At 36.0% G+C, this 144179-nt stretch overlaps 5 protein-coding genes, 2 long non-coding RNA genes, 1 other non-coding gene and 1 pseudogene across 15 annotated transcripts; 5 read left to right on the forward strand and 4 right to left on the reverse strand.

Moving 5' to 3' along the window:
• Positions 1-5408: 5408 nt before the first annotated feature.
• Positions 5409-8855, reverse strand: LOC127832352 (uncharacterized). The gene is made up of 4 exons (XR_008026807.1): positions 8191-8855; positions 7965-8049; positions 7385-7485; positions 5409-6874 (listed from the first exon to the last, which is right to left on the reverse strand). It is a non-coding gene; the product is annotated as an uncharacterized LOC127832352 (long non-coding RNA).
• Positions 8856-13327: 4472 nt separating this feature from the next.
• LOC127832342 (uncharacterized) lies at positions 13328-17934 on the forward strand. The gene is made up of 2 exons (XM_052357754.1): positions 13328-13580; positions 15954-17934. Exon 2 carries the CDS (start codon positions 16134-16136, stop codon positions 17685-17687), a length of 1554 nt encoding a protein of 517 aa, XP_052213714.1. The 5' UTR covers positions 13328-13580; positions 15954-16133; the 3' UTR covers positions 17688-17934.
• A 2392-nt stretch (positions 17935-20326) lies between these two features.
• Positions 20327-29651, reverse strand: LOC127831189 (NAD-dependent protein lipoamidase sirtuin-4, mitochondrial-like; annotated as a pseudogene).
• Positions 29652-33099: 3448 nt separating this feature from the next.
• Positions 33100-36076, forward strand: LOC127832340 (uncharacterized). The gene is made up of 2 exons (XM_052357751.1): positions 33100-33238; positions 34122-36076. Exon 2 carries the CDS (start codon positions 34126-34128, stop codon positions 35914-35916), a length of 1791 nt encoding a protein of 596 aa, XP_052213711.1. The 5' UTR covers positions 33100-33238; positions 34122-34125; the 3' UTR covers positions 35917-36076.
• A 5621-nt stretch (positions 36077-41697) lies between these two features.
• LOC127832347 (dynactin subunit 6-like) lies at positions 41698-56927 on the forward strand. The gene is made up of 7 exons (XM_052357771.1): positions 41698-41762; positions 43212-43276; positions 53951-54056; positions 54320-54399; positions 54566-54613; positions 54952-55094; positions 55299-56927. The coding sequence occupies exons 1-7, from the start codon at positions 41698-41700 to the stop codon at positions 55392-55394; spliced, it is 603 nt and encodes a 200-aa protein (XP_052213731.1). The 3' UTR covers positions 55395-56927.
• LOC127832353 (uncharacterized) lies at positions 45158-47542 on the forward strand. Its single transcript, XR_008026808.1, has 2 exons — positions 45158-45891; positions 46430-47542. It is a non-coding gene; the product is annotated as an uncharacterized LOC127832353 (long non-coding RNA).
• A 40-nt stretch (positions 56928-56967) lies between the features above and the next one.
• On the reverse strand, positions 56968-75539 carry LOC127832336 (protein jagged-2-like). 5 transcript variants are annotated; one of them, XM_052357739.1, is made up of 17 exons: positions 75038-75538; positions 71454-71663; positions 70794-70882; positions 69975-70085; positions 69157-69255; positions 68555-68662; positions 67982-68184; positions 67012-67132; positions 66510-66589; positions 66039-66159; positions 65511-65590; positions 65053-65173; positions 64073-64221; positions 63062-63188; positions 59343-59570; positions 58914-58985; positions 56968-57881 (listed from the first exon to the last, which is right to left on the reverse strand). In XM_052357739.1, the coding sequence occupies exons 1-17, from the start codon at positions 75097-75099 to the stop codon at positions 57526-57528; spliced, it is 2337 nt and encodes a 778-aa protein (XP_052213699.1). In that variant the 5' UTR covers positions 75100-75538; the 3' UTR covers positions 56968-57525. The 5 variants fall into 5 exon arrangements, with proteins under 5 accessions (XP_052213699.1, XP_052213703.1, XP_052213700.1 ...); XM_052357743.1 differs by lacking the exon at positions 66510-66589 and having other exon boundaries at positions 66039-66089; positions 67063-67132; XM_052357740.1 differs by lacking the exons at positions 65053-65173; positions 65511-65590 and having other exon boundaries at positions 75038-75539.
• Positions 75540-78925: 3386 nt separating this feature from the next.
• LOC127832338 (conserved oligomeric Golgi complex subunit 6-like) lies at positions 78926-101284 on the reverse strand. 4 transcript variants are annotated; one of them, XM_052357749.1, is made up of 20 exons: positions 101128-101284; positions 96587-96730; positions 96020-96091; positions 95517-95575; positions 94996-95107; positions 94411-94493; positions 93259-93329; positions 92575-92668; positions 91709-91758; positions 91259-91285; positions 90406-90543; positions 87694-87758; positions 87165-87256; positions 84484-84598; positions 83042-83173; positions 82293-82460; positions 81513-81620; positions 79676-79729; positions 79374-79453; positions 78926-79115 (listed from the first exon to the last, which is right to left on the reverse strand). In XM_052357749.1, exons 1-20 carry the CDS (start codon positions 101233-101235, stop codon positions 78968-78970), a joined length of 1920 nt encoding a protein of 639 aa, XP_052213709.1. In that variant the 5' UTR covers positions 101236-101284; the 3' UTR covers positions 78926-78967. The 4 variants fall into 4 exon arrangements, with proteins under 4 accessions (XP_052213709.1, XP_052213708.1, XP_052213707.1 ...); XM_052357748.1 differs by lacking the exon at positions 91259-91285 and adding an exon at positions 91494-91520; XM_052357747.1 differs by lacking the exon at positions 91259-91285 and adding an exon at positions 91635-91661.
• A 179-nt stretch (positions 101285-101463) lies between these two features.
• On the forward strand, positions 101464-101554 carry Trnam-cau (transfer RNA methionine (anticodon CAU)). Its single transcript is given in 2 exon segments — positions 101464-101500; positions 101519-101554. It is a non-coding gene; the product is annotated as a tRNA-Met (tRNA).
• Positions 101555-144179: the final 42625 nt, after the last annotated feature.

A 144179-nucleotide genomic window follows, 5' to 3' on the forward strand; every position in this document is an offset into this window, starting at 1 on the left:
TGTCGACCTGAAATGGCTTGAAGTCACCCAGGGGTGACTAGAAGCCGATTTTTGTCACCCTAGGGTGACTTCAAGCAGAATCATGTCACCCTGGGGTGACTTCAAGCCGACTAGGTGACTTGAATAGGCTTGAAGTCACCACCGGGTGACTTCAAGCCATTTCAGGTCGACAATGAGCCCTAGGTAATTGTTAAACAATTAAGGGTTGGTTTAGTAAATTATGTTGATATGTCATGATTTGTCCAAAAAATGTAAAGTTAAGTCAATTATAACATGCTGGTGACCACCTATTGAATAGTCTTTCCATGTCAAAATATTCCAGCAAATTACTTTAACTTAAGAGATCCCCTAAAAGACTAATTTATTAAAATTATTAGACAGGTTAGATATCTGAAACATTCATCTGTCGGAATGTAAATCAAATTCACATTTTAAATTGCATAATGTTTTTCTATGTGAAACATTGAGACAAGTGTAAAAGAATCAATTTAAGCCATATTCCAATATAAAATAACCTAACATAGACGCTACATGTACATGCATAATAACTTCCTCTTTGAAAAGTTGTTCACAGCTAAACCTGACCATTGTTAAAATGTTGAAGTCAATCGGCTATACTCAGCATAACACACAAATGACAAAATACTATGACAGATTTATCAAATTTTGCAACAGTCCCAAATAAAAAGACTGGGTTGGTTTGTCCATACTCACAGAGACTGAGAGAGGTTCCCCACCCACAATGATTTATCGTAGCCTAATTTACCTGTGACCATCTAAATTAGATCATGTTTCCATTTTTTCAGAAATAATGGCAACTTACCAAATGCTAACTGCTTATAAAAAGTCCTTTTAAAACGTTTCCAAAATACTTTTCCAGAACATTGTTTTTCGACAACACATATCAAATTGAAATAGTTGATGAATTGTTAAACTTCTTCCGTGCCTCGTTTTGCATCAGGTAATACATTGCGCGTCGAACTATTTTTAGCAGCATTATTTTCTATTAATAGTCCAAGGATATCCCATTACACAGGCATTATCACGTGCGTGACTGTCACTTGGCGTTTCGACACAGTGTTTTTAAATGCGATTATGACGTAGATGGGTAAATATTGCGGGGAAAAAGTCACGATCTTCTATTTATCCACTACTACAACAAAGAAAGATGCGTTTGACACTAAAAGTTAGTTAAAGCGATTCGTCACACACGGTTGGTCACCGAATCACCGTCGGGATCACAGGTGGTTAGCGTGTGGCTATGATATTAATTAGTGAAAACATCATTTTGAATGATAAATACTAGTAATCATATTATAACGAAAAATTAAATTTTATGAAAAAAAATTCACTATCAAATATATTATTTGATAGTGAATTTATTTTTATTTTCAGAAAAGATAAACACGCTAACCACCTGTGGTCGGGATCAACGTTTAAAACAAAAACTCGCGATTTTAAAGGGGCCTTTTCACAGTTTTTGGCATGTCCTGAAGTTTCTCATTAATTGTTTTATATTATAAATGTAAACATTGGATCTCAAAAGCTCCAGTAAAAAAAAACAAGAATACAATTAAAGGAACAAAAAAGTAACCCTCAACTGGGCTCGAACCACCTGACCCCTGGAGTAAGTTTATCGCTAGCTAGACCACTCGGCTATCCGTGCTCATACATTGAGTGATTTATTTATATAATTTATATAAGCAATCCGCGTAGTATCACAAAATATAACGACACGTACAGAACTCTCCAAATTATTCAATCGTTTCGCGTTCCAACGCTTTATAATTTTCAGGTTTTTAAATCGCCAAAAGATGCATATAATGGATATTTTAGAGCATGGTAAATGTTAAGTACTAGTATTACGGTTTCCTCGCAAAAATGATAACTACAACGAAAACTTGCGAATCTGAAACATTTTTTTTATTTTGTCAATTTACCAAAACGTGAAAAGGCCCCTTCACCGATATATCAATAAACAATATCAATTTGTCAAAATGTGAGTTAAAAGATCTATGTATAAAACGAACTCGTACAATAGATAGTGAGCTTTATATATGTTTGCATAGAGGTGTTTATTGGAAATATTCGACATACTTAATATTGCTCGATTGGTCATTGTCGACTCGGGTACTATACTTACACAGGGCCGGTTTAAGCTGGTTTGGGGCCCAAGGCTGCACATGTTACGGGGGCCCCCTTCCCTCTGGTCCCCTTTTGGATATTGAAAATCATACTTGATACTACAAGTACAAAGAAAAACTTGCATTTGAAAACAGTTGGCAACAAAAAAGTTTCACAATTTATTACTATTTTATTAACTGAACTGAACATACATGTTATAATGTAACATATTCCAGCATAAAAGTCTCTTCTACGACACTTCAGCTGGCCAACGTCATCGATTAGCTGTTTGAAGTATAGTTCTCGGAGAACTTAACATTCTATATACAGTAGCCCCAATGCTGTCAACCGTTTCTGCATACAGCGATGGCAACGTTTGGAAAAGTTGTCTGTAGTTGACCTCCATCTAACTTCAGCAGTTCACTCATGTGGGTGATGGTTCTGTCTTGGTCCGCTTCTAAGATGGTTTTAAAATGAACGAAGTCGTCAACAGAAGAATAATCAATTTCATCTGGATAAGACTCCTCTACATCATTTCCGTAGATCATCCAAGGTGAGAGACTCTAACTCTGGCACGAAACTAAATAGTTTGTGTCGACCAGAATATGCGCTCAACCACTTGCAAAGTTCAACAGTGAGACAATCAACTATGCTGTAGAATGTGTGAATTCGAAAATGGTCGCGTGCTCTTAGCTCCGTATTCGCAGCTGGTGTCGTACTTTCATCACGAAATAGTTTCCGCCGTTTGGCCCGTTTCTTAGCCTTATTCGCATCCTTATATTCGGTGATTGCATCAAACGCTTTTGCCTTCTCTTCAATGTCGTCAAACATGTCCAGATGTTATCATGACCAGATGTTATCATTACCATACAGTCAAGTCGTATAATAAACAGAGAAACTAATGGTTCTGAATGGATATACAACACAGAAAGAAAATTGAATTTTTAGTAAATCAAAGCAAACTTAACGGTTACAATTCGATATACATCGGGAGACTCGTAAATCACACAGAACAATTATACTGCAATTAATCCCGAGAGTCGTTAAATGACCTAATAAAGAAATATCATGTACATTGGGAAACTAGCCTGCCGTTGGGGAAACCTAAACAATCGGGAACCCAAGGCTGCAGCCTTGTTAGCCTAGTGCTTAATCCGGCCCTGTACTTACATGTACCCCGGGTACTCTTAAGTATACTTACATGTACCCCGGGTACGGTAAATATACTTAAACGTACACGGGAATCTTCATTATATACATAGATGGTGACGTCACTACGTCAGTAAGACCGGTGTGACACAATGGGGAATCTTAACACTAAATCGGACGTTGTCGGCTATTAAAAAAATTAATTATGTTAACATTTATGTCAATTTTCTGTTAAATAGCCTCTATATTATCGAAACTTATACTCAAAAAGCATGTTGATGCAGTTTTTTTTAAAATAAAGGTTTGTTTAAGATAAACAATATCGTTTCACGGTAATCGGTAGCGCGTTTTACGACATCGGATTTTGGGCGGGAATACAACTCGGGTACAGTCGTATATCGACCGGGTACGTTTAAGTATATTTACCTTACCCGGGGTTCATGTAAGTATACTGAAGAGTACCCGGGGTAAATGTAAGTAGTACCCGAGCCGACAATGACCAATCGACCCTTAAAATTCGGTATCAGAGCCGTACGCAGGAATATTTTACTGGAGGGGGGGGGGGGGGGCAAGCGTGGAGGGTCTCCCCTCCCTTATTATCCCCCGCCATAGGCAGAGGGATATTGTTTTGGCATTGTCCGTCCGTCCGTCTTTCCGTCCGTCCGTCCGAAGCCATATCTTGGAAGTGCTTTGGCGGGTTGCATTGAAACTTGGTATGAGTATGTATATGAATAAGAGGATGACGCACGCCAAATGGCATTGAACACCATCAGGTTATAACAGAGTTATGGCCCTTTGTAACTTGAAAAAAAATGTTTTTTTTTTGTGTGTCCGGAGCCATATCTTGGAAGTGCCTGGCGGATTTCATTGAAACTTGGTATGAGTATATATATGGATAAGAGGATAATGCACGCCAAATGGCATCGTACACTATCTGTTAATAACGGAGTTATGGCCTTTTGTATCTTGAAAAATGCTTTTTTGAGTGTCAAATATAATACTTTTGTGTCCAGAAGCATATTGGCGGGTGATATCAATTCAAAGAATTTGCTTGTGTTTTTTTTTTAATTGGCACATTTGAAGGTGAATTTAAATGCTTAAATAACTGATTTTGTAATACACATTTATGGAATATAACAAGAAAATTGACACCTTTCTGAAGTATAAAGCTTTAAACATTGGTGTGAAATTCACACACATGTTTAAAGCAGAAGGTTTCAGAAATGTTTGATATTTTACCAAGAAATTTATCATAAAGTATAACTGACCATAATAGTATTTTCTGTTTGAATTCAAACCTCCTCTAAAGTTTCCGAGTAACTTCCTAATAAAATGTTTTTAATCTACTACACATTTTTACTTTCACCTTCATCAACACAGATAAACCATCAAAATCATCTACAACTGCGACATTATATGGGGCATTGAATATTTTTCAATTATAACCGTTTTCCGGAGTTTTTTACGGAACCCTTTCAGATATTGAGCTGATTTTTTGGAATGTGAGTCTACCTATATGACCAACATATAAAGTGTGAAATTCGTATCTTTCCATCGATATTTGGCGAAGTAATGGTCCTTGGACTTATTTATTTTTTTGCTTTTAGTAAGCGTCTCCCGGAGGATTTTTATCCAACTCTTTCAGATTAAGATGCTTATTGTGCCCCCGGGATGGTGGCATGTGTCAGTCGGACTGTCCGTCCCTCCGGCTTTTCAATTTTCGAACTTGTTTTTTTTTTCAAAACGCTTTGATATATTAAGCTGATATTTGGTTTGTGAGTCTACCTTAATGATATACAATAAGTATGTCTTTCGTTCCGGTCCATTATTTTTTGGCGAAGTTATGGGCCTTGAACTTAGACAAAGAAACTTGATGGTTTAAATTAATTACAATAATTCATAATACCTCTCTAATTGCTTCCATTATTGTTTGTTTTTTTTCACAAATTACTAATGTCAGCAGTTTTCAGATCTATGACCTCCTGTATCATTTGCTTTAATTCGCTGCTTCTCTTTACTTGGCAAAACAAAAGACGTGTTACTTCTATCATCGATAGATGGAGCATTCAGGGTAACAAGGGGTAATTGACTGATCAGGGATGTATGTACAATGCGATAAGAAAACATTGCCTAAAGGTTATATTACACTAATTCCGATTCCCATAGGGTCCCATTATAAAACTGACAACTTTCACAGCATTTTTCTTGCCTTTCCGACGTATCAATTTTTCCGAACCTGGTATCATTTTAAAGATGGATCTGTCATCTTCCAATAATTGCAATCAAAAACATACCGTCTCGCAACTTCTAAGAAAGTAAATCGCTGTCGAATGAACCCACCGTAGAAAAACGTGTTTCGGAATCCTAATTTCGACAAAAGCCCCACACAATAGAAAACACACCCTCAAAAGTTCATCTTTTAAGTTAGCTTCCAATCCAAGGCATCAAAGTACTCCAGACACATACAGGATATTACAAATAACCACAAAAGACATGTCTCACATTGTTAAATGGCTTATATTCAAGAAGAGAAAAGGAACTATTTAGAAATAGGCACTACTTTCGAATGGACCACGGAGGGATACACAATGATTTAGTGTAATGTAACCTTTAAGGGAACTCAACTTTGTCCTATCTTTTTCAAACTTTCTCCACATGAGATTTCAACTATTTCCACAATGAATATGCAATTTCAGTGCATTCGGATGGGGGTAAAGGCCTTAAAATGGCCATTTTAAGCGGTGACTAAATTGGCCGCAGTCAAGTCGGAATGCATGATTTTTAGTCTAAGTGACGACAGCTGATTTCGTGGTTCCAATTATTGTTACGCGTAACTTTTATGGCAAAAACTGGTATCATTGCATGCGAAATTCCCCAATATAACAGGAAAAGGCCCAAATAAATGTATTGATTGTGAATCAGTGTACTTTTCTTGATGAAACAGGAGACTTTTTTTTAATTTTAAGCACTTTTTTCAATAAAAAACTCACTGACAGCATATAAAATCATGTTTTTTAAGAAAATTATTATTAAAAGCTTCACTTACAATCTAAGCATACACATTGCAATTACAAAAATTAATGCCATTATGATGAGAGGCAAAATTTGCAGCTTTCAAGCCGATACAAGCCGGCTACCCAAAATTAACACTTAAAAAGGCGCAAATCGCTCCTTCAACAGCTTACGACACAAAGTGACACTTAATGCGCATCCAGATAGTCTCTCTCATATAACTAAGTCCTGTTAGCGACATTTTATTAAGTATTCTCTTTAAAATCCAGTGTTGAAAGCTTAAGTGTTGCAAAAATGCCCACAGTAACCATGCAAAAGAGAATGTTTGCTAAGGAATTCCTACGCGAGTGGCCACACTAATGTCGTGGCAGGAAAGTCATTTGGGTGTGATTCCACTGTAGTTCAGTGTACATTCATTCCACTACCTGGGGATGACTATCAGGATCAATTTTCCCAGCTTGGTGAAGTGTTGACCTTTCAGGATGTTGATGGATCGTCCACAAGCGCTGCACCACTGCGGCCTCTGTTCAGGACACAGAGTCGGATTGAGGTGTACACAAACCCGCAGTCAGGCAAGGATCATCCAGACCTTTAATAAAATAAAATGTTTAGGCCCCTGAAACTGGCAATCATGTTCAACACTGAGATAAGGAAACACATAGAGGAGACATCATGCCATGGCTTTCTCATTATTGACACGGCAAACTCGAGCAGCTGGGGACTTGGCTCTAAACAAAAACGGGTATGCTCCATCAATGTGAGCAAGATGGCATGTCAGAGTTAAAAAGGGCAAACAAACATACAAAAGAGATATAAAGGAAATTAGAAATTAAATGCCAGAAGTAATTTTAAGTATTGTTTTTCTGTCTGCAAGGGTTGCTGTGGAAAATAGTGCTTAACGCATTGTTTGGCCTGTACGGGTTCTGCTAGCAAGAACAAATCGAAGTCATATCTGCCCGCGAACTGTAAGCTTGAGATAACCATATCTGATGATGAAGTACTGCTTTAAGAATGCATTCTAATTGTACTTAAACCAGATCGCATTGACAGCACAAGGCTTAAGACCCCCCAAAAGTGTGAGGCTTTCAAAAGTGCTCACCTGATACCAGACCGCATTGCCCAAGACAGTGACTTTCTCCCGGAACTGCACAGGCTGCATCCGCAGCACAATCCTTAAGCTCAATCATGGTCTGGCTGACTCTGAAATAGTGAAATCTGAAATTACAGATGCTCATTTGTCTAAAGGTAATGAGTTTATTGCCTATCGTATTAAAAGCAAACACAATGACATGCTTAAGAAGACATGTGCATTTCTGAAAAGACATACAGCTGCCCGATACTTGACTAGGAAAAGGCGCTATGGTCTTCACTCTGAAATTCATTACTCTAAGGGCTTAACAGAACAAAAGCCAGATCTTACAGCTAAATGGCCCCACCTACAGCTAAATATGCTTTATAGGTTGAAAATAAAGTTATATGTCTGAAGAACTAGTGCTATTAACTCATTAGCTATGTTGCTCCACTGGCCGCAATTCTGTAAACATAGTGTATATATGGAAATACCTAGTCTACCACATGCACCGCACCACCACGTCCACTGTAAATACACAGCTAAGTTAGTACTTTAACGAACAAACTGAAATTCATGTGTTAATTAAACAATCAGTATGATGACTCACATTGAAATCATGTCCAGTGCACCAGTCAGAGCAAGACAGCTAGCGGATTGTTGACCATCTACGGCTCAAGGACAAACGGTCAGGCCTACAAACAAAGAGAAAAATGGCATAAATGGGTTGCACGCATGTAATTTGGCATATTTTTCATCTTGCTCTCCACATGAAACTTCAATCTATGAACATAATAATATTTACATTTAAGATTTGTTGGAAATGTTACCCTTACTTGTCCATACCAGTTCCCCAACCATCCGGAACAGTCCAAAACCACCTAAAACATCCATTTGGACCAAAATATTGACATCTCTCATCTATTTTAGAGCCCAAATCATCAAAACATTCATTACAATTCATTTTCTACTTGTTACGCTTGCAGACGAATCCATGTGACCTTGACATTGCAGTAAATGTGCTTTTTAAAGGTTATATTACACTAATTCCGATTCCCATAGGGTCCCATTATAAAACTGACAACTTTCACAGCATTTTTCTTGCCTTTCCGACGTATCAATTTTTCCGAACCTGGTATCATTTTAAAGATGGATCTGTCATCTTCCAATAATTGCAATCAAAAACATACCGTCTCGCAACTTCTAAGAAAGTAAATCGCTGTCGAATGAACCCACCGTAGAAAAACGTGTTTCGGAATCCTAATTTCGACAAAAGCCCCACACAATAGAAAACACACCCTCAAAAGTTCATCTTTTAAGTTAGCTTCCAATCCAAGGCATCAAAGTACTCCAGACACATACAGGATATTACAAATAACCACAAAAGACATGTCTCACATTGTTAAATGGCTTATATTCAAGAAGAGAAAAGGAACTATTTAGAAATAGGCACTACTTTCGAATGGACCACGGAGGGATACACAATGATTTAGTGTAATGTAACCTAAAGGCTTGCCTCCACCGTCGAGTAAAATTGTTACAATCAGGGACAATAAAACACATCTATTTCTTTGTATTGAGGGAAAGTGTACTGTGGGCCCTTTCATTTAAAGGGGCCTTTTCACAGATTTTGGCTTGTATTGAAGCTTTTCATTAAATGCTTTATATTGATAAATATAAACATTTAATCTAAAAATCTGCAGTAAAAAATCAAGAATAAAATTAAAGAAAGAAAAAAAAAGTAAACCTCAACAGGACTCGAACCACTGAACCCTGGAGTCATGATATAAAAAGTTTACCACTTAGACCACTTGGCAATCCCCGCTCATACAATGAAGGTTGTATTTTATACTTAATATAAGCAATCCTCGTAGTTTCATACAAATAACGACAACAGCAGAACTTTCCAAATTATTCAATCGTTTCGTTTTGCAACACTTTATAATTTTCAAGTTTTTAAATCGTAAAAAGATGCATATAATGGATATTTTAGAGCATGGTAAATGTTCAGTATTACTGTTTCGTACAAATATCATAACTAAAACGAAAATTTGCGAATCTGAAATATTTTTTTTATTTTGTCAATTTACCCAAACGTGAAAATGCCCCTTTAAGAAAAATTGCAGTATGTCCATCCATCCATCCATCCATCCATCCATCCATCCATCCATCCATCCATCCATCCATCCATCCATCCATCCATCCATCCATCCATCCATCCATCCATCCATCCATCCATCCATCCATCCATCCATCCATCCACCCACCCACCCACCCACCCACCCACCACCCATCCATCCATCCATCCATCCATCCATCCATCCATCATCCATCCATCCATCCATTCCATCCATCCATCCATCCATCCATCCATCCATCCATCCATCCATCCATCCATCCATCCATCCATCCATCCATCCATCCATCCATCCATCTATCTATCTATCTCTGTATACTACCAACCGCTATTTCGAGTATTATAGGCAGGAAAAAGGCGCGCGTCAGGAACATTAGTGAAAGTGAAAAGCAAAAGGGACCCAACAAGGAATATTGTTTGGTAGTGAGACTATAAAGCTTGAAATTTCCAGAAGAATGGAGAGAAATCAAGTGGTTAAAAGAGTTGAGTGAAAGTGACAGTTAAAAGTGAGGGTTAAAAAACATCATTTAGGAGACTTGTACCGCACATTTACCTCTGCCCTCTTAAACTTCGCTAGATCCGGTAGGGTAGCGATATCAGCCGAGAGCTTGTCCCATAGTGTGATGCTGTGTGGGAAAAAGCAGTAATAGTGGTAGAGTGATCCTGTCTGTACCTTTTGTAGATATAGTGGGTGCATGTGTCTAGTGAAGCGGATTGGTGCTTGTATATATTGTTGGAGAGGTATGGCAACAAGGTTGTGATAGATTTTGTAGAACATGATGAGTCTGCTGTCATTTCTACGATCTGCAAGCGATCTCCAGCCGAGATCTTGTACCATGGCCGAGACACTAGAAAAGGGAGAATAATCTCGCTGCACCCAGCGTGCAGCCCGGTTCTGCACGCTTTCCACTTGATTGATGGCAGTTTTGGTACATGGGCTCCAGACAGTGGAATCGTACTCAACTTGTGGTCGGACCAGAGACTTGGATGCGAGTTCTCGTACCTTTTTATTTTGTGTTGTAATGTTCCTTTTAATGAAGCCTAGTGATTGGTTTGCATTTTTGGTGATTCTGTCAATGTGTGTTTTATAGCTGAGGTCAGAAGAGAGATCGAGTCCAAGATATTTAGCATCATAAACAGATTCAAGAGCCTGGCCATGGAGAAAGTAACTGTGTTTAATGCCGTTGTGTTTCCTTGTGATGTGCAGGACCTGGCATTTGGAGGGGTTAAATTCCATGCCCTACTCTTGTTCCCATTCCTGTAGCTTGTCAAGGTCTTGCTGCAGGGATGCGCAATCTGAGAGAGAGTTGACAGTAATGTAAATGGCCGTATAATCTGCAAAGAGGCGGACATCGGATTTGGTGACAGACGAAGGGAGTTGATTTATATAGATCAGAAAGAGAAGTGGTCCAAGGACAGAGCCTTGGGGGACACCAGAGGTTACTGGAACTTCTGTGGAGCACTCGCCATCCAATACGACTGTCTGACTTCTTCCAAAGAGGAAGGAACGGGTCCAGTCAAGAACCTGAGAGGAGACGCCATATTCTTGGAGGAGATAGAGGAGTTTCAGATGGTTCACATTGTCAAAGGCCTTACTGAAGACAAGAAGGATGAGATCAGTTTTGCGGCCTGCTGCTAGGTTGTTGACAAGCTGGTCCGTTAACTCAATCAGTTGGGTCTCACAGGAGCGTCGGTCTCGAAAGCCCTGCTGGAGTTCATACAAAATGTAATGGGTGTTGAAGTGATTGGATAGGTGAGAAGCAATTACATGTTCTAGGGTTTTACAGAGGATACAGGTCAAAGAGATAGGGCGATAGTTTGCCGGGTCACTGGTGTCTCCTTTATTATAGACAGGGCATACATTTGCCTTGGCCCATTCACGTGGGATCTCACCAGTTGACAGGGATTTCTGAAAAAGAATTTGGATGAAGTCAGATAGCTCATGTCGCAGCTCCTTGAGTACCACTGGTCTAATCTGGTTTGGGCCTGACGCTTTGTCTACCTTTAGGTTGCCTAGGAGTTTGAGGATGCCCACTTTACTGACTGAGATGTCTTCCATCCGGGGATAACCGAGGAACCGCTGGGGTATCCATCTGGGTAGCTTCTGCAAGCAGGCCTGCTTCAGAGATAGGGGGTGGTACCTGAAAATACAGACTGAAACTGTCTATTCAAAATATTCGCCTTTTCTTTATTATCTGATTTAGGGGTTCCAGTCAGTTGGTCTTTTAGGGGAGAGATAGTTTGTGAGTCTTGTTTTGAGTTTTTTTAGGAGAGTGTACAGCTTCTTTGGAGAAAATTTGCCTTCTTCAATGTTGTTCGCTGCAATGTCTAGGATATCTTCCAAGTAGGAGTTGTGGGCTTTTTGATTTTATTTCTAATTATTGTTTTAAGTTTTTTTTTACTTTTTGCCAGATTTGACTGTACTTTTTATTTTTTTATTTTGTATATTTGGCATAGAGCATGTCTCTCTTGTGAGTTAGCTTTTTGATTTCTTTTGTGACCCATGGGAGAGACTTTTTGGACCCAATTTCTTGGTCGGGACAAACCTGGAGATTCCATCCTCTATCATGGATTTGAAGCGACTCCATAGTTCCTCGACTGTGAGTGTGTCCGCTTGCAGAAGGGTATTTTGGGTAGCATCCTGTATGTATTCCCTAAATGCAGGCCAATTTGCCTTTTTATAGAGACGGCAGGTTCTGGGGATTTGTTTAAGGATTGTAGGCCTCGCTTTGACAGTTACCGAGACAATTTCATGATCTGAGATTCCTGGTACTATCTCAACTCTCTCAACAAGGGTGTGGTTTGTAGTAAGGAACAGATCGAGGATGTTTCCTTGCCGAGTACTTTCGCTCACCATCTGGGTGAGGCTTAAGTCTTCAATGACCTCTAGAAATGTGTCATATACAGTGGAGGTGCTGCATCTTGGTTTAGGGGATGGAGTGTGCTCTGTATCCCAAAAGAGTTTGGGGAAATTGAAGTCTTCTAGGATGACTTTTGGTCCTTTGACCTTACTGGCCAATGCAAGGGATTTCTCAAGCTCAATAAGGCTTTCCATGTCAGACTCATGTGGTCTGTAGTAGACTGCAACATTGTGAGGCTGACTTCTTTTAATAGGTATTTTGATCCATAGGATCTCACAATCAGTGTAAAGTTTAGCTAGTGCAGATGTGAGATGTGTTTTTAACCAGTATGAAGACTCCAACGCCCTTACCTTTTGCCCTGTCCCTGCGGAAGACTTTGTAGCCTAGTGACTCGGGGAAGATTTCACTGTTGTAGTGTTCCTCAGTCAGCCAGGATTCTGTTGCGGTGATGATGTCTGGGTGGCGTGTGTGGATCAAGTTTTGGAGCTCCAGTTTTTTGTTCACTATAAATTGGCAGTTGATACAGAGAATGTTCAATTTGGATATGTAATTATGAATTTGTGGGTTTCTTGGTGGTAAATCTGTGACATTGGAGTGATCTTCTGCTACAAGAGAAAAGAAGCTATTGTGGGTTGAGGCAGAAAATATACGGGAAACATTTGACAGATTCACATTTTCACAGATGGAGCATTTCCAGGCAAAGGAATGCTCTTGGGCTATCATTTGATTGTTCCATGCTGGATCCAAGCATTGACACTGAAGATGGAACCACATCCCGCAGCTGTCACAATCAACAGCAGGGTCCTCATCAAATACCTCAGAACCACATGTTCCGCATGGGGAGTCAGGACCTGGATTGCTCTCTACATCGCACGAAATGGACATCAAGAGTCTCATCAAGTATGCGAGTGACTTGTTTTGTCTATGCATTGTGGGTTGTAAATAGCGTTTGTGTCGCATCTGGAGACCAGCAGCAATTACACTGCATGTCAGTGTATTTGAAGGCCTTATATTGTTTGCTACGACACACGCTCTTGGGTGTGTAAATATCTGTGGTTTCCTGTGATGGAAACTATGCTAGTGAGTATCAGGAGTGAGGAGATGATACCTGCGATTTCCTATTTCTACGTCATCAATATAAATTGCTGCAACGATTTTGATAGTGCAGGAATTTCAAATATGTTGGATTATTCTCACAACAAACAACATATAATGGACTAAACACAAGGTAAATACAAATATATAAATATATTAGATCTTGGAGAACATTATCTCGCTAAATGCAGTGCACTGTATAGACAAAATGCGAACAACAGAAAGAATGTGCACCGATATTGGGATGCGGAATGAATTCGGATGATATTTACATGTAATACGTGAAATGTACATTACACATTCAAGTGGGTTGCACAGCTATGCGGTTTTGTCAAACAGGCATTTTGTTGCATTTAAACACTGTTATCTTGAATCAAAGTGGCTTTCTGAGAGGTTTAAACACTATTTGTCCCAGGAAAAGAAGCATTCTGTGTGGTCAAAACGCAAGTATCTTAAAGATAGTGACATTCGATAGAGTTAAAAAGCTATTTGTTCGAGTCATATGGGTCATATGGGGTCAAAAACTAGGTAACCAGGTCAAATAATAGGAATACCTTGTAAACATTATTGTGGCTACAATTTTGCTTCAATCTTCACGATCTTTGGTCAAAATGTTTATCTGAATGATATCAAGGTAAAGTTTAAATATAGGTCATGTGGGGTAAAAAAAAGGTCATTAGGTCAAACAATAGAAAACATCTTTTAAACACTAAAGAGGCCACTTCAATCATCATGATCTGATGTTAAAATGTTTATTTTGTTTAAATAATGGTCAAGTTTGAATTTTGGTCATATTGGGTCAAAAACTAGGTCACTAGGTCCAATGGTAGAACAAGCTTGTATACGTTCACATTTATATGCCAAAACACTCATTGCAGTGGCAATGCATTTTACAAATGCAATATTGTTTTCAAATTAAAATATGGGCTCACTGATCTCATTTATGAGTTCTCTGTCCCCTGAAAAAATGAGGTTTTTTGCACTTAAATCTAGAGCAGATAACTTAATTTTTGTTTTGTTTGAAGTTAGTAATGTCATTGTTTGATGATTGACGCGAGGAGTATTACATTAAAATTGCAGGGCATGTTTTGCTACCACTTACATTTTTTTGTGACAATACATTTCAAAATGACTATACAATCTTGATAGGATCAATATTGGTAAAATGTCACAAGACCATTAATCTTTCAATACCAGAAACAAATCTTAAAAAATAGACCAGAAAGTTCTTTGTGCTGATAGAAGGGGAATTCTTTTTGATAGTTAAATCAATATAGATTAGTAAATACATATTTAACTAATGTGAAATACAAGAACAACATATTACCACGCATTTAAACAGAAAGGTATGTATATTTATTTGGAATTTTTATATTCTTTTCATAATAACTTCAAGTTGTGCATCAGAACTTCTGATTTACCATTCAGTTCTTACTGAACAGCCAGTTTATTTAGTTCTTAATTGCTGATTAAACTTCACACTAAACTACTAGTTAAATTGTTCTAGAACTACCAATTAATTTCTTCTGATTCATTTACTCACCTTTAAATGAACTGCTGACATACCTTTCAGGGCCCTCGTTTGGCACTTTTTACCGCCGAATATCGGCGGCTTCCCCCATGAAAAAAGTATACATTTTCCACCTTTTTCAGCTAAAAATACCCCCTCAATTTTTTTTTTTAACTTTTATACCTATGTTGCCAGCCTGTATCGTGTTACTAACCTTTGATTAAATGTATATTTATGTAAATCACATTAAAATATAGCAATTTTAGGTGTTGAATGGTTGGTGAAAAGATCTTTTAAAATTCCCCTCTTCGCCCAAAACGACGCGAAATTCCCCCCTCATGAGGGATGTGGGTGGCTTCCCCTGGCGGCAAGAGTGGGCCCTGCCTTTAACTAAACTGCGGTTTCACCTTTACTGAATTTCTGTTTCACGTTTACTGCACTGCTGATTATCTTTTAATGAACTGCTGTTTCACTTTTACTGCACTGCTGATTATCTTTTAATGGACTGCTGTTTCACTTTTACTGAATTTCTGTTTCACATTTACTGCACTGCTGATTATCTTTTAATGAACTTCTGATTATCTTTTTTTAATTACTTATGTTATTTAAGCGCTTTTGAACGCACAACTATGTGTGAAAAGAGCGCTATACAAATCTGGTAAAATAATAATATAACAGCTGATTCACTTTACATTTATTGCTGCTGTTTAATTCACTTTTTCTTAACTGCTTTTTTACTTTTACTTAACTGCTGATTAAGCTGGTGATAAACTTACGACTAAATGGCCGATTTCTTAGCCGGTGCTAAGGGAAGTGAGAGATCTTTCACTTTCTCTCATGAACCGACGCAATAAAACCAAGTCGGCAATTTTTGACATTGAATTCTTGAGGGATCAAAAACTTCCATTAATTTAATTACCGGACTGCCGATTAATTTCTATAAACTGCAGATTTTTACTTCTCACTGACCTTACATAGTTTCTTAAAATATTTCAGAAACATGGGAACACTGATGGAAGAATTTCTTGGGAAACTGGTAAAAGATATTGCAGTAGATCTTGACAGTGAAGAAATACAAGACAATCCGCAGTTGATGATCTCTTGAGAAAGTCATTAGCTGATGTGGAAGATAAATACCCACACTTCAAATCCACAAAGATAGTGCAATGTGGAAGTATGGCTGAAAAAACTCGGATCTGGAGATTTACGGGAGATGACACAACAGCTGTCTTGGAGTTTGACTTTCTGGCCATACTACACAAGTTTCAACCAGGATCTTTCAGATATGTGAATTCTTGTGAAGGTTTTGTGGAAGTTGAAGACATATTGGGACAGTTTCCAGAGGAATATACTAATGATAGTGATTCGGCTGGTTCAATGGGTATGATCAGCATTAAACTCTTTTCCTTCAATTATAGGCTATACATGATGAAATCGGTATCAAATCTATGCGGGTGTTATGAATTCAAAACTGAAGAAAACATAATTGAAGGCTGCGAATTAGTAAGTTTTGGAGATGTCAAAAAAACGTGTCGATATGATGAGAATTGTGAGAAGTGCAAGGTGAAAAAGAGTACAGGCACTTTGGTGTTTGCTACTGGAGGTAAATACCATCCAGTAGAATTGAACTGCACAGTAGCGTTTCTATGGGAAAGGAACACCGACAAATATTTAACGTCACCATGCGAGTTGTCACAGCAACAGAAAAATATAAGTCAGAAATTTATCATCCTCATCGACTTTCTACCAGCAATTGAAGTCACAAAGATAAAACCTGACTTATCCACAGAGTTACACGGCACTGGATCCGACAGTCACAACGGCAGTAAAAGCGGAACAACTACACATGAACATGTTTGTTACCTGGTTCCGAAAGGATGTAAAGGGGACCATAACACGTGCTGGAAAGTATCCCACTGTGAGTTTGAAAGACAACTATTACAATCTACTTCACAGGTACACAGAGATTGTTACATGGCACTTAAAATTATCCTGGACTACATTCTGTCCGTTATGAGTAACATGCCTGGAATACCAACAACATACATCCTGAAAACAGCTGTGTTACATCACATCCAATCCTGCTCTATGCCGGACCTGCTGCCATGTGTAATGGACATTATAACGTTTCTGTCTAACGCACATGAGAATGCATTCCTTCCCCATCTCCTGTTAAATGACTTCAACCTTCTCAACAGTAGGATTGTGGAAAAGAATTTTAGTCTACATCATGAAAATCAATCATGGGCTGGAAATAGAAATTTTGTTCTCGGAAAATGTTGGAAATTCATCCAACAACTTCTAGAAAATCTTAAAACAGTTATTCCATCAGGGTTTGACTTTGACATAATACAAACTGCCCTGAAGTGTACGACAGTTATATATGGATGGGCGTACTTGAAAACCACCTTTAAGGTTCAGTATCTTCCAAATGAAGAAGAACTTATGAACAATTTATGCAAGATATTTAGGGAAGAATTTATTCCTCCCGAAGAGATGAAAAAAATGGTAAAAGTTAAAGGTGACGACAAAAATCAGTGGGAAAAAGATCTTCCAAAAAGTCAATACAGAGATGCAGCAATGCTTTACTCGAGCATGGGCGAAAGGGTTCCAACAATGTTGGATGAAGAATTAGATAGGAGAATAAAATCTGTAGATCCCACTCAATCTGGAGATCAAAAACAATCTGGGGATGAAGAAACTTCAAGTATTATTTATTCCAGGATATGAAATCGAAGAGAAAACTTGTCAAGAAAATATAAACAGCATCCTGTAGCGTTCTATAACAGTTACATAAGTGGGGAGGGGGGATAAAGGTTACTTAGGAATTAAGAGAAGGTAAAAACTATTTTATTTTCAACAAACAAGTGATGTAGATGATACAAAATTACGGTGTGAAATGAGTTACATATGATAACAGTATTTGTTATTCAACATATCATAAATTAACACATAAAATAAATGCGTATTAATACAGGTCATGCTTTTTGCTTCAACATTTAAGCAATACACACAGTAAATTGTTGTTCATTGTCCCTGGACCAATGAAATCCCACCGTAGTTGCTTACAATGCCCAGAGCTGTGTTTTAACCGCCTTAATAGCCCAGCGGAAGACTGGCCTCTTTGTATGTGGGAGGTCGCGGGTAAGATCCCCTGCCGCGACATACCGAAATCAAGAAAAATGGCACTAGTGGTTCCCATGCTTGACGCTCAGCATTAATGGGATGCACTAGGAAGATAAATTGAAGTAGCCAGGTAGGTATTCGTAAGTGGATACTGTGTTTGTCGCACAATAGCTGTAACAGCTAATGTTACTTGTTGAGTATATGCAATGTTAAATATAGCTTCTTTATCTTTATAATTATAATTTTTAATTTGATACAGAAAGTGGAGGGAATGGCCAAGTTTGCAGAGTTCTGAATTCACAAAATAATTTTAATAGGACTTTCAGGTGTTAAACATAACCTTTAAATTACAAGAACCATTTGGAAGTTTTAAAATTTTAAGAAATGACCATCAACTTTTGATGCTTTGGAATATTTACATACTCTTACTCTTAACCCAAGTTTAATATAACTATTTACCAATAAATGAAGGTTTTGCATAAGCGATGCAGTCTCTCAACACAAAAGCAATCATACGTCAATGTGAAAAGTGTTCGTCTTGGGTATAACTATAGGACAGCAAAATAGCAATCTTATTTTATCACAAAAGTCATCCCAACACAACATATTTCAGCATAAGGCCAACATTTTTTAATAAATTGATTTATGGGGGCGCCGACCGTATTTTATGTCAAAATGAAATAAAAATAAAAGTATCTATCGGCAATTTTATTTTCATAAATTCCGCTTACAGTGTTTAAGTCCCGCGTGAAAAAATAAAACTGTCGAAGACAAAAATCAAAATTTATATTCGCAAGCGTTTTATCGGATCCGTATTTTAACTATCGGCAAATTTCATTGGCTGTTTAAAATAGAATAGACCAATCGTATTTATGTTAAAGTAAAAGCTTTGTTTGGGCATGCAAAATGGCGTGCTCGAAAGTTTGGGTTGACAACAATAATAATGAACAGCGTCCGCGGCATTATTTCACAATAGAAATTGTCGCAAATTACATGGTCAAGTCAAAAATTAAGAATATTGAATTAAATGCGAATCGCGTATTAGATGGACATATTATACAGTTTTACGTAGAGATGCGCACCTGTCGATTACATCATTTTAACACGATGGCGGACAATATAGAACAAATAAATTTTGACTCTCGGCAAAAATGGCAGATAACGATCAAATAAACGATGGTGATCATACATTTAGAAGGGATTACTGAAATGCAAATTGAAACATGTGATAACGAACGATGCTAAAAACGTTTTCGATGCCGACAACATATTTATTAGTTATCTACTCGGTGGATATATGTAACGGAAACGAGTGTTTGCATTCAGTTTACTCGCAAAGTTAAAACATCTGGCAGGATTATCGTTAAAAAATTGGATAAGGCAAACATGGTTTCATTTATATGTTAGTGGATCTATTTATAATCAGACTCATATGCATATATTGCTTTATTGTGTTTGTCATGCTCTACAGTTTTCTGAAACAGCATGGAACTTTAATGGAAGACAAAGCAAGATAAATATATTAATATTAAATAAAGTTAGTTAAATACATCAATTACCATTAAATGTGCTTGTTCATATTTTTATGTTTTTCCCATAACTGCCTCTAATGTGATTAAATGTTTCTCTCAAAATCAGGTATCCAGAGAACGTTTTTTTGCCCTGTTTTGCATAAACTGTGCGTTAAAATGCCTTTTTTGAAAGTAATACACCATGCCCCTTTGCCCTCCTGGGAAAAACACTAATATGGTGTTATACTGTTAAGCGTTCCTCAGATTATATCATTCTAGTCAGAAACATACATAATTATAGTGTTCTACTGTTGCGTTTATGTAAATGACATTTTAGGTTCTTTTCAATTTGACAGTTTAAAGTTGTCTTGTGTTGGACTCTTTTTTTCATGAATGCTACTAAAATTGTATTTTCATTTTTTTTGTCGACTCTGTGATTTTTTTCTTTTATTTTTATTTCGACCCCCCGACCCTATTTTTATAAAAAAAAATCCGTAAATCAATTTATTAAAAAAATGTTGGCATAAGATCTGTAGAATAAAATGTACATACAGATCTAGGTAAGGACCTCAAGTTATACTTTAGAGTCTGTGCGCTTTGAATATGAAAATAATCTAAGCTATGTTGATGTTATCTCCAGACTTGGACCTTGGGAAGGATATCCCCACATTTCGCATGTATCTGTTACAGTGCCAACTTGTCGGCTCGTGTAGGTCCTATATTTAGAATGGCTTAAGGTTTTCCTTGGTACTTGGCGGCGGCCGCAAACCTGAACCCTGAGTATACCTGAAATACAGAACACTAGTCTAAAACACTGTAGTTGAAAGACAGAACACCAATCTAAAACACTGACATTGAAATACAGACCACCAGTCTAAAACACTAACATTGAAATACAGAATACCAGTCTAAAACACTGACATTGAAATACAAAACACAAGTCTAGAACACTGACGTTGAAATACGAAACACCAGTCCAAAACACTAACATTGAAATAAAGAACACACGTCTAAAACATTGACATTGAAATATAAAACACCAGTCTTAAACACTGACGTTGAAATACAAAACCCCAGTCTAAAATCCTAACATTGAAATACAGAACACGAGTCTACAACACTGACGTTGAAATACAAAACACCAGTCTAAAACACTAACATTGAAATATAGAACACCAGTCTAAAACACTGACATTGAAATATAGAACACCAGTCTAAAACACTGACGTTGAAATACAGACCACCAGTCTAAAACACTGACATTGAAATAAAAAACACCAGTCTAAAACACTGACATTGAAATATAGAACACCAGTCTAAAACAATGACGTTGAAATACAGACCACCAGTCTTAAACACTGACATTGAAATACAGAACACCAGTCTAAAACACTGACGTTGAAATACAGAACATCAGTCTTAAACACTAATATTGAAATACAGAACACCAGTCTAAAACACTGACGTTGAAATACAGAACACCAATCTAAAACACTGACGTTGAAATACAGAACAACAGTCTAAAACACTGACATTGAAATACAGAACACCAGTCTAAAACACTGATGTTGAAATACAGAACACCAGTATAAAACACTGACGTTGAAATACAGAACACCAGTCTAAAACACTAACATTGACATACAGAATACCAGTCTAAAACACTGTCGTTGAAGAAAATTATATAACAAAAGCACCACTTCCACAACATTTCAATTGACTTGTAATTATGTAACAAAAAAACTTTAAAACTCACTGATAGGATTATTTTTCTTTTAAGTATTGAAATGAGGTAACATTTCGTTGAAAGAAAACATATTTAATGTTTCGCACAATGTGAAAACCATCAATGTGTATTTGGGACCAGATACATCTGTGCAGTCTCACCAAGATCCATACTGTTCACTTAAAGTGATATTATTGGCATTTTTCACTGTTGAATTGAGTTGAAAACAATTAACAGGTCAACAGAGTTATTTAAAATGTGGTTACTGACCAATTATCTGCAACTCATCTTGCTACCAGTTGTTTATAAAAATATATTTTATATTCGATATTCTTACGTGACTCACCCAGTCCTCTAAGCCGAAATGATCCGTAAAACAAAATTGTGTCTGTGTGTCGTATGAACGAATCTGCACTAAAACTAAATTTAGGCTCACATCGTACATGCATGATCAGTTGTCAAACGAAAGTACGGTTGATATTCAAATGCATTAATTTTCTCTTTCCGTGATATTGTTATAGTATGTTGATGCTGCATTAACAAATATAAGTGTATATGAAGTGAAAACACCAAAAATAAACAACTGTCGCGATAGACACCTATAAACTGTTAGATGCCCATAATATCACTTTAAATATTGTGTAATATTCTTAAGGTCTGAAAGCAAGCATCATGACTCCTAATGAGAATGTGCGAATGCTGGTCACACTTTGTTGGTTTTCATGTGACGCAGCTCAAATCTTTTCTCTACAGTGGATACACTACCTGCAATGATGTTCCAATAAACAGCAAACTGTCGCTCTTTCACTTTCTCATGTACACACTCTACGATAGGTTTCATCACATTGTCCCCGAAAAAGGTGATCTCTGGTTTCAACGGACCACCACAACTTGGACACGGAGGAACCAGAAAAATGTCGGAATATATATTACCTTCACATAAAACTTAATATTCAGAGGATAAATTACCTAAATGGCAAACATTTCTGAATGGCAAACAGCTTGAGAACTGACTGGATGTCTACTGACTCGGTGTCTGGGTTCAGTCTATGGCATAATGTCAAAAGGTATTAACTGCCCTCTTCCGATCTTTTTATGCCCCCGAACAGACGGTTCTGGGGGCATATTAAAATCGCACCGTCCGTCCATCCGTTAGTAAGTTAGTTAGTCCGTCCGTCCCGATTAGTTTCCGCTCAATAACTTGAAAAAATGTCATCGGATCTTCATCAAACTTCATGAAAATGTGTAAGGCCATAAAATCTTGGTCATGTTCCATTATCAGCCAAATTGACCCAGACACTCCTGAGTAATGGCCCTTGAATCATCGAAAAATTTCGTTTTTTTCTCGTTTCCGCTCTATATGTCGAGCAATTGTCATCGGATCTTCATCAAACTTTGTGAAAATATATAAGGCCATATGATCTAGGTCAAGTTCGATAATCAGCCAAATTGACCCAGACACTTCTGAGTTACAGCCCTTGAATCATCGAAAAATTGCGTTTTTTCTCGTTTCCGCTCAGTAAGTCGAGCAATTGTCATTGGATCTTCATCAAACTTCATGAAAATGTGAAAGGCCATAAGATTTAGGTCAAGTTCGATAATCGGCCAAATTAACCCAGACAATTCTGAGTTACAGCCATTGAATCATCGAAAAATTGCGTTTTTTTCTCGTTTCCGCTCAATAAGTCCAGCAATTGTCATCGGATCTTTATCAAACTTCATGAAAATGTGTAAGGCCATAAGATTTAGGTCAAGTTCGATAATCAGCCTAATTGACCCAGACACTTCTGAGTTACGGCCCTTGAATCATCGAAAAATTGCGTTTTTGTATCATTTCCGCTCAATAACTTTTGAGAAATTGTCATCGGATCTTCATCAAACTTCATGAAAATGTGTAAGGCCATAAGATCTAGGTCAAGTTCGATAATCAGCCAAATTGACCCAGACACTTCTGAGTAACGGCCCTTTAATTATCGAAAAATTGCGTTTTTTTCTCGTTTCGCCCAATAAGTCGAGCAATTGTCATCGGATCTTCATCAAACTTCGTGAAAATGTGTAAGGTAATAAGATCTATGTTAAGTTTGATTATCTCTCGTTTCTCGTTTCCGCTCAATAACTCCAGCTATTGTCATCGGATCATCACCAAACTTCATGAAAAAAAAACCTATCAAAGCATCTTCGGGGGCATGTGTCATCCTATGGAGACAGCTCTTGTTACATCATATACCAGTTTGATTTTAATATGCAATAACATGCAACTCTTAACCAACTAAATATCTTTCACAGTCTGGTACCATTTCACGGTTTTAAATAGTAAGTGAATGAGGTTTAATTGAAAATTACTGACTGAAATGCGAAATGTTGACCATGATAAGGCCCGTGTTGAGTATGTACTTTGGTTTGCTTATGCATTGTATATTGAAAGTTTCGTAGTGTACTTCAGATTGAGATTGCATACAATGCTCAAATAGCTATTTAAAATAATATTTTACTATCAAAAAAACTTTAATTTTCGAATACATTTTTACAAAGCGCATTGTAGTTTCGTTCTCAACTCAGCTGAGCCTTAAAAAACGTTTCGTTAACACTGAGCCAGATGGCACAGATGTGCTGGCTGCTCTTGGACTACAATTGTCATGTAGGCAGATACAACTGTCGCTATCAGGCTAATAGTAAAATAGTACAGTATGAGGAGAAAAGAATATTTTAAAGCCATTGATCTGTTCCTGAGAGAGTTGAACATCGGCATCAGGAGCTATTTCATCCGACTGGGCACTCCAGTTAGGGTTATAAGAGTCATTGAGTACCTGCATCTCTGGACGTGTCATTTTATGCTCACATTCTAGACACATCACTCTGAAATATGACATCTTAAAATCTCACTCAAGCTGATTGCAAATGCTAGCTATAATAATTGCCGCTAGCACTTATAAGATTAAACTTGTATACACACACCTTGTAATGAATGAAGCATTATTTTTAGTCCCAGGCATTCTACAAACCAATCAAGAATCTTGCCAGAGGAGGCTTATCTGATCAGAAAAGTGGATCCCTTGGAAGCGCAAATTGCAACCAAGAAACGTCAGTCCTGGTTTGAATGGGTCCGTTCATGGATGGTAATCGAAAGTGCAATACCACTCACGCACCCTAGGACTTACTAAACAGGTATTCAATCATAACAACATTGAATACAATCCATGATCCAAGTGTGGAGCAAATTGTTAAGGCTGCCATACAAGCACTTAACAAGAGCACCGCCTACGGGTGCTGGACGCTCGACTTTTTCTCAGTACTTGATAATAAATAAATATGTTAAAAAGGGGCACAACTCTAAAAAGAACATATGTAGAATTATCTGCCCTTGTGAATTCAATTGAGGTAATCATGATGAATAAGTATGTAGAGTTTCAAGTCTTATTTTCACGAAAATGACTTAAATCCAAAAAATAAAGTATGGAAAGGGGCACAACTGTGATAAAATCAAATTTAGGATTATCTACCCTTGTGAAATAAAATTAGTTCAGCATAATTAATAAGTGCTATGAGTTTCAGTTTGATATGTCCAATAGTTTTCAAGAGAATGTATTGGAGCTAAAATATAAAGTGTGGAAAGAGGCACAATTCTGATAAAATCAAATGTAGGATTATCTGCCCTTGTGAATTCAAATGATGTCATAACATAGAAGTATGTTGATTTTCATGTCGATATGTCTCATAGTTTTCAAGAAAGGGACTTAAAACTAAAATATTAATAAAATGTAGAAAGGGGCACAACTCTGATAAAATCAAATTAGAGTTATCTGCCCATGTGCTCAAAGGAGATCATCGGAATGAATAAGTGTTTTGAGTTTCAATTCGATATGTATTATAGCTATCAAGTAAAGTACTTAAAACTAAAATAATGTATTTAAGAAGGGGAATAACTCGGGCAAAAATTATTTTAGAATTATCTGCTCTTGTGTTTTCAAATGATGATGAACAAGTATGTTGAGTTTCAAGTTGATACCTCTTTTATTTTTTGAGAAATGGACCTTAACAATAAACCTAACCTTTACAATGAAGTTAAGAAGGCATTACTCTGGCAAATATTATTTTAGAATTATCTGCCCTTATGTTTTCAAATAAAGTCATTATGGTGAATAAGTTGATACCTCTTGTAGTTTTTTTTTAAAGTGACCTTAACAATAAACTTAACCAACGCGGACGGCAACGCCAACACCAACGCCGACGACCAGGCTATGGCAAAAGCTCTTATTTTCTTCGAAAAGTCGAGCTAAAAACTGCTATAGTGATTGTCAACATACATACCATCCGTATTAAACTTGTATATGTGAAGCTTGCTAACCTGTGTGCACTACCATGGAGCTCAGTGACTTTCTTACTGCCAGCCTTATAGTGTAGAGCATCAACATTCTGGGTGACCAACCAGTGGACCTTGCCCTTTCTCTCCCACTCAGCTAGGGCCACATGGGACTTGTTTGGTACAAAAAAAAAACTTGGGCCAGCCTACATAGTTTCGAGCTCAGTACCTACATATTAAATATACACAAGTTAAATGGATGATATGATTATTATCAGCATAATATTTTTAGGAATATTAGGGAAACACAACACACAATAGTGTAAATGTCACTGTTTAGACTAAGTCATATGGGATTATGTGTCAGGCGGACTGATGGCTCAGTGTGTAGAGCACTAGCCCTGTAAACAGAGGTTCTGGGTTCATGTCCCGGTTTCGCTGCATTTTTTTTCTCGCCCTGTGACATTTGGGGATCTTGAACTAGTTATCATTGAGAAAAACATTCTGGTCAACTTCCATCATGACTTGACAAAAATTACGATCCCTAGAATTGCATTCTACGTTGTAACCAACATTGAAACCTCGTTTGGCTGTACTTTTTTTCACTTTGTGACATTTGGGGTCCAACATGGGACTCACTGATGTATTTTATACTTTGCTTTATATAAGCAATCCGCGTAGTATCACAAAATATAATAACGCCAAGAACAGAAATCTCCAAATCATTCAATCGTTTCGCGTTGCAACGCTTTATAATGTTTAGGTTTTTAAATCGGCAAAAGATGCATATTATGGATATTTTAGAGCATGGTAAATGTTCAGTAATACTGTTTCCTCATAACTATCATAACTACATGTACAACCACAATTTGCGAATCTGGAAAAAAAAATGTCAATTTACCAAAACGTGAAAAGGCCCCTTTACAGATATATCAATAAACAATATAAATTTGTCAAAATGTGAGTTTATAGATCTCTGCCTAAAACGAACGTGTACAATGGATAGTGAGCTATGTCTGCATAGAGGTCTTTATTGGAAATATTCGATATACTTGATATTGCTCGATTGGTCATTGTCGGCTCGGGTACTACTTACTGTAACTTGCACGTATCCCGGGTACTCTTAAGTATACTTACATGCACCCCGGGTACGGTAAATATACTTAAACGTACACGGGAATTTAAACGCTAAATCAGGCGTTTTCGGCGTTTATTTAATGAATTATGTTAACATTTATGTCAATTTTCTGTTAAATAGTCTCTATATTATCGAATCTCATACTCAAAAAGCATGTTGATGCAGGGTTTTTTTTAAAAGAAAGTTTTGTTTAAGATAAACAATATCGTTTCACGGTAATCGGTAGCGCGTTTTACGACATCTGATTTTGGATGGGAATACAACTCGGGTACAATCTTATATCGACCGGGTACGTTTAAGTATATTTACCGTACCCGGGGTTCATGTAAGTATACTTAAGAGTACCCGGGGTAAATGTAATAGTACTCGAGCCGACAATGACCAATCGAGCCTTAAAATTCGGTATCAGGGCCGTGCGCAGGAATATTTTACGGGGGGGGGGGGGGCAAGCGGGGAGGGTCTCCCCTCCCTAATTATCCCCCGCCATAGGCAGAGGGATATTGTTTTGGCATTGTCCGTTCGTCCGTCTTTCCGTCCGTCTTTCCGTCCGTCCGTCCGGAGCCATATCTTGGAAGTGCTTTGGCGGATTTCATTGAAACTTGGTACGAGTATGTATATGAATAAGAGGATGATGCTCGCCAAATGTCATTGTACACCATCAGTTAATAACAGAGTTATGTCCCTTTGTAACTTGAAAAAAAAATGCTTTTTTGTGTCTCCGGAGCCATATCTTGGAAGTGCTTTGGCGGATTTAATTGAAACTTGGTATGAGCATATATATGGACAAGAGGATGATGCACGCCAAATGGCATTGTACACCATCTGTTAATAATGGAGTTATGGCCCTTTGTATCTTGAAAAATGCTTTTTTGAGTGTCAAATATAATAATTTTGAGTCCAAAAGCATATTGGCGGGGGATATCAATTCAACGAATTTGCTTGTGTTTTTTTATAATTTGGAACATTTCAAGGTGAATTTAAATGCTTAAACAACTGATTTTGTAATACAAATTTATGGAATATAACAAGAAAATTGACACCTTTCTGAAGTCTAAAGCTTTAAACATTGGTGTGAAATTCACACACATCTTTAAAGCAATAGATTTCAGAAATGTTTTATATTTTACCAAGAAATTTATCATAAAGTATGACTGACCATAATAGTATTTTCTCTTTGAATTCAAACCTCCTCTAAAGTTTTCGAGTAACTTCATAATAAAATGTTTTTAATCTACTACACATTTTTACTTTCACTTTTATCAACACAGATAGACCATCAAAATTATCTACAACTACGACATTATATGGGACATTGAATCTTTTTCATTTATAACCGTTTTCCGGAGGTTTTTTTTACGGAACCCTTTCATATATTGAGCTGATTTTTTGGTATGTGAGTCTACCTATATGACCAACAGATAAAGTGTGAAATTCGTTTCGTAAGACATATTGAAATATTTGTTAAAATGTTTAGGTCTTTGAGATGAAGTGAAGAAGACATAATTCGGTCATGCTGTTTTAATTCCAAGGTCATATATAGAGGTAAAAAGGTACATAACACTTGTGAATATTGAAACATGGTCATGAAACTTAATTACAATGTTTAAAGCATTAAAAAGAGATGTCTAAGGCATGCGTCAGTCATACCAGCTCAAGATCAATGTCGTAGATTAAGGTAAAATGTTTGAGGTTCAATTTTCATGTCTGCTCCATATCCCTTATATCCTTCGATTTGCCTTAAATTTAAAGGGCATTTAGAAGCTGCAATCAAGGCATTGGTCAGAAATGCCAGCTAAAGGTCATGGTCTCACTCTAAGGTCAAAGGTATGAGTCGCCTTTTTGTCCGCTCCTTATCTCCTATACCCAGTTAAACCATTTACATAAAACTTGACTAAAATGTTGAGGGCATTAATATGATGTGCATAAGTTATGAATCAGTTGCACTGGCTCAAGGTTTATGTCATGCGTCATGGTCAAATGCTTGAGCATCTACAGTCATATCTGGTCGATAATTTATTTACAATTGGCCTTAACGAACACATATGAATGTTATGACACAGTTGCATATATCGCGTAACGACTATTTAAATGCACAACTCAGATGTTTCCTAAATAAGAAACACTATAAAGATCAGTCGCGTCCATTTCAGGTGTGTTGTATCATATCATAATGCACAATTCAAACACAAAGCATTAGTAAACTATTGAACATAGCCAGCACAGTGAGAGTGATTATCTTTAAACATATTCAATGACATATAATCATAAGAAGCTGATGAATATTAAACTACACTAGAAATCAAGCAGTGTGAGTACGGATCAAATTATGCAGTAAAGTATGCAGTTATTACACTAAACAAACTGCAGTTCATGTCGTGCATGTAATGTTCGCTGTTTTTAATACTTAAGGAATACAATCGTTGTTTGCTTGCATCTTTGTTTTGTGTTTTGTTTACAGTTAGGCCACTTAAACAATCTGTAAGTATGCATGTTCGACATTTAACAATAGTTGTGTTACTATTGTGATGCTTACTTAGTTTTATATAGTGCTCCCCATCCGGGTACAACAACCGGGTTGAGTGAAATCCAGAGACACGCTAATATAACAAAGTCTGCCATGACTAGAACCTCTGCGAAACTGAAAATACAAATACGCCGTCAACTATAAACTATTTATTATTTCGAAAGTCTGCAAGACCTTTCAAAGCTTTTAAGTGTTTATATCGGTTAGAATATTACATAACATCAATCATGCAATCAAATATAAGTCATCTACGAACAGTTTTTAAAATCATGGTGTAGTGAGTTGTGCTTGAATTGACAACATAAATAGCGTTTATTATTTATATAAAGTAACTTATATATTAAAGTTACATACACTGATGCAGTCCATTTTGGAATTTGTAATACAGTGCATTAGTAATAAAACAAGTTGGTATATCACGTCGAACCCCTTATAGTCGAAAATCCATTTAAAGAATATACATGTAATACAAACGTCCAGCAGGGTAAATTTCAATCCGACAAATCGGTCATCCAATACAGACCATATTAGGAATGTTCAGAAAGTTTGAAAAGTTCGAAAAGCCTTTGTTTGTTGCATTTGTTCGAATAGTTTTTCATCTAAACAACTGTGTATGATTTTTTTAAATAGGTACTTTGGTCATAGAACAATGAGATATGTTTGAAGGCATTTAAAGGACTTTCAAAATCAGAAAAATCATTTCGGGCAGAAAATGCGTATCTGCTAAAAATCGAACATTTTTTGAAGTTCTGCTATTCTTATGTATATTTACTTTTTTCAAAGTGATAATTTATTTGAAATTTGTTTAAATCAAATTTCTGTAAATTTAAAAAAAGCGAAAATAATGCAAACTGTCGTATAGTTTAAATGCACATAATCACATAAACAGTAATTAATTCTAAGAAAATCATACAAAATTGACAATATTTGCACACATGTAACCAAATAGTGTATTCAACATCAAAAGAAACAAGAAATATCTTTTAAAAAGATATACGGCGTTGATTGTGGTTGCAGTTAATGAAAGGTAAAGACTTCAATGAATGAGCAGCAAACGCAGTACGGGATGATACGCGGAGTTTTCGCGGCTTATTTTACATTATTACATATTGCTGGTCATAAACGTATAGATACAAAACAGAAAACCAAAAGAAGAATGGAAGTGAAATTAAAACATATGAGTCAACCGGCCACACGCGAAGTATCCGTATATATTTTAAATATTTATACGCGCGTTCTTCGAACAAACCTGTTTTAGTGGTTTGTCTGGCGTTGCTATTTGATTCGATTTTTAACAGTATCGAGAATCATTGCGCTCATGCTTAATTCATTAGTCAATATGATGGCATAACTCTTGTTAAATTAATTAAAAATAATATTTATCATGGTATTGTTGTAAAACACATTAAGAGTCTATTATTGACATACCATATGATATCGCTGGATATCTTCATTTAACATCTGTCTGGTCTATTCCAGTTCACCTAGTTCACGCTATAGCGTCTTTAATGTCACGATTATTTTCCTGGCCGCGAACTCCGATCAGCACATAGGGTAGAGACGCAGCGATGACCTGTATGTAAACTCTGACATTCACACACAGTGGCCGCAAATTGACCCGATATACCTCGCGAGTTGAAATGCAATGCATTAAAGTGAGTCTTCGCTTCCACTGCTCTCTATACTTTAACATGTTAACATGTTGACAGGAATATGGAAGTTAGTACTAAATATGAGAAAATAGCCGTTAAGTGCAAACGTTCTCGCGCTGAAAATCTTCTGAAAATAAAAGGTGGACGCACAAACTGTATTGATGTCGAGATTGAGTGTAAAACTGTTCTATCTATTAAGCCTTTTTATTAGATATAAAATTGGCTGAACACGCAGTAAAACAGTGTTACAAATACGCGGACATGTTTCCAATGTTCTGGTCGTATTCTCAAATCAGCCAATGCAGTCAATGAAGTGTATTCATCTGTACTTGGCCGCGGGAAGTTTTATTTGAATTCTATTGGACGCTAACAAAGGTCAGGCTAAGGTGAAAAGCTGGCTTAATACAGCACGCCGAAAAAACTGTATGTAAATTCTTGATAATGAAATACTAGTTTTATTTATCGGCCTTGTTTAGATGGTATTTAAATTATGTTTGTTCTGGGAAAATTCCATATATTTTATCATTGTATAAAACATAATTAAACTTATATGGCCAGTATATTGTTCTAACACCAAGCAAAATGTTAAAACAATCGATCACGAATTACGACTTATGCTACCCAAACAAACACTTGCCCTGGAATTATTTCTTGAACAAATGTCACAAAATTTAACACATATAGTCCCGAATGTCTATTTCTTTGATTACAATTTGAGTTATAACGTTATTGAAAATGAATAATCATCACGGACACCAGTCTCAAAACTTATTGAACACTGTTGAGTTAAAAACAGTCATGTCGGCTCATAAAGCAATTTTGATTAGTCTTTTGAAGTGGCATTATGTTGGGTAATAACAATTTAGTTAAGTCAGTCAAAGGGGTATTCTGTTTTGAAAAGTTATTGGTTGAGTAAAAGTGGTATTCTGTGGGCTAAAAACAGTTACGTAGGGTCACAAAGCAAGTTTGTTGAGTCCAAGTTAAAAAATCTATGTTGTTTTCTCAAAAAGGCATTCTGTTGCATAAAAATCCTTTTTCTTGAATAAAAGTGGTTTTATGTGGAGTTGAATCACTATTTGCCTCAGGAAAAGAATCATTATGCGTGGTAAAAACGCTATTATGTGAAAGAAAAGTGACATTCTATGGAGTTAAAAAGTTGTTTGTTCTAGTCAGAGTGGCATTCCGTTGGGTTTAACAGCAATTTGGTCGAGTCAAAGTGACATTCTGGTAGGTCAAAAAGCAATTGTGTCCCTTCAAATTAGCATTCCAATGATTTGCACAGCTATGTAGTTTTGTCAAACAGGCATTTTATGGCATTAAAATACTGTTTTCTTGAATCAAAATGGCTTTCTGAGAGGTTTAAACACTATTTGTCCCAGGAAAAGAAGCATTCTGTGAGGTCAAAACGTCATTATCTTAAGGATAGTGACATTCTATGGAGTTAAAAAGCTATTTGTTCGAGTCATATGGGTCATAAGGGGTCAAAAACTAGGTCACCAGGTCAAATATTAGGAATACCTTGTAAACATTAGTGTTGCTACCATTTTGCTTCAATCTTCATGATCTTTGGTCAAAATGTTTATCTTAATGATATCAAAGTTTAAATATGGGTCATGTGGGGTAAAAATAGGTCATTAGGTCAAATAATAGAAAACACCTTGTAAACACTTAAGAGGCCACTTCAATCATCATGATGTGATATTAAAATGTTTATATTGATTAAATAATGGTCAAGTTTGAATTATTTGGGTCATATTGGGTCAAAAACTAGGTCACTAGGTCCAATGGTAGAACAAGCTTGTAAACGTTCACATTTCTATGCCAAACACTTATTGCAGTGGCGATGCATTTTACAAATGCAGTCTTGTTTTCGAATTAAAATATGGGCTCACTGATCTCATTTATGAGTTCTCTGTCCCCTGAAAACATGAGGGTTTTTTGGCTTTTACATCTAGAGCAGATAACTTAATTTTTGTTTTGTTTGAAGTTAGTAATGCCATTGTTTGATGATTGACGCGAGGAGTATTACATTAAAATTACAGGGCATGTTTTGCTACGACTTACATTTTTTGTGACAATACATTTCAGAATGACTATACAATCTTGATAGGATCAATATTGGTAAAACGTCACAAGTGCTTTAATCTTTCAATACCAGAACAAATCTTAACAATAGACCAGGAAGTTGTGTGTGCTCATAGAACGGAATTCTTTTTGATAGTTAAATCAATACAGACAAGTAAATAGATATTGAACCAATGTGAAATACAATAAAAGCATAGTATCACGCATTTAAACAGAAAGGTATGTATACTTATTTGTAATTTTAATATTCTTTTCATAATAACTTTAAGTTGTGCATCAGAATTTCTGATTTACCATTCAGTTCTTACTGAACAGCCAGTGTATTTAGTTCTTAATTGCTGATTTAACTTCACACTAAACTACTAATTAAATTGTTCTAGAACTACCAATTTATTTCTCCTGATAAATTCACTCACCTTTAAATGAACGGCTGACATACCTTTAACTAAACTGCTGTTTCACTTTTACTGAATTTCTGTTTCACTTTTACTGCACTGCTGATTATCTTTTAATGAACTGCTGTTTCACTTTTACTGCATTGCTGATTATCTTTTAATGAACTGCTGTTTCACTTTTACTGAATTCTGTTTCACATTTACTGCACTGCTGATTATCTTTCAATGAACTGCTGTTTCACTTTTACTGAACTTCTGAATATCTTTTTTTGAATTACTTATGTTATTTAAGCGCTTTTGAACCCACAATTATGTGTGAAAAGAGCGCTATACAAATCTGGTAAAATAATAATAATATAACAGCTGATTCAATGTACATTTGTTTCTGCTGTTTACTTTACTATTTCTTAACAACTGATTTACTTTTACTTAACTGCTGATTAAGCTGATGATAAACTAACGACTAAAGTCACTAAATGGCCGATTTCTTAGCTGGTGCTAAGGGAAGTGAGAGATCTTGCACTTTCTCTCAGGAACCGACTCAATGAAACCGAGTCGGCAATTTTTGACATTAAATTTTTGGTTTGATTGCTCTTGAGGGATCAAAAACTTCCATAAATTGTATTACCCGGGCTGCCGATTAATTTCTATAAACTTCAGATCTTTACTTCTCACTGACCATACATAGTTTTCTTAAAATATTTCAGAAACATGGGATCACTGATGGAAGAATTTCTTGGGAAACTGGTAAAAGATGTTGCAGTAGATCTCGACAGTGAAGAAATACAAGACATACAATCCGCAGTTGATGATCTCTTGAGGAAGGCATTAGCTGATGTGGAAGATAAATACCCACACTTCAAATCCACAAAGATAGTGCCATGTGGAAGTATGGCTGAAAAAACTCGGATCTGGAGATTTACGAGAGATGACACAACAGCTGTCTTGGAGTTTGACTTTCTGGCCATACTACAAAAGTTTCAACCAGGATCTTTCAGATATGTGAATTCTTGTGAAGGGTTTATGGAAGTTGAAGACATATTGAGACAGTTTCCAGGGGAATATACTAATGATAGTGATGAGGCTGGTACAATTAATAAAATCAGCATTAAACGCTTTTCCTTCAATTATAGGCTTTACATGATGAAATCTGTATCAAATCTCTGCGGGTGTTATGAATTCGAAACTAAAGAAAAAATAAGTGAAGGCTGCGAAGTGGTACGTTTTGGAGATGTAAAAAAAACGTGTCGATATGATGAGCATTGTGAGAAGTGCAAGGTAAAAAAGAGTACAGGCACTTTGGTGTTTGCTGCTGGAGGTAAATACCATCCAATAGTATTGAACTGCACTGTAGCGTTTCTATGGAAAAGGAACACCGACAAATGTTTAACGTCACCATGCGAGTTATCACGACAAGAGAAGAATATAAATCAGAAATTTATCATCCTCATCGACTTTCTACCAGCCATTGAAGTAACAAAGATCAAACCTGACTTATCCACAGAGTTACACGGCACTGGATCCGACAGTCACAATAGCAGTAAAATCGGAACAACTACACATGAACATGTTTGTTACCTGGTTCCGAAAGGATGCAAAGGGGACCATAACACGTGCTGGAAAGTATCCAACTGTAAGTTTGAAAGACAACTATTACAATCTACTTCACAGGTACACAGAGATTGTTACATGGCACTTAAATTCATCCTGGACTACATGTTGTCCGATATGGGTAACATGCCTGGAATACCAACAACATACATCCTGAAAACAGCTGTGTTACATCACATCCAATCCTGCTCAATGCCAGACCTGTTGCCATGTGTAATGGATATTATAACGTTTCTGTCTAACGCACATGATAATGCATTCCTTCCCCATCTCCTGTTAAATGACTTCAACCTTCTCAACAGTAGGATTGTGGAAAAGAATTTTAGTCTACATCATGAAAATCAATCATGGGCTGGAAATAGAAATTTTGTTCTCGGAAAATGTTGGAAATTCATCCAACAACTTCTTAAAAATCTTGAAACGGTTCTTCCATCAGGGTTTGACTTTGACATGATACAAACTGCCCTGAAGTGTACGACAGTTATATATGGAGGCGCGTACTTGAAAACCACCTTTAAGGTTCAGTATCTTCCAAATGAAGAAGAACTTATGAACAATATATGCAAGATATTTAGGGAAGAATTTTTTCCTCCCGAAGAGATGAAAAAAATGGTAAAAGTAAAAGGTGACGACAAAAATCAGTGGGAAAAAGATCTTCCAAAAAGTCAATACAGAGATGCAGCAATGCTTTACTCGAACATGGGCCACAAGGTTCCAACAATGTTTGAAGAAGAATTAGAGAGGAGAATAAAATCCGTAGATCCCACTCAATCTGGAGATCAAAAACAATCTGGGAGTGAAGAAACTTCAAGTATTATTTATTCCAGGATATATAATCGAAGAGAAAACTTGTCAAGAAAATATATAACAGTATGCTGTAGCGTTTTATAACAGTAACATAAGTGGGCAGGGGGATACAAGTCACTTTGGAATAACAAACAAGTGAGGTAGATGATACAAAATCACGGTGTGAAATGAGTTACATATGATAACAGTATTTGTTATTCAACATATCATAAAATAACACATAAAATAAATACTTATTAATACAGGTCATGCTTTTTGCTTCAACATTTTAGCAATACACGTATTAAATTGTTTTTCATTGTCCTTGAACCAATGAAATCCCACCATAGTTGTTTACAATGTCCAGAGCTGTGTTTTAACCGCCTTAATAGCCGAGTGGTAGACTGGCCTATTTGTATGTGGGATGTCGCGGGTTAATCCCCGGCCGTGACAAACCGAAATTTAACAAAAAGGTACTATTGGTTCCCATGCTTGACACTCAGCATTATTGGGATGCACTAGGAAGATAAATTGAAGTAGCCAGGTAGGTATTCGTAAGTGGATACTGTGTTTGTCGCACAATAGCTGTTACAGCTAATGGTACTTGTTGAATATATGCGACGTTAAATAAAGCTTCTTTATCTTTTATAATTGTATTTTTTAAGTGGATACAGAAAGTGGAGGGAATGGCCAAGTTTGCAGAGTTCTGTATTCACAAAATAATTTTAATACGACTTTCAAGTGTTTAACATAACCTTTAAATTACAAGAACCATTTGGAAGTATTAAAATTTTAAGAAATGACCATCAAATTTGGATGCTTTGGAATATTTACACACTCTTATTCTTAACCCAAGTTTAATATAACTATTTACCAATAAATTAAGGTATTTCATAAGCGATGCAGTCTCTCAACACAAAAGCAATCATAAGTTCATGTGTACATACAGATCTAGGTAAGGACATCAATATGTACTTTAGAGTCTGTGCGACTTGAATATGAAAATAATCTAAGCTATGTTGATGTTATCTTCAGACTTGGACCTTGTGAAGGATAACACCACATTTTGCATGTATCTGTAACCGTGCCAACTTAACTGCTCGTGTAAGTTCTATATTTAGAATGGCTATAGGTTTCCCTTGGTCCTTGGCGGCTGTCGCAAACCTGAACCATGAGTATACCTTAACTACTGAACACCAGTCTAAAATACTGACGTTGAAAGACAAAATACCAGTCTAAAACACTGACATTGAAATACAGAACACCAGTCTAAAACACTAACGTTGAAATAAAGAACACCAGTCTAAAACACTGATGTTGAAATACAGAACACAGTCTAAAACACTGACATTGAAATACAAAACACAAGTCTAGAACAATGACGTTGAAATACAAAACACCAGTCTAAAACACTTACATTGAAATACAGCACACGTCTAAAATATTTACATTGAAATATAAAACACCAGTCTGAAACACTGACATTGAAATACAGACCACCAGTCTAAAACACTGACATTGAAATATACAACACCAGTCTAAAACACTGAGATTGAAATATAGAGCACCAGTTTAAAACACTGACGTTGAAAAACAGACCACCAATCTAAAACACTGACATTGAAATACAGAACACAAGTCTAAAACACTGACGTTAAAATACAGAACACAAGTCTAAAACACTGACGTTGAATTACAGAACACAAGTCTAAAGCACTGACGTTGAAATACAGAACACCAGTCTAAAACAATGACGTTGAAATATAAAACACCAGTCTAAAACACTCACATTGAAATGCAGAACACAAGTCTAAAACATTGACATTGAAATATAAAATACCAGTCTAAAACACTGACATTGAAATACAGAACACCAGTCTAAAACACTGACATTGAAATACAGAACACCAGTCTAAAACACTGACTTTGAAATACATAACACCAGTCTAAAACACTGACATTGAAAAACAAAACACAAGTCTAGATATGACGCTGAAATACAAAACACCAGTCTAAAACACTAACATTGAAATACAGGACACAAGTCTAAAACAATGACATTGAAATATAAAGCACCAATCTAAAACACTGACATTGAAGTACAGAACACCAGTCTTAAACACTGACATTGGAATATAGAACATCAGTCTAAAACACTAAGGTTGAAATACAGACCACCAGTCTAAAACACTTACATCAAAATACAAAACACAAGTCTAAAACATTGGCATTGAATTATAGAACACCGGTCTAAACCACTAAAGTTGAAAAACCGGAACATCAGTCTAAAACACTGACGTTGAAATACAGATTACTGTTCAAAAACACTGACGTTGAAATACAGAACACATGTCTAAAACACTGACGTTGAAGAAAATTGTACAACAAAAGCACCACTTCCACAACATTTCAATTGACTTGTTATTATGTAACATAATAATGTTAAAATTCACTGATAGGAGTATTTGCTTGTGTGTATTGAAATGAGGTAACATTTCGTTGAAAGAAAAATTATTTAATGTTTCGCCCAATGTGAAAACCATCAATGTGTATTTGGGACCAGATACATCTGTGCAGTCTCACCAAGATCCATACGGTTCGCTAAAAGATTGTGTAATTCTCATAAGGTCTGAAAGCAAACAGCATGCATCCTAATGAGACGGTGCGAATGCTGGTCACACTTTGTTGGTTTTCATGTGCCGCAGCTCAAATCTTTTTTCTACAGTGGATACACTACCTGTAATGATGTTCCAATAAACAGCAAACTGTCGCTCTTTCCCTTTCTCATGTACAAACTCTACGATAGGTTTCATCACATTGTCCCCGAACAAGGTGATCTCTGGTTTCAACGGACCACCACAACTTGGACACGGAGGAACCTGAAAAATGTCGGAATATATCTTACCTTTACATAAAACTTAATATTCAGAGGATAAATTACCTAAATGGCAAACATTTCTGAATGGCAAACAGCTTGAACCCTGACTGGATGTCTACTGACTCGGTGTTTGGGTTCAGCAGGTTGACATAATGTCAAAAGGTATTAACTGCTCTCTTCCGATCGTTTTATGCCCCCGAACCGACATTTCTGTGGGCATATTAAATTCGCACCGTCCGTCCATCCGTATGTTACTTAGTTAGTCCGTCTGTCCCGATTAGTCTCCTCTCAAAAATTTTGAGCAATTGTCATCGTATCTTCATCAAACTTCATGAAAATGTGTAAGGCCATAAGATCTAGGTCATGTTCTATAATAATCAGCCAAATTGACCCAGACACTCCTGAGTTATTGCCCTTGAATCATCGAAAAATTGCGTTTTTGCTCGTGTCCGCTCAATAAGTCGAGCAATTGTCATCGGATCTCCATCAAACTTCATGAAAATGTGTAAGGCCATAAGATCTAGGTCAAGTTCGATAATCAGCCAAATTGACCCAGACACTTCTGAGTTACAGCCCTTGAATCGTCGAAAAATTGCGTTTTCATTCTTGTTTCCGCTCAATAACTTGAGAAATTGCCATCGGATCTTCATCAAACTTCATGAAAATGTGTAAGGCCATAAGATGTAGGTCAAATTTGATAGTCACCCAAATTGACCCAGACACTCCTGAGTAACGGCCCTTGAATCATCGAAAAATTGCGTTTTTGCTCGTTTCCGCTCAATAAGTCGAGCAATTGTCATCTGATCTTCATCAAACTTCATGAAAATGTGAAAGGTCATAAGATTAAGCTCAGGTTTGATAATCAGCCAAAATGACCTAGATTCTTCTCAGTAACGGCCCTGAATCATCGAAAATTTGCGTTTTTTTTTCTCGTTTCCGCTCAATAAGTCGAGCATTGTCATCGGATCTTCATCAAACTTCATGAACATGCGTAAGGCCATAAGATTTATGTCAAGTTCGATAATCAGCCGAATTGATCCAGACACTTCTGAGTTATGGCCCTTGCATCATCGAAAAATTGCGTTTTTTCTCATTTCCGCTCAATAACTTTTGAAAAATTGTAATCGGATCTTCATCAAACTTCATGAAAATGTGTAAGGCCATAAGATCTAGGTCAAATTCGATAATCAGCCAAATTGACCCAGACACTTCTGAGTAACGGCCATCGAAAAATTGCGTTTTTTCTCGTTTCCAATAAGTCGAGCAATTATCATCGGATCTTCATCAAAAATTAAAAAAAAAATCATGAAAATATGTAAGGTAATAAGCTCAATGTCAAGTTTGATAACCAGCGAAATTGAAACAGACACTTCTGAGTTACGGCCCTTGAATCATTGAAAAATTTCGTGTTTTTTTTTTTTTTGGTTTCCGCCCAATAATTCCAGCAATTGTCATCGGATCATCACCAAACTTCATGAATATGTTTAATAACTATCAAAGCATCTTCGGGGGCATGTGTCATCCTATGGAGACAGCTCTTGTTACATCATATACCAGTTTGATTTTAATATGCAATAGCATGCCACTCTTAACCATCTTTCACAGACTGGTACCATTTCACGGTTTTAAATAGCAAGTGAATGAGGTTTAATTGAAAATTACTGACTGATATGCGAAATGTTGACCATGATAAGGCCCCGTGTTGAGCATGAGTATTTGCTTATATATTGAAACTTTCGTAGTGTACATCAGATTGAGATTGCATACAATGCTCAAATAGCTATTTATAATAATATTTTTATATGAAAAAAAACTTAAATTTTCGATTACATTTTTACAAAGCGCGTTGTAAATTGTAATTTGCTAACCTGTGTGCACTATCATGGAGCTCAGTGAATTTCTTACTGTAAGCCTTTTAGTGTAGAGCATTAACATTCTGGGTGACCAACCAGTGGACCTTGCCCTTTCTCTCCCACTCAGCTAGGGCCACATGGGACTTGTTTGGTACAAAAAATAAAACTTGGGCCAGCCTACATATTATATATACGCAATTTAAAGGGATCATTTGATTATTATCAGCATAAATATTTTTAGGAATGCCAGGGAAACACAACGCACAATAGTGTAAATGTCACTGTTTGGACTTAGTCATATGGGATTATGTGTCAGGCGGACTGATGGCTCAGTGAGGCTCATTGGGTCATTGTCGACCTGAACTGGCTTGAAGTCACCCGGGGGTGACTAGAAGCCGATTCATGTCACCCTAGGGTGACTTCAAGCCGATTCATGTCACCCTGGGGTGACTTCAAGCCGACCGGGTGACTAGAATAGGCTTGAAGTCACCCTAGGGTGACAAAAATCGGCTTCTATAGTCATCCCCGGTGACTTCAAGATATTTCAGGTCGACAATGACCCAATGCGCTATGCTCAATGGGTCATTGTCGACCTGAAATGGCTTGGAGTCAGCCTGGGGTGACTAGAAGCCGATTCATGTCACCCTGGGGTGACTTCAAGCCGATTCAGGTCACCGTGGGTCGAATTCAAGCCGACCGGGTGACTAAAATCGGCTTGAAGTCACCCCAGGGTGACTTCAAGCAATTTCAAGTCGAAAATGACCCAATGAGCCTCAGTGAGTATAGCACTAGCCCTGTAAGCAGAGGTTCTGTGTTCATGACCCGGCCTGAGATTGGCAAACTACGTTGTAACCAACATTGAAACCTCGTATGGATGTACTTTTCTTTCAGCGTGTGACATTTGGGGTCCAACATGGGACTCTGGCATGCTTTCTTTGGCCAGTCGTATGATGCTTAAAATATGTCTTGCCACTTAAATTCGAAGACACATATACTATGAACAGCAATTATTAATAATAACGATCAATGAAACAATCACCAGCATGTTACACTAATTTAATAAATTGTGTCCAGTGAAGACCATTCCTATTGACATTCCACAGCATTTGTTAGACAAACAGCCTCTTCTGTGATATTATGTGTGTTGTAGCCTTTATGTCGATGAATGTGTTGTTATTCGTCAAAGTAAACGAAATGGCAGCCAAAAATATAAAGTCAAGGTATTTGCATGCATGATGAAGCTATCGTCATTTTTTCCAATTGTATAGATACTATAAACGACATTTTAAGTACAATTATCTTTAGAAACAAATTTATAATAATAAGAGCATCAACAGATTGTTAGCAATGACTCATGTCGTATTAGTTGCTCTTATTTCGGACAATAAAATTAGGATAGTTTTTATATTTTAATATGGTTTCAAGCAGGCTTGGCGAAATTGCCGGTCCGCCGGTCCTGACCGGCAGATTTCAATTTGGTCCGGCAGGTTTAACAAGAATGTCGGTCCTGGTGACCGGCAAAATGTGAAATGATTGCAAACAAATCTTTTTTTTTCAAGTTGAAAATTCGAAGAGCAAATCGCTTACTACATCATGAAAATGAAATCGCTCGTTGTTTTGATGTTTGCTGTAGGTTTTTTACGTACAATTAGCAAATCCAACTTGTTACACAACACCTTCTTCAAACTCGTTTGCAAAATCGCCAACTGCGTTCTAACAAAAAAGATCTTGATAGCTTTTACATATTTTTCGAGTAGGATAAGGACAATAAAATATGGTATCGTGATCAACACAACCATATGCATACGCCATTTTTCATAAGTGTAAAGAGTACAGTGCATTATGGGGCAGAGCTTTCATTGGACGAGCGAATTTAAATTTAGATTGAATGCAATACGATACATGTACAAAGAAATGTTTTTATTGCATCATATGCAGTGCCATGTAAAAAAACGTGCTTCCCAGGGACTTTCTGATACTGGTCAAAAATGAAAATGAATCTCTGTTAACAATTACACTGCGTTAGCATGTAAATAAATCGTCTTTTTTATTTAATTAATTACTAGTAAACGTTCTGAAAAATGAAATGCCTTAATCATTAAATGTCAGGTAACGTGTTTTGTACTGTGCGCAGTATATTTTAACAGCCGCTCCAAACTGCAATCATATTAAAGTAAGAATGTTTAAATCGTTTCGAATAACTTTAATTTGATAATTATTCGGCTTGCACATACGTTATTGGAATTATCGCACCGAACCGTTCTAATAGGGAATACATGTAATAAAAACTGACACGCGAATTTTTCACAACATGATTGACATTACACAACCGATTAACACCAATTAGCTGCCAGTGTAACCTCTAAGCGATTAAAATCAATTTAACGGCCGGTTGAATAAAGAGATCAAGATGTGATCGCTGCCATTTTTGAATTTTCTAGTTAAGTTGTTGTTGCTTTACGGTCCGGCTAAATTTTCTCCGGACCGGCACATTTTCTGAAATGCCTGTCCGGATGACCGGCAGATTTTTTCTAATTTCGCCATGCCTGTTCAAGTGGATTGATCTGGTTCATTTTTTGTTGACATGACTTGATACACTATATTGGAGCTTGCCTCACAATTGTAAGCTTTTAATTTAGTGTTAAAAAGTTGTGTTTTTTTTATTACAGTGTCAAAATTGCAACAGGAGCAGTGGTTTGTGACGAAAGCGAGTTAGTTGGAGATATTACTATAGGTGAGGTTTTATAAAATCACTTTATAAGTCACTTTCAGGCAGCAAAATTAATCAATCGCCTGAGTGCCAATGGGATGAAATCTCAGCTCTGGCGATGAAATTAAAATTGCCAATCAATTGCCTGATAGGCGATACAAAAATTGGAAAAGAAATTTGAAAAATTAACCAACAAATTATCAATTTACCCTTTTCCAAAGTAAATGTTTACATTGACATTGCTTGGTTAACTTCCGTTATAGTCTGACACCAACTTAATCCAGTTTGGTCCAGATTTTTAAGGCCATATTTGTCACCTTTGACAACGTTTTCTATCGATTTTGCTTTTAAAGGGATTTTTTCACGGTTTGGTAAATTGACAAAATTTAAAAAAGTTGTTTCAGATTTGCAAATTTTAAGTTTAGTTATGATATTTGTGAGGAAACAGTATTACTGAACATTTGCCATGGTCTAATATAGCCATTATATGCATCTTTTGAAGATTTAAAAACCTAAAAATTATAAAGCGTTGCAACGTTAAAGTTTGAATAATTTGGAGAGTTCTGTTGTTGTCATTTAAATTTGTGAAACTACGAAGATTGCTTATATAACGTACACATCTTATTTATGCTTGGCAGGATAGCTCAGTTGGCTTATGCGTTTTTACTTCAGGATTCCGGGGGTCACTGGTTCGAGCCCTGCTGCTGGCTACTTTTTTTTCCTTTTTAAATTTTATTTTTGATTTTTTACTGGAGCTTTTAAAATTTAATGTTTATAAAGTATTTAATGACAAACTTCAAAACATGCAAAAATCTGTGAAAAGGCCCCTTTAACTGTCATTAACCAGGTTTTCCGAAGGAAAAAACTGGTTATTAGATTGGCGAATGCAGGCGGGCTGGCTGGCTGGCGGGCGGGCGGAACAAGCTTGTCCGGGCCATAACTATGTCGTTCATTGTCATATTTTAAAATCATTTGGCACATTTGTTCACCATCATTGGACGGTGTGTCGCGCGAAATAATTACGTCGATATCTCCAAGGTCAAGGTCACACTTTGAGTTCAAAGGTCAAAATTGGCAATAAATGAGCTTGTCTGTGCCATAACTATGTCATTCATTGTGAGATTTTACAATTATTTGGCACATTTGTTCACCATCATGGGACGGTGTGTCGCACGAAAGAATCACGTCAATATCTCCAATGTCAAGGTCACCACAACTTAAAATAGATTTATTTTGAAACAAACTTACAAAGGGGGTTAATTTTGTTTGTTCATTTAAAAAGTTCAGTTTGAGATGTCTCCCTTAATCAGATTTTTTTTCACAATGAAAACCTGGTTTTGTGACAATTTTGTCCCTTGTTCTTATTGTATCAGCCAATCAACACTCAGGTAGCTTAATACACACAGTCCTCACGTTAAGGTGTGTATAATAACTGTACATAGAAAAGATCAATACTGACCTATCTCAACAACTGACTCAACAACTTAACTACTGAATGTTTAACTGCATTTTGAAATTTATTTTACTTGTATAAAGTGTAACAGAATTATATCCCTGTATAATAAATTAATAAACTTAATTATCCCAACGCTTTTCTGAGAAAAAGTGGGGATTGTGTGGTTATCTCCACCGTATGTCCGTCCTGGCCACTATCTCCTCCTACACTATTAGCACTAGAACCTTGAAACTTACACACATGGTGGCTATGTGCAACTGTGCACTATTTGGAATTTTGATCTGACCCCTGGGTCAAAAGTTATGGAGGTTGGGGTGGGGCTGGGTCAGAGATTTTCACTGTTTTTTTTAGGTTATTGTACATTAACTTCTTCATTTCTACACCGATTTACTTCAAATTTATACTGAACATCTCTTATGACAATACCGTCAATCTCAACTATGCATGGCTCCATTACCAACCCTGGGGCGCCCCGGGGTCAAACATGCAGCGTGGGGATACGCGTTGGCCTTTGCTGCGCCATTTCAAGTTTAGTTTATTATACAGGAATATAATTCTGTAACACTATAATATAAATTTTAAAATGCAGTTTAACAATCAGTTATAAACAATTGGAATACTGTTATTTATGATCATATTAATAATACTTCTTTTTCTCTTTATCATGGTTTATTCCGCTATTTTTCCCAATTTAAAAAGCACAGGCTGTAAGATACAATACAAGAAAATCACTGGAAACATTTTTGTAAGTTTTTTTTCATTTTCAGACACTGTTAATTACTTCCAGGGCCAAAAAACCCTTCTTCCCAAGGGGCCTCTTTTTCTTCCCCTTAACCAAAAAGGCCCTTTCCCCTACAGAAATTTCTTTAAAATCATGCATTTTTCTCTAAGTTTCAAATCATTCCCAAAAGCCAGAAAATTGTGTCTTTTTTTCCCCTGATAAAAAAGGCTGTGACCCTTTCCCCAAAGTTGGTGTTTTGGCCCTGACTTCAAAAGCTATATGCCTATTTATACATATTAGTTTCTTTTTTTTGGTAGAACAACAGGTTGATAAAGAATATGTCACAGCTGTTAATCACGCGCGCCACCTCTTTTTTGCGATTCATTAATAAATGAGCCAATGCTACTTCCGAGGTGGCGCTAATGACCGGATGTTTTGAAATTTCACGGATAATTGTACAAGGTGAGTAGGTTTTATATGTTTTTTTCAACATAATTCACATTATCTTAAAAATTGGGCAATGTAGTGCGCTTCAGCGAAGATGTATTCATCAAAAAATGTACAGAAACATTCAAACACAACCCATTTGGAAACGTGAGGACTTTTATAAGTTTTGACATGATTGGGGTTTTGAAATGAAATAGATGTCTTTTGCCTATGTTACGAGCCAATTTCCATCCAATTAACTAGCTAACAACATCAAACAACTGCGTCTAACATATACTAGTGGCTGCATGCACAAACACATTGGTGTTTAATAGATATAATGTATATTTTTGGCAATTTCCAAAAGAGGTGGAGCCAATGCAAAGGAGGTGGCGCTAAGGAGAGGAGGTGGCGCTAATGCACAATATGATTTAACAGTATAATGTTGTCATGAAAGTTGTACATATATTCACTTACACGTTTAATCACTTTGAACAATTGCTTTTCTTTTACACTGGCATTGTTTAGAGCTTGATTGATTCACCTAAAATAATGACGCTTTTTTTAATTTCAGCACGGACATGAATAAAGGAAACTAAAAAAATATATGAATGCAAATCGTGTAACAAGTCATTCACCACAAACAGCAGGCTGAAGTTCCACGTCAAAAACGGTAATGTGATTGGTATGCAACCGTCGGTTTAGTTCCGTGTACAACTTAAAAGTACACCCAGTGCACCAGAAAGATGTAGACGCGGGTTAATGTTTGACATGATTTTCAACAAAGACGGATTTGGGTAATCATTGTCGTCAGTATCACGGCAGGGAGAAATTGAAATGTGAACATGCAGAATTTGGCTATATCCGAAACCTTAAACGCCAAGCACAGATTTGCAGTGATGGTCAAAACAAAACGCATACATGTGATGATTGTCAAAAAATGTATAGATCCAAAGGAGCCCTATATATGCACACCAGAGTTTAACACTTAGGGGAACATTTGCATTTTGCCAGATTTGCGGGAAAAAGTTTGAGAAGGAATTTTCACTTTCTCGGCACTTGAAAAATGTGCACAAGAATACATGTAGGAGCAATTTGCCAGAGTTGTTGATTTGTTTATTTATGTAACGGGGGTTTTTCAGCACTGTCTGCGCCTCCGGAAAATGGAGGCATACCCAAAGCAAACGGACAGGATCCCAAACCGAAATTATAAAAAAAATTCCCAATTCAAAAAAAAAAAAAAAAATTCTGTTTTTAGAAAAAAGTGTCTTATGACTTATGATTATTAGTTTGTGAGAAGAAGTGTCTTATGACTTATGATTATCAGATTATTATTAACCTGCTGTGCTCCCTATTACCACACGGTTTGGTTTAAACATACTCATCTGATGCTTACACTTTGTACCTGCATTAAAGGTCTAGTGACAAATGACAAAACATTGGAGGAGCTGTGTGATGCTTTCACAAACAGAAAGTAGAGAAAAATTATGCAAATTGTGTCACTAACCAGTGTTTGTTTTCGTCAAAAATATCTGCTTTAAGTTTTTGACGGTACATTTCTTATCTCAGAGTGTAACTGAAACTGAAAGACAAAATTGCAGTACTTGAATAAACGTTGAACATGCCAGATATTGCATGTGTTTATATAAAAAAGACAAAATAACAAATAAAAAATTTATTTGTTTAACCACTGACTTATTTAAGCTTGATAAAATCGATTTTTTTCCCAAAATGAGCCATTTCATCGAAGCAAAAATTATCAAATGGAAAATTTTGTCGATAAAAAATTCCTAATTTGGTCAGACTCCTTTTCCCAAAATAGGCAGAAAAAACCCTGTGTTATGTTTGTTTTTGCCCTAAGTAGGGAATTATTTTCCACAGTTAAGGTGATTGCATAAAGCTGCAATTACAGCTGTATATTTTATAAAAGAGTCAGAGAAGCATCTTTATATTTTGATATTTTCTTGCATATCCTTGTATGGCTTTGATAAGTTGGTTTCCTTTCAGTTATTATCCCCACGCTTTTTGAAAAGCATGGGGATATTGTGGTTATCTCCGCTGTCCGTCCTGGCCACTATCTCCTCCTTCACTTTAAGCACTAGAACCTTGAAACTTACACACATGGTAGCTATGAGCATATGTGCGACCCTGCACTATTTGGAATTTTGATCTGACCCCTGGGTCAAAGGTTATGGGGGTCAAAAGTTATGGGGGTTGGCAGGGGTGGCGAAATCTCAAAAAACTATACTTGTCCACGGACAACCATTTAGGAAATTTAACTTGTCCGTTGCTGAACTACACTTGTCCGTTAATGTTTATATAAATTATATGATTACATGTATAATGTAAAACAATGTGGAATATACCAAAATGAGTATGATTTGCTTATAGTTGTATTTTAATAGTACATTCATTATAGCAGTATATAATAAACAATATTAAGACTTTCTAAAACTTTTAATCTTGCAAAGCTATTGTTATTAAAATATGTGTTGAACATAAGTACATCGTAATCTTAACCAATTAAACTAGTCCAATATGTCGACCTCATCAGACTGAGGCTCTGCGCCGCTACTGGTAGCAATTTGATTATCATCAACGGGTAACCATTGAAAATCTGTGAGCCACGTTTCTTGAAAAGTTCTGGTGCGTTTACTTAGATCATATTTTTTATCATAATCTTTCTTAGTTTTTTTGGGAGGTGGACTGCTCAAAGCTTAGGGTTTCTGCTCCGTTGTTGAAGACATTTTTACCATTAAAGTCGTCTAAAATAACAAGGTAGACCGTGTTTTGATTATCTTACTTTGATACTTTTTTTTTCCGTCTGATGATAAAAATTAAGAAACCAGTCTGTACACTGTCTAACAGTCGGGCCAAATGTTTAAAATGCGGCATGCTCCTGGTCTCTTATAGAATAAGGGAGATCACTGCACAGGAGAGTGCCCGTATTTAAGCTTGATTGCTCCGCAAATAGCACTGACAATGTTATCGCATGTCAACATCCGGTTTTGTAAAACTTAATTACGACTTTAATACAATGTATTTTTTTGTATACCTGGACCCGACTTTTAAAAAACTTGTTGTCCACGGACAACTTAATTGAAAAAAATCAGTTGCCCAGACAAGCAAATGTACGACTCGGGCAACTCGGACATTTGATTTCGCCACCCCTGGTTGGGGCGGGCCGAGTCAGAGATTTTCACTCATTTTTTTAGGTTATTTTACTTTAATTTCTTCATTTCTACTGAACCTCTTTTATGACAATACAATCAATATCAACTATGCATGGCCCCATTACCAACTCTGGTGAGCCCTGCCCACCCAAAATTTCAGTTTAACTATTATTTCTTCATTTCTACACCGATTCACTTCAAATTGATACTGAACCTTTCTTATGACAATGCGGTCAATCTCAGCTATGCATGGCCCCATTACCAACCCTTGGGCAACCCGCCCACATAGGCCACGCCCATCTAAAATTATCTTTGACTATAATTTCTTCATTTCTACACCGATTCACTTCAAATTGATACTGAACCTCTCTTATGACAATACAGTTATTCTCAACTATGGATGGCCCCATTACCAACCCTGGGGCGTCCCGTCTACATAGGCCACGCCCACCCAAAATTGCCTTTTACTATAATTTCTTCATTTCTTCGCCGATTCACTTCAAATTGATACTGTACCTCTTTATTGACAATACAGTCAATCTCAACTATGCATGGCCCCATTACCAACCCTGGGGCACCCCGCCCACATAGGTCACGCCCACCCAAAATTGCGTTTTACTATAATTTCTTCATTTCTACACCGATTTACTTCAAATTGATACTGAACTTCTCTTATGACAACACGGTCAATCTCAACTATGTATGGCCCCATTACCAACCCTGGGGCATCCCGCCCACATAGGCCACGCCCATCCAAAATTGCCTTTTACTATAATTTCTTCATTTCTACACCAATTCACTTCTAATTGATACTGAACTTCTCTTATGACAATACGGTCAATCTCAACTATGCATGCCCCATTACCAACCCTGGGGCGCCCCTGGATCAAACATGCGGCGTGGGGATACGTGTCGGCCTCTGCCGCGCCATTTCAAGTTGATTATGTAAAGATCCTTATATCTCGTTATATAAGATTTCTCATTCATATCGCAGAACTGAATCGAAAAAATAGTTAATTTAATTAAAAAGGTTTGGTTAATATTATATGTTAATTGAAACCAGTCTTCATCGTTACCACTTTTACTTCCGATATCAATATTATTGTTTTCGTTACTGAAATAAAGTATATTAAACATACATTGTTCTTTTCTGCATATTAACAATCCAAATCCGTTTTCACCAGCCCATTTTAGTGGAGACTAAAGAATTAACTGAGGCGGAAAATATGTAAGGTGTTGACCATGACGTATTTGATTACAATACGACGCGTTGTGTTTTCAAACTTTTTAGACAAAACAGTTTATAGCACATTATTTAATATTCAGTTTCAGTATATGAATGTTTCTGGTGAATACGGGCCTGTGTAGTAAAACCTGGCGAGATGTAATTGTTTTGTTAGAACGTGCGGCTTGCCCAGTAGTAGAGCATTGGGCTACAAATCTGAGTATCGGTGGTTCGCATACCGGCCCGGAAACTTAACTTGTGGTGGTTGGTCATGCAATTAATTCTTCATTTATTTTATCCCTGATATAAGGTGGGCAGTTGTTTGTCAGGACATAAGTAAGCGCTCTTATTACTGGTAAACCCAGGAAAAGAGAGCGTATGATAACTGACGCTCGATAATTCATTTCTGGCTCAGGTACTACATTAAAGTACCCTGGGTAACTTAAGTATACTACAAATGACTCGGAGTACGGAAAATATACCAATTATCCCAGTGTATGACCCGGTGCCTGTAAGCGTTTTTTTCCGTTCCCGGTGTACATATTAGTATACTTAAGAGTATCCGCGGTACTTTTAAATAGTCGCTGGGCCAACAACAACCAATTGAGACAACCGCAATTCGTGATTGGGCGCTCAGTTACTACTTAAAGAGTATCCCATTTACATCAAGTATACAACAGAGTATCCGGAGTACCGAAAATAAACTAAAAGCTACCCCGGAATATGACCGTATCCGGGATCCATTGTAGTATACTTAAGACTACCCGGGGTAATTTAAGTAGAACCTGAGCCGTCAACGACCAAAGAAAAACCAACCTGACTGTCGTGATAAATCTGTATTACTTTTTTAAACGTCAAAAACCTACAAAAAACAACAACAAAAAACAACAGACGAAACAGTTTTAGCAGGACCTTCTAACTTGTACAGCTGACAAAATTATTAAATATATTATATACAGCTTAACGTTGTTTTTTTTTAAGTTTTCTATTTGATGAATCATGCGTGACATACACTGCTCATAACACGTATTTCAGTAATAACTTTTCATTTGCTCAGCACTTAGGTATTGCTGTCAAAGTCACGATCAACAACACGATATACATGTATGCCAATACGTTTAGAAGGCAACATGTTTGCCTCGTTTACTTTGTATCCGTATTGTGCTCGTATGGGTTGCTCACCCCTCACAGTGACACAATAAATGAGATATAGAACATTCTAACTTAACGTTATATACTAATGCAGCTCGAACATAAGCAGCGAGCATTGGTAAGTAGTTTTTAATATTGACCAAATACACGTTTCTTTATTTAAACCATTCATGAAATTATATATAATGTAATAACAACTGTGAATGAAAAACATCAAATAAGAACACTAGCATATGTACTCATTAAAATTCGCCTGTTAGATGCTTTTATTTTACGAACATTTACTTTCAGTCCTAGAACAATAATACACAGAAACTGTTACATAAAATAGGTCACTTTAAAATGGCTGAAAATGTGCATTTGCACCACCTCCTGTCCTGAGCGCCACCTCCTTGGCATTGGCTCCATCTCTTTTTGAAAATTGCAAAATTATGTAATAGATCGGCAAGAAGCCTGTGTGTTTGTGCATGCAACAAATTGTACATGTTCACAGCAATTGTTTGATGCCATTAGAGATTTCTTTGAATAGACATTTGCTCGTTACACAGGCAAAATACATAGATTTTCTTTTAAAACGTCACCATGCAACAACTTATTAAGGTCCTCACGTTTCCAAATGGGTTGTGATTGTATGTTTCTGAACATTTGTGGATGAATAAATCTTCGCTGAATCACAGCGACATTGTCCGATTTTTAAATAATGAGAAATATATTGAACAAGAAATATCTTTTAAAAAGATATACGGCGTAAATAGTTTAATGAATGAGATCAAGTATAGCGAATGTCTTTTTCTGTGCAGTTCTTAGCTGCATCACACGCAGTACGGGATGTTACGGGGAGTTTTCGCGGCTTATTTTACATTATAACATATTGCTGGTCATAAACCTATAGATACAAAACAGAAAACCAAAAGAAGAATGGAAGTGAAATTTAAACATATGAGTCAACCGGCCACACGAGAAGTATCCGTATTTATAGGCGCGTTCTTCGAACAAACCTGTTTTAGTGGTTTGTCGGGCATTGCTATTTGATTTGATTATTAACAGTATCAATTATCATCGTGCTAATGCTTAAAGTGATATTATGGGCATTTTGCACTGTTGAATTGAGCTGAAAAGAATTAACAGGTCAAAATAGTTAGTTAAAATGTGGTTACTGATTAATTATCTGCAACTCACCTTGCTACCAGTTGTTTATAAAAATATATTTTATATTCGATATTCTTACGTGACCCACCCAGTCCTGTAAGCTGAAATGATCCGTAAAACAATTTCGTGTCTTTGTGTCGTATGAACAAATCTGCACTAAAACTAAATTTAGGTTCAACTCGTAAACGCATGATCAGTTGTCAAACGAAAGTACGGTTGATATTCAAATGCATTATTTTTCTCTTTCTGTTATATTGTTTTAGTATGATGATGCTGCATTAATTAATATAAGTGTATATGAAGTAGAAACATCAAAAATAATCAACGGTTGCGATAGACACCTATAAACTGTTACATGCTCATAATATCACTTTAGTACATTAGGCAATATGGACGAATAATTATTGTTAAATTTATCAACAATAATAATTATCATTGTATTGTTGAAAACACATTAAGAATCTATTATTTACATACCATAATTATATTGCTGAATATCTTCATTTAACATATTTCTGGTCTAAAGAAAATTCCAGGTCACCTAGTTCACGGATAGCGTCTTTATTATATAACGATTATTTTACTGGCCGCCAACTCCGGTGATGACCTGTATATAAACTCTGAATGTCCGCGAATTGACCCGATATACCTCGCGGGTTGAAATGCAATGCTTTAAAGTGAGGCCTCGCTTCCATTGCTCTTAATACTTTTACATGTTAACATGTTGACAGGAATAAGGAAGTAAGTACTAAATATGAGAACATAGCCTTTTAAGTATAAACGCTCTTGCGCTGGTAATACTCTGAAAATAAAAGGTGTACGCACAAACTGTATTGATGTCGAGAATTGAGTGTAAAACTGTTCTATCTATTAAGCCTTTTCATTCGAGATAAAATTGTTTCATACAGTAAAACAGTGTTACAAAGACGCGGATATGTTTCCAATGTTCTGGTGGTATACTCAAATCAGCCAATGGAATAAATGAAGTGTATTCATTCGTACCTAGCCGCGGGAAATTTTATTGGAATTTTTTGGACACTTACAAAGGTCAGGCTAAGGTGAAAAGCTGGCTTAATACAGCTTACGCCGAAAAAAAGATATAAAACCTACTCACCTTGTACAATTATCCGTTAAATTTCAAAACATCCGGTCATTAGCGCCACCTCGGAAGAAGCATTGGCTCATTTATTGATGCATCGCAAAAAGAGGTGGCGCGCGTGATTAACGGCCGTGAGATAATCAAAAGAAGGGATTTACTTCCTTATTGGCAGAGGGAAACACAACAAAAATGTTCTTGTTCTTAGATTTTTTGTTGAGCAATAATTACCATGGGTCAAAGCCTTATTATTAAACCGCAGCAATGATCAAGCTCTTAGTTTCTCGATATATTTTTCAGGGGCAAGAACAGTGATACACCCTAAAGCAAGGATTATTGCAGAAGATGGACCAATTATTATAGGAGAAAACAACATAATTGAAGAGTTGGCCTGTATAATAAACAAGTATGCCCTTCCTTTTAACAATAGTTTTATGTTGTCTTTACAGCTTAAACATTTATATTTATTTAAAAAGGCACAACATTGTAAACAAGCAATAGAAAAATTGGATAATTATACTTTATTCCGAATGATTTATGTCTTAAACTATGGCATGTAATAAATCATGGAATTTTGAAACCAAAAACCAAGAAATATTATTTACTAGTTGTAACGGTTTCAGTATTTTAGCACCATACATATTAATTTATTTACTGGTTATTTTTCAGATCCCCAGAAAATGCTTCACCTGGGAGTCCACAGGCTGTGATGATTATTGGAAACAACAATGTCTTTGAAGTGGGTTCACGTATCCTTTCATATGTGGTAGGATATGTTTGGTCCACGTATTCTTTCATATGTGGTATGATATGTTTGGTCCAACAACTGTTTTTTATGCCTCAAAGGTCAGAGTTTAAATGCGAAAAAAATATTTAAATGTGTTGTTGTGTTGTTTCTTTAACACAGTTTAACAGACATAGAAGCTGTTAAAATTGGGGACCATAATGTTGTTGAAGCAAAAGGTAAGCAAATTCTGATTTTTTAAAGTAAAAACAAATTCAATGAAATCTTCTATTTAAAAGGAGTGCTGTATCTGAAGCTTAAAGAAATAAATGATTTATATGTTTGAATATACTGTTGATTAAATAATGGAAACATTTGCTACCTGCTGGTTGAAATGAAACCGTAGTTAAGTAAAAACTTAAATTATTGAAGATGTCACATTAATTTTTATTTCAGATACTTTTTTGTACAAAAAGCAATTCATAATTATTTGTAATTGAGTTAGTCTTGCATCAACTTTCTTAATTTTTGTTTAGCATTTTATGAAATGGCAGCAAAATCAAGCACTTGTTTGTAGCTACAGTAGGCAGGCAGGTTATACTCACATCAGGCTGTATAATTGGAGCAGCGTGCACTGTGACAAGTAGTGAAGATATGGAAGAAAACTGTGTCATATATGGTCACAACTGTGAACGAAGGGTGCAGAAGGAGAGGCCACCGGTGGGTTTGAATTTGAGCTCATTCAGTGACTCATTTATTTAGAAGAATATTTATTATTTTGCATTTTATTTTGATAGCCAATCTGGTTTAATCAAACATTATTCAATTGTTATTATACACAACCATTTTTTAATGTTCTCAGGAACCTCACAGCCATACTTGTTTATGTTGTAATAAAGTAACATGTATTTTCTCTTTTTACAGACACAAACTCTTCAAATAGACTTCCTTACCAAGATACTACCAAACTATCATTACCTGAAGAAACCAACTAAGGCTTCGTCACCCCAGAAAAATTAGCAAATATTAAAACTATGTTGTTTTAGAACGATTCATTTTGACATAAAGTGTCAAAATCTTCCTTGGAGACAGTGTATGATGTATGGAGCCTTGTAAGTGGGTGTGTGGTTATTGTCATAACATTAATTTAATGTATTGGTTCATAAAAGCATACTTATTTTAACAGATTCAGAATGAATGTTACTTTGATTCAGTGTATAAAATGGTTGCTATTCAAAAGGACCAGATCACAAATTGACAATTTTCATATTTCCCAGAGATTTGCAAAATACAAGAATACTGTATACAAATCAGGGATATACAACTACCGGTAGTATGTGTGCTTTTCTCCATTTAAAATTCACAAAGTGTTATATTGCCACTTTGGAAGATGATGAATATTAAAGGGACTTGTTCATGGACTTTTGTAGTTTGAGCTCAACTGAGCTCACAATACTTATGTTTGGGTGACCACATTTATTGCCCAATCTTTTGAAACTTCGTAAGATCATTTGTCCAAATGATTTCTCGACTGAGTTTCAACCTGGGTTCAACAACTAGGTCATAAGAAAAAGCTTTGAACACTAGATGTCTCATTTATTGCCCAATCTTCATGAAACTTGGTTCGAACATTTGTCACAAATATATCTGGCTGTATTCGGAACTGGGTTGTGTGAGGTTAAAAGCTAGGCATTTGGTCAAATACTGGATAAGCTTGTGAAGTCACTTTTGTTTCCACAATACTTGTGAAACTGGCTTTGACCATCATGTGAGTGCGATATGGTTCCTATTCATTGAAAAACATGAATGCCATTAGACAGAACAGTTTTGTTGATGTGGCTGTAGTGAAACCATTTATCATGAAACTTGTTCAGAACATTGTCTGGTAATAATTTCTGGACCAAGTTTTTAAAATGATGTTGGCTTATTGAAAATCATGGCAGCTTTCCTTTTTACAAGTATACATGTATTGCTAAACTTTGTGAACACTATCTGCAGTGAAGTCTTCATAAGAGTCTCCGGTGAGTGCATTATGGCCTTCGATCCACTTGTTGGAAAAAATGTAATGAAATAAATTTACTGGTACTTCAAAACTGTAAAATACCAGTGTAAAAATTTGAGTTATAAGGAAAAAGGTGAAAGTACAAAGAAAAATGTGCCTGTTCTTGTGTTTGAACCTGGGCAAAGATAAAGTGCTAACACTACAACATTCAGGTTTTTTAATGTGGATGGAAATCAAAACAATGTGTTGGAAAAACTACATGATTTGGCTATATTATGTTATAAACGTTGGATTATTTTTCCCATTTCTAAATATGATAATAAATGAACAAACGCATATTTTTCACACTTGTGAGAAGTGTTATTTTGATTGTTTGAATGTCATGATACATTTTTGAATCCATTACCTTTTATTACCAGTAATTCTTATTTTTCAAAACTGTGAACAAGTCCCTTCGATTACATTTTAACTGCTTTTTCATAGATGTGTTGTGTTTATTTATTGTAAGTTATGCTTATATATTTTGATTGTGCAATAAATGGTCAATAGTTGATTTACTTAACATTGGAATAAATTTAATAAAACAAACACTCTGTTTAGGAAGGTATATATAATAATGTATAAAAAGTCTGACAAAAAAAGCAAACACTTTAAGTAACACATTAGCTGAATACATTGTTGACAAAGTTAATCGAGAAACACAGTCAAAAGAGATGGTGGATATGTATTTGGAAACATGACCACAGCAAAACAGTGGAGAAATAACTGGATATTGAATTAATGTAAATAAAGAGCTGAACATTAAAAAGAAATGCATTTGAGTCAAAATACTTAAAATAAACAAACCGAAATTTATTTGAAAATGATACAAGGAAATGAAAGCACACATTATTTTGAGTATTAAAAAGGCCTGCAATTTACTTTGTTATACCAAATTAGAAATTGAAAAACCCTACAATGTGTACACACATACAAAAAAATGTGTATAACATAGGACCATCATCTACAGCTACAGCTCCAAATCTTTTTACTAGGAAGTAATAAAAATATTCACCTCATTTTTATTAAGAATCACCTTATTTTAATTAGGAATAAATCTGCTTTTTTTTCTTTCTCAATAATCTCTTCAAGTGTAACTTCAGGCATCTTTTATACGATGCTCTTCTCCCCATGTATGCTATCATACACATGTTCCTCAGGCTGCTTCGTCTCTCCCACACTCATGTAGCCCGAGTTGGAGTAGCTTGGAGGTGGATCATTCGAGGGGAAGGTTGCGTTCAGGGACACAGTGCTCACATACTGAGGTGGAGGGGACATGCCTGCCTTGTAAGAGGGCAGTCGGACCATCCCGCGCCCAGGGATGGCATACATTCTGTTGTCAAAGCTGGGCTTACTTACTCCGCTGGTGTCTGCAGTTTGGGGTGTTGATCGTTTTCGTCTCAGAATGTAAAATATCAGTGCGACAACACCTACTACTAGTATCACTCCACCCACTGGGATACCAACTAAAACATGCATAATGATATTTTGTAAACAGAAATAGATAGAGAACAAACATAGAAATATACGGTTAACACTTAACAAATGTATTTGAGGCTCACTCTGGCTAAATGCATGTACGTAAAGTGTCGTCCAGATTAGCCTGTTCCTTCTGCACAGGCTAATCTGGGACTCCATTTTCCACCTGGACTAGATTTTCATTTAGAAGAGACTTCATTTAAACAAAAAAACTGGATCAAAGGGAAAAGTGTCCACCCTCATAAAACTGTGCGGAATGCAGAGCCTAATCTGAGATGACACTTAAAGCACTTGTTTTAACCCTTTGCATGCTGGGAAATTTGTCGTCTGCTAAAATGTCGTCTGCTGAATTTCTAAAATAAGCATTTTCTTCGATTTTTTTCAAAGAATATTATCAGAATAGCAAACAGTTTGGATCCTAATGAGACGCCACGTTCTGTGGCGTCTCATCTGGATCCAAACTGTTTGCAAAGGCCTTCAAAATTCGGTTCACGCACTGAAAGGGTTAAGCCAGGTGTTCCAAGAGACTGGCTCATTTGTTGTAGTTAGGCATGATTAGATCCAGTAAAATGGGTAAGAAATTAACAGGGACTTAGATAAAATCCAGATGGTTTAGTTAGCCATCAGTGCTGAATTCAACAGTCCATTTGTGTTAAACTTGTGATGGCGGATGGAACAGGACAAAAATAATGTTTGCTAGCATGAAAATACATACACCTTTCTCTCCATGGATATCAATATATGCAAAAAAGTCATCCAAAATAATCACATTCTTGTATGTGGTGGACTATTTATGCAATCAAACATCATGTACTCTAATGCTATTATAGTATGGTTACTAGTATATTTGAGTTGTGTACCATGCAATTGTTAACCACTAATTGGAGTCAATTTAAATCAGTTAAGGTACCATGGAAAGCACATATTACGTACTTGTGAATTAAGAATGTTATGATTTGTTATGTCTGTGGCTATTTGTGTCTGTTATAAAACTGTTACAACTTTAACAAAACATTTACCAGAAACCCCCATCCTGGTGTCATCCATAGAGCGATCCTTTAGACCCTGTGGAAGATCTGCAACTGGCGTGCCTAGATGGGAAATGAATAAAGCTGTATCATTTGCAACAATATGACGCTGTTTCAGTATTCGCAACTTGGTTACTTTGAATGAATTACTTGTAAGATAAAGGGCCGTATCAGGGTAATTACATCTACACATATGTGTGATATTTCATCAGAACTGTAACAGTGTACAAAGTAATCAATATAGCTAACCAGCAAAGGAAACTACTAGTATTAAGAATAAGTATGTGTATTATTTCTTTGCATTTGGTTGTCTTGAATGGTACCACAAGGTGTCTGAAAATCAAATAAAGTATTATACTGCTAAAACAAATGTTCACATATGTAAAAACTACTTTAGTCAATACAAATCCGTAAACCTACCATGTCCTGAAATAGATATCAAGAAGACGCAGAAACCGAAGTTGCCATCATAATCAGTAGCCACATAGCTCATCTTGTGTACCCCGACCTCCCTGGGTACCTTGTCGATTTCAGAGTATTTGGCAATACCCACGTTATCTGTGGGAACAGGTCTGGTCCAGCAGGGTTTCTCCTCCGCAAAAATGTAAATGTCGTCTGGGCAGGTGGCGAACACAGGCGGAGTCTTATCTATGGATAAGTTTGAGGTGAATTCTTGGGTTATTGGTTAAAAATCAAGAGCTTTGTCACAGAAAAAATAGCAGTACCATACTGGGTTAATGTTATCACTTTTCTTTTTTTCTGTAACCATAGCAATCCCAATTCGGTCTGACAACAAAATAGATGTAACAAGGCATACTCCCAACATAGTCCTCTACCCACAAATAAGTTTAAGTGCTTTTGTGAGTTATTGCATGATCCAGAATTTATTTTTTACTCACTTCTGTAACTATAGCAACCACAGTGATAATTTTATGAATTAAAAGTAAGAACAACTGAAATAATGTGCACATATGATGAATTTTTATCTTGAATAATAAAACTTCATTCTTTTGAAACCAACATCACAACAGATACCAGAATTTTAAGCAAAATTCTTTACTGGCATTACATGTTTTCTCTTTGAGCTCAAATTAGAGACATTGTTTCTATAGGCTGGAACATACCAGTCCCATGAAATTAAAACCCTGGAAGGCTCAACACAAAATGTTTCTTTCGCATTTACCCTAGGTGTGACCAAATATATTTTTGTTGAAATCGGTTGAAATAAAAATATATGTCAAAATAACAAATAGCCATTTTAAGTTTTTAACTGATGATAGCCTCTACTGTACTGCTACAAAAAATCAGATGTTTGTCTAATTTACAACCTTAAATTCAAAAAAATAAAATTATTGCACCTTAAGGTAAATTTACCCCAACCCTATAAGTAAGCAAAGTTATTGTTTTATTTTGTTAAGCCTACATTTTGTACAATATATCCTGTTTACCTTTTAGTTAAACATGTAAAAAGTGGCAGTATCTATTAAGCTGGCAAAAAAAGGTCAACAAATATGTACAGTAATACTTTTAAATATTCTGTGACTTGCAATCCCCTATGAAGTTATCAAAAGCACTTGTTCTCAGACTTGCAAATTAAAAACAAGAGGGCCTGAAAGGCCCAAAGTCGCTCACCTGAGATAACAAGATATTATTGGGACAAATCTTCTGACCAAGTTTCATGAAGATCGGAAAATAAATGTAGCCTCTAGACTGTTAGTAAGGTTTTACTATAGCCATATATAGCCATATAAGGAAAAATGCCCCGCCCCCTGGTGGCCATGTTTTTAAGGCAACCAAGACCATTTTCAAACTCATCCAAGATATCATTGGGACATGTCTTCCGACCAAGTTTCATGATGATCGGAAAATAAATGTAACCCTATAGTGTTAACAAGGTTTTACTTGAGCCATATAAGGAAAAATGCCCCGCCCCCTTGGTGGCCATGTTTTTAAACCATTCGGCATCATTTTTTAACTCGTCCAAGATATTATTGGGATGAATCTTCTGACTGAGTTTCATGAAGATCAGACTATAAATGTGGCCTCTAGAGTGTTAACAAGATTTTACCATAGCCAAATATAGCCAGATAAGGAAAAATGCCCCGCCCATTGGCAGCCATGTTTTCAAGCAAATGTAACCATTTTCGAACTCATCCAAGATATCAGTAAGAAAAATCTTCTGACCAAATTTCATGAAGATTGGACAATAAATGTGACCTCTAGAGTGTTAACAAGGTTTTACTAAAGCCATATAAGGAAAAATGCCCCGCCCCCTGGCGGCCATGTTTTTCAACCAACCGGCATTGTTTTCAAACTCGTCCAAGATATTATTGGGATGAATCTTCTGACCAAGTTTTATGAAGATTGGACAATAAATGTGGCCTCTAGCGTGTTAACAAGATTTTACTAAAGCCATATATGGAAAAATGCCCCGCCCCTTGGCAGCCATGTTTTTCAAGCAAAGTTTATCATTTTTGAACTCATCCAAGATATCATTGGGACAAATCTTCTGACCAAGTTTCATGAAGATCAGAAAATAAATGTGGCCTCTAGAGTGTTAACAAGGTTTTACTATAACCATATTAGGAAAAATGCCCCGCCGCTGGCGGCCATGTTTTTCAACCAACCGGCATCATTTTCGAACTCGTCCAAGATATTATGGGATGAATCTTCTGACCAAGTTTCATTTAGATTGGACAATAAATGTGGCCTCTAAAGTGTTAACAAGATTTTACCATAGCCATATATAGCCATATAAGGAAAAATGCCCCACCCCTTGGCAGTCATGTTTTTCAAGCAAACGTAACCGTTTTCGAACTCATCCAAGATATCATTGAGACCAATCTTGTGACCAAAATTCATGCAGATTGGACAATAAATGTGGCCTCTAGAGTGTTAACAAGGCAAATGTTCATGCTCAGAAGATTTGTTCCACTGATATCTTTGATGAGTTCAAAAATGGTAACCTTTGCTTGAAAAACATGGCTTCCAAGGGGCGGGGCATTTTTCCTTATATGGCTTTATATGGCTATAGTAAAATCTTGTTAACACTCTAGAGGCCACATTTATTGTCCAATCTTAATGAAACTTGGTCAGAAGATTCATCCCTATAATATCTTGGACGAGTTCGAAAATGATGCTGGTTGGTTGAAAAACATGGCCGCCAGGGGACGGGGTATTTTTCCTTATATGGCTTTGGTAAAACCTTGTTAACACTCTAGAGGCCACATTTATTGTCCAAACTTGATGAAATATGGTCAGAAGATTTGTCATAATGATATCTTGGATGAGTTCGAAAATGGTTACGTTTGCTTTAATTACATGGCCGCCAAGGGGCGGGGCATTTTTCTTTATATGGCTATAGTAAAATCTTGTTAACACTCTATAGTCCGATCTTCATGAAACTCGGTCAGAAGATTCATCCCAATAATATCTTGGACGAGTTCAAAAATGATGCCGGTTGGTTGAAAAACATGGCCACCACAGGGGTGGGGCTATTTTCCTTATATGGCTATAGAAAAACCTTGTTAACACTCTAGAGGTCACATTTATTTTCCAATCATCATGAAACTTGGTCAGAAAATTTGCCCCAATTATATCTTGAATGAGTTCGAAAATGGTTTTGGTTGCTTTAAAAACATGGCCACCAGGGGCGGGGCATTTTTCCTTATATGGCTATATACATGTATGGCTATAGTAAAACCTTGTTAACACTCTAAAGGTCACATTTACTGTCCGATCTTCATGAAACTTGGTCAGAAGATTTGTCCCAATAATATCTTTGATGAATTCAAAAATGATGCCGGTTGGTTGAAAAACATGGCTGCCAGGGGGCAGGGCATTTTTCCTTATATGGCTATAGTAAAACCTTATTAACACTCTAGAGGCCACATTTATTTTCTGATCTTCGTGAAACTTGTTCAGAAGATTTGTCCCAATAATATCTTGCTATCTCAGGTGGATGACTTTGGGCCTTTCAGGCCCTCTTGTTTGAAAATAGAATTTTTCCCAAGCTCTGAAAAAGTCAATTAAATATTTTATAAAATGTTCTGTTTGTAATCAATAACATCCTAAATTCAAACATGTCAATTCATCAAACTGTGTACAAGTGCCAAGGTTTCGATACGTGAAACACATACCTCGGACGACAATATCAAACTCGCAAAACGCTTTGTTTCCCAGGGCATCGTGGGCCCAGGCCTGGACTCTTATTTTCCTGATATCTTTACAAAAGCAGTGCCTAGCAACTGGAGGCACAAAGGTCACCTGTAATATATATCCAGTCCCAGATTACACATTAAGCAGAGTAGGCAACTGCCAATGGGCCCCTGCAACTTTATTTATGCCCCATGAGACTCTGATGAAGGAACATTTTTACTTACTTAGTCTAAGGTAATGCTTGACAACGCCCACTATTTTATATCAATGTTAGTGCCTCAAAAGAGTCCGTGTCTATTTGCTCCCACGTGCTTAATCCTGCACTGTATATAATTTATTATATCTAGAACTTAATTAATAAGAAGGTCTGACATAGCACATTCATTTTCATTAAAACATGACCTGTCCATCACCTTGGTGCAACATGAAGCCAGTGAGTCAAACGGCTAAGACAGTAACAATTTACAAAGAATTATGACCTTTTCAAATCAGATGGCAATCAAAGGATGTATCAAACATTTGACAATTATTTGAGTTAAACAAACCTAAAACACTTAATTTATTCAAATAATTTCATTTTTAAATACAACAAAAGAACAGGATTTTTCTTTGGATTGTTTGCATATGTGTTTTTACTAGTCTAAATGTATATATAAGAGAATATGATGAATTGAATGCGTTTTGATATGGTAATTGAGCAATAAACAAATCAATAAATAAATATAATAATAAATTATCTTACTTCTGAAAAAAAACACTTAAGATTCTCTTAATCAAAATTAAATATGGATTAAATCTATGCCTTCTGAGGTAAGGTTGTAAAGATATTTCATATAGTTACATTTTTATTATGAAAGTTATTAAAAACTCTAAACCGAACACGCTGTCATATTAATAAACACGATAATGCTGGTATACCTGTATGTATTGCTCAGAAATGAAAAGGCACTGCACACAAGTTACTGTATTTTCTCTACAATATGTTTTTATACCTGCAATTCATGGCCAATGCTGTCCTTGGCATGGACTTTAGTTGTATTGTGATCCAGAAGGACTTCAAACCCATTCTCTGGCACGTACAGCTCCAACAGGTCTCTGGGACACATGATCGTGGGGTTCGCGCTCTTTGGAACCTCAATTTCTGTCAATGTTGATAAAACGAAATGTGCTGATTACAATAAATAAACTAGCTGATCAACACTTTAATAGTTTCAAATAGATCTAAACTTTGCTAGACCTTTTTGTTAAAGTGTGAAACGGTTTGGTGCCTACTGTCATTGGGGCAGGGTTATATGCTCTTCTGGGCGGTTCACCAATCACACCCATAAACTAATATGAAGGTTATACCTGTAAATAAGCAAACTAAAGAGATTTGTTATAAACATTTAGTTTACACTTGGTGCTCACTTTCCTCAAAGGATTGTGTTGATAATTGGTTGATAAGGCAACTACATGTATACTTATACTTTAAACAAACACTTTGATAAGTCAGGATTCTTAAATGATTAACCTGTTGTTGAATGTTTCATAAGGTAGAAACTATAGAAAGCAACTCTGACAGGCACGTCTTTAGCTGCCCAACCCTCTCAGTACTAGATTGTTTCATACTGTTTGGCCATATGCCAATGGCCTCACGCTATTATACCATTTACCTTCGTTTGGTGCAGCTAAAGTTTCACTCTTTTAATATTGATATTTGCATCAATACATACATTCTTACCAATTGAAATGAAAACCATAGTTGTCTTAACAATTCTAACAAATTTAAACATTCTTTACAACTCAAACATCTCACAACAACGCATGATTCCTCTCTTAGGTTACCAAAGGCAATGAATGTGCACACTGAACCGAATTCAATTTACATTTGATATACGAGTTGAACAATTATACACCATTGAATACCATGCTATCAGCCTATTGATTGGTTGTGCACACTTTGAACATGTCATACAAAAGTTGATTACCATACCTGGGCAGGTGTAACAGCATTCCCCGGGCTTCCGAACTGGAGTGGTGTCACCTGAACATTGTGGTGGGGCGCATGACTTAGCCAAGCATGGCATCTCACCACCGGGCATGCATCTACATGTCTACAAAAAAAAACAACATATATATACTGAGCTAGTCTTTTCAGAAAAAAAATGAGTAGCTTCGGGCAAATTGTGAACTTAGCTTCCAATCAATATAATTGGGATGAAGTCCCAAAGGCTCATATATGCTGTGCTTCTTGACCCTGGGGAGTTTCCAGTAATGTGAGTTATATGTGCACAACTTGCACAAATTACAAATATATACAACACACATTCTCTTATGTTACTGTTATAAGAAAGTGATATAAATTTCACATTAATAACTGAACAATTGAATATGTTTGTGTTGACTAGACCACATAATATTTTCGTTTAAGTCGTTTGTTTTGCTTCTTACCGTGCATGGGTCCGGATTGTAACTCTGTCCAATCCTGAACATCATGTCCCGCAGCTTACAATTAGTCTCAACCAGGTTGTCTACAAATTCAAACAAATTTTAACATTCTTTACGCATTTTACTTTCATTACCTTTATTGCAATTAACTCACAAGGCCTTATTGCACAGAGGTGACAAAATTCATGAATTAATTTGCTGTACGATTGATTTATTATTTCAATAGAACAATATTGCAAGATTGAACAGCCCGTTGAAACCTACTGATTTAAGGTCGCCCTGGCGTAGTGGATACGGTGTCCGCCTAGCGACCAAGAGGTCATATGTTTGATCCTCACTGTTGGAGCGTTCTTTAAATCTACCCCATAGGCACCAAGTACTGATTCTAGTCACAAGAAATGGACCCGAGGGGGGTTTCAAATAAGACGTTATGTGCTTTAAATGCAATGGAGCTAACATAAATAGGTTTAAACTATCCTACTTTTTGGTTGTTCACACTTTGAACATGTCATACAAAGTTGATTAGCATACCTGGGCAGGTGTAACAGCATTCCCCGGGCTTACGAACAGGAGTAGTGTCACCTGAACATTGAGGCTGGGCGCACGACTTTGCCAAGCATGGCATCTCACCACCAGGCATGCATGTGCATGTCTGAAAATGGCATAATTATACTAAGCAAGAAAGTGGCTGAGTATTTTCAGAGAAAAAGCAGAATAGCTTTTGTCAAATATTGAACTAAGCTTTCAACCATTACATCATCGGGAGGGAGTCCACGAAGGCTCATATATGCTTTGCTTCTTGATTGACCATTGATAGTTTTTAGTAATGTGAATAATCTGTGCAGGACTTGCAAAAATACAAATATATACTACACACTTACTCTTATGTTACTGTTATAAGAAAGTGATATCAATTTTACGTTAACAAATGATATATTCAATATTTATGTGTTGACTAGACACATTATATTATCGTTCAAGTCATTTTGTTTTACTCCATACCATGCATGGGTCCGGATTGTAACTCTGTCCAACCCTGAACATCATGTCCCGCAGCTTACAATTAGTCTCTGCCAGGTTGTCTAAAAATTATAACAAATGTTTACATTCTTTACGCATTTTAATTTCATTACCTTAATTACAATTAACAAGGCCTTATTCCACTGCAGTAATCAATTCATTAATTAATTGATGTACCTTTGATTTATGATTAGAACAATCATGCAGATTGAACGGCCTGTTAACAGCCTACTGATGTAAGGCCGCCGTGGCTTAGTGGATATGGTGTCCGCCTAGCGACCGAGAGGTCATCGGTTTGATCCCCATTGTGAGAGCGTTCTTTAAATCTCCCGCATGGACACCAAGTACTGGTTCCAGTCTCGGGAAATGGATCCGAGGGGGTTTCAAATAAGAAGTACTTTAAATGCAATCGAGCTAAAATAAAAGGGTTTAAACTATCCTACTTATTGGTTTTGAACATGTCATACAAAGTTGATTATCTTACCTGGGCATGTGTAACAGCATTCCCCGGGCTTCCTAACAGGAGTAATGTCACCTGAACATTTAGGCTGGGCGCACGACTTAGCCAAGCATGGCATAGCACCATCGGGCATGCATGTGCATGTCTGAAAATAAAATGTATATGCTGGTACACAGAAAGGGACTTAGTGGTATGCTCAATTTCTGTAAAATGGTCTCCACAATTCTAACGGTTCATTATTTATTTTGTGCGGATTTATGTAGTATAAACTTAATCATTATTGCTGTTCCGTCAACCACACAAGACCTTATGAAGGATTACAGGATATTTTGGTTCTTAAATATCAAGCAATTGTTTCTTATTGGCCATGTGTATCATTTTAACAAGTAAATATATGTTATTCAACAATGTTTCATTACTTGCATAGCAGTAAAAATTCGTATGCCCAGAGAAGTTGGAGTCATTAAGTCCATGCCCTTGTCTGATCGTTTGTTCCCGTGTAAAAACGTCCTGACAGTTTTATTACTCAACTCCTTTTTAAATGCACGAAAGTTTACAGCTTAAGTACATAAATATCTAGGTGATCATTATGGAACTAATTTTGGTAACTTAAATTTTGATAGAAATATAGCCCATGTCAGTTTTTCTGATTATTGTAAATTGTGGTGGGAACTGCTCATTTTTGGTTTGCTCCATTTGCAAAATTTTTTACGATATATAATGTTTTTTAATTTTAAGATGATCAAAACAATTAATGAAAGTCAGAGGTGGTACTCATTAATTGATAAATGTCAATGCTTCAAGAATTATTTTACAACCACCTTGCAGTACAAAATTTCCAGTGCTGTACACAAATATTTAAATATAAATACTGCACACTTGTATGTGACTGGTATTATAAAGTACTTTTACATTCATAATAGAAATATTCAACATTTACGGGCTGACTAGACCGCATATAATTTTATTTTGAGTCATTCGTTTCGCTTTATACCGTGCATGGGTCCGGTCTGTAACTCTGTCCAACCACAAACATCATGTCCCCATTCTGGCAGCTGGTTTCGGTCTGTCGGCAGACCGTAGAGCATCCCTCTCGACAACACACCCCATCGGCACCGCAGTCTGCGTTCGTATTGCACTTGTACTCACAATACAGGCGGTCCGAGCTCACGGGAGGGCAGGTATTCGGCTGACGGACTAGATGTGCAGCAAAATTGATTGACAATAATGAATTTAATATCATTGTGATTTGTCATACAGACAGTAATATATATACTTGAAATTCAATCTACATGATCCCTGAATTGGAAGTCTAACGGCTCCATGGGATGCATTTGTTTTAGATAACATCCAAAATATGTCATTACGAGATCATTTAAGCTTGTCATTTAATAAATAAAGTATGATATTTTCTGACATTTAACTAAAATAAATAGATTTAAACTTCACAATATTAGAATTGGAAATGGACCGTGCATGTAGATATGTCATCAATTTTCAAGTATTTTTTAAGTATGAAAAAAAGACAAATGAGGCATGAGGCATGTATGCTGTTTCCTGTACTCACATGGAATTTCACACAGCCTTCCCACAAAGTCCGGACTGCAGACGCACATTTCGTAGTTCCCATTTATAACGCATCGTCCCCCATTCAGACAACGGATATTGCACGTTGCTGCAAACAATTCAAACGAGGTTCAGTTTGTGGAAAATATGACTATGACGATTAAAATTAATTGTATGCAGTATGCCAGGTTTCGTGCGTTTTATCAATGTATGTATGTATGTAAACTCACATAATAGGGTCATAGAAATAGTTTAGTATAAAAACACACTTCAAGTGCCTCACTTATACATATCAATATGTCTACAGAACAACTACAGGATAAGGGCGTGTGATTTATTATGATTTATGATTTATTTCACTCCCAAACTTAACATTTTTATTACATGATGTAGATTTTTATGGTACTGAATACATATAAATGCCCACTAAAACCATTCCGATTTACCGAAGGGCTCAAATCGTTTTAATGCAAACATTTGAATACACAAATATAAACGTTAAACTGGTTCATGTCATTCAATTCTTCAGCGCACTTTTAGCACTCTGTTCAACATTTAATGTCAGCATGATCACAATTTCATGTTTAGGATTTCGATGCTTACGAATTTCGCACTGACGCCCCGTGTAATGAGACGGACAGCTACAGACCGGCCGCCCATTCTGTACCGTGCACATGCCTCCGTTCGTGCAGTTGCACACCGCTGAAATACAATGCACTAAACACATGTATGTAGAGTGGCATTTTGTCGTTGCACATAAGCATTCAGTAGTTATATATATTGGTATTTTTACAATGATATTTTGACACGTGTTTGAAAAATTACTTTATATAATATATATATATATATATATATATATATATATATATATATATATATATATATATATATATATATATATATATATATATATATATATATATATATATTACTAAAGTAATTTTTCAAACAATTTATTGCAATTTTCTTCCAACAGCATCAGTCTATTAGTTATTGCCGATAGGTCGGGCCGCAAATCTTGTACATACGAGCCTGACATATTTTATCTTTCTGTATTATCATTACAAATATGCCTTTTTTATCGATAATATCATACATATACTTCGTAATAATGTCATTAAAACCACCTCCATTGAAACAGTTCTGTTCGGGATATTAAATGCCAACTGTATGCAACAGAAACTCTTTTTGGTTGAGCAGATGAAGTCATAGTTTACCTTATTTTAGTTCATACGGAGAACGCCTTTTGTGGTACAAGCGGACATTTTTACGTTATTACGACAAACAATAAATAGGTTCCTATGTTATTTTGACACACCATGCACTAGTTCACTTTATTTTTGGATAAAGATCACATATCTATATAATTAGCAGTATTAAGAACGATTTTCTACATCAGTCCAGCTATTAATAGCACATACGTCTATCGCACGTTGAGCCTTCAAAGTCCGGTTGACATCGGCACTTAATCATATCCCCGTCCTTGTACTGTATGCCGCCGTTCTGACAGAACTGGTCCGCCGCTGCAGCAACTAGTCGAATAATAACATTCACCAAATGAAGAATGAAGCTCCACCAGGGCTTAGTTTGGTTTTACTAACCCAACCATGCCGACCCTAAACTTTGTTGTCACCTCAAGTTTTACTTTCTGAACATTGTGTTGCCATAGTTGATAATATTCTCAAGATATATTTTAATGTTGAGAAGAGTAAGTTGTAAACAGATACGAAAAATTTATGTCATAGAAGTTATAATAATGGCCTGAATAGGTAAATGTAACACATTCTAAAATATTCAACCGATGGAAAACAACTCAAACGTATCTTCTCATTAGTCAATATTTTAAAGGGATCTTTTCACGGTTTTGGTAAATTGACAAAATTGAAAAAAGTTGTTTCAGATTCAAAAATTTTCGTTTTAGTTATGATATTTGTGAGGAAACAGTATTACTGAACATTTACCATGGTCTAATATAGCCAATATATGCATTTTTTGACGATTTAAAAACCTAAAAATTATAAAGCGTTGCAACGCGAAACGATTGAATAATTATGACAGTTCTGAAAACTTTGTTTGACCACAGTTACCTACGTTTTTCTTTGAATAATTCTTTAAAGATATTTAGAATTTTTAACTGTATCTTTAGATACTCATATATCACTGCAAACTAATTTAAGTGCATGACGAACGATAATTAATACATGATCTCTGCGTTCACAGGTTCTCCAACTCGTACTTACTACAAACTCCAGTGGCATCCGGTGTGAATCCCGGACAGCAGCTATGGAAGCACTGGTACAGGGTACATGCCTTCTTGGCGTAACACACGCTGCAATGCACACCGATATTATGGTAACGGACACGTGCGGTATAAATCTAAGCAATACTAGACTTGCCAATATCTATAAAAGAGTTGATGAAAATCCAATTAAATACTATTTTCTGTTAACGTTTGCATGATACAGTAACATACATTGTGGCGAATATTTTCGAGGAACAAGGTGTAGAAAGTTGTTATCAAATGTAATGTTAAGACAGGGACATAGCGTTTGAATAGTTGCATTAATTTTGCTACACAATGTCCACGTCGACCATGGGCGTTCTGTTAATACTGTCAATAAAACATTGACTCATAATTCAGAATCGCGCTCCCAGAAAACGGAGTAAAATGCATGTGCATAAAGCGTTATCCCAGGTACGCCTGTGCAGACACTTTCCGCTTTAAGTGGATTTTCGTCAAGAAGCGTCTTCCTATAAACGAAAAATACAATACAAGTGGAAAGTGTCGGCCCTGATTAGCATGTGCGGACTGCACAGGCTTATCTGGGACGACACTTTGCGCACATGCATTAAACCCCCTTTTCACAGAGCGAGGCTCATGTAATATAACGTTTACGCACGGACAGTGTGTGAACTCCTCGGGGTTGTTTTGAAGGACGTGACTACGGTCAAACATATGCCTTTCGTCGACGCCATTGCTGGCGTTACTTTCGAAATTACTGCAGCAGTCGAACGTCACGCATGTGAAATTGTTCGACAAGAGCGAGCTGCATACGTGCTTCCCGTTGTCTCCCGATGGACAGTTGGAGGGCTTCTGCTCTAACCAGAACCTGAAATATAACGATCGAAGGAAAACTAGATTTTATTTTATTTCGAACTGTTATATTTTTTTATATTTTTTTTTACCGCCGGGATCGGGATACCATTACCAGCTTTGCGACAAACGTGTATAGCATACCAGGGGAAAGTAAGAAAAACATACAAAACGCCACTTTAAGAGAATTGTTTATGACTAAACAACTCCCAATGGTTAGCTATTGCTAATATAATGAATAATTTATAGTGACACTTAAATTCGATAAAATTAATACAATTCCGTTCAGTAGAAATAATGTTTCCAGAACGAAGGAAACAAGAAAAATATTATTTTGAATTATATATTTTGGGCATGACAAATCGTTATTCTGTACAGTAATTATATAATCCATATGACATATGAACACTATTTTTATTGTTAAACGTCCATTTGCTACATTGTTTAGAGTTCAAAACGAGGCCTCCAGGTATATCAATTGAAACCACGGTGACACTAAGTTCAATCTCAGGCCACTTTAATTCAACCGTTAACTAGAAAAACAATATATCGATCTAAACATTTGCAAGGTGCGTCATTCAGAATTCGAGGTTTATCACATGCTTCATCAAGTTCCATGTTTTCTACAACGATTGCATATATATTCTTATCTTAAAGATGATAATATATTTAACCGCCTAATTTTCTTTGATAGGCAATCGTTGTATTTTTATGAAATGACGTCGCCCATCTCAAATGACGTCTAGTCAATAAAAAACACTCAAGTTACGTCATCATTTCTTTTAATTAACGTTATCAGTTTCAATAATATTTTTAAACCGTCCGAGACGTTCGAAAGTAACCTTGTCAAACGACTCGAACTCAATTTCTAAAAAAAATAAAGAACTCGTTTAATAAAATCCAGTATCGCTATGAGATGAAAACTCGTGGGTGATCCTATGCATAATTATAGGCTTCATAAAAACAAGACATGATACCGCGTACTCTCTTTATAAATAGAGCAAATCAGACACGAATATTTCTGGGTTTTTATCACAAGATATTGTCAAGCATTATTTGTTGCAACAGAAACTCACATAATTAAGAGATTATATTTTTGTAACTGGAACTACCGGTATATTGGGTTTGCTTTTTATACATGCAGGATTCCAGTCAAATTGATATGCTTAGTTGATTTATGCTATCTTCATAACACGCATCCGATAGACGTAACGTCCCTTTGCAGCTCCACTGTGGCGAATGGAAACTGAACGTAAAATGAGTTTACATGATACATAAACGCATTTTACAAATAACATGTTTCTGGAGTTTCAACGTGAATATTTGTGATGTCAGATCCGAAAAGCAGATATTTTGGTGACTTAGAATTATTTCGTTTCACTGAACTAACGCTGTTGCTGTAGTACTTTATCCCCCTTATCACGTACCGCGAACTCAATAATAACGTCGGTAACACAGGTGGTTAGCGTGTGGCTATGATATTAATTAGTGAAAACATCATTTTGAATGATAAATAATCATATTATAACGAAAAATTAACTTTTCTGAAAAAAAATATTTCACTATCAAATATATATATAACAAGGTATGCAACTCAAAATCACCCCAAAACGGGGTGCATCGCTTTGAACAGCCATATCTTCATCAATTGTGCAGCGATTTTCACGATCTCGGTCTTATTCAACGCAGAAATGAATTTCCTTTCTGGAAATGTATATGTCTTGCAATATTTTTACAAATGCTGGGTCAACTTTTAAGAAATAACACGATACACAACACGCATGACCCAGTTGACAGTGATCATGTATTCTTTATGAATGAAATCTCCAGTTGTAAAGACACACCTCCGCATTGGACCAATGAAATCACTCGTATGTTTAAAATGTCAGTTAGTTGAAATGTATGTAAACAAAGGTTTCAAACGGCGCTGGACAGTTAGTCTTGATGCAGAATGTAACGACAAGAACGGTAATAATGTTTTTTCATACGTTTTATTGAATTATGGTATCGAACTACATGAACTTTGTAGGGAAGTTGCCCTTTACTCCGTGAAGATTTCAGTCTTAAAGACAGCATGATCACTGTCAACTGGGTCATGCGTGTTGTGTATCGTGTTATTTCTTAAAAGTTGACCCAGCATTTGTAAAAATATTGCAAGACATATACATTTCCAGAAAGGAAATTCATTTCTGCGTTGAATAAGACCGAGATCGTGAAAATCGCTGCAAAATTTATGAAGATATGGCTGTTCAAAGCGATGCACCCCGTTTTGGGCTGATTTTGAGTTGCATACCTTGTTATATATATATTTGATAGTGAAATATTTTTTTTCAGAAAAGTTAATTTTTCGTTATAATATGATTATTTATCATTCAAAATGATGTTTTCACTAATTAATATCATAGCCACACGCTAACCACCTGTGATGGCGCATCAGTGACGTTACGTCATAACAATATTGGTAAATTTTGTTTGCATATACGTAGACATTTAATTTTAATTCTTCGTGTTGATAAATAGGTTAGCATTGCCGTATATCAACACATTTCGGGAATATAAAATCGTACCGCACGGCAGGCTTAAATGAAAAAATACTGCAAAATAACTAGTTTCGTTTGTGCTAATGTCAGAGCGATCATACATACAAAGTATATATTTGAGTATGAAATTCGTTGTAAGAAATACTTCTCAATTATAACCGGACCCGTAAGTTAATCGATACTGTGTACACAACGTGAAAAAATATGTTATAATTCAACATTTCATTATGATTCTTCATTTTAATCAATAGATAAGCATCCTCGTAAATCAACACATTGCCGGTACATAATAGAGCACTATTATCCTCGATTAAAAAATACCGAAAACATTTAGTTTCGTTTGCCTAAATGTCAGAACGAATATATTTTAGCTATATTTGCAAACTTCGTTGTCAATTATAATTATTAATTATAACCGGAATTGTACTTTGACCGTTACTGTGCAATTGTTCCACAAATTATATATCAACAAATAAATCTGAACTTATATCGCAATTTCCACAAAACAAGCGCACGTTCGAAAATGATTCTCATTAGCAATTTCAAACCACTCGGTGAATAGGGTTTAGTTCTGGCTTCCGAAACAAAATAATGTCGCAAATGTTTTTATGTAATATGTGATAGGTCTGTTGATCGGTACTATCAAACCTGTTATATAGCCGGAGTTCCTGCGGATTTAATGCACGTACTTAATATCGTTTCCAAACCGAGCAAAAAAGCATATGAAAATACAATAAACATCTACCATTTTGCTAACGTACAACCATGATAACCTAAACGTACATCGTATGTCTAACATAATCAGTATTATGTAAACAAAATATCTATGTATAGATTGCGATATACTTACGTGCCGAATACACACGGAAACGAAATAATCGTTACAACCAAAACAACTGCGATCCGAAACATGTTGAAACCTTCCAATTGATTTTTATTGCGTTTTAATCATTTAATTTATGTCCACACCTTTTAGCCACTGCACTCTTTATACCATAACCTTTAAATAACCCTTAAGGCTGTTTTCATTTATTAGATATTTACTTGCGTTTGTACTAAATCGTGACCATCGATGTTTAGCCAACCGTGAATGTGTTATTGGTCCGTGAAAACAAGTTTCTATTGTAATCGCATTGATCGAATTTATGTCCACACCTTTTAGCCACTGCACTCTTTATACCATAACCTTTAAATAACCCTTCTTGCACCCGATTGTATAAACGCTGGTTAAAGTTACCGCTCGGTAACATTCAAACCTTGGTAAGTTTGCGGTTATTCAGGTATAGTAACCTTCAAGGTAACTCGATTGTATAAACACGATATACTGCAAAGTAACCTAACCGCGCATAGTGGAATTTAACCACCGGTAACTTTAACCAAAACATTCCCACAATGCATTTTCTAATGACGTAATTTTCGCGCGAAGTGTCACGCTAATAAACAGCGACATGTATTTTTTTTCAAATTCATTTACAAATGAATTCACAATAAAATAAAGTGTAAATTTTAACTATGAGTTCATGAAAATGACCAGGGACAAATTGATAATGATGTCGGGATTTGCATCATTTAGCGGAATCCCTGGTGCTTCCAAACTGCAAGAGAGTGCTTACAAAGACGTCTATTCTTCTAGTTGTTCTAGATGTAACATAAAAATTATACATGGTCGTCGTAACATGCTAGACTATTCTTCTAATTTGGCCTATGTTTACAATAAACTTACTTACTTTCTTGTACAATAAGGGAATTTACCATAGACAAATAAAACATTGTTCAATTTTAAATATATCTTTGTATGCAGAAATCTGCAAATGCAACCGAGTTCACCAACGGCTATTATTTGTGTCGTGTTCTGAGAAAACTGGGCATAATGCATGTGCGTAAAGTGTCGTCCCAGATTAGCTTGTAAAGTTCGCACAGGCTAATCAGGGACGACACTTTCCGCCAAAAATTGATTTTTGCTAAGAAGGGACTTCATTTTAACAAAAAATGTCATAAAAGCGGAAAGTGTCGTTCCTGATAAGCCTGTGCGAACTGCACAGGCTAATATGGGACGACACTTTAAGCACATGCATTATGCCCATTTTTCTCAGAACACGACACATTTGATTAACTGCTCCGGTTAATTTTAACAGCAGTAATGTACATAGAGTACATGACGTAGCGTGTGACGAAGAAGAAAGTTTATTGAGTTCTCATTTGAATATAATGATATGATGGCATAAGGGTCTTTATTTAACTATGCTAAAATAATTATCAAAGACCCTAGATGCAATTCGTCAATTATTGAATTAAATGGATTATTTATGGATTTTAAAGGATTATTAAAGGTATGATACTAGTTCGAACGTGTTTTGTTTTTTGTTTGAACTTTTGTTGTTCCCTGTTCTCGGAGAAATGATTTTAACATAGGCGCCATTGATGCATCGGATCACACACGGCATACCCATAACAGACTATAAGAAACACGTTCTGTGCGTGCTTATATTCGTCGTCCGAAGTAGGAAATCGTATTGTCCTGTAAATTAAGTCAAATAAAGTGTCATTCGCTGCAATTTGTTGTTTACTCGTCGAAATTGTGAAGGTCGTCGATGGTTAGCTTTTATAGTGTCGCGCGCCGCGGCCATTTTTTGTAAGTTACCTCTCGGTTACTTGTACTTACCCACCTATGGAAGCAGGGTATGTTTTAACTGGATTTTAACCGATCGGTATAACTAACCAAATTTTATACAAGCGCTTACCGACCAGTAACCAACATGTTACCGACTTTTAACCGCCGGTATGTGGTTAACCGGCGGTTTAACTGTTTATACAATCGAGTGCTGCAGGCTGTTTTCATTTATTGGATATTTACTAGCGTTTGTACTAAATCGTGACCAGCGATGTTTAGTAAACCGTGAATGTGTTATTGGTCCGTGAAAAAAGTTTCTATTGTAATCGCATTGATCGAATGCAACAATGGATTAAATTGCCATTATTTAAGAACACAGACGAACACCCGCGCTTTAAAGCTCGTATGGAGTGTGCACCGCTTACGTAACGTTAAATTAATGTAAAAATAGTATTACTAACTGCAGCTTAAAGCGCAAGGTATTTCAGCATTTTATAAGTATAACGCACTCGTACATCTAGTGGTCACGACGGCTTTTATTAGTAATGAGCTGGTACAGCTTATGCAATATGATTATCTAGGCAGCTAACAAATAACCAGCACATATAAACCAGCCGTGTGTTAACATAAACATAGATAAATGCCCATGTAGATGAAGTGTTATAGATAAATACTATCATTTTATATGTTTTCAATTACACCAATCACGGACTCGAAATGAGACGGATATGAAACGGGACCGTATCTGCAAATAGCTTGTCGATACTTTGTCACGTGACCGGTAGCTATCGATTAGCGTACATCGAAGCGCCGAGGTTATACATTTTAATTTTTTATGTACCCACTCACGTCTTTTTTGTCCCCTACCGGTTTCACCGGAGGGGGCTTATGGTTTGCGCTCTGTGTGTCCGTCCGTGAGTCTGTCACACTTTTCTGGATCCTGTGATAACTTGAAAAGTTCTTAATATTTTTTCATGAAACTTGAAACATGGATAGATGGCAATATGGACATTATGCGCGTCATTTCATTTTGTTCATACGTCAAAAATTCTGGTTGCTATGGCAACAAATAGACTAGAAATACTGCTGAAAATGGTGGTTTTCTGGATCCTGCGATAACTTAAAATTCTAAATATTTTTTCATGAAACTTGCAACATTGATAGATGGCAATATGGACATTATGCACGTCATTTCATTTTGTTCCTACGTCTAATTGTGGTTGCTATGGCAACCAAAAAAAACAACAAGAGCTGTCACCATAGACTGCACAGGCTAATCTGGGACGACACTTTACGCACATGAATTAAGCCCAGTTTTCTCAGAACAAGACACATATTGTCAAGATAAACATTGTTTCATCAAAATTGAATAATAGATGTGGCATTTAGAGTGGTAACTGGGTTTTTATAAGACTTGACCAAGTGACCTAGTTATTTAACACAAATGAACCATAGTCAAATTCAGCCAAGATATTGCCAAGATAAAACTACTATGACCTACTTCCTCAAGATTGAGTCATAAATGTGGCCTCAATAGGTTTTCTTGATTTTTTTTTGTCCAGGTGATTCATCTTTTGGACACACATTATACCATTTTTGTACTTGGTCTAAAAACAAACATATTTTAATAACACTTTTAAATATATTTTACCCCATATTGTAATCTAATAACAATTAATAAATACACAAACTTTTTTTATTACATCATAAAAATGTACATTTTAACACTGCTTTTTATGTATTATATATCATCTATATTAACCACTGCAGATAGCAGCAGTGAGTGTAATAATCTATGACAGTGCTTTTAAGATGCATTTATTAAACTATTTAGTAAAAGAAATATTTGTATTGTACATGTAGTTGCAGCAAGTCCCCATGGGGCATACTTTGATGAAACAAAGTGAAGGAACCAATGTTTCATACTGAATGACACATGTGGACTTTTGTAATTTCATGGACTTTTGCATGAGATTGTTTTTCTGTCAATATTTACATTATGAAATAAAAGTTTAGTTCATTAACAGAAATTTTATTAGCACAGTTCACATTTTTAAGAGAAAAAATACAACTTAAAAACATTTTTTGTATGGACTTCATGCCAATAAACAAGAACTCAACAGGGAATAAATAACAGCAACAGTTTTATTGAACACACCGAGTTTCATTTCACATGAGAAGTGCTAGGACTTGGTCAGGGGTACGAGGCACTATGCTGGTCCACTCCCTATACTCATTCTGGGGGTCACACACAGCCGTGTACATCTGCCTGTATGACTGGCAAATCAGCTCCGACGAGTTCTTCTTAATGAGTTCTCTGTAAGAATTGAAAACGGCAATAATGAATGAATGAGGTCTCTTAAGGTTTAGTTCTTTCAGTATTTTGAATTTTAGACCGTTTATTCAAAGTCATTTCAAAAGAAATATTTTTCTGAATGCTTTTGAAAATTATGTCAGTAAATTTTATATCTTTTATCATTGACTTTTTAAACCAATATTGCTTAAGTACAACTATAAAGCACAAATAATATCAAATGAAAAACAGATGTACTGGTAAGTCGGTCATGACTAGTACCTGTTTTTTGAACTTGTAATAAGACTGCATTGAGACAAAGTAAGCGAGTCAGGGCTGGCTAGATAGCTGTCAAACTTGTTCTGAAATAACACAAGTTTTACTTAATGTATTAACATCACTATAAATGGCCCTCATACACATCATAGATCTTTAATAACATCAAACATTTTTCGACAATTACCAGTCTATACATTTACCTTTATGTTCACACTGCTTTACAAGAAGTGTTTTTAAGATTGCAGTTCCACCAAAGTAAACATCTTTAATCAGTTGAAATCATTCAATAAACAAGCCATTCATACCATTGCAGACTTGACAGTTATTGGGTCCATGCCAGGGAGGTTTGCCAAAGGTCCCTGATCAGAAACAGAACATTAATACAGTGATTTTTTTTACATGCGAGTCCTGCGTCCTGGACTCACAAAAACCTCTGGGGATGCAAAGTTTCTAATTATGTCAGTCTTAAAAATGGATTGAAATTTCTCAAAAAATAATATCGTATAATATTCAAACTCATTCTTTCAATTCGGGGACTCATAGATTTGCAAGTTATCGAGTCCAAGGACTCAAAAGAGAAAATTTGTAAAAATATCACTGTTAATAGGAATTACCTTATGTTTGTATTGCCAAAATAAAGGTCCCATGGTAATATGTTCACTTGACAAGAGTGCACATCACAAACAAGTACAGCTAAATAAACAAGGGCTGTTTGTAAAACATGCATGCCCCCCATATGGGCTCTCTGTTGTAGTGACAGCAATTGTGTGAATATGTTTTTGTCACTGTGACCTTGACCTTTGACCTAGTGACCTGAAAATCAATAGGGGTCATCTGCCAGTCATGATCAATGTACCTATGAAGTTTCATGATCCTAGCCATAAGCGTTCTTGAGTTATCATCCGGAAACCATTTTACTATTTCGGGTCACCGTGACCTTGACCTTTGACCTAGTGACCTGAAAATCGATAGGGGTCATCTGCGAGTCATGATCAATCTACCTATCAAGTTTCATGATCCTAGGAATAAGCGTTCTTCAGTTATCATCCGGAAACCATTTTATTATTTCTGGTCACCGTGAACTTGACCTTCGCCCTAGTGACCTCAATATCGATAGGGGTCATCTGCGAGTCATGATCAATGTACCTATGAAGTTTCATGATCCTAGGCATAAGCGTTCTTGAGTTATCGTCCGGAAACCATTTTACTATTTCGGGTCACCATGACCTTGACCTTTGACCTAATGACCTCAAAATCAATAGGGGTCATCTGCAAGTCATGATCAATGTACCTATGAAGTTTCATGATCGTAGCCATTAGCGTTCTTGAGTTATCATCCGAAAACCATTTTACTATTTCAGGTCACCATGACCTTGACCTTTGACCTACTGACCTGAAAATCAATAGGGGTCATCTGCCAGTCATGATCAATGTACCTATGAAGTTTCATGATCCTAGCCATAAGCGTTCTTGAGTTATCATCCGGAAACCATTTTACTATTTCGGGTCACCATGACCTTGACCTTTGACCTAGTGACCTGAAAATCAATAGGGGTCATCTGCCAGCCATTATCAATCTACCTACGAAGTTTCATGATCCTAGGCCTAAGCGTTCTTGAGTTATCATCCGGAAACAATTTTACTATTTTGGGTCACTGTGACCTTGACCTCTGATATAGTGACCTGAAAATCAAAAGGGGTCATCTGCGAGTCATGATCAATCTACCTATCAAGTTTCATGATCCTAGGCCTTAGCATTCTTGAGTTATCATCCGGAAACCATTTTACTATTTCGGGTCACTGTGACCTTGACCTTTGATATAGTGACCTCAAAATCAATAGGGGTCATCTGCAAGTCATGATCAATGTACCTATGAAGTTTCATGATCCTAGGCCCAAGCGCTCTTGAGTTATCATCCGGAAACCACCTGGTGGACGGACCGACCGACAGACCGAGAGACCGACCGACAGACCGACATGTGCAAAGCAATATACCCCCTCTTCTTCGAAGGGGGGCATAAATATGAAAATAAAATATTAACATGACCATTTCTTAAGACGAATATTTGCATACATAAGGATTTCTACATTAAGATATTAATTTAAGCATGTATATACATGTAGTGTAAATCAGGTTCATACCAGTTTGGGCTGGTGCTGCTGAATGGTGCTGTAGATGTGGGCCAGGTCCACCCTGCTCAGCACAAAGGCAGCCTGTTCGTTCACCAGAGTGTCCACATGGGCCTCCACCTGAATGTACACACAAGAATCAACTTGTGTTGATAACGAGTACCATTGTCCGTAACTATGTAAAAACATAATATGTACATACATACATCGCACACATGATCATATGTACTATGTTGGTACCTACATACATATGTACCAGGGGTGAGATTTAGGAACCACCTCAGGGAAGGAAAATGCCCTATCCCCATTACAAGGTTTTACTAAACTCTTCTTCATTTGTATATATATCCAGCAAAGTTATTTAATATTTGTAGAATTAGATTGCCATTGAAAGGGAGGAAATCAACTGAAAGGAGAAAAAATTACACCCCCTTTCTGTCTGTCTGTCTGTCTGTCTGTCTGTCTGTCTGTCTGTCTGTCTGTCTGTCTGTCTGTCTGTCTGTATATACAAACAACTGATAATTTTTGCAAACACAAAATGGCCTTCTACAGAGAACTTAAAAGTGACAATTTTTCAATACCACTATCAAAATATTACATACTTTTACAGCAGGCTGAATCATAGGCAAAATATGATAATTTACAAACTTTAATCATTATCATAAAATGAATAGTTTGGCTTAAACATGGCATAAAACACATTGAATTTGTTAATAACAACACATTTTTAATCATGATTTAAATTAAGGAAAACTTTGTTCAAACAAAAGCTCTAAAGCTTTGTTACCAAACCTGTGCTTGCAGCATCTCTTGTTTAGTGTCAGTGAACTCATACAAGGCGATGGTGGACTGCATCTGGTAGATACAGTTGACCATATACGAAGCCATGTCGGCTGTGTTCAGGCGACTGGCTGACACCGAGCACATCTGTAACAGCGGGTCTAGAACGCACGACAGGATCTGGAATGGAACAATATGTCATGCCTCTTTTTAATGTGTCTGAAATAATTTAAATTTGAGTTAAACATGATTGCTAAACAGTTATGCAGATATATATTTGTATAACATTTGATTGTTGAATTACATTAAACAAACTTTTTCTGGTTTAGAATAAAATATATAAATAAAACTAACTGGTTATAAAAATCAATGAACTATTTTACTAAAAGTTAATGCAAGTGATTCCTTGTAATCAGTAATCACTATTGCTTGAAGGTTAAATTTTTGCTGTCATAAATTCATTTGTTTGTTAGTGAAAAACATCTCAGGTTCATTGTGAATAAGCCAATAAACAAATGATAACAGTTTTAAGATTATTGATTCATACCACTTATGAATTGGAGAATTTCGTCCAACAAATTTGAATAATGGTGAATTATACAAATTTAAAGTTGTCTTGTTGCAAAAAAACAGAAGTATTGAGCCGCTAAAGTTGAATAAGTTACAGAATATGTCTCATATTAATTCTACAATGGAATATGAAATAAGAAGCATTTTGTGCATGTTTTTTTACAAGTAACCAATCGTTACAAGGCCAGCACCTGCTTAAAGTCTTGTTTCTTGTTCTCCAAGGTGACAACAGAAGAGTCGTGGCACTGGAGTACATCTTTCAGCAGGGCCAGGGTTTGAACCAGGGATGCAGTGGGTCCCAGATCTGCAGGGGGCAGCTCTACCTGCACACGGTAGTGAAACAAAGATAAAACCATATGAGTCTTGCTATGTCAAAAGGGTGTCAAAAGGGTGCTAAATACATGTGCGTAAAGTGTCGTCCCACAGTTTGCACAGGATAATCAGGGACGACACTACCCTTTTATTGCTTTTTTTCCCTTGGATAACTTTTCGTGATGCAGATCCAGTTGAGGCTGAAAGTGTTGTCCCTGATTAGGCTGTGCTGACTGCACAGGCTAATCTGTGACTGATCAGGCTGTGCTGACTGCACAGGCTAATTTGTGACTATGCATTATGCATGTAAGCCTGTATTGTCAGAGTGTGACTCATATGTTATGATAGTTCTGACGTGATATTAAAACACAATTGCTATTAAACTTCCCAAAAGCCATTCAAAAGAAGTCTAAGCCCTGAGCACACAATAGTAAAATATGGTTTTAATTTCTTCGAACATGCTTGAATCATAATAAATTTTCGTCAATGCAATTAATACACAACAGAGCCTGAAAGGCCCAAAGTCGCTCACCTGAGATACAAAGGAACTGACCTGCTCAGTGCACTGCAGCCTCAAGATATCATTAGAACAAATGTTCTCACCAAGTTTCATGCAGAGTTGACTATAAATGAAAGCTTTTAGAGTGCTAACAAGGTTTTACTATAGCCATATAAGGATAAATTCCCCGACCCCTGGTGGCCATGTTTTTCAACAGACAGGAACTATTTTTGAACTGATCCAAGATAGCATTAAAACAAATGTTCTGACCAAGTGTTATGAAGACAATAAATGTGACTTTTAGAGTGTTAACAAGTTTTTACTATAGGCATATTAGGAAAAATGCCCTGCCCCCCTGGCGGCCATGTTTTTCAACCAACCAGAACTATTTTCAAACTCGTCTCAGATATCAATATCATTGGGACAAATCTTCTGACCAAGTTTCATAAAGATCAGAAATAAATGTGGCCTCTAGAGTTAACAAGGTTTTATAAAAGTAATATATAGCCATATTAGGAAAAATGCCTGCCCCATTGAGACCATGTTTTTCAAGAAACCGGAACCATTTTCGAATTGGTTGAAGATATGACTATAACAAATGTTCTGACCAAGTTTCATGAAGATTGGACAATAAATGTGACTTTTACAGTATTAACAAGGTTTTACAATAGCCATAAAAAGAAAAAAGCCCCGCCCCTGGCGGTCATGCTCTTCAACCAACCCAAACCATAAGTAGACAACCAAGTAACAAAACCGAGGTGTTTCTATGTACATCGTTTACAGATTTTTTGTGTGGAATGGTGGCTTTTTTTTTAAAGTCACCTTATCAAGAAGTTTGTTTGCATGACATGTGAGGCTGTTGAAGAACATGCGGTGACTGAGGTCCTGTATCTCTGTGATGGTCTCCAGCAGGGCAGCAGCAGGGCTGATAATCTGCCTGCAATGTGCAACAGGCATTTCAATGGCCAGTTGAGAACAAGGACTGATAATCTGCCTGCAATGTGCAACAGGCATTTCAATGGCCAGTTATGAACAAGGACTGATAATCTGCCTGCAATGTGCAACAGGCATTTCAATGGCCAGTTATGAACAAGGACTGATGATCTGCCTGCAATGAGTTTCAGGCATTTCAAAGGCCAGTTATAAACAAGGACTGATTACCTATCAACAATGTGCAACAGGCATTTCAATGGCCAGTTTATGAACAAGGACTGATAATCTGTCTGTAGTGTGTAACAGGCATTTCAATGGCCAGTTATGAACCAGGACTGATTACCTATCAACAATGTGCAACAGGCATTTCAATGGCCAGTTATGGACAAGGACTGATTACCTATCAACAATGTGCAACAGGCATTTCAATGGCCAGTTATGAACAAGGACTGATTACCTATCAACAATGTGCAACAGGCATTTCAATGGCCAGTTTATATGAACAAGGACTGATAATCTGTCTGTAGTGTGCAACAGGCATTTCAATGGCCAGTTATGAACAAGGACTGATTACCTATCAACAATGTGTAACAGGCATTTCAATGGCCAGTTTATATGAACAAGGACTGATAATCTGTCTGTAGTGTGCAACAGGCATTTTAATGGCCAGTTATGAACAAGGACTGATAATCTGTCTGTAGTGTGTAACAGGCATTTCAATGGCCAGTTATAAACAATTGCTGATAATCTGTCTGTAATGTGCAACAGGCTTTCAATTAACAGTTTATATGAACAAGGGCTGATAATCTGTCTGTAGTGTGCAACAGGCATTTCAATGGCCAGTTATGAACAAGGACTGATAATCTGTCTGTAGTGTGTAACAGGCATTTCAATGGCCAGTTATAAACAATTGCTGATAATCTGTCTGTAATGTGCAACAGGCTTTTCAATTAACAGTTTATATGAACAAGGGCTGATAATCTGTCTGTAGTGTGCAACAGGCATTTCAATGGCCAGTTATGAACAAGGACTGATAATCTGTCTGTAGTGTGTAACAGGCATTTCAATGGCCAGTTATAAACAATTGCTGATAATCTGTCTGTAATGTGCAACAGGCTTTTCAATTAACAGTTTATATGAACAAGGGCTGATAATCTGTCTGTAGTGTGCAACAGGCTTTTCAATGGCCAGTTTATATGATCAAGAGCTGATAATCTGTCTGCAATTAGCAAAATGCATTTCAATTGCCAGTTATGAACAAGGGTTGATAATCTGTCTGTAGTGTGCTACAGGCATTTCAATTGCCAGTTATGAACAAGGGCTGATAATCTGTCTGTAGTGCAACAGGCTTTTTAATGGCCAGTTAATATGATCAAGGGCTGATAATATGCCTGCAATGAGTAAAATGCATTTCAATTCCCAGTTTTAATGAACAAGGGCTGATAATCTGTCTGTAATGTGCAACAGGCATTTCAATGGCCAGTTATGAACAAGGACTGATAATCTGCCTGTAATGTGTAACAGGCTTTTCAATGGCCAGTTTATATGATCAAGAGCTGATAATCTGCCTGCAATTAGCAAAATGCATTTCAATTCCCAGTTTTTATGAACAAGGGCTGATAATCCGTCTGTAATGTGCAACAGGCATTTCAATGGCCAGTTTATATGAACAAGGGCTGATTATCTATCAAGAATGTGCAACAGGCATTTAAATGGCCAGTTATGAACAAGGGCTGATAATCTGTCTGTAGTGTGCAACAGGCATTTCAATGGCCAGTTTATATGAACAAGGGCTGATAATCTGCCTGCAATGTGCAACAGGCATTTCAATGGCCAGTTATGAACAAGGACTGATAATCTGTCTGTAGAGTGCAACAGGCATTTCAATGGCTGGTTATGAACAAGGGTTGATAATCTGCCTGCAATGTGTAACAGTCATTTCAATGGCCAGTTATGAACAAGGACTGATAATCTGTCTGTAGAGTGCAACAGGCATTTCAATGGACACTCAAGAAATTTAATGAACATCCAATGAAGTTCCAAAATTTAGCAGTGAACAATAATGTTTTATGAATAATTTATGTTGTGTTTCGAATGTAAAAAGCTTGTGCTACCTGGTCGACATAGCCTAGTAATTCTAAATGGCAGGATTAATATCAGACTGATATATTCATTTAAGACGAACATCTCTCCAACAATACTCTGAATCCTTTCCTGAAAGCCAAGATGGCACTATCAGAAGCAAATGTTAGGTGTCTAAGGTAGAATGCTTGTATTCAATAATATACCATAATAACAAAATGTAAAAATAGCTTATTAGAACTGTGTGTACGTTTGACTGCTTTGCAAATATTTCCAGCATTTGTGACCTTCTGAAAATATGTCCTTAGTTTTGAAATGTTGATTAATATGTCCCTTGTTTTGTGATTCTTGCAAATATGTTACTCCTTTGTTTTTGAAAATATGTCCTTCCTTTTGATATTTCAGCAAATATGTCCAGTATGTAGTTATTTTTTGCACAAATATTCTCTCCAAATAAAATCTATGTAGCTTCTATGCAAAACACTTACTGTATGGTGTGATGGTAAAACTTGAGGAGATTATTCAGCATGTACAGGGTCACAGCATCTTGTTCCGAGACCAACACCTGCTCCACGCGCACCTGCAACATGATGATCGTTAACAAGCCCCAATCTGAGATAAAGTGTCATAAAAGCCAAACTGCACAGGCTAATCTGGGACGACACTTTGCACAGATGCCTTAAGCCCATTTTTTTTAGAGAGACACTCGTATGTTTTGATAGTATCACAACAATTATGGAAACACATTCATAATTACATCATAATTTGAAATATTTTTCTCACACATGCATTTATTAGAATGGGTACTGCTATGGAAGTATGGTGTATGTCTTATCATACACTACTTATAAACAAAATTGTCTTATTTTATAAGATAGAAGAAAACACTTTGGAAATTAAGCTTTTTGTGTTTATTTTTGACACTGCTTGAAATTTACATCAACATATTTTTCATTGTCACGAAGAAACAAATACAATGTAATTTGTTTTGTTAATAACGAGAACTAGCTATTGCACCTTGAATGGTCGACAGACGCCTTCGCTTATATGCCCTAGGGTATCTTGAATGGTCTCATTAGTTGCTGAAACAGGAGAATATAGTTTAGAGAACAGTAATGTGTTACAAAATAAAGAATCAATACTACTATCAACATCAAACTTACAGATCATAAATATTATAATTTTATGGACAGTTGTTCACACTTTATTTACATAAAAGCATGAATTTGTAAAAATGGGAATTTAAGCATGCAAATTAACTTTCTGAATTTAACCCAAACATACCAATGGCTAATTATTTTTATCATAATACAATCTTGATAATTTAATGATTTAAAAAAAAAAAAACACACACAAAGAAACCAAAATGAAATAAGAATTAACAAATCAATATGTTTTCAAGAACAAAAGTAAACAGCAGGGGAGAATTGAATTTAACACTTAATCATTACATTAGACAAGAAGGCCATAGGTTGCTCACCTTAGACTTTGGGGAACTAAACTCTTCTGAGCAACTTTTTTTTTCATTTTCTTTTCAAGATATCATTAGAAAACATGCTGTGGTAAAGGTTCATGATGATTGGAAAGAATATGTGACTTCTAGAGTGTACACTATGTTTCACTACAGCCATACAAGGATGCTTGCACCCTCCTGGTTGCCATGTTTTAAATTGACAACAGTCATTTAAAAACTCTAAGAAGATATCAATAGAATATGTTACTCAATTTTGAGAGCCATAATTTGAAAACAAGAGGGCCTGAAAGGCCCAAAGTCGCTCACCTGAGATAACAAGATATTATTGGGACAAATCTTATGACCAAGTATCATGAGATTGGAAAATAAATGTGGCCTCTAGAGTGTTAACAAGGTTTTACTTTAGCCATATAAGGAAAAATGCCCCGCCCCTTAGAAGCCATGTTTTTCAAGCAAATATAATTATTTTCGAACTCATCCAAGATATCATTGAGACTAATCTTCTGACCACATTTCATGAAGATTGGACAATAAATGTGGCCTCTAGAGTGTTAACAAGGTTTTACTAAAGCCATACAAAGCCATAAAAGGAAAAATGCCCTGCCCCTGGTGGCCATGTTTTTAAAGCAACCAAAACCATTTTCGAACTCATCCAAGATATCATTGGGACAAATCTTCTGACCAAGTTTCATGATGATCGGAAAATAAATGTGACCTCTAGAGTGTTTACAAGGTTTTACTATAGCCATATAAGGAAAAATGCCCCGCCCCGGTGGCCATGTTTTTCAACCAACCGGCTGAATTTTTGAACTCGTCCAAGATATAATTGGGATGAATATTCTGACCGAGTTTCATGAAGATCGGACTATAAATGTGGCCTCTAGAGTGTTTACAAAATTTAACTATAGCCGTATAAGGAAAAATGCCCCGCCCCTTGGCAGCCATGCTTTTCAAGCAAACGTAACCATTTTCGAACTCATCTAAGATATCAATAAGACAAATCTTCTGACCAAATTTCATGAAGATTGGACCAAAAATGTGACTTCTAGAGTGTTCATATGTTCATATAGAGAAAATTGCCCCGCCCCCTGGCGCCCATGTTTTTTCACCGATCTGGACCTTTTTCAAACTCGTCCGAGATATCAATGAAACGAATGTTTTGACCAACTTTCATGATGATTGGGCAATAATTGTGACTTCTAGAGTGTTCACAAGGTTTCTCTACAGCCATATAAGGAATACTGCCCCGCTCCCTGGCGGCCATGTTTTTCAATTGACCAGAACCATTTGTGAACTCAACCAACATATTATTTAGATAAACATTTTGACAAAGTTACATTAAGATTGGGCATCAAATGTGACTTCTACAGTGTTCACAAGGTTTTTCTTTTTTTGACCTAGTGACCTAGTTTTTGACCCAGCATGATCCATTTTCGAACTCAGTCGAGGTATCAATGGGACAAATGTTCTGACCAATTTAATGAAGATCAGACAATTAATGTGGCCTCTGGAGTGTTCACAAGGCAAAATGTTGACAACGGACGACGGACAAAAGGCGATCACAAAAGCTCACCATGAGCATGTTGTGCTCAGATGAGCTGAAAAACAACCTATGAACGCATGCATATAGTGACCGTGGACAATACAGTATCCTTAAAGCTCCTCATGAGAACTATGTGAGCTACCGTAGTTATAACACCTGATCAATCTGTTGCCCCAAAATAGGAAAAATAAAACATAATCATGCAATAAAACTGATTTTATACAAACCAGCACCATAGTAAGCAACAGTAAAATATATTTCTTCACATAAATAAGACAATGAAAGAAAAGTTGTCCAAAAAAGCTTCCCCGCATTTTACCTTCTTTTACAACTATGTCAGAGGAACTTGTTTTTAGCTGATGTGATTTAACTATCTTGATCTCCACTGTATGAAATCATAATTGTTGATTAGATGAAGATAATGAAAAGTGCATAACTAAACTAGCTTTTTTACAAACACATAATTATGTATCATCTTTTAGAAACATAATCAATAGATTTTTTATAAACAAAATAAACCCTAATTTACAATGACCACATGTCAATAATTCTTAAAGTAAAATCTATCTTGGTAGAAAAACAACAGTATTGTTTTTACCATCCTTCAACTCAAGCTTAGATAGAAAATTTAGTTAGAATCAATTATTAATATGATGAGAACTGAATTATATAAGTAAATCTTTGTTACCAAAGTCTGGGTATATCCACTTACTTTCACATCTCTTCAGAAGTGTACTCAAATATTCTTTCTCTGAGGCAGTGGCCTGGTGTAACCATGCCAACATGTCACCGACGTAACGCAAAGGATCATGGGAGTGGAGTTCAATGGGCCGGGGAGTGCCACCTGGTCCTAAAAACAAGCGGAAGCTGGTGTAGGATAAGTTGAAACAAACACAAACTTTAATACCCGTCCTATATACATACAAAAATGTATTTGGAGGTGAAACAGTTTTTTTGTAAGGTAAGATCTTCATATTCAATTAACCACTAAGATCAAATTTCTACATAATTTAACAAAACATATTTATTTAGACAAACACCTAAAAGATCATCGAGTTGATGCATTCTTGACCAGGACTTCTGCATTATTTACTGGGCAGAAAAGCAAGACTTAATCATACTTCAAACATCCACTTGTCTATTGCAACACTTTGCCATTGCAGACACATCCATAAGTCTGTGCACTTACTGGTACCAGCTAACACATGAAATTGTGAGTTGATCAACTGTAAAAAAAATGTCCACAAAAGAATAAGAGACTGATATACATGGCTGCTACCTAGAACCACGAGTCAATGCATCAATCATGCCTCTCACTACAGCTACCTACGACCAAAAGTCAATGCATCAATCATGCCTCTCACTTCAGCTACCTACCACCACGAGTCCATGCATCAATCATGCCTCTCACTACAGCTACTTACCACCACGATTCAATGCATCAATCATGCCTCTCACTACAGCTACTTACCACCACGAGTCAATGCATCAATCATGCCTCTCACTACAGCTACTAACCACCATGAGTCAATGCATCGATCATACCTCTCACTACAGCTACTTACCACCTCGAGTCAATGCATCAATCATGCCTCTCACTACTGCTACTAACCACCACGAGTCAATGCATCAATCATGCCTCTCACTACAGCTATTTACCACCACGAGTCAATGCATCAATCATGCCTCTCACTACAGCTACTTACCACCACGAGTCAATGCATCAATCATGCCTCTCACTACAGCTACTAACCACCACGAGTCAATGCATCGATCATACCTCTCACTACAGCTACTTACCACCTCGAGTCAATGCATCAATCATGCCTCTCACTACTGCTACTAACCACCACGAGTCAATGCATCAATCATGCCTCTCACTACAGCTATTTACCACCACGATTCAATGCATCAATCATGCCTCTCACTACAGCTACTTACCACCTCGAGTCAATGCATCAATCATGCCTCTCACTACAGCTACTTACCACCACGCGTCAATGCATCAATCATGCCTCTCACTACAGCTGTCCTTCTGGCAGTCCCAAACTCATCAAGTGTGTACCTGAACATAGACGTGATGCAAGCTTGCTTTTACATGAATTTTGTAACCTGATGTTACATAATGACATTCACAGAAATCTGTACTTAAAGATGTTATGCTATAAATTGTCTAAATTCTATTTGTAACTTGTCAGGTTAAAGGTATGTTTTTGTCATTTAAATAGAATTACAATCACTGAAACAGAAATGCAACCATTTTAAGGAACAAAAAATAAATTAACTCAACAAAAATACGCACATCAGGGTTTGCAAAAAGAATAAAACAACATCCTGAAGTTTGATATATAGTAGTTTACTTCATTAACCAACATCAAAACTCAATTTAATTTAATTTTTATTCTTAACTAATGGTTTTATAATAATACAACACTGGGAATAATGCTCATTTGGTGAATTACATAATTGGAATCACTGGTACTTTTTCAGCTGATTTATAACTGCTAGGGCTGTCTTATCTAACCATTTTTTTTTACTTCCTCCTGTGTAAAGAATGGACTTAGACCCCCACAATTTCACAGAATGTCACAGAAATCTCACAAAATCTGTCAATGATGCACTGTTCTATATGGAAAATGATGGATTTTGAGATATCAAATGTCAAGTTAGACTTGACATTAAAAACTATTTAAAACACAACATTTGTCAAACATTCCATATAAATCTAAGACTAAAGTCTTAGTCTAAGAATTGGTTGGTGAATAAGGGCCCAGAAGTTTAAAAGTATTTATCAATTGCTCAACAAAGTAGGAAGAATTGGCCAACACAGGTTAGATCTAATATCATCGTATCTTGCAATAGGAAAAGAAGTATTAAATACTTGAAGAGCACCGGCCTGTCCTGTAGTGCAAGCATGGCCTGGCAGAGTATGGGTGAGACCTCTGGGGATTCACTGGTCAAGGTACGACACTCATCTGAAGTACAGGTATGTGCATACAAGGGGTGCAGCGTGAAATCATTGCTTTTGATATTAAAAAAGCTGTCTATAGCAAAGTGATCTACTGCTCTTCTGCTTTTATAGTATAATGTAAATTTAATGTCAGTCACTTGATATACATGTAACGCCAATGTAATGACATTTTAAAAGTTTAATATCTGTAGTAGTTTTAAACCCAACCCACAAAGTATGTGTAAATACAGAAAGTGAGCTGATTGTGGTAAGTACCATATCATTGCAAGACTATTCGTTTTTCAAGTAATATAGTCTACATATTAATTCTATTCAAGGTGGTAATGACATACACTTTGGAAAAAGAGAGTTGCAAAAAAATAAGCAGAAAATTCCCTGTATATTTGTAGCAAAAATCTCAACTGTCACACAATGTGGTTAACAGGGCAGTTTTGATGCCAAGATATAAGGATAGAGCATATATCATGTTTAGAACAGGACAGTTTCACTAGAAAACACACAAGAAAACAATGTCACACCTCATTTAAATTGCTATTGGTTCTAATAAACCATAAATATCATTCAAAATAAGTACATGCAATAAATATGACCTACTCTGAGCCCATCTGTACAGGCGTTCATACGCAGACTCCTGGTGTAGGGCCATTGACTCCATAATCTCCAGCCTAAAAAAGCAGCAACATCAGAAAATGTACCATGAAAGACCATCACATAAAAAGACATTCAAAGTATTGCATCCAACACAGGAGTCCCCTACCCGTTGGATGAAAACCCTTTTAATAAAAATATTATTTACCTTCATATTGCCCTTTATCTGTACACCTATTATATTTGAAATCATCAAATCTAAATTCCCATTTAGCACAGCAATATTGAGATTAGTTTTTTAACATTCACCAGACAATTAACCTCTCATAAAACAAGAGAGTCAAAGGACATAAGTTGCTCATCTGAGGCCCCAAGGTAATGATTATGTAGTGTTCACAAGGTTGGACAATATATATATAATGGAAAATGCCTTAACACCTTGAAGCCATATTCTTGCACAAATCACTCTCATCATAAACACAATCCAGATACGTACAATTTTTTATTTTTTTATAGCAAAGTTTCACAATGAGTGGGGAAAAAAGTGGATGCGAAAATAGTTTTACAACAGCCACATCAGGAAATCTGCACAGCCTCATGAGGGGGTCTTATTTTGCAGTGTAGAGGAACCTTATCTCACTTGCATTAGACAAATGTTCTTAACAATTTTCATTATGATGGAGCAGTTAATTTTACTTCTTGCGTATTCACCATCTTTTTCTTTCATTTGACAAAGTGACCTAGTTTATGAACCCACATGTTCCAGTTTTTAACTTGACTCAGATAAAATTGGAACGCATGTTGATACAAAAATTTATGAAGATTGAGAAATAAATGTGGCCTCTAGTGCGATGACAAGGTAAAGGTTGATGGTGGAAGAGTGACAAAATGTGATCACAAAACTCGCCATGAGAGTGTTGAGCCCAAGTGAGCTGACTATGGGAGAAGGCCAGCAGGGACATGTGCAATGCTGGACTTACAGTCTTGTTAATGTTCATATATTACATTTTAGTAAATGTAAAGAAGTTAAGGCTCTTTAAATAAACAACTGGTTGTATTTTTTTCTGTTTCATAGAACAGCCTGGCCTATTTATTTTGAATGGGTTTATCCATGTCAGTTAACAATGGAAATATACTTAGAAATCTGATAATACCCACCCTGCTGTCTGATGATTGGTTCGAAGAAGTATTTTACAGTCTGTATGAATCTGCTTGACTCTGGCCAATGATTGAAAGAAATCCTTCAAACAAAAAATTCATTAATGCTTTAGTACAAGAGACATGTGCATGTACACAGCGACAAAAATCTTCATTCTTAAATCTTTGCAAGTTTTATCTCCAGCCCTTCAACATAATTCATGTGGGACTTGGTTATGAGAACTTCTTATGGCCACTCACTCCCTACCTTTGATTAAAATAGGGAAGTTGTCAGCAACTGTCATTAGCAGTGAACACTTACACAATCAACTATGATCTGTGCATTTAACCCAATAAATTATTCAATTATTTAACATGAAATACCTTTAAAGTGTTTAATTGCTAGTCCACCAGGAAGGACCTACTTATTCGTTTTAAGACAGGTACCAAATATGGCCCCTCGCAATACACTAGTCAAACAGACATATATCCTTGTATGTTAATCCAAATTAATATTTTATTCTTGAACTTGCAAAACCTCTACTGTGTTTAATCACTAGTCTACCAGTAAGAACCACCTTTACGCTACATTTGCTATTTATTTACTTGAGAAAGGGACCCAGATTTTGCTCCTCTGAGGGACTTGATTTCCTCTGGTTTCAGTTGGAATCGATCCAGGAATGCATCTGCTACCTGCTGTTTCATCTGCAGCTTCTGACTGCAAAAACAGAAGATTTAATAGTTATGATTTTGAGTAATATCATTTGTATAATGTTAAAAAAAGGTATTATGTTAACCTCATAGAATGAAACTGGAAGGTACATCAGATTTGAATTTTGTAACAATTATGTACATGTACTACAAATAGTGATAAACATATCCTAAAAGTATAAAATGTTGATTTTTTCCTATATATTTAAACTTGGTTAATTTATCTAATGACAAACAATATTCATTCACAGTGAAATGCTAAAACTATTTCTCAAAACCCTTAATCTGTTTCAAGATGCAACTACTTCAATATATTTGAACATTTATTAGTGACACAGTCACTGTTGTTACTAAGAGTCCCTTGTTAATATGCATTTTTGAATCCCTTTATAAGTGATAAATTATTCAATGTTTACCTTTCCCCATGTAGACTTGTGGTTTGGTTTATCAGATCATGGGTCTGTACCTTGGCAGCCTGCATAATGAAGGAGTATTCACATGAACATAGCAACAGGTAATAATGAACAACAATTGCTAAAAACTTTGTGTGCAAATCTCTGCGCAAGTCACAGATTCATTGGTGGCTGGCAATCCCTTTATTGTAACTGGCTTGAATACCCTATTACAGGTTACATACAAGTATAGTATTACTTAACATGACTAACCAATGTGTTCAGTGTTCTGGTAGATTTTACTGGACCTTGAATGGTTTTACAGAAGACACTCAAGCAACTGCACTGTGTCTAGAACCTTAGAGAAATAGATCACTCGCCATAAATAAATGACTGTTTAGTTATATGATAACATTATTTTTAAACCAGAGAATGTGTCTCATTTTCCTTAATCCTTTATTAGTATTACAAAAGTATGATACATATGCAAAATAAGACAGAATTGATCTGAAAAATCCTAGGTGTACCTTAAGCCTACTTGTCATATCTTGACAGCAGTCACTCATTGCCTTCACATCTGAATACACACTGTCCAGTTGCTGAAAAGTAATCATTATTATAATCTACATCAATCAATACATTTATATATACATGCTACTTGCAAGCACAATAAATCTATCAATGCAATTTTGTAAACATGCCAAATACATATTCATCCAAACCCAACAAAATCACATTACATAACATTATCAACTCAAAATACTATATGTCAACCAGTTCAAATCTGTTCTTTACAAGGTGAGTATATGGATTTCTGCATGATGAACGCAGTAAGAAATAAACCTTATTCATTTCCCACTAAGAAGCAAAGTGGAAATGGCTTAATGCAAACAGCATAAAACCAGAACAGCCTGCAAGTAAATTGCAGTCTGTTCAGGGTTTGTGCTGTTTGTTGTTCATCAGTCTCTTAGGGTTGGCAAGGAAAGCCTTAAATCTTGAATCAAGTAAGAAAAGTCTTAAATTTATTTTGGTTTTCTAAGGAACAACAAACTCATTAAATGTAATCTGAGTGTTAATGGGTTATACATGCTCACATCTTTGACAACTTGAAATGTGGAGAGAAACTCCTCATTGATGGCCAGACTCCTCCTCTCGATGTCACTGCGCAGGTTCCTTCTTGTCCGTAGACTGTTCTCATTGAAGAATGTGGACAGTGCTTTGAGAGCTTCCAACATATCCTGTAAACATCCAAGTTATCCATTATTATGATTAAGCTGAGTAGAAGAGGAAAAGGAAAATAAATATATTAAGGAACATATATATTTCACTTGAGGTAAAATGTAAAACAGGAATTTGTTTAAAATTGTTTAATGCATTAGTAAATTACAATATTTTAAAAAGTAACATTTCTTATGTTTTAGACTTAGGTAAATGTCATAATTGTAATTTTACATAATTTGTACAGTAATTAATTGATGTTAAGTAATAATTATTTATTGTAATGCTTATTTTAATCATTTTATTTTTTAGACAACTCTAGCAACATGTCTATATATTGAAGGCATTGTATTGTATAAGCTGTTTATTTTTCTTATACAATAATTGCATATCAGTTACCAGTTGTCATTAATGATACATAATGTTTGTATCCCGTCTTATATAGGGACTTGTTCTTAGTTTGATAAATTGTCTAAATTGAAAACATTTTCGTCAGATTTGCAAATGTTCGGGTTAGCTATGAAAAAGCAAAACTGAACATTTACCATGCTCTAAAATATCCATATAATATTATGCATCTTTTGTCGATTTTAAAACCTGAAAATTATAATGCATTACCACCTTCAAATGCAAAATGTTTGAATAATCTTGAGTGTACTATTGTTATCGTTATATTTTGTGACAATATGACAATTGCATATTTAAAGTACAAAATACAGAGATCATAGCAGCACGGATGGTCGAGTGGTTCATGCTCTAGACTTATACTCCAAGGGTTAAACTTAGTGGTTTGAGCCTAGGGGTGGATTTCTTTTTTTGCTTTCTTTTATTTTATTCTTGATTTATACCGGAGAAATTTAGTTCTGATATTTACATTTATCAATTTAAAGCATTTCATTACAAACTTCAAAACACACCCAAACCTCTGAACAAGTCCCTGTAAAAAATAGCTCAATCCATTCCAACATTTCATTTAACAACGTTATCTAAGGTGTAAGCAAGCTCAATATTGATTATCCCACCTAGCATGCACACTTATAACAATAAAGTCATGCAAAGTCGCAAATTCCTCAGCAATTTTTGGCTTGGTGCTTAAATTGCTTAATAATAATATTCATAATCAAACAAATAGAAAACTGCATGAAAATTAAAGAATTTAACTAGATTATAGCAAATAAGATTTTTTAAAGCAACTTTTTCAACTATTTTTTTAAATGGTTCAATGACCAACAACAGCAATGCATGATTCATAAAAAATATCCAGCATAACTTGTAGTTCTTCTTGAATGCTTTGAGCTTTTATGAGTACATACGTACAGCTCAGAGTTCTTCCTTGTAACCCATTTTTTAATGTCAAAAAATTATGTCTCACATATCAGCGATTTTCCTTGTCCAATTGGGAAAAGTACCCGTACCGGTCCAATTGGGAAAAATCGAGTTGTAAAAACCTCAAAATTGGGAAAAATCGAGTCGTGAAAACCTCAAATTGGGAAATTGGTGTATTCGATTTTTTGCTCCCAAATACTTTAAAATTGATAACCAAGTGTTTTCAAGCTGTCAATATTATATAAACCTAGGTTCAAGCTATAGAGCTGCAAAGGGAAACTAACTAAATGTTACCTTTAATTGGGAATTTAAGGACAGCAATTGGGAAATTTGTATTTTTTTCGTAATTGGGAAAGTGCCGTTTACGGGTACTTTATAAAGAAGGAGGAAAATCGCTGCATATGTCTATAAAATCGAGTTTAATCAACCTAATACATCGTTACAAACACAATACCTGTTATTACCGATATCAATTTGCGAGTGAATTGTGGAGAAATACTCAAAACAAAAACTTTATACAAAAACCGTTATCGAACCGAAAGCCAATGTTTTGAATTGATGATTTGACTATCTTACGGATGTTCCGGAGATAGTCTGTATATTCAGTTTGGTAGATTGGACATGAAATCCATCTCGCCGAGGATTCTGGAGATGTTCTATAGCATATTTTCGAATTCGGAATTACTCAGCTTTGTCCATTGCAAAAACATATACATTTAAAAGAACCGTTGACGTGTTTGAAACTTTTGATTAATATCAATATTATGCGAGCATTACATATCATGTAAGTTGTTTTTATTTGCGCATTATGGATATATTTACGATCTATCCCTTAGTTTCATCGTATTCGCCCTCCTCATAGCATCGTCCCCTTAAAAAAAAACCTTTATGAAGTGCTGGAAAGTTAATGTTTTCAATTTTTTGAAATTGTAATGTATTTGATGCTTATCCATGACTATTAAGACGATCATTCTCAGGATTTCCGGTATTCATTGGAAAGTAGGTTATGTTTATTCCAGGGTGATGCTATGATTTTTAAATTACGTAACTCACAAGTAAGTAGTTTGTTAATGGATTCAGGGGTCTAGCTAGGTTCAAAATTAAGGGAGAAGTCACTTCTCCCAAAGACCAAAATAGGGAGAAGTGGCAACTTTTCAGGGAGAAATGGTACTTTTGCATCCAGGGGTCAAGCTTAGCTGAAAATTTCAGGAGAGGTCACTTCTGTACAGTTGCGTCTTCATTTGCGTCTACAGTGGTCTTCATTTTACATGTATTTTGCAGCAAATTAAAGGAGAAGTATTTCAGTTCAGCTTTCAATCAACTCTTTACTTGTCTTATACCCCTCATTAAACCGTGCCAATTATCATTAATCAGAAACAACTCTTATTTCACACTTTGGGGGACAACATTTACAAATACAAACACACACTTAAGTGTTTATTTTTGTTATTGATGTATTTAACTGACTTTAAGTAATATATTTAACACTTAACATGCTATTTATGTAATAACTGATTAGCTATTTCAATAATAGAGGCTGAAATGGGTGATGGAATTCAAAAGGCTGCATTTCATTTATAATAAGAGATGTCAAGTGTATAAAACCTACATTTTTCTTATTTGTAATTGATTGTAAATTATTCTGGTATATTTTATTTTATTTTTCCTGTACAGGTGTATCAAATAAAACTTCAATTTTAACAAAACCAGTAATATTCATAATCTTTTTACTTCCTTGTAAATTTTAAGAAAATCAAGATTAAATCGAATTTATATTGTGCTACAATTTTTTTAAATAAAAATTCATTTAAAATCTCATTTTACAGCACAGATTCCAAATCTTACCTGTGAATGAGCCTATATAATATTTATTGACAGTGCTAGGTTAACTCTTCCCATTTGATCATTCCTTTGTATTGTTTTAATGGGCCATTTACCTTTGCTGAAGTATAGTTATTGGTAGCCAGCACAACGCAATTAATCAAGGCTTCACCTATGAACAATTTTAAAAACTCTAATAGCTCCCAACTGTGCATTTTAATGTTCAACTTTGCATGACCAAATGGGGCAACTTCTGGCTGAGAATTCTCCTGTGTCCAATTCTCCACATCAAATTGATTTTAATGGTCAATGTGTGGCACAAGCAAATAATTATAAGGTGGAGAAGTTATGTCGCCTTCATGAAATTAATTAGCGACATAAATATTCCCTTGGCGAGCAAATCGCCCACTTCGCCCACTAGCGAGACCCCTGGGATTAATAGTAGCTTTATCAAATTTGTTATATGCCGCTTATTTTTCAATAAGTGTAAAAGTATTTTAAAAAACAAAATGAGCAAGAGTTTCGGTTTTCCATTAAGTTATTATTTTTAGAACAAGCACGTGCATAAAGTAACAAATCTCAACAACCAAATGTCCAATCAGAAGTGACGATACAATGAGACAATGTGTAGATAAAACAGATTACTAAAGGGAGCTTAGTCTGACCAGTATTTTGTCAAAACATGACCGATGTAAATGCAGTTTTCGTTGTAATGTCCAAGAATACATATTTATCTATATATTGACATATAACACATGCGTGTTTTAGTATTTGTTCACTTCCAAAATTTGTATGTATTAATTAAGAGGGCCGATACCACGGAAAGACATGCTATTTGTGTTAATTTATGCCAGAAAATAGTTTATGTGGCTAACATTTCGGATTAAACTGCCGCCCGGATTCTGGGCGGGAGAATTGACATGGAAAATGCCGTATGCAGTTGCAACTCCCAGCGACCTGGAGGGTCAACAGCTTCCAATGAGCTGATAGTTGGATTATTGCAACTAGCATAACTTGCAAGAAAATAAACGGACTCAGTTAGACAAAAAAAAGACCTGTAATTAATTAATCAACACGTGTTTATTAATGCAAATACATTGTACATGGGCGATACTCGTTAGTAATCGAATTGTCCCTTCATCCCGCATTTATTTTTGTAACAGCCTATTTAATCGTCTATTCCCCACCCACAAAAAATGCATGGTGAATAATGGCAAAACAGTTAACAACTGCTACAATATTTCAAGTTATTAATAAAAAAATCAAGAACCTTGTCATTGTCAAGCCGAGTTTCTAATATCTTGTTCAACTTCTTGGTTAACGGGTTTGAGGCCGGAACGTTTCCAGTGTTGACAGTTGACGTGTTGGTTTCCGCCATCTTGGATTTCAGCAGCCGACAAAAGCTCGGTCGTCTTCGGCGAAATTCGGAGAAAAATAAGGGGACCATTTTTATTTCCAAGGATGATGCTATGCTAAAGAAGCGAGCAAAATTTTGCTAAATGTACATGTGTTTTCATAAAAGCTCATTTTTGAATAGAAATAGACAAAAATATATGCAAATATTTTCATGCAAATAAATTGTAAAATCATACAAAATGGTGCAGGTGCCTAGGTAGCGCAGTAGGTAGCGCGTCAGTCTCATAATCACATAAAGAAGAGCGATCTGAAGGTCGTGAGTTCGATCCTCACCCTGGGCAAGCTTTTTGCATTATTCAAACAAGTTATTGAATGTAAAAAGTCATGCATGCTTGCAAATCATAAACCCAACGATAACAACTTCACTAGATTTTTATCGCGTGAATTTTATTAGAAATTTGAAACGTACACTTAATTTTGCATGATTCAATAACAAGTTTAAGTTCCCTCAACTCATCGTCGTTGTTGTGGTAATTCGTAAAACAAAAAAGCGCAGTACATCGGCACTGTCGTAATTTGTTTAGACATATCATCACCACATTGAGACTTTAATATAATACACATACATGTGCTTAAATTTCGCGACAATTGCGCGTGCGTTCATGTTTTTCTACGAAGAACTCCAACCCATACACCCCTCAAACTAGTCCAAATAATTAGACGTAAGCTACCCCGCTGTAAATCGACCTCATATTTATAGGAGTACCCTCAAACCACATGTATTCATCAACACCTACCACCATTCAGCTCTGCAAAGGTCAGCAGCGCAATCATTACTTACAGCTGATTACCCGCCTGAACCAGTGTAAGTAGATATAAATAGCTTGGCCTCGTAACCTTTGTAAGGGACCTGCGCAATTTAACCCACATTACCGCACATGGAACACTCACCGATTTCAATTTGTTTAAGCTGTATAACTAGTTTGCAAGTTCGTTCTAAATCCAAAAACGTGCACATGTATGCCTTATTCACTGAAACTGTAGAATGCCTAAATCGATTTGGCACAAACAGTTTGTCATATTTCATGCACATATGACAACATAAGCTAGCCATTTAACACTTTCTAGGATTACACATATCTAGATTGTAAAACACATTATTAATGAAAATAAAATGAAATTTTGTTTAACTATACACGATACGGGTAATAAGTACACGACTTACCATGAATGGAAGTGATTTAAGCTCGGTAAAATCCTAACTTTAATAGTAATAATCCTTACTGCACGAGTAGATGTCCCTGCTGAGTACTGATAAGCCCCGCGCTAATTGTCCGGTGTTACAATGAAATCTGATCCCATTGGTCAGATACGTAACAACCAGTCGGACACCTGCTAGCGCATTATTCATGCCGTTCTGTCGCCCATGTATATGTTTGTTCAAAACGGATCCATTCGGAGATTTGACCTTATGAAAATTTTTCGATATCCTAGTTTCTGTCAACAGTTGTTCTATAAAATGTGTTGATTTTAAATTAAACATAATATGTCATTGAGTTGATAGGCATTTTTGGCCACTCTAGCATTTTGAATTCAGTGCATTCTAAAGAAGCCATATATTGATTCCCCCGTTTCTGTCTAAAATTATAAGTATAAACTGTGAATGAAATATAATATGTAGATTCATGTGCTTGATATTTTTTTTACATCTAACACGGAAATTCAAGTTGGTATAGTGTGTACAAGTCTGTCAAAGAACATTGATAGGTCTTCGGCTTGTACAATAGACGCGGATTTGTTGACCTACACATTTTCTATCGTGTTTATGTTGTTTTCCAGAGATTTAACTTTATGAACAGCGAAGACATTAGTACCCAGAGGAAATCTCATTAAAGAGCACGAATGCCACAACCAAGTAAACTCACAGGCGCCTGATACATCGAGTCCTATTCCCCGAGCGCCGCGGCTGTCTGAAAAGGTCTTTTCGTCTTTGAAGCTTATGGTTGCATGTGAAAGTATCAAAGAACCAAATGAAGTAAATGATTATTTTACATTTTAAGTTTATGGGCAGACTCAGCAAATACATGCCTTTGGCTACATAATGAACAGCTATGCAAAAAGACGATCACACAAATAAAATACTTAACAAAAACCATATTACATAAATATATATTTAAATGAATACATACATAACTTATAACTTAAAACAAATGGTTTACATCGTTAGTTTAATCAAGATGCAACAAAGTAGCTAGCCAGCAAGGTAATCATTTCTTTTTAACATAGCATTGTACATACATTTGTAAATATTTCTTAATTGTCTTGTATTAGTACTGGAAATCATATACATGTATGTGAACTTGTTGACAGTGTATGTGCGATTTGTTACTTGTATACTTCATCGTTGAATCACGATGACGCGCGTATAGACATAAAAAGTGATATTTGGTTGAACCATTTTACTGCTACACAGTTGGCATTTCATGTTTTCTCTCGCAATTTTATTTTATCTACCAGTTTTTATTGTAAATTTCTTTTTAATAATTAGATAGCGTAAAGTGAACGTTTAGAGCGAAAACATAATATTAATGCTTTACGTAAATTAGATATGAGTATGCATATTACACATTTTGTTTAATGTATGTTTATGAAATATTTGTAATCTGACATAACATACATTATTATAGTTTACAACAAGTTGTCATGCCAAGAATAAATTATTTGATAAATGTGATAAGGGAGACACACGCCGGGTATGCGAATACTTCGTTGACGGATGGCACTTCACTCACAGAGAACAACAAAAGCCACGCGCGAGAGATGAGTTCTTCAGCTTTTTTGTATTTATGTTCTGTTTATTTGGTTTTTAGACACAGAACATTGTTTGGGTGATTAATGGCATAGCACTTCGTATTGCGAAGAAAGAAATTCGCGGAAAAACGGTGACTTATTAAAAAAACGATAAAATTCCATCGATAATCAGCATGAATTGAATGATCAGTACATATTTTAACAAAATAAACATACTTGGAAATAAATCAAGAACGTGCTTACTATTCGAAATAAAAGATCAATGTATCCAGTAATGTTACAACATGTTACATTTTAGTTTACTAATGTATTTGAGAAAATTCAAATGTTTTAAGAGTCGCATGCACATTTTTCATCTGCACTTCGTTTACCGATCATCTAAAAATCAATGGCACTTCGTTTCCCGACATCTAGACACTTTTTTCCAGATATAACACACTCGTTTTTTGTGAATCAAAAATGCAGTATTCGCTGTGGAATACTGTTAAAGTAAGCAGGCAATAAATAAAAATGTATGTACTTAGTACGCAAATAAAAAACGAATTACCGAAGCATGTTCTTATCCCTTTGAAATATGATTATGATTTGGTATAAATGTGAAAGATAAATGTGAAACAAATTAGATATGTCTAATGAGTAAAATCAATATGACCATATATTTTAAATTACGTTCTAAACGGTTGATCTAAAGCATTTATCTTTATGTCCAAATGAAGGTACTAAGGCTATTTACTTATATATTAGATAGCATGTCATGAATAATCACTTTGTCCTTAAGCAATCCAGTTTCGCTTTGAAGAATAAGCTCTCTGTATTTTAAAGTCTGGCACTTGGGGCCTTTTACACAATGCTCCACAATTTCCGAATATTCATCTGTTTTGTATGTAGGTGATGTACAATAGAAGCACCTATACTTCGAAAGAGTCTTCTTATCCATGGGTTCAGATCCTGTGAAAAGTCAAAACAAGAATACATTTGAAAGAACAGACGTGACGAATACCGCCACATGCCCCATTGACACAGAATATTTTACGTGTTGTCTTCACACAAAAACAGCAGACACCATGCTCAATGTTTAAAACGCACTAAGTGACCCGTGACTTAGTTTTGACCCCGCATGGCCCATGTTTGAACTTTGCCTATACATCATCAAGATACAACTTCTGACCAAGTTTGGTGAAAATCTGATTAATACTACTTGAATTAGAGAGCGGACACCATGCTGAATGTTAAAAAACGCACCAAGTAACCCCGTGACCTAGTTTTTGGCCCGGCATGGCCCATGTTCAAACTTGGCCTAGACATCATCTTAATACAACTTCTGACCAAGTTTGGCAAATATTGGATGAACACTACTTGAATTAGAGAGCGGACACCATGCTGAATGTTTAAAACGCACTAAGTGACCCCGTGACCTAGTTTTTGACCCGTCATGACCAATATTCAAACTTGTCATAGACATCATCTAGATACCACTTCTGACCAAGTTTGGTGAAGATCGGATGAAAACCGAGAGAGCGGACACTTAATACGGACCGACTGACCGACAGACCGACAGACAGACAAGTTCTATCCTATATAGCACCCTAAACTTCGTTTGTGGGGGTATACTAAGTACTGACTCCATAATATGACATTTAAACATTTTATGTACGCATTCCTTTTTTCCAGAATCAGTTGTTTTTACGATTTAATTTTACCCGTGTTTCTTTAAACTCAACCAATACAGTGATTTAGGGTCAGGTGAATCGCACTTCGAAACGTTAGCGTTGCGTAAAGGGAAGTGCTCCCTATAAGCAGGGCTCAAAATCAAGGGAGTTTTACCATTCTCTTTTTAATTTTGTTGCTACGCATAAGTATCGTCTTGATGATGCGATTCAAATAAGCACAACCGACATAGGATTTTATGAAGAACAAATGTGTATTTGCCTCATAAAGACCCCTTCACTACCGCTATCTAGAGCCCTGCTATAAGTAAAATTAAACACGATTGTGTTGATCCGCATTATCCGTTGTATTTTCATTTCTCTGAATCTCAAGTTCCAATAAAAAACAAGTTCATTATGTACACATTTATTTATTTAAAAAATATTATCTTATTTGAAAATTGCAATTATAATAAACATAGTATAAATTAATATTAATGTGATTTTTGAAAAAAATGTTTTCAAAATGTTTTGTATGAATAGCCATAATATAAATAAATGCATTTAAGGTAGAAGATAAAACTCAGTTATTAGAGTGCCCGCTTTGTTGAAAGTCTCCGTAATCTGAAGTGCCCTTTATCGGTAAACAAAGTGCCTGCAACTTTATGTATGCCACCTATTACAACATGCACTATCTTTGTTTATATTTCATTGAATACTATCAAAATTTCAGTATTTGAAGCACAGTGATTACTCTACATGCTGGAATAGCAAACAATTTCTTGCAATAATTTTAAGTAGTTTTATTTTGTTAAAAGGTTTACTGTTCATCCAGTTTATGCTGTTTTCCGATCGAATTTTCTATTTTTTGGGCAAAACTGTACCATTCTTCCGTGAAATTGTGTATTCTCAATACAAAAGGATACACCATTTATCAACTCGACCACGTGTCTTGTCTTAAAAACTAATCTTTAGAATATAACTTTAAATAAAAAAGAGGAACTTACCTCTAGCGCGTGGCGTTTGTTGTTCTCTGTTAGTGAAGTGCCATCCGTCAACGAAGTATTCGCATACCCGGCGTGAGACAAGGCAAATCATATATTCGAAGTTTATTTCTAGGATAGTCTCGCTTACTTCACGTCGGTGTGTTGGGGGTTTGGTGTGGTGTTGGCGGGTTCAATGCGGCAAAGGGACTAGATCTCATTAAGATTTATTGCCTTAACGTCAAATTTATAAATTATGTATTCATTTTTATATTTTAAATTGTCTTTATATTCATGGTGGTTGCTTAATGAGTTTTGAGAACAATAAACCCAGCAGATTCACGAACATGTCATTGTTTACTATGTCGTCTTTGCCCGGATATTTCTTTGAAACAACACATTTACTAAGATTTTAATATTTGTGTTTTTGAAAGGTGTCTGCATATGAATAGTGAATTAGCTTGTTAGTAATTTCATGCAGGGTTAACAAACAGTCCATTTGCTTAAACATGGATCGGCTAAACTATAAAACGCATAACCCGCATTCCTATTTCATGCTGTCGGTTTTATGCTTTGATATTTTTATTTTAAATTACAGTAATCAGAAAAGCAAAGGAGCAGTAAAACACGAGTCAAATAAAATGCAGGAGAAATAATATCAACGTGACTTGGACGTAGTACATTCGACACATATGAACATATATACGTTAACACAATTAAAAGATAAGGGAACCATTAATTTTAATGTTTCTCAGCTCATTGTGTAACTCGATTATGGTTTCCCGTTTGATACATCATGGTACTTCAATATTTTCTACTACCGATATTCAAAGTAATAATGATGTAACGATGATATGACTGCAGGAAATTCTACTTCTATGAAATAATACCATTTGGCTAATGACTAGAGAACTATACTGATTTGATTTTAAACGTTCATGAATATTGTATGAATCAGTTTATAGCAGAATACAGAAAATGGCCATTGGCCCTCTCTAATGCATGTACTTATTTAACAACGATTCCTACTATTATGAACATGTAGGGGAAGATCAAGTCATATTATACAATGATATTGTCGTTATATGTTTCCCTTCCAACGATATTTCAGATAATCCAAAATATGACGTGTGTGAACATTTACAACAACTTGTATAATTAACAACCAATTTCGCACAATTGGTTAAAATTATTCAACTAATAGCACAGACAAACAACATGGAAATTTCACGAGTAAACTATTTCTTCACTTTCCTTCCTGTTTGTACAGTTTAAGCAAATAAACACACCTGGAATACCTCAATAGAACAGTAAAACTTAAGAGTCAAATGGGTACACGGACCCTTTAACATATAAGTTGATGACCAGAAAACATCACCTTAGAAGTGTGGCTTTGATTGATGTAGCCTCTTGATATTATTCTTGTATTGGAAATATGTCTTTTCACGACGTCAATTTTGAGAATAGGAGAAAATGACATACACAGTCACGTAAAATACCGCACCAATATGGAATAACCATGTAATAGCACAGAACGAGCGTTGAGGCAGCACATACTCATTATGGCCTGTGTCATACACGTAATGTTGCCGAACCAAATAAATGACTAAGATATGTCAATTAATATCGAACTTCCGGTCACGATCAAAGCAAATATTTGTGCTAATAAATACGATAGTATCTTGAATGCGCGTAATATTTCAACGCTATGATTGCGATTTCGCAATTAATCATTAATCAACAAGGTCGACACATACCTGAAAGTAGTCGATAACATTCTTTCACGATGCAATGAGCAGCGTAATTTGAAATTTACGACAATGCACACCATAGCAATGACGTATGTAATTAATTAAGTGCCTGAACAAAGATTGGGATGAAAGAAGGGGGACTTTTATGCGACACATGAAGATGCTTCTTTCCGAGTTAACGAGCATCATTTAGTTAACAATCGCCGTCAAAGTGTTTACTCTTTACACGTGGTGCAACTCCATAATTACAAAAAGCACTTGATACAAAAATACATTCACATATTACCGTATATAACAATACGTTAATGAATACAGAACTTCCATAGAATTTCGACAATATATTATTTTACTGATAAATATGTGTTCCTGTTAATACGGAGACAAAACATTGCTCTATTTTATCAAACGGAAAAACGCAATCTTTCCAAACAGAACGTTGAATATATTACTTCCATATACATATGTTACCAACATATGTAAACATTTACAAACCCTTAAATGAAATATATACCGCACCTGGAGACTAGACTCACATGGCTCATACAATCGTGTCTGGCAAATATCGAACATCTCATATAACATGATAATTTTCTCGTACCTGACATGTTGGCCAATTTGATCTTGACAAATACAGAAACTTCCCAAAAGGACAACGTCGAAAGATGTAACATGTGTGAAAAAGTATTCGACGACATATGCATTTCGTTTATTAAGTGTTCATTGTCTGATTATTAAATTTAGTCTACGTGCGCACCAACGTCATGGTAACTCAACTTGCTTTGTTACTAATGCCTTTGACGTATACTGCATAATTTGACAAGCTATTTCGCAAATTATATGAACAACTAATATACACAATTAATTAAAACATGCGGTCACTGGGGCCTTCACTGAAATCGTACCAATTTCTAGAATATTTTTTAAGAATTTACAACGCAACTGATTTTATAAAGGTTCCATTTCTCCTCATTAATTTTAAAAGACGATTTGTTATTGGCATCACATTTTATAGAAAACAGCCATGGAAAGGGTTTTACTAAAATTCATGAGTAAATTTATTGTTTTCTATTCTCTAAATTCGATAAAATCACAATCAACATTACCAACATGAACATCATCTTCATCAACATCATTATCATCATCATCATCATCTCTAAATTCTTTCCTGATACATAATAACATAAAGACTAACTAGGAGTGTGCTTTTGATTTTAACAGGGTTTTCTACACTTACATAAAAATAATAAAGCAACGGCCCAAACACCCCCCCTCCGCCCAGCCAATGCCCAAAGCGCACACAGGACTCCCCAAATGCCCATCCACCACGCCAAATTTGCAAAAAGTGCACAAATTGAAGCAAGTTTTTTAAAAGCAGCTTCGATATCTGCAAGATTTATCCACCATCACCAATCAAGAGACGTGCACATGACTTCACGTTGGGAGACGGAAAACTACAACGGGCGAGGCATGGTATGGTATTGCGCAAGGGGGGGGGGGGGGTTAGAGGGTTAGGGTTAGGGTTTGGGTTAGTGTTAGGGGTCGGGTTAGGGTTTGGGTTAGCCTAAACCCAACCCTAACCCTAACCCGACCCCTAATCATAACCATTACCCTAACCTTTTTTTGGGGGTTATCACCCCTGACCATGCCTCGCCCGTTGTAGTTTTCCGCCTCCCTTCACGTTCACCCCAACAATAGCCGGTAGTAATAAACAATTCAGGTCTAACCCCGAGCGGGAAACGCAACCCTACTGTCATTTTTCTTATTTTCCCTTTAATGACAGGGGGACGTATGAGGACCCATAGCTCAAGACCGGTGTCTAGGTGCCTTCATCACCACTTGAAACCGCTAATTTAAGAGAAATCTACAAATGATCACCTATTGCTATATCGTAAACATTCAAGTTTTCGTTTAGAAAACATGTACTTAGCACATGGTCACATGCATTTCGCAAATTACACAATAAAAAAACGCCAAAAGCACCACGCACGCACCCCGGACACCAGAAGATAACAAACAAACAACCCAATCCACAACATTCGCAAACCAATACCCTAAATAGTGTATTTAAATCAGAAGTATTCGAATATAATATATATGCATACGACGAATATTCTTTCAACAACTGCATTAAACCGACATCTACATTTTATCAGTCACACCAAAACAAAACGATAGAAATATCCGTCTTAAAATATGGAAAAGAAAAGAAAATATGAAGAATAACTTGCTACTTAACCCTTTGCATGCTGGGAAATTTGTCGTCTGCTAAAATGTCGTCTGCTGAATTTATAAAATTCGCATTTTCTTCGATTTTTTTTCAAAGAATACTATCAGAATAGCAAACAGTTTGGATCCTGATGAGACGCCACGTTCTGTGGCGTCTCATCTGGATCCAAACTGTTTGCAAAGGCCCTAAAAATTCGGTATTGTAAGGGTTAAATCGTTCAGTACATAACACAACAAAAATGATAACACTTTGCACAATTTCAATGTGGCGGACATTTAAACATACTAAAATTTTAATGAAAAGTGCATGAAAAATTGTTTCCGCGGCGCGACAGTCTGAAGAATGATGCACATAACTTAGAATTAATCAAAGCGCTGAAGGCACTGAAGTTGTTTGCTATTGCATAATCTAAGACGCAACTCCTTTTTCAAATTATGTTACAGCTTTTTATATAGCGAGTTTGAAATGAACACAACCATTCAAATTTATAAAGAGTGTGTCTTAAAGCAAAGGTCGAGATGTTTGTTCACTGTTTATCCTCATATTTATGTTATAGAGATAACTGAGACAAAATAACAACAATATGTCGTTTTTTTTCGCAATTGGTTGCTGCACTGGCAACCGTCTTTAGAATTTAGGTTGCCTTGCTAAAGAATAACAAGCATAGAATCATGTATATGTTGTGTTATGTACTTTATATAATTTCTTTAAATTATTGAGCAACAATTTTGACGACATGACAGACTTTTAATGCATCATGTCTTGTTGTGAGCCGGAATTAAATCCTAGGCCTAATTGACCCACAGTCGCCAATTTGTATTCTATGTTTAATTGGATTGTGTTGTTCAAGCTTTGAAAAAGCTAGTTGCCCTGCTTTTTAGCCCAATTGTTACCAACGTGTGAAATTGAGTTTCCTGGGCTTAAATCTTTTGGCCCAGGCTAACAAGCAACCACTTAACCTGTTAGTTATTCACGATGTAAGATCTGACAGTGTATTGAACTCATTCAATTTGCATGTCTGAAGAAATTAAAGGGACCTTTTCACGATTTGGTAAATTGACAAAATTAAACGATTTTATAATTTGGAGAGTTCTGTTATTGTCGTTATATTTTTTCATACAACGAGGATTGCTTATATAAAGTATAAAATGCATCTCTGTATTAGCACGGATGGCCGAGTGGTCTAAACGACATACTTGTATTACAGGAGACAGTGGTTCGAACCCAGTTTAGGGTAACTTTGTTTGTTTTTATAATTTTATTCTTGTTTTTTTTTTAATGGAGCTTTAAAGATCCCATGTTAACATTTATCAATATAACGCATTTAATGACAAATTGTGAAAAGGTCCCTTTAAGGTGTTTACTAAAAATGCCACAAGGTAAAAATTTAGAACTCATTGGTTGTTTATTTGATTTAAAAGTGATTTTGTTTATTTGCCTTGTCAACGAGGTTACTTTGAAGTTATTATCACTTTTATCTTCTTTTCTTTTAAAATCATTCATAGAAAAGATATTTTAAAGGGGCCTTTTCACGTTTTGGTAAATTGACAAAATAAAAAAATGGTTTCAGATTCGCAAATTTTCGTTTTTGTTATGCTATTTGTGAGGAAATGGATATACTGATCATTAACCATGCTCTAAAATATCCATTATATGCATCTTTTGACGATTTCAAAACCTGAAAATTATAAAGCGTTGCAACGCGAAACGATTGAATAATTTGGAAAGTTCTATTGTTGACGTTATACATGTATTTTGGGAAACTACGAGGATTGCTTATAAAAAATAAAAAATACACCCGCTCATAGCATGAGCACGGATGGTCGAGTGGTCTAAGCGGGAGACTTTTTACTCCAGGACTCCAGGGGTCAGTGGTTCGAGCCCAGTTGAGGGTTACTTTTTTTCCCTTGTTTTAATGGTATTCTTGTTTGTTTTTTTACTGGAGATTTTTAGGTCCCATGTTTGAATGTATCAATATAAAGCATTTAATGACAAACTTCAATACATGCCAAAATCTGTGAAAGGGCCCCTTTAAGCTTCATTTTGGGAAAAACAGGGCTTAATGCATTTGCACTTATTGTCATCCCAGTACCAGAGCCTCTCTTTAAACGAAAAACTCCATAAAATCAGAAAGTGTCGTCCTTGATTAGCTTGTGCGCATTGCACAGGCTAATCAGTGTGCACATGCTAATCTGGGACACCACCTCTTTGACATGCATTGAGCCCCGTTTTCCCTGAAAGCAGCCAATATGTACAGATTTCAATGTCAAACTGGCCAATGTCGTCGCACAAACTTTTAAACACTGTTAACTACATACACACACTCACTGTCTGCAGTGTACCAGTGGTGAAGTATAAACAGGCAGATGCGGTGGTTATCGTTTTTAGCGTAGTTAAGAGCAGACCGACAAGCAACGTATACCAATAACCTTAGTTGTACACAAGCGAACAACTTAAAATCGCGTTAAAGCACAATATGAAGAATGAAGCAAACTGATCACGAACACTTAAGCTGCTTCTGACTTAAGTAAATCAAAGCGCTGAAGGCACTAAAGATGTTCGCTATTGCATAATTTAAGACGCAATTCATTTTTGAAAATCAATCGCAAGTTTAAAATGAACACACGCCATTCAACTTTATAAAGTGTGTGTCATAGCGCACGCGTCGAATTTGTGTGCACTTTTTATCATCCTTATTATTTCATAGAAATAACTAAGACAAAATAAAAACAACATGCTTTTTGGAAGTTCTTAAAGCATAGAAAGTATGATGAAAATGGTTATGCGAACTTAATATAAAGAACATTTGCAGTCACCATCATATTAAAGGAATATTTTTCTAATATCAAATGACTATCTCACCAAAAATATAAATTCATAATGAAAGTTCCGTGTACAAATTTTTTGATTTTTGACACCATATACAAATTCAAAATATACAATAATCTTCGTATCTTGTATATGGAGGAATAAAAGTATATAAAAATTGCTGTTTATACTTTACTTGTTACCCGAGCAGTTCACACGGTGTCAACAACGCTAACATAAAAATAGGTATAGAGCACTAATGCGCTTTTAGGCATAGCTGTTTCAGTTTTCATCTTAGTGACTTTTACATAACGCCAAAAAACAGGCATGAATATTTTCGAATATTTAATAAGCTGATTCGAGATACAACCTCTGAATTTTTGCTACATCACTGCGTATGTGCTCAATTCAAAGGATGCAGCACTGTTCAGTGTAAGGAATTCCGGACTTCTCTTTGTATGCTCAAACGACACAAATTGTGGCCCTGTTACAATTACGCGTTACAATCAAACTCGCAGAATTTCACTTTCGCCTCCAAGATGAGTAAACAATCAGTAGCGAAATAGTATAGTGTCACGATAAGAGAAAATCGTTTAATTATCATACCACAATGTTTGCCGCACTTGGTCAGCACGTCTGGAAATCATTCCTTAATGTGTGGATAGGCTGCCATTATTAACAAGTTTGCTATTTTGAATTCAATTTTGTATCAAAAAGCATTGTTCTTAAATGTGGCATTTTCAATTCGCAATGAGATTTGTAATGACACTCGTCATGCGAAAATGGGTCTTATTCCATATTCGCCCATCATATAAATAGCCCACTCAGCTATCCCTCCTTCTGGTAAGGAGAAACATAGCATATTGAGTGATTTTAAAGCGAACAGCATCGCCTATGGCCTGACTGCGCAAAAGCACATGTTGGGTTTAACAAACGCTTGCCGAAACGCATAAGACCCATTTTCGCATGACGGCGCTGTTGACGTGTGATTTAAATGTGTCGAAAGAAAACTGCATTTAAATCAAATATAAACATACGATATATTTCTATAGAGAAGAAAGATACTCATAATAAGGCACATGAGGACACATATGAAGTGCTCTCCCGTAGTATATTTTTTATTTTCTCACACTAATGTGTGGTTTGACAATGCTAACACACATTTCATGCGGTGAATATGCAGCTTACAAGTGAAAAACACAACACAATAGTTTAACTTTTGTTTAATTGTATTTAATTATTTAGAAAAGTAAATTGCTAACTTTATTTCAAAGTCAGCGTATACGCCGACTACATTTTTAAAAGACATTTATTGTTATAAATATATATAATATATTTAGTTGTTTTCGGTTTTAGCGATTATAAAGCATTTTCGAGGTTGCCTATAGTATGCCTGTAGTAATTGATGAACTCATATCCAACTGTCTATGTATTGAGAACTGTAAATATAAACAAGCTAAACCTTCTACTAACCTTCTACTTTTGCGTTGCTAGCACCCGTAAATACAAAAGATCGCCGCTATCTGTTCAGAACCAAAGAACGTTTTTAGAAATACCCACTGTAGTAGCATGAACGAGGTTATGAAACAGGTCATTCGTTTTATTATTATAAATTGTGTGTTATATTCGGGTTTAGCGATTATGAAACTTTTTTTGTTTGTTTTTGTATATCGTATCGCTGAAGTTGTTGGTGAACTTGTGTTCAACGTTTTATAAATTGAGAATATAAATAAGCGTCAACTTTTTCCCGAATCTCTCAATTTACGACCTGTACTACGTAATTGAGTTGTATGTGAGAGCGTAACCTATTGCGTTGTTATAACCCGTAAACTTTCCTTTGTTTATCGACAGGCGCATCTATTAATAGCCTCATATCATGAATGCCAAAACACCCGCGAAAAAAGAACCACTTGACCAAATAGGACGCTAAACGCAAATACCATGCGACTACGATTTGTATTGTCGCTCCGCAATTCCTTTGAAGCCGGAGCCTTGTGTTGGCTATTACGTAAAGAATTGACCTCTAACTGAAGTAAGCAAAGGAAACGCAGCACCCAATTGACCCATTCCTTCTATGTGCGAAGGCAGATTGAATTTTACTAATGTATGGTTTGCCTATTATAACACACATTATAATGCGGTAAATATGCGCCTAGCGAGTAAAAAAAATACTATAATTATACTTTAGTTTTGAATTAAGTTATTTAGAAACCAAAATTCCAAACCTTATTTCAAAACAGCATGACTACATTGTTTAGAGAATATTCTTGTTATATTTAAATGTTTTTTTAACAGTTTCAGCGATAATGAAACATTTTTTATGTTGTCTATCGTATCCCTGTAATAATTGTTGAACTCGTGGTCAACGTATTATTAATTGAGACCTGTGAATATAAACAAGCGTAACCTTATACTAGTGCGTTATTCTCATCCGGACTCCCCTTTGTTGATCGCCAGCCGCAGAGTTATGAATGAGCTGAGCGAAAATACTACGTCACGCAGACGCAGCAGAAAGTGGACTATTTTAATCATTCATAAAAAATCTCCTCCGCGACACGTACATTACGATCATTGTTTATTGATTCTTTTATATAAAACACCGTTCGAAAATATTGAATGTAACACGATATTAATATAATGTTTCCATTTGTGAATACACATAATTGGAGAACTCAACCCTCTTGCATAAATTATACAACTCTTTCTTGCGCGGATACGCGAATCATACCTAGACCGTATCGACCTGAATTTCACATCAAGCACATTAGACGGTCGCTAAAGCGACCATCTAAAAATCATCCATTGACCTCCACGGTAAAAGATTCGGTTCGTGTAGGGATCCCATCTCACATGAACTAAAAAACTGGACTGAACATAAACACAATTTCGACTTTTATCATTGCAACATTACAAGCAAAAGTACTGTTACCGATTATTTTAACACACACATAATTATTAAGGGGCAGGAGTGCGGGTTTTATCACCCGTTCGTTCTCCTTCTCCATTTCCTATGCCCGCCAAATACACACCTTGAATAAAGCCCAAAACGAGAAACCCGTACTTATTCTGACGTTGTTAAAGGCCGATCTTTTGCATGCAAATCGTGTATTGTATGGAGGCGCTTAAATAAATAGTTTAGCATCCCATTGCTTGATTATTCTATTTTCGATTCCGTTCATAGGAAGTGCATGTTTTTGTTAACGATAAACCACCAGTAAATTATGCAAAGCCTGACCCTTACGTATTCATTTACATGAGAAACATAACATCAAAAGTTTCGTGCTCCGACGAATGCTGTAATGACAGCTGTATGACTTGTTTATTAGCTGTTTTAAATAGTTATCTTCTTTATTATCTTATTTTATTATCATTATGTCTTTATTATTGTAATTCACTCTAAAAAACAATCCCTTTCAACTCAATTTTTAAGTAATTAATTTTCAGCTGAATGACTAAATGCTGCACACAAAGAAAAAAAGTTATTGCATGGCGACATTTGCATATGTTTTAGCAAACCGTTGAAGCATTAATAAATCTTAATTGCATATCAAGGGGCAGCTAGTGAAAGATGCAGTTATTATATTGGAACGTTTCCACATGTTTTAGCAACACGTTGAAGTATCAGTAAATATTAATTGCATATATAGGGGCTTCTAGTGAAAAGTGAGTTAATGCCAAAATATGTAGCACAGATACATAGAACTGCGTTTAACAATACTATTATTGTGTCTTAAAAAAGGAGAATGGCCAGTTGCTCGAAGTAAAAAATATAAGAACGAATTCTTCATCAATAAGTTCAACAACACTTTCATAACATACACGCACACTTCTGACGTTCAATTGGTATTTCAACTCACGATAATGGCAGCACTTGCATTCGTTTTTTTTTTGCCCTTTTTTTCGCATACAGTCGTCATGGAAATATTTGCTACTATTCTTAAAAATCCATAAATTATCTTTGCAGAGTACAATATACGGCCATTATAATATAATGTAGCCGCCTTAATTATTTTCTTATGGTTGTCCGTCAAAGTCTTACTAATGTATTTATTTATTGTGTTAATTCAGTTATTTTTATACCCATTGTGAGTAGTATATATATATATTATTATCAACAAATATAACATGATAATGCTAAAATGCATTATACATACCATAGTTGTTTGAAGGCCTCATTGAAAATAAGATTGCCATTGTAAAACTGTTTGCATGACTTTGTATCAATGTGTTGTCTTAATCAGTTAACTTCGTAAAATAAAGAGATTATTATTATTATTATTGTTATTATTATTATTATTATTATTTACTTCTACGCAATGGTACATTGATCATTGCAATTAAGAATGCTCGTTTTTAATGTTGGCCGTAATTGATGTGGATTTAAATGTGCCATACTGAAATTTCTAGACGTTTAAGTGCTTCTGGAGTTTGTTCATTTTTTTATATAGCATTAAGTGTGCAAACTCATGATCAGTTCTAATTTATTAAGACAATCAAATAACTTTTCCCTGAAGCGCTTACAGATTATAATTCTCGAGAGAATAAAGCGTTCCATATATAATTACTTAAATAGTGCCTGGAGAGTATTCGATAATAAATGCAAAGTCTTTAGGGTACTTGTTCACGAGTGTTCATATTTTTAAATACTGAAAAATATCTTAACTGCAAAAATAAAATGATCTTGATTAATAATCAAAGCGCTGAAGGTTGTTGTTCGCTCTTTGTACAGGTTTAATATTACTTACAGTCACAGGACATGAAGTTCGACATTTGAACGTAGACCAATCGAACGGCCAAGAAAAATGCAAACACCAATCTTATTCACTTGTAATTGTCTACAGTGGTGAGAATTTGAAGAAAGGGGGAAGATGCAATTGATTTACAATCTCTCATAATTTTATACAGGATTCACACAAACTCCACTTAAGATTACACAGATGAAAAAAGAAACTCAAAGTATATCTAAGTTGGCGCTAAGCAAAAGTCTGTGAGACCAACACGGAACGAACCACACCATATTTCTAATAATAAATGTATTTGTATCAACGAGCATTGTATTAAATTCTCGATGAAACCACATTAAAAAAATATTTAATATTTTTTTCTGTATGAAATTAAATGATTCATTTTATGTATTTCCATTTCATTTTTATTCATTTTCAAGTACTGACATTAACATGTAACTCCTCTACTTCACCCGTGACCAATATTTTTAGCTCCACTGGCCAAAGGCCGGCGGGGCTTATGTCATGGTCCTGTGTCCGTCGTGCGTGCGTGCGTCCGTGTGTTAACTTTTCCTTTAAACATCTTCTCCTAAACTACTGGTCCAGTTCTGATGAAATTTCTCAGGAATGTTCCTTGGGTGAACCTCTTTCAAATTTGTTCAAATTGTGCCCCTGGGGTCAAATTTGACCCTGCCCCGGGGGTCACAAAATTGAAAATTTGCTTACATAAGGCATATTTTGCAAAAACTTTAAAAATCTTAACGTCCATAACCATTGGGCCTAGGGCTATCAAATTTGGTATGTAGAGGCATCTAATAGTCCTCTACCAAATTTGTTCAAATTATGCCCATGGGGTCAAATTTGACCCTGCCCCGGGGGTCACAAAATTGAACATATGCTTATATAAGGTCTATTTTGTGAAAACTTTACAAATATTCTCGTCCATAACCATTGGGCCTAGGGCTACCAAATTTGGTATGTAGTGGCATCTTATAGTCCTCTTCCAAGTTTATTCAAATTATGCCCCTGTTTGACCCTGCCCCAAGGGTCACAAAGTTGAACATATGCTTATATAAGGCCTTTTTTGTGAAAACTTTTAAATCTTTCTGTCCATAACAGTATGGCATAGGGCTACCAAATTTGGTATGTAGTGACATGTAATAGTTCTCTTCTTAGTTTCTTCAAATTATGCCCCTGGGGTCAAATTTGAAACTGCCCCGGGGATCACAAAATTGAATATATGCTTATAAAGTACTTATTTTGTGAAAACGTTAAAACTCTTCTTGTCCATATTCATTGGGCCTAGGGCTACCAAATTTGGTATGAAGTGACATCTTATAGTCCTCTACCAAGTTTGTTCAAATTATGTCCCTGGGGTCAAGTTTGACCCTGCCCGGAAGGTCACAAAAATGGACATATGCTTATATAAGGCATATTTTGTGAAAACTTTAAAAAATCTCATTGTCCATAACTGTATGGCATAGGGCTACCAAGTTTGGTATGTAGTGACATGTAATAGTTCTCTTCTTAGTTTCTTCAAATTATGCCCCTGGGGTAAATTTGAAACTGCCCCGGGGGTCACAAAATTGAATATATGCGTATAAAAGGCTTATTTTGTGAAAACTTTACAAATCTACTTGTCCATACCCATTGGGCCTAGGGCTACCAAACTTGGTATGTAGTGACATCTTATAGTCCTCTACCAAGTTTGTTCAAATTATGCCCCTTGGGTCAAGTTTGACCCTGCCCCGAGGGTCACAAAATTGAACATATGCTTATATAAGGCCTATTGTGTGAAAACTTTAAAAACCTTCTTGTCCATAACCGTATGGCATAGGGCTACCAAATTTGGTATGTAGTGACATGTAATAGTTCTCTTCTTAGTTTCTTCAAAATATGCCCCTGGGGTCAAATTTGAAACTCCCCCGGGGGTCACAAAATTGAATATATGCTTATAAAGTGCTTATTTTGTGAAAACTTTCAAAATCTTCTCGTCCATAACCATTGGGCCTAGGGCTATCAAATTTAGTATGTAGTGACATCTAATAGTCCTCTACCAAATTTGTTCAAATTTCATCTCTGGGGTCAAATTTGACCCTGCCCCGGGGGGTCACAAAATTGAACATATGCTTATATAAGGCCTATTTTGTGAAAACTTCAAAAATCTTGTTGTCCATAACCATTGGGCCTAGGGCTATCAAATTTGGTATGTAGTGACATCTTATAGTCCTCTACCAAATTTGTTCAAATTTTTCCCTGGGGTCAAATTTCATCCTGCCCCGGGGGTCACACAATTGAACATATGCTTATATAATGCCTATTTAGTGAAAAATTTCTTGTCCATAACCATTAGGCCTAGAGCTACACAATTTGGTATGTAGTGACATTGTATAGTTCTCTACTTAGTTTGTTCAAATTATGCCCCAGGGGTCAAATTTGACCCTGCCCTGGGTGCCACAAAATCAATTATATGCTTATATAGTGCCTATTTTGTGAAAACTTTAAAAATCTATTTGTCCTTAACCATAGGGTATAGGGCTACCAAATTTGGTATGTAGTGACATCTTATAGTTCTCTACCAAGTTTGTTCAAATTATGCCCCTTGGGTCAAATTTGACCCTGCCCGGGCGGTTACAAAACTGAACATACGCTTATATGGGGCCTATTTTGTGAAAACTTTAAAAATCTTTTTGTCCATAACCATTGGGCCTAGGGCTACCAAATTTGGTATGTAGTGGCATCTAATAAAATTTGTTTAAATAATGCCTCTGGGGTCAACTTTGACCCTGTCCGAGAAGTCACAAAATTGAATAAACGCTTATAAAGCGCCTATTTTGTGAAATCTTTAAAAAATCTTCTTGTCGAAAACCATTTGGACTATGGCTGCCAAATTTGGTATGCAGTAGCATCTTATAGTCCTCTACCAAGTTTGTTCAAATTATGCCCTTTGGGTCAAATTTGACCCTGACCCGCGGGTCACAAAATTGAACATTATATACGCTTATATCTTGCTTATTTTTTGAAAACTTTTAAATATTCTTGTCCTTAACTCTAGGACCTAAGGCTACCACATTTTGTATGTAGTGAGATATAGTAGTCCTCTACAAAGTTTGCTCAAACTATGCCCCTGGGGTTAAATTTGATCCAGCCCAGGGGGTCACACAAGTGTACATGTGCTTAAATAGGGCCTATATTTAAGTATTTGCTAAGGCCGAGAATATATGTTTCAGCCTTTTTTCAGCAGTGGGGCGATACAGGGCCATCATGGCCCTCTTGTTATGAACGTACAATCTACTGAAATGTTTAATTCGTAAATTTACGTATTTACGTATTGAATCGCACTTCTATATTTAGTTACAGCACCTGGTCTGTTGCAACACGCACGCTTTTCATGCAAGGGATTTGACAGACGACAGCAACAATTTCGAACTCTTATAAAAACACGTTCTTTAAGATGCGAACAAAGGGACTTAAATAAGCAAATATTAACAAATTGCTTAAAAAAGCTAAATAATATACATGCACTGAAATTAAATTGCTACCGCATAGATTCTTTAAAGGTTGTTGTTTTCAAAACTTACTCGCCAAAAGGATTCAATTGCTCACCATTTGCTTTTAACTTTTTATAAGTAACTATTGGTTACAGTTTGAAGGTGTGAGGATGATACCCGACATTGTCTTTAATGTACTGTATTAATTGCCGTTTTATAGTACGTAAATGGTACAACTGTAATTAAGTGTTAAAAAATCTGCAGTAAACGCTTACTTCATTGACCGACGTCTATCAAAAAGAATAGTCGCCAGTTAACCCCGTCCTCATTTATATATCAGCATTCTCGGAACCGATTTGAAGACGAAAATTACAGTGTGGCGACTAGAAAGTAACCTGCGAATTTCTCGTGTGGCATCTTGTCAGCACACATGACTGTAATGAGGCTTATTAAATTTACCTCGGCTGCCCGAGAATTCGCCAACGAATAGACCAAATAGAACAGTGCAGGGTGGCAAATGAGACCTTGATGTGCACTGGTAGACAATTAAACGACAATTCATGTCTGGTTGCCCTTAAGAGGACAAGGTTATTCTGATGAAAATTAAAGAATATCTTCTTACCGCTCCTCGCGCGCTGCGCTGTTTGTATGGCCTCTTTAGATGACACAAGCCGTCGACCCGAACCCCAGAACCCCAACATGTTGAGCGTGCTGGGTACTGCCGTACTTTGACACTTTCATTATCTTTATAGGGCCACACCCTCGAAATCCTTGCCTGTATCTCTGCCCAAGGTCCGCCACACCCGTCCTCTACGCTGCCACCTCCGCTGCGATTATTGTTTCATACTGATAATCAAAACGCAGGTCATTGGGAAAATACGCGTCAATCGGAAATAATATATCAATTTTCGCTAAAACTCTACAATCAACAATCATTGATCATTTTTTGATATTATTGTGCGTAATATATGTTTAAATAATACTTCGCATTTTGACACGGTACTCGGCCACTAAATCGTCCGGGAAAGACATACTGGAATATTTATACAGTTGATAACACAGTATTGCTATCAAAATGAGCAAACAAAAACTACCGACATAATAGTGTCATGATAAGACGGAAATCGTTTCATTATCTAACCACACGTGTTTGCCGTACTCGTTCAGTCGTGAGTATGATTTTAAACATTCCCAGCAAAACAATAGGCATCATTTAGACGGGTAAATTTTTACTCACTCACCGCCTTTTACAGATGATTCCAGTGATAGTCGATATATTACGATTGATACCGGAGATTTTGATTTATGTTAAGTGTGATCTCCCGGCAATAGTATTTTTCGCTAGAATTTGCTCAAGAATTAGGTTTTTTAATACTGGTTCACTGTTTTCCAACGGGAACTATTTATAATGAAAGTGTATGCAAACCCGAAGACTAGTTTTAAATCAGAGACACAATAGCAATCGTTTTAAGAAGTAATATAGATCCAAAAAGATATTAACAGCTAGTTAAATTCAGAAACAACATAGCGAAATACAAATAGTAAAACAAAGAACGCCGTTAAAATTAGCATTAACACAAATTCCAAAAGTTTAACTGCAGTTGTCAATAACACACACGAAGTAAAGTAATATGTGAAGTAATTATAAACTTATCAATAATTGACAATTGGATGAAGTGCTTGCACAGAAAATGTTAATTGGCAAAATGCAACTATCATGTATCAGAAAGCATATGACAGTAGTTAAAATAAGAATGTCATTTAACAGCATGTATGTTTTGTAATTTGTATTAAAATAAGAACTACTACTACTACTACCACTTCTTCTACTACTACTACTACTTCTTCTACTACTACTTCTACTTCTACTACTACTACTACTACTACTTCTACTACTACTACTACTATTATAACTACTGCTATTTCTACTACTCCCACCACAACTTATTCAACTACTACTACTACTACTACTTCAACAACAAAAACAACAACTACTACTACTACAACGACTACTGCTACTACTACTAATATTACTACTACTACCACTACTTTTACTACTAGTAGTAGTAGTTCTTCTACTACTACTTCTACTACTACTATTATTATTACTACTACTCTTACTACTATTACTTTTATTACTACTTCTACTACTACTACTACTACTACTACTACTACTACTACTACTACTACTACTACTTCTACTACTACTACTACTACAACAACAACTACTACTACTACTACTTCTTCTTCTACTGCTACTACTACTATTTCTACCCACGTGCAATTTTTAACACACATTTCATGCGGTGAATATACGACTAATAAGTGCCAAAAACAACAACAACGAGTTAATCTTTTTGTTATATTTAAATATTTAAAACTTATTTTCTAACTTTATTTTATAGTCAGGATATTATATTTTAGCGTTTTCGATCGACAAAATCATCAATTGAAACTGTATCTGTCTGCTGGCGATTTAAGTTGAAAATGTAAAAGAAAAGGGCGATTGTAAAACAAATCAAGGTTACTTTATTAATGTAATAGTTTTCGCTAGTTTAAAAGATTCGGTCAGCAACTGGGGCGTGCACGTTGCGACCGGGACGCAAGCAATCCGCAAAAGATTTTCTTGAAGACTACGAAGCGGAAAATCTGTAATTTTCGCCGTCCAATCGGTTCCGAAAATACTTATGAGGGCGGTGTTAACTGGCGACTATACTTTTTGATTGACGTCGGTCAATGAAGCAAGCGTTAACCGCAGATTGTTTAACACATAATTACAGTTGGGTGTCCGGACAATCGCTCCCACGAACAATCACTCCAACTCTAGTTTTGACAAGCCGGACGTTCGCTCCTACGTTGTTTTGACAACCCGGACAATCGCTCTAACGTTATTTTGACAACCCGGACAGTCGATCCTACATTCTTTTAACAACCCGGACAGTCGCTCCTACAGTATTTTGAGACCACGGACATTGGATCCTATAATTAGATGCGAAACCTTAAAACATAATATACGCTGATCAAAGGTTAACACCTATAATTAGCCGACGTTGAAATTTACCTAAATGGGTAACAGTATTCCGATTCAGCATGATCAATCTGATTTAATAAATTACAAACGCGGTCAGCCTGTGCTATGCTTAGAGGGTCACTCGTACTCCAAGAAATACACGTCTAAGTCTACAATACGATGGGTATGCGATAAAAGTTAATTCCTTTATTAGGTCGCTAATTACAGATCTCAGTATAAGTCGACATATTAAAATAATTTTAATGTTATTATGCTCATTCATGCTCACGAAACATTCTTTGCATTCTTTGTGTAAAAAAAATGCTACAATTTTGAAGAAAAATTAATTTTGAAGAATTTTGAAAAAACAACAACAACACTATTTTAATAATCATAGAAATGCTGATTAATAAATCGTTCAGTGCCGAATGTCCATGGGATAACAATGACTTACCAATTGTTGACTTTAATTAACTTTAATGTGACGCAAATCTGTAATTGTTTTTCACGCTTCGCACATTATAGGTGTCAAAGTTCCATGATTTTAAGATAAATGTAAATTTTTATTTCAGGTAATACAAGTGAACGGTGCTAATCATATCATAAATTCAAGTTAAATAAAGAACGACATTTTAACTTCTCATGTGGTTTTTATGTTTGATTCCATTCGCAAAATTGGCACATATTTAAATAAATGTAATGTAGGATCGAATGTCCCTGCTTGGAATAACGTAGGAGCAATTGTCCGGGGTGTCCATATAACGTAGGAGCGACTGTCCGGGTTGTCAAAATAATGTAGGAGCGAACGTCCGCCTTGTCAAAATTAGCGTAGGGGTGATTGTCCGTGCGAGCGATTGTCAGGGATTCTTACAGTTGTACCAGTTACGTAATATAAAACTGTAATTAATACAGTGCATTAAAGACAATGTCAGGCATTATCCTCACACTTTTTAACTGTAACCAATAGTTACTTATGAAAAGTTAAAAGCAAATGGTGATATTTTGTTTTAGATTGAAAGTGAATTTTAAATAAAGATATTATTAAAAAACACACTAAACTTTTAGGCTAAACCAGATACATTTTAATAAAAAAAGTGAGCATCTATCCAAATTCGTACTGAGTTCGTTATAAATATTGCCGGACCAATTTTAGTTAAAATCACAAACTTTATTCTGGCTATAGATTTTTGCATTATTTTTTAAAATGAGATTTAAATAAGAAATATTCATAACCAAATAATAAATATTTAGAAAAATATATGCAATATTCATGAAAAAAGTCTGCACCGGTCTTGAATCTTATACATTTTCTAAATGATTATCTCCGGGATTAGTTTTAAAACAGAAATTTTTAACAAAGGCAGACATCTAAGTGTACCTCGGAAATAAATCTTTGAAAGTTTCGCTCAATGCTATCCAAGGAACTATAAACGCTAAAATCACAAAGTTTTCTTCAGACATTAGATGCTGATATAACCTTTTAAATTATAGTCGAATAATTACATTAAAAAAATAAATAATTCTGTTTTAAGAAAAGGTATTACTGAAAGGAGTACTTAAAACACCCAGCTATTTCGGCCTTAAACAAGTTGTCGCTGAATATTGTTGTAGAGACACACATGTTATAAATCTAACTTTTATTTTTTAACGACGTGAAATATAATTCATTAATGTCCCCAATTTGTGTTTATTGTGAGATCTTTGAACGCTGTAGTCTACCAGATTCTTCAGTACCGTAATGGCAGCGGGTCACGTGATAGCAAATATGGCGGCGGTCAATTTATCGATTCTGGGATTGTCTAAAATTATTTATGAAATATAAAAGCAAATGGTGAGCAGTTGGATCCTTATGGCGAGTAAGTTGTGAAAACACCAACCTTTAGAGAATCTACGCGGTTGCAATTTATTTTCAGTACATGTATAGTTCGCTTTTCTATAGCCCTGTTTTTATATTTGCTGATTTAAGTCCCTTCGTACGCATCTGAAAAAACTTTTTTTATAAGTGTGAAATTGTTGCTGTCGTCTGTCAAGTTTCACGCATGAAAAGCGTTTGTGTTGCAACACACCAGGTGCTGTAACTATATATAGACGTGCAATTTAGTACATGTAGTATTTTATTATGGAAAAGCTTTAATAGGAATACACGCACAGCAGCACATGATGAGAAAGAATTGACCAATGGAAACTATAAAAAGATACGTTAATTAACGACTCAAACATTGCAGTAGATGGTAAGTTCATAAAAATATTGGTGACCGATGGGAGAGTAGACGGTTATGTCAGTACATACAAATGAAAAAAAAAGCATGAAATGGAAATACATTAAATGAAGCATTTAATATCAGGCGACAAATATTTTTTATGTAGTTTGATTGAGAATATGCTACAATGCTCATTAATACCAATACATTAATTATTATAATTATATTGTGGTTCATTCTGTGTTAGACTCACAGACTTTTCCTCAGCGTCAACTTAGATATACGTTAAATTTCTTTGTTCATCTTTGTAATCATTAGTTGAGTTTGTGTGAATCCTGTATAAAATTAATAGAGATTGTAAATCTATGTCATTGTCCTTTTTTTTCCCCAAAATCCCACCACTGAAGTCAATTAAAAGTAAATTACATTGATGGTTGCGTTTTTCGTGGTCGTTTGATTGGCCAACGTTGTAAAGTGGAACTTCATGTCATGTGACTGTATGGAATATTAACTACGTTCATAGAGCGAACAACAGTAATGCCTTCAGCGATTTGATTACTATATTACTATTAGTATAACCTGAGGACACTGTGGTATAAATGCTGTTTATCAAGGTTGCCGTCTTATCCATTCGGCCATCCAGCCATATATGCAGGGATGATTGTTAGTGATATTTGTAAAACTTATACACTACTTTTTTTTTCAAAAGAGACGTTTTGGGATCATCTTGTAAAGTCTTAGTTACTTGTGCTATAAAATATATGATTTTTTCCATGAAACGACACAAATGTCAATGCAATACTCGTACATTGTTTATGTATGGATAAGGTTGGTCTTTTTGACGGTATAATAATAATAATAATAATAATAATAATAATAATAATAATAATAATAATAATAATAATAATAATAATAACAATACCACATTTATATAGCGCCCTTTTCATACAGTATTGTGCGCTCAAAGGCGCTTTACACAAATGTACATGTATAACAAATAACATTTGTTAAAGCATACTATTTAATAGTCTATAGGTTATAGGAAAAAGATGCTCAACTTTGTGAAGAAAGCATGAAACTTTGTATGGAACCATTTTAAACTATGCTGAATTCAATAAGATGTGAGGACACGCGATTGGAAAACTCTATATGCACTAAAATGAGGCTCCAAAAGGGGGTCCATTTTTCATTTTTTATTTTTGAGCAACTGGATAAGAAACAAAAACAATGCATTTTATTTTCATTTACTATTAATTCTTTATCTAAAAATGTATCAATATTTAATATATCAAACATTTTTATACTAAGAACACAGTAAAATTACAAAAAAGAGGCCCCAAAAAAGAAAAATCTAAAAATAATGGTTTCAAAACATTTAATGCTTAAAAATGTCCACTTATTGATCTTACATATAATATTTAACTAAATCGATCTTAATAAATGTCCTACAACTTTTAAAATCCAAAACTAAACAATTCCTGCCCCAAAAGTAATGAGGCCCCTAATGGGGAACACTTAAGTAATACCTCTCCGGGAGTGCAAATAATACAAATAATGTTGAATAACTGGACCAATAAAACATCTTTAAATAATTTATCTTTTTTGCATTATTAATATCTCATTACAAGTATTCCATATTTTATTATTAAGGTTAAAGCCATATATGAGGCCCTACCTGGGAACTTACTAATTATTGTTTAGTGTATATCAACTTCAATACTGAGTATCAGCTTCAATACTGAGCATGGGTAAAATGAGAACATGATTAAGCAAAACAATACCATATATATTTTTTTCATAACTATTCATAAACTTCAGTTCATATCAAATGCATGATATAAAATATAACATTATTCAATTACAAGCAAACTAACTAACAAATGAACTTGATCAAGTCTTAACAACTTCAGTGTTGAATATGTTATCTTAATTCGGTTTGGTTCTTGTAATATTTGTTAGAAGTAATTGTCTCCTAAACAATGATAATTCAATAGTCTGTTCATGTATGGTTAATGCATAATTATACACAACTAAAATGATCAGTTGATTACAACTCAGAATGAGGCCCAATTCTTTGTTTTTCATGTATACCAGTATTATCTTAACATGTCATGAAATGTATTATATATAATTCCATTAGATCTATACAGCAGTAATTCGTAGTGATGTCATGTATTCATATCATATAAACCTATTTATAATAGAGTGTATACTTAAATGTATCTAATACTTTTTGGCATAATACTTGTATTATGCAAGTATCTTATTCTCTTACACAAAGGCCTTCACAATGGCACAACTGTGTTTAGAGTGAATTTGCCTCGATGCATTTCATTTACATCTACCAGAGCAGGTGCTTTTACAGTTGCATTTGATAAGCTCTCTACAACTCTTGATCCATCCCCAGTCACTAGGATTAGGCAACTCAGGATTCGCAATCATGGCTTGACCCCAAACGTGACCTGCTTGATACACAGCCCTATTAACATGCTGGACAAGTGCGCATCTGGTAGGTGGAATGTTTTCAATCTGTCTATTTCCTTGAGAAAAGAGATGCTTCCTAGCTTAATTTACAGATGCAAGGGATGAGGTTTTGCTTTACAATGAGATAATGTATCGTTCCACAACTTTGAAATCCTCATCTGTCACTGAAATCAAGGGACTTGACAACCGTTTAAAAACTGGAAAAAGATGAGGGAGCGTAATGAAAAGCGTGAATGCTGTCTTTTTGCCTGCAAATGCAGAGAGAGACAGAATCGCATCCTGACAATGCACGAAGAAATAAAAGAAATAAAAGGCCAAACGAAACATCTTTGCCAAGACGAGTGGCTATCAAATGAGCTCGTATGTACCTGAAATGTTTGTTGTGTCCAAGTGCTAGCCACAGTTCACAATTTTCAAACTGACTGATGGTGCGAATCGTTAGCACTAAGACATTTGTGTCAGTTGCATGAAGCATTACTCGCTTGTAGCCTTGATTATACGCATCCACAGCATGCAAAATCATACGGGAATCAGCTTCCTCATGGTTGCAAGGCTGTATATTGCTGATATCTGGTTCCACTTGCTCAGTGCTGGTGTTAGCAACTAAAACATTCTCTCTTAAAGTGGTCAGAACCACCTTACCTGGTGGCGTTTTCAAAAGAAGAATTTGTGTTGCCAGAAACTCGTAAAGTGTTGTTTTGTTTTCATCAACCCTTAAGAATGATTTCCAGTTAGCAGGAATTCGAATCGATCCGTTTACTCTGATTTTATCGCCTGTCCCTCGACTGTGTCTAGTATGTACTTTGAGGCTGTTGGGGTTGTACGTATCCCATACTGCATCGACCCTGTCGACTGACATTAGCTGCTTAGATAAATAAGGTAATACAAGCTTCAATGCATAATCACTGAACGTTAGAACTCTCTTGTCTGACCTGTTGTGATCCAGGGACTGAACAATGGCAGCAGCATCTTGTATGCTTACCTTTACAGGAGGACTCATCTCTGGTGATTCCTCTTCTCTTTCTAGACACTTCAGTAGGTCTGCTTTACTACCTAGTCTCATCTTGTTATTTTCTGCTACAGATGGGAGTCATGCATGGTTTTTGTGTTAAAAAAAGGTGTCTAAATCACCGTCATTCACCTGACATGAAATAAACATTCTAGAAAATAATTTCATGTCACTTTTCATACTCTTAACTTTTGATGCCTTTGCCTCTTTCTTTATGGACCCAGTTTGAAAAAGGGGAAGTGAATTTTTCTTTATTGTCTCGTAAAAACCTTTTATATTGTTGCTTAGACGTTCAACAATCACAGATTCGCACTGAGCTTTTCCAATTGATTCTGCTGTCTTCTTCAAAGGGATTTCCCATATCATCTATTGTTTCGACTAGCTGGCGTACCTGAGTCTGAAACTTTTTTTGTTTAGTTTGCTTCTCCTCATGGTGTTTCGTATCATCTGAATTGTCTGTATTATCACTCGCTTCGATAAGAATGCGTGATGTTTCTGGTGCAGACACCATCCATCTTCGAAGTGCATCTGGATTTTTGGGTTAGACCAACGAATCCACCGTCACCCTTTACTTAAGCATTCTGCTGCTCACGAATTTGGTCGTGAGCAAGTGCTAAAAATCTGTGTTTAGTTTTATTTGTTACAAAGTGTCCTTTTGTGAACGCTTTGTGGACATCGATACTTCTTTCTTTAAGTAAAATTAAATCTTGTGAATGGACAGTCAGCCAACGAGCATAATGAACATGGTCTATTGCAAACATCCATGGCACCATCTTACCCAGGCATTCTACATACATCTCGTAATAAGCCTCCCTTTGAGATTTCATAAACTGTTTAAACAGTATTTCAAGCTCCATTGTTTTATTCCAGTACGCAAATTGAGGATGGATATTATCAATCATATCTGACCACTGCTGATAATCTAACTTTTCAGCACTATCTGTGACTCCTTCGGCATACTCTTTATAAGCTTTACACTTCAATATATAAAGAGCAGCTACCATCACTTGTAAGGCCCACTGACCACGTGAAGTAATAGCACCATTCTGTATGCTGTCAGCTCTACCAGTGGAAAGCCCTTTTTCGTACAATACGTCTACAAGATCTTTGCGTCTGGTTTTATTGTGTACTGCAAGGCCCATATATAAGGGCAACATTGTCTCACTATCTAAAGGATGCAGCGTGCGAACATGTTTCGAATCTTTCTTCACACGTTTTACAGCATTAAAAACCAGGAGCTGTGTCATTGAAGAAGCAATATCTTAAAGGTTATATTCTGGTCCAGTCTCGTGACAAATATCTGTCCCAGAGAGTATCATTTCAACTAGCATATTTAAAGATTTGGGCAGATCTTGATACTGGGCATTAATCAAAGAGCATTTGAATTTATACTTTTTGCTAAACAGGTCTTTACAATACTTGCAGCTCGTAATAAGGTGACAGCTTCATTGTCGTGATTTATAATACTTGCACAAAGTAAGGCATCACCAATGTCTTTGTTAAATGACAATACAACCTCTTAGTGTTTTGGTATTGAATATATATCAACCACAGGAGACTAGATCTAATTAATTCATTTAATTATATATTTTAAGTCCAGTTCAACACTCCACTACCACATATCATGCTGGATACTCATGTGGATAATTGCTGAAAAGTTAATTGTTACAAATTTTTTTTTTAAACTTACTGATTAGTAACATAGTTATGTATATTATGTGAACATTTGTTATGTGATTTACAAAGGTGAAGTTGGTATTTGGTTTAAAAATTAATGTTTTTTCCATTAAATTTCCTTGCTAGAAAAGTTTGAGTTACAATCATGACAATACTTAACATACATGTATATAGCAGCTTATCATTCTATTATCATAAATTGACAATAATTCTATAAAATGTATATGGCATACTATTTATGCTGTCTCAACTTGTTTATATGAACAATAATTGATGTACATTGAAAACGTAAGGAATATATAATTGTTTACTTCTGAATAATTTGATATCTTTATTATAATTGTATATAACATAATTATAATTATGCTCTAAGATCATTACATATATATACTCTCCATTACATAGTTTAATTAACATTAATTAATATGTTGTTCAATTCAATAATAAACTATGTACATGTTCTGTTATGTTCTTTATATTTTAATCCATCATTCAAATACAAGCACGATGATCTTTATTAAAATGTGCTTTAGATAACTAATATTATCTCTTTGATACCTATTAGCCCGACAAAATAAGGTTTATTATAATGAATTACCTATAGATTTGAAATGAAGGTAAATACTATATGAAACGGGTATTAAATATATTTACTTCTTATGTTATACAAGTGTGTATATGTACTAAAGGTAATGTACTTATAATCTCCCCTTTCAAGTACGAATTTGGAGGATTATCATGTAATGCATCAATAAATACCCATACAATTTCAACAGATCATGCACCTCTCATTCATAATATTGCATTATTTTAACATTAAAATCATTTTCACTCAATAATTGTAACATATAGCAATTTCAGGAAAATCTCTATCTCAGAAAAGCCGTTTTTACCTCCCTTTTTGAAATTGGTTTAAAAGTAGGTTCCCGGACAGATAAAGCGTGTCCTCACGTTTTATTTTATTAAGGGTATATTAAATTTTGGTGCTTTCTTCAGAAAGTTGAACATCTTTGATATTTTATGCGCCATAACCTATTCACTATAAGAGCACATTACCATGTGTTTGTTGTACAGGGCAGTATATTACCATATTGCTGTTGTACAGGGCAGATTATTCCCATGTGTCTATTGTACAGGGCATTATATTACCATGTGGCTGTTGTACACGGCAGTATATTACCATGTGGCTGTTGTACAGGGCAGTATATTACCATGTGGCTGTTGTACAGGGCGGTATATTAACATGTGGCTGTTGTACCGGGCAGTATATTAACATGTGGCTGTTGTACAGGGCAGTATATTACCATATGCCTGTTGTACAGGGCAGTATATTACCATGTGGCTGTTGTACAGGGCAGTATATTACCATGTGGCTGTTGTACAGGGCAGTATATTAACATGTGGCTGTTGTACCGGGCAGTATATTAACATGTGTCTGTTGTACAGGGCAGTATATTACCATGTGTCTGTTGTACAGGGCAGTATATTACCATTTGGCTGTTGTACAGGGCAGTATTTTACCGTGTGTCTGTTGTACAGGGCAGTATACTACCATGCGGATCTTGTACAGGGCAGTATATTACCATGCGGATCTTGTACAGGGCAGTATATTACCATGTGGCTGTTGTACAGGGCAGTATATTACCATGTGGCTGTTGTACAGGGCAGTTTATTACCATTTTGCTGTTGTACAGGGCAGATTATTCCCATGTGTCTGTTGTACAGGGCAGTATACTACCATGTGGCTGTTGTACAGGGCAGTATATTACCATGTGGTTGTTGTACAGGGCAGTTTACTACCATGCGGATCTTGTACAGGGCAGTTTATTACCATGTGGATCTTGTACGGGGCAGTTTATACCATGTGGCTCTTGCAAAGGGCAGTTTATTACAATTTGGCTGTTGTACAGGGCAGTATATTACCATGTGGCTCTTGTACAGGGCAGTATACTACCATGTGGCTCTTGCACAGGGCAGTTTTTTACCATTTGGCTGTTGTACACGGCAGTATATTACCATGTGACTCTTGTACAGGGCAGTATACTACCATGTGGCTGCCGCACAGGGCAGTGCATTAACATGTGTCTGTTGTACAGGGCAGTATATTACCATGCGTCTGTTATACAGGGCAGTATATTACCATGTGGCTGTTGTACAGGGCAGTATATTACCATGATGCTGTTGTACAGGGCAGTATATTACCATGCGTCTGTTGAACAGGGCAGAATATTTCAATTTGGCTGTTGTACAGGGCAGTATACTACCATGTGGCTGTTGTACAGGGCAGTATATTACCATGTGGCTCTTGTACAGGGCAGTACAATACCATGTTTATATATTGAATGTAATTCCCCATATAAAAACAAAAAACAACAAATTTGTGGACTCATATAACCTTTGTTGTCCACAGTCATTGACAGCTACAACAATTTATTGCAAATTCATACACTTTACATGAAAAGGTCAGCTGAACGTCGGATACAAGCTAAGCCGTTCTATTGACGAATATAAACAGGAGACGCCTACTCGGATGTCGGGAAACGTTAGTCTCATTAGGGTCACGCTCGTAACTTTTAATTTGGTTAAACTTGGAGTAAAGTAACTATTACGGAATACCGTTAGGGCCATCGTGTTTACACATTCAAATCCAGAGAGCGACAATGCGTTAGTGCGATAGTACGATGGCGACAATGCGATAGTACGATCGCGACAATGCGATAGTACGATGGCGACAATGCGATAGTACGATGACGACAGTACGATATGACGCATTGTCGTCATCGTATTATAGAATTGTCGCCATCGTACTGTCGCACTGTCGCCATCGTCGCCATCGTAATGTCGCACTGTCGTCATCGTATTATCGCACTATCGCATTGTCGCATTGTCGCCATCGTACTATCGCACTGTCGCCATCGTATTGTAGCACTGCCGTCATCGTATTGTCGCACTGTCGTCATCGTATTATCGCACTATCGCATTGTCGCCATCGTACTACCGCACTGTCGCCATCGTATTGTCGCATTGTCGCCATCGTTCTTTCGCGTTTTCGCCATCGAACTATCGCTTTGTCGCATTGTCGCCATCGTACTATCGCATTGTCGCCATCGTACTATCGCATTGTCGCCATCGTACTATTGCATTGTCGCCATCGTACTATTGCACTATCGCATTGTCGCCCTCTGGATTTTAATGTTTAAACGCGATGGCCATAGCGGTATTCCGTATACTATCGACCGAATCAACTGTATCTGCCATATCTCAATTAAAGTAAATCATGTGCATGGTTGATATATTGCTCACATAAGAGTGTTCGCTTGCAGTACAATTTTGCATTTTTCGCAATAGTCGTGACCATAATGTTTCCTTTTAGGTATCCCAGTAAATTTCACGTGGACATATTTTACCTGATTGTGTAATGCAATTTTATTTTTATGTTGTGTAAACGGTAATCGTTAACCAGGCATGTTGTTTTAAATGTAAGCTTTCAGCCAAGACGAAGAGCAGTATGACATTTATATTTTTTAGACCAATTAAACAACAACAACATCAACTAGAAATGGCGCGGCAGCGGCCTACGCGTATCCCCACGCCGCATGTTTGACTCAGGGGTCAGATCAAAATTACAAATAGTGCACCGTCGCACATATGCTCAATAGCTACTCTGTGTTTAAGTTTCAATGTTCTAGTGCTAATAGTGTAGGAGGAGATAGTGGCCAGGACGGACGGACGGACGAAAAGTCAATTTTGGGCGAGTGTGGCCAATGTGGGCGTGGCCCTGGGTTGGGTAATGTGGACATGGATGGTCGACCGTGTTATCATAAGAGATGTTCAGTATTAATTTAAAGTCAAAATGTGGGTAGGAAGAGAAAATTGGGTAGGAAAATTAATTTGGGTACGAAAAAAAAATGAGTACGAAAAAAATTTGGGTACGAAAATATTTGGGTTCGAAAAAAAAAATTGGGTAGGAAAAAAAAATTGGGTACGAAACAAAAATTGGGTACGAAAAAATTTGGGTACGAAACAAAATGTGGGTATGAAAAAAAAGTTGAGTACGAAAAAATGGGTACGAAAAAAAATGGGTACGAAATATTTTGGGTACGAAATAAAAATGGGGGTACGGGGAAGTAGTACCCGTGAACCTCTCGATAAATTTGAAAGAGGACGGGAACCAAGCTGCCTTTACCTTTATCAAATGCCGTGGGTTATGTGGACATGAATGGTAGAGATAGACCGTGTTGTCATAAAGATGCTCAGTATTAATTTGAAGTCAATTGGTGAATAAATGAAGTAGTTATGTTAAAACAAAATTTTGGGTGGGCTTGGTTGTCAACTATCTTCTTCAACACAATTAGCACTAGAACCTTGAAACTTACACACATGGCTACATGAGGATATGTTCGACGGTGCACTAATTGGATTTTTGATTTGACCCCTGGGTCAAAAGTTATTATCATGTGCGTCGCATGTTGTTTGTAAAATGAGTGCAAATATCCTCATTTTACCCCATTTTACCCCATAACTTTTTGCACAGGGGTCAGATCAAAATTCCAAATAGTGCACCGCCGCATATGCTCAAAGCTACCATGTGTGTAAGTTTCAAGATTCTAGTGCTAATAGTGTGACGGAGATGGTGGCCAGGACAGACGAACAGACAGCGGAGATCAATACAATATCCCCACGCTTTAAAAAGCGTGGGGATAATTATTCCACTCATATCTACCAATGATAACTTTAATAGAACAACACAACGTTTTTCCTAACCCCTATTCTCACTATAAACCAATTATTTCACATTTCAACGAGGATGATCAATGACAGAAATGTCCCATATATGCGTATCTTACTTTATATTTTAAAGTTAATTTATCTTATATTATCGAAAATATCAAAGCTGATTGACAACTAAACCTGAAATAAACAAACAGTTAGGGTCGGCATCAACACGTAATGTCGGTTGGTTTCATGGAAACAGACAATTTTTTAAGGCTATACCATACCACATATTCACTGTCAAATATGTATATGGAGAAAGGTATGCACGTGTAAATGACTATGATAACAAATTATGAAGACATTATAATTGTGTGTTTTTTTTCGTGAACGTGAAAAGTGTCCCATAGAAGATTCGCACGGACACGCCGTATTATGTGAATTCATTTTGTCGGAGGCCATCATGATTAAATTTGATACATGTGTTTAGTACTTTATTATATACGGTGTCTCGTGTCTAGACTTACTTCTTCTGGAAATATCGTAAATCATGATTAAGGTCAGTTTCCCCTAGTAAACTACAACTTAAAAAGTCTCCGGTTATTTTCTTGATCTGTAGGTAATACATTTACTACAGTAACGCGCCGATTTTGAATTCATTGAAACCTTTTATTGTCACTCTTTATGCATAATCTAATCTCATCTTGACGTCGGGACAGACATTGTTCTGACATGGAAAGAATTTAGAATGTCATAATAAAAGAGATGGAAATGATTTGTCTGGGATAAATAACTACCCATACACTGCTACAATAAACAACAGCCATTTGACCACACACACATACACACAGCCGTGACAGTGACGCGTGCCCACACCTTGTATGCAATCAAGCTCAGTGTTCATTTTGTTATAATATATTATTTGATCTCACAACCTTTTTCCGTTGTACACCTTTTCTTGACGGTAAAGTCAGAAACACAACGATCGAATGTCCGATGAAAGGGACGTACAATACAATACGCGAATATAGGTGTGAGATAGGGCATTGAGAATATTACGGTATGGAAAACGAGAGGAATTGCATCGCTGTGTATTTGTAAGAAAATAGTTGTTACAGTGCCATCTGATATGCAAACTGTTATTACAAAATCTTTAGATCAAATTGGACGCTTTACATGATATTTTTTAACTATTGTTCGTAGGTTCCACTATGGATGCAAATGTAAATCAAACGATATTTCTTAATCACACGATATTCCTTAAGCGAAACACATATCTATCGGCTGTAAAGCCAGTGATTGATGAAGTAATTGTCAAGAGTCATTATCTAACGACACTTGTCTGATTTACAGGAATTCAAATTAATGGAATCGGTGATAAAGTGACACGAAGAGTCGGATTAGAAAGCGACAACACAAACTTATCCGATACTTTCTGTCACCAAATTAGAAAAACGCTGCTGGCGACAACATGATTGGATCATTACACGGGGAAAAAAATAGAAAAATCAAACCAACAAGCGTTCACGAATGCTTATTGGCAAAATACGATTCTTAAAAACGATATTTAATTGCTGGTTTAACTCCAACCTTTATAATTTCAGTTTTGTATTCGAATAATTAAACGTCATATGAATTACGATAAATAATAGTAATATGTATTGCTGTAATGGGGTATACATGTAACAAGACATTTCAAGAAAAACAACAATCATTTGTGTGCAAATACGTAAATGCTAAAATACCAATGTTTTCTGATAAACAGGATAACATTACAACACATTGAAGCTATAACCCAAACGTGATGACAGCCCACAAATCGCAAAACATTAGTAAATTCAATGACGTGCATTAAATCAATGCATTTTTCCACTGTGTTTACATGTACAAATATATATATTTTTTAATATATTTGTAAATTAATGTTGATACAAACAAATACAAACGAATATGACATTGTTTGTCGCAAAAAAACTTTCGGGCGAAACTAAATTATTAAGCTAGCTGTATCAAATATGTATCATTACGAATACTGTTATCCCACGTAAAAAAGAAGTATAATAATCATCAACGTGAATACAGTATGTAAATCTATTTACTACGCTACAGCAGAATTAAATGAAATCACGGCTGTGGAAAATAACGCTGCTTTCTCTTCATCAATTATGTAATCGCACACAACATGAAACAGGTCCTGGTGTGAAAGTCTGTGAACGTATCAGAAATGAGAGGTATTGTTAAGGACGTGTCAACCGAAAGTTGATCAACCGGTTAGATTGCAAAAATTGGTCGAGAAAAAAACCCGGGGTACACGCAAGTAACCTTAAGAGTTTTCGGGGTACATGTAAGTAGTACCCGAGCCGACAATGACCAATCGAGCGTTTGTTGGTGTGATGCGGATTTTTTTCTCGACCAATCGAGCACAACAAACTGATATCAATTAACTTAATACATCGGAACGTAAATGCATTTCCATTGGCTGGGAATATAAATCGGTTTTAAACCTGAACGCATTGCATTGACCGTCCCTAATCGATCACCCATTTTTTTATTCATGTTGAATGTATTCTTGTACTATGTTACTACTTTTGTATGGTATTCGTTGGACTGTTCGGTCACTTGGCATAAATGAAGTCAAACAAAATCTTTCGCGAGCAAAACCAATGATATGTCAGAAAATGTCTTAAAAATAACATATGCACTAGTATTACTACATTGTATAATATCATTAACGTATACTATACTTCCACGATATGAAACATGTTTTCCTTTCCGGATGCTGAAGTTTCACTTTTTTAATAATTAATTAAGAATACGTTCAAATATCATACTAGTAAATCATGATAAAGCGCTCGTAAATTGAACTTTGTGTGAGTTGTGTCTGATATGTGTTCTTCTGACAACGACCTCATTAACTATATTCCTGCCGCTGTTCATTTATTTAATGGCTGAATTAATTAGGCGTTTTGATAATTCAAGTGTGGGGTTGAAGCAGATGTCATCTTCTTGTTGAGGTCCCATGGGTATGCGACACTTTGGCTACAGGCTACGTCGCGACCGCTCTCGAGAGAATACCGTCCACGTAGTCCTTACACAGAACAATTAGTTGCGAATTTCATTAAATGCATTAAACGTGGTCGGTTTTGATTAATTAATAAATACATAAAGCAAACGGAAGCTCAGGTGGTTGAATACATGTCTTTAAACTTCCATTTTAAAATATAATGGCTTATACTAAATGTTTCATGAGGCCACAGAAAAGTAAAAGAACGCCCTGCGGATCCGGAACAACTACCGGTACTTCTAAATGTCTAAAACGGAATGTAATAACACTTCAAACCATACAGCACATTTTTGAGTCCTACATTTAAATTGGATATTGTTAATCGCTAACTCGTGAACCCAGACATGTACGACCAGAGAGAATCACCTTTGACCTTAAATGCTAAGGCAGAAGACTCGGTAGTAGCAGTAGTAGTAGTAGTAGTAGTAGTAGTAGTAGTAGTAGTAGTAGTAGTAGTAGTAGTAGTAGCAGTAGTAGTAGTAGTAGTAGTAGTAGTAGTAGTAGTAGTAGTAGTAGTAGTAGTAGTAGTAGTAGTAGTAGTAGTAGTAGTAGTAGTAGTAGTAGTAGTAAGTAGTAGTAGTAGTAGTAGTAGTAGTTTAGTAGTAGTAGTAGTAGTAGTAGTAGTAGTAGTTAGTAGTAGTAGAATAGTAGTAGTAATAGTAGTAGATAGTAGTAGTAGTAGTAGAGTAGTAGTAGAGTAGTAGTAGTAGTAGAAGTAGTAGTAGTAGTAGTAGTAGTAGTAGTAGTAGTAGTAGTAGTAGTATTAGTAGTAGTAGTAGTAGTAGTAGTAGTAGTAGTAGTAGTAGTAGTAGTAGTAGTAGTAGTAGTAGTAGTAGTAGTAGTAGTAGTAGTAGTAGTAGTAGTAGTAGTAGTAGTAGTAGTTATTGTCTAAGTAGTAGTAATAGTAGTAGTAGTTGTATATAGTAATAGTAGTAGTAGTATTAGTAGTAGAAGTAGTAGTAGTTGTAGGTAGTAGTAGTTGTTGTTGTTTTGGCGCTGGTGGTGGTGGGTGGGGTGGTATTGCTTATAATGGTGGTGGTTGTTGTGGTTGTGGTGGTGCTGTTGGCGGTGGTGGTGGTGGTAGTGGTGACGGTGGTGGTGGTGGTAATAGAAGTAATATTAGTATTAGTATCGTAGAAGTAGCTATAAGACGAACACAGAAATAAAGCAAAGATAAAGGGCAGATATTCATTTTCTTCGGGACATCTTTTATATTTACCGACGACTTGAGGACAGTACACCAATATCGAATCATAGACGCCGTTTGATCGGATTATACGGCGGGGACGAATATCTTCGACGATAATTTGGCAGCAGCAATGTATTTACTTGGTAACAAATGGACACAGTAGGAGAACTTACAGACTATAGCACTGGCTGATCGTCTTCAGATGTTGGTAATGCATTTATTTAACAGTTTCTTGTAAAATAACGTTTTGTCCGTTAAGAAGGAAGCGCAATATTTGTATCGCGTTAAATTGGAGCATGTGAACTAAAACGACACTTAAACTATGGCTTTCTGAGAAAAGCACAACTCAGAAAAAGTAACTACAATCAGTCGGGCTTATTTAATGTAGTCAATGATTCGTTTGTAAGATTGACGTGTCACTCGTTATCATACATATTAGTTGTGGATCAAATGATGCTTTTCTTACCAGTTTTAATGCTTTCGTTTTATTGAGCATAATAATAAATAAGAAAATCTGATGTATTACAAACATAATTAATGAAATATATATGAAGTATAAACTATATTTGTTCTTTAAAAGCCAATTGAACATTTTTTTCAATTTGCAATTTGCTTATTGCATATATGTTTTGCTTATAACTTGACTGAAAAACGAATCGGCTGTTCAACACGCCGCATGGCAAAAAACACGGCTGTTATAAAGGCGACACAATTGATAGCAATACATGTATTCCACAATAAAAAATGCGGTATTTATTATTTGATTAATGAATTCCTTAAGGCAAGTAGATATGGAATATGATGCTACCATACAACGTCGCCTCGCAGCTGATCAAATGCCCGTGTATTTAGTTTGATACTTAACTTAATTCGAAATAATTTGTTTCTCATCATATCGAACACGAATGTATTTCACACATGCATTAAGTGCTACATTTGTTTATGGTAAGTTTAACAAAAATGTATGATCGTGCATCCGATGTCAATGACTATAATCAGTTTGATATCAGAAAAGCAATACTTTCCTTTTCTGTTCACCACAGGCAAGCTCGACGATGTGAGACTGGGATAATATGTTGTGCTTAACCTAAAATAAAATAAAAAACAATAAAAAAATCATAATAAACATAATAACGTGTTAAACTAGAAAGATCCTTTTTTGACACCCATCCATCATTACTCAATTTCATTGCGAAACAATAATGCAATTCAATAACTTTTGAATGAAAACAAAGCTACTAAACAATAACAATGTTTGCCTAAATAATTGAATTATCAAACATGTGTGCTCGGTACGTTGTGAACACAAAATTATGTCGGCAAGCAAACATTAAACGCATGAATATTCCGTGTGTACGCTGTACTAAATTAATGTTCTCCGATATAACAAGCACTTGTCTGTGTCTTATAGAACTGACGTCAGCTATATAGCATTGAAAGACGCTGGTCATTTTGTCATGAAAGTAAAATATTTACGTTACAAATGTAAATTGCTTTACTGAACGGAAAACGATCGTTTTTCAAAAACAGATATTTATCCGCGCACTCCGATACAAAGGTACAAACGAAGCATTGTAAATATATACATGTTCAATTCCTTTCTGTACAAAACTAAGTTACAAATCAACGTTCACTCACACACGCTCCTTTTTAATTCCAGAGTTCACCATAAATAACTGAATTGGAGGAAATCTCACAGTTCTTACATTAATACACTAGCGCAACATGCATTTAATAATATAAATATCCTGAGATACAAGGAAAGGTTAAGCTCAGACGTGTTGAACTGTTGGTATGTAATAATGAAATCATTCTTTTTATGTATTGTCCTTTATAGTAATGGAAAGGTCTTAGACCGGACGGACTCGTATGTAATAAAGGAAAGAACAAACACAATATGATTGATCGAAAATGGGCATTTATTGCAAAATGCCATAACATAGATGAAAATATACCATGTTATTAGCTACACTGACATAATGGGCGGTACAAACACGCCCGTAAAAACAAGCTTATTATGCATATTAACAGAAAGATAATGATACAGTATAGAATGTTATAGAATAACACAATCGTATAGAAATATAACTGTACATGTAAAAACATATGGTTGAGAAGGGGTGGTGGTGGGTGTCGAAATTTATGACAATAATTAAGACGCAACTGCGTAGTAAGGATTCCAAAACAAATTGGTGTGTGTGTGTGTGTATTTTAGATTTATTTACATGTCGTCCAGCGTCTTCTCGACTACAGATGTATCGACCTGCCCCTGTGACCCTTCAGGGGAGAAAATAAGGTCATATTATACATCATAGCACGATGGCCAATGAGACCTTAATGTGACTAGATGCTTTTGTCTTTCCTTTTTTAATGGATTATGTATTGGTTTGCCTTTTATCGAAATGTTTTTTGCAGTATTCCTATTATCTCTAGATTAGCATTGTCCTTATTGGCATTAATGTTAATTCCTTATAATTTGTGTGTGGTTTTTGTGCTCTCCGCCCCAGGAGGTGTTAGTGGGGGTTCGAGCGGGATACAGAGGGCGCCCCGATTCCAGAGGCGCCCCTGGTTCTTTTAAGTGCCCGGTGTACAGCACCGATACACTGCACCCCCGTTTAACGTCCCTCGCGGAGGACTAGTTAGTACATAAACATAGATTAGTACAGATATTACTCTACTGCCCTGTAAATTCACATGGGCTCTCTCAGTTGTGCTATTGGATATTGTCAGGTGTTTTAATGGTGTTGCAAGGGTCAGAATAGTTTTGAAAGGTATTTTAGTTTAATATAGTTGAAAAGGGGCTGCGTTTGTGTGGTTGGACCGAGATGACTGGTTGGTTGTTGGGGGTACAGCGAGGACAATATCTGGTTCTACACTTTCTTTCTTTGGGAGACAATGTAAATCAAAAGATACTTCTAAATCAAACGATATTTCTTAATCACACGATATTTCTTAAGCGAAACACATATATATCGGCTGTAAAGCCAGTGATTGATGAAGTAATTGTCAAGAGTCTATATCTAACGACACTTGTCTGATTTACAGGAATTCAAATTAATGGAATCGGTGATAAAGTGACTCGAAAAGTCGGATTAGAAAGCGACAACACAAAATTATCCGATACTTTCTGTCACCAAATTAGAAAAACGTTGCTGGCGACAACATGATTGGATCATTA

The sequence above is a fragment of the Dreissena polymorpha genome, chromosome 5 (assembly GCF_020536995.1).
Source record: "Dreissena polymorpha isolate Duluth1 chromosome 5, UMN_Dpol_1.0, whole genome shotgun sequence".
Classification (NCBI taxonomy): Eukaryota; Metazoa; Mollusca; class Bivalvia; order Myida; family Dreissenidae; genus Dreissena; species Dreissena polymorpha.

What these genes read in the sequence shown, in the direction of transcription:
- LOC127832336 (XM_052357739.1), bottom strand. Translation starts at nt 75,099, where the DNA reads ATGTTTCGGATCGCAGTTGTTTTGGTTGTAACGATTATTTCGTTTCCG. An exon ending in GGATGCCACTGGAGTTTGTA is followed by an intron (nt 70,086 to 70,793) that starts GTAAGTACGAGT and finishes TTATTCGACTAG; the next exon opens with TTGCTGCAGCGGCGGACCAG. An exon ending in ATGCTGTTACACATGCCCAG is followed by an intron (nt 66,590 to 67,011) that starts GTAAGATAATCA and finishes TATAATTTTTAG; the next exon opens with ACAACCTGGCAGAGACTAAT.
- LOC127832340 (XM_052357751.1), top strand. Translation starts at nt 34,126, where the DNA reads ATGGGATCACTGATGGAAGAATTTCTTGGGAAACTGGTAAAAGATGTT.
- LOC127832338 (XM_052357749.1), bottom strand. Translation starts at nt 101,235, where the DNA reads ATGGCGGAAACCAACACGTCAACTGTCAACACTGGAAACGTTCCGGCC. An exon ending in TGATGCATTGACTCGAGGTG is followed by an intron (nt 90,544 to 91,258) that starts GTAAGTAGCTGT and finishes GCTTGTTTTTAG; the next exon opens with GACCAGGTGGCACTCCCCGG. An exon ending in AAGAGATGCTGCAAGCACAG is followed by an intron (nt 81,621 to 82,292) that starts GTTTGGTAACAA and finishes GTGTACATTCAG; the next exon opens with GTGGAGGCCCATGTGGACAC.
- LOC127832347 (XM_052357771.1), top strand. Translation starts at nt 41,698, where the DNA reads ATGTCGATGAATGTGTTGTTATTCGTCAAAGTAAACGAAATGGCAGCC. An exon ending in TTGGCCTGTATAATAAACAA is followed by an intron (nt 54,057 to 54,319) that starts GTATGCCCTTCC and finishes GTTATTTTTCAG; the next exon opens with ATCCCCAGAAAATGCTTCAC. An exon ending in TGCAGAAGGAGAGGCCACCG is followed by an intron (nt 55,095 to 55,298) that starts GTGGGTTTGAAT and finishes CTCTTTTTACAG; the next exon opens with ACACAAACTCTTCAAATAGA.
- LOC127832342 (XM_052357754.1), top strand. Translation starts at nt 16,134, where the DNA reads ATGGCTGAAAAAACTCGGATCTGGAGATTTACGGGAGATGACACAACA.